The 114,529-nt window shown below is 52.7% G+C and overlaps 1 protein-coding gene across 2 annotated transcripts; it reads right to left on the bottom strand.

The window, feature by feature from the left end:
* Positions 1 to 5,758: 5,758 nt before the first annotated feature.
* UNC5B (unc-5 netrin receptor B) lies at positions 5,759 to 86,160 on the bottom strand. 2 transcript variants are annotated; one of them, XM_037804682.1, is made up of 17 exons: positions 85,628 to 86,160; positions 24,979 to 25,203; positions 21,352 to 21,495; positions 20,774 to 20,877; positions 19,328 to 19,508; positions 18,562 to 18,729; positions 17,562 to 17,726; positions 17,314 to 17,346; positions 15,155 to 15,349; positions 14,469 to 14,858; positions 13,773 to 13,860; positions 12,814 to 12,982; positions 12,449 to 12,682; positions 10,369 to 10,518; positions 9,485 to 9,649; positions 8,601 to 8,782; positions 5,759 to 6,618 (listed from the first exon to the last, which is right to left on the bottom strand). In XM_037804682.1, the coding sequence occupies exons 1-17, from the start codon at positions 85,704 to 85,706 to the stop codon at positions 6,453 to 6,455; spliced, it is 2,838 nt and encodes a 945-aa protein (XP_037660610.1). In that variant the 5' UTR covers positions 85,707 to 86,160; the 3' UTR covers positions 5,759 to 6,452. The 2 variants fall into 2 exon arrangements, with proteins under 2 accessions (XP_037660610.1, XP_037660611.1); XM_037804683.1 differs by lacking the exon at positions 17,314 to 17,346.
* Positions 86,161 to 114,529: the final 28,369 nt, after the last annotated feature.

Genomic DNA, 114,529 nt, shown 5'->3' with positions numbered 1-114,529 from the left:
CCTAGTAGCTGCTGGAATCACACAGACTCATTGGCACCCCTCCCCCAGACCCCCCCATTCCGGATAAGGACCACGGAGAGGACAACACCTACACCCACAAGTAGGGCCCTGGGGACCACCTCAACACCCCTGGAAGACAGTGGCCTTGACATGTAGCTCACCAAAGGACATCAGCATCTTTTCTTAGTAAGTGGTTGTGCTGGTATGAAGCTGTTATGGACCCCATAAAAGGCCATGTTCTCTTAATCCATCCCTGTGGGAGCAGACCTACTGTGGGTGGGAGTTTTTGATTAGGTTGTTTCCATGGAGATGAGACCCACCCAATTCAAGGTGGGTCTTAATCCTTTACTGGAGTCCTTCAAGAGAGCTCACTGAGAGAGAGAGCTTAGAAAGAAAATGCCTGGGAGAAGGAAGAAGGACCCACAGAAACTGAGAGAGCCATTCTGAAACCAGGGCCCAGGAGAGAAGGACCAGCAGACGTCACCATGTGCCTTCCCAGAGGAACACCAGATGCCAGCAGCCTTTCCACAGAGAAGGTTTCCTCTTGTTGATGCCTTATTTTGGACATTTTCATGGCCTTAGAATTGTAACTTGTAAGTTAGTAAATCCCCATGGTTGAAAGCCAACTCATTAATGGTATATTGCTTTTCAGCAGCTTTAGCAAATCCAACAGTAGTTTATAGAAGAGAGTTAGCAAAAGGCTAACTTTTGCCTTAAAGTGTTTCCCACAAAATGCACAATTGAGAAAGGACATTTTGAGGAAGCCAGTCACAGTGTTCTAAGATGTCACTGCCTCTCCAGAGCCTTTCTGGACTCCAGGCTTAGTGGGGGCCCCTCTGTGCTCCCAGAGACCCTGGAACTGGGCAGTGCTTGCCTGTTTGTTTATCTGTGCACTCTCTAGGCTGAGGGCCCCCGAGGGCAGTGTGTGCTGCCCAGCCCCGGCACCCAAGGGTGACACAGACATTTGCTGACTGAGTTGTTAAGCAGGGAGCATGGAAACCTCACTTACCCCGCCCCCATTTGAGTTTTGCAAAATCAGGACTTGGGAGTTTCTGAACACAAGCTCCTCCTATCCCTGGAATTTTCCTTCCTGTGCAGGAATTCTGGTCAAAGCAGTGTCCTGAAGAGAACAGTCACTCAGTTCCCTGGGGCCCAGTTCTAAGAAGACTGGGTTCTGGGTGTGAGGTGCCTGTACCCTGTGCAGGGTGAGGCGGGGGGCTGACAGCACGCCAGCAGGAGGAGGACATCCCGCTGTTTGGCCTGCACTGGGTGGCGTGGAGGGCTTTCGTTAAAGATGAGGTTGGGGTTCCAAGATGGATGAGACTGCGCCTTAGAACCAAAATGAGGCTTTCCGAATATCAGCAAGGGATAGAAAAATTAGGGGCCTCCATAGGGATGTTGTTAGGGGGCTGCTATCCAGTGGGGAGGAGGATGTAGGCAAAATGAGTTTCAGAGCAGTTATTGGGGAAATAAAATTGCTTCATGTTTATACCCCAAGAGGTTGAGACTCTTGGATCAAATCCAACATATTTAAATATTTACACGTACAGATATATGTTTGTATAGGCATAGATCTTCCTGAAAGGATATCTAAGAAATAGAAGAATTCCTTATCTCAAACTTATCTCTGCCAGGAAGGCCTTGCTGACTGACCCACTGGCATGGGACTACTCTGGGCCCCTGGGTCCCCAGGAAAGAGGAGCCTGTGGGGTGTATATATGTGAGTCTGACCTACCCTGACCCCCTCACTAGTCATCAGTGCCCTAAGGATAGAAGTGGGTTTTCCCACTGGGTTCAGCCCACCCCCATGGGGGCATCTGGGTGATGCTGGCACAGACCCCTGAGCCCCAGGTTCCAGAAAGTCAGGGCTGGCAGGGCCCGTGGGCACAACATATCTCAGGATGTGATAGGTTGAAAAAGGATTCCAAAGCCAAATACATCCAGGACACCTTGTGTTAATTAAACAACAACAACACAAAGAACACTCATGCAGGACTTCTCAGGGCCTTTAACATACTGATACACTGTGACTCTTCACAAGGAGGCCAGGGGGTGCTCTCAGCCCAAACCTAAGATTCCACAGTATCCACTATAGAGCAGGGAATGCACGTTGAGTCCAGACTCAACTCACACAGGAGAAACCTGAGTCTGTCCATAGGGCGGAGGTGGCAGCTGGAACAGGGCTGCTGCCAGTCATACAGCACCTTTGTGCAAGTTAGAACAAGGGATCCCTAACTTCAGACACTTCCATCTGTGGGAAAATTAACCATCAATAAGTTGATTTTTATTAGAACAAGACCCTTTACTGCCATGCTGGAAACGCCTCATAGTACCCACACAAATCTACAGTACCTTTGGGGATGCGTCATCCTCCTTCTTAGATGTGGTGCCCTGTCTGGTGCACAACCTGCCCAACCATGCATGGCAGCCCTGGGCCCAAAGTCGCTCAATCCTGGTCAACCCATCCCTCCCTTTCCATCTGCACAATTTTATGACCCAGGCGAGGGCTCTGAACTACACCGACCTTCAGCCTCAGCCCCAGCTGCGACACACCCTTCTGAGCTCCTTGGAGGCAGACAGGGGTGCTAAGGGCTTCACCTCTGTCTCTATCACTCAATGCCTGCATCATCTCACCAATGGCAGGCTCAAATGACTGACCCTGGAGCACGTTCCATAAATGCTCACGCATTGGGAGCGCTGTCTGGGAAGCAGGGAGCAGGATCCAGCCCCAGCACTGGCTCTAACTTGCTGTGTGACCCTAGGGAAGTCCCTACCCCTTTCTGGGCTGGTTATTCCTTCTATAAAATGAGGTGGTTGAACTTGGACATCTCCAGGAGCCCAGAGAGCTCTGAACAGATAGTGCATTGCCCCCCCTTCCCTGTGGAGTTTTGAGAAGGGCAGGGAGGCCATCCCTATTGCTGATAGAAAGACATCCAAGAAGACAGTGGAATACAACCTGGATTTTTTATTAGACTAGGAAATATAATTTATTTCATAAAAATTAATTTTGTTACAATAGGAATGCTAAACGTTATTTACAGGTTGCAGTTTACAGAATAAACAGAGGTGGAATTGGGGGCTCTCTCTGGAGCCCTGAGCTCCCCGGACGTATAGCCATGTCCACAGCCCAGGTAGGGGCCAGCCCTTTGTCCCCACCCCAGGAGAGCTGCTCCCTGCTCCCAAGCTCCTAGCTGCTCAGAGTCCTGCTAAGGGGCCTGGTGCAGCTGCCCGGAAGCTGGGGGAGGGGGCCCGAGGGTCCTGGGTCGTCCAGGTGACAGGGAGGGTCCCCCACACCCTTGGGGGGATTCCTGCCCCAGAGTTCTGGAGCCTGGGGCACTGTGAGGGGGTGGGCCGAGGGAGAGGCACGTAGAAGGTACACTGACTGACCCTGTGGACTCAGAGGGGGCAGGAGGTGGGCACACCAACCTCAGGGTCCAAACCCAGCACGGAGAGGAGGGCACACCCACGCCCATGCAGGTGTGGACGTGTGGCCCACGGAGACAAGTGCGCGCGCACACGCACGCGCACACACACACGCACGCGCGCACACACACACACACACACACACACACACACACACCAGAGAGGAGAGAGACCCCGCACCTGTGTGAGGGCCACACCAGCAGTGCTCGAGGTACCTGGACATGCACACGTGGGTTGCAGGGGGCTGCCACTCAGGTCTGAACCGAGGGGATGCCTCTAATCCCGCCACCCGAGGCAGGCAGGGTGGGGACGTAGTCACAGTGGCCCTGGAGGATTGATGGAGCCAGCAGACCCTTCTGGGCTTTTCTTAAAACGCTGGACATTTTGAACCTCCCAGGAGCTCCAGCCAATTGGTTCTGTGCTCCAGGCCCTGGTACATAATTCCTGGAAATCAGATTGGAATTGGAACGTGGGGCTGCCCGGCCTCATCCGCCAAGAGCTCTCATCTCTGCGCGAGTGAGCAGGCCACATGGGTGGGGCTGGGGGGCGGAGGTGAGGGCGGAGGAGTGGGGGCAGGCTGTAGTCACCTTTTTGGAAGCCTCTAGGGTTCCCTCTGGAAGCCTAGAATCACAGTGGGCCGGAAACCCAAGTGGGCCTCAGACAACAGCCACGCGGCTTCCTCAGTGTAGAAAGGAAACCGAGGCCCAGAGAAGGCAGTGAGATGCCTGAGCTAACACAGCAGTCTAAAGGCAATGCTTTGCTCTATCCCGGGCCTCCGACCTGGAGCGGGACTGGCAGCAGTAAGCCCCTCCCAGGGGTGGGGTAGCCTGGCCAGGCTGCTCTCAAAGTCCTGTGACAGACGCCCCCAAGACTCAGGCGTGAAGGGACCGAGGAGGCTGAGCCCATGGGGGCCGGGCACCTTTGGGAGAAGGGCTCGTCCTGTGTCCCAGGCAGTGCCCATACAGTCACTGGGATAAAGAGCCCTGTTCTCAGCCTCAGGACCCAGGCAGAACCCAGCCCTGGTGCAGGCCTGGTCCCCATCAGTGGCCTTGACACAGGAAACCTCTCTCAAAGCTCCCCAAGTCCTTGTCCGCCTGAGGTCAAATCCCCACAACAGGGAGGCCAGGCTGGGACAGCAGCCCTGAGGCCGCTCTCTTCTCCAGAGCACAAACTTTCAAGGGCTAGGACACGCTGAGACTGGTCCCAGTGGCTGCTCAGAGACCTGCTGGGGCAAGCCCTGGGGTCAGTGCCCAGAGCTCTTGGGGGAGCTGGCACTTGCTTGGCCCTGGGTGCCAAGGAGAGGCCTTTGATGCGTCCTGTGTCAGCTGGAAGAGGTCCTGGCCCCAGCCATCGCCAGCCGGCAGAAAAGGGGTGGGGACTTTTCCCTCCCCATTTAGAACCCTGCAGCCCCCTCAGGACATTCCAGAACAGGCTGGTGGGGGGTGCCAGCCCCTCCGCTCTGGCAATCCAGCCCTGCTCAGAGAGGATACATCAACATCTCCCAGAAGGCAGAGGGAGGGTGAGGAGGGGATTAAAGGGAGGTGGTGTGGAGATGAGAGCTGGGAAAACAGCTCTCCACCCTTCCTCCTCCACTCCCGGGCTCATAAAGCCCAACCCGGCCACCCACCTGTCGGCCCCCCAGGCCCCAGGCTGACTGCTGACCTGGTCCTGGGTGCGCTGACTTCTGCAGCTCCCAAGGCCTCTTCTTAAGCCATCCCTCCTGTTTCACAGGGGGAGAAACTGAGTCTGGGAAGGGTGGATTCTGGATTCCTGGGCACCTGAGAGTGCCAACCTGTCCCGGCCCAGGCGGTCTAGAGGCTGCAGGGAGAGTGCCATGGCTGGACCCCATCGGGGACCCCGCTCCCACTTCTTACCTCTGCCTGAGCCCCACTCCCGGTTCCCTCTTTCCTCTCCAGCAGTCTCCAGACCACGACAGGAAACATTCCCCTTCACCCAGAGCTGGCCGGGCCTGCCTGCCTCTCCCGCCTCAGACTTCTTGGTGTGGATTCCCTGGAGCCCCCCAGGGGAGCTGAGGGGCGTCTGCTGGGGTGGCAGGAGGGAGGCCCCACTCCAGCCCGGTGCATCCCACCCCACAGGGCTCCTTAGCCTCTGCTTAAGATTCTAGAGGGAAATGGTACCACGGCTAAAGCCTGGTCTGACCTACTCCCTGTGCAACTGGGAAAAATGGGGCCTTGTGGAATTTAGTCCAAAACAGATTCATCAGAAGCAAAGTGTTCCCTAGTCCGTCACACACACACACACACACACACACACACACACACACACACACGCATGCACCCACACAAGACCTGGCCAGAGCCATGAGCACACCCACTCAGCTACTCAAGAAAAGAGTTTTCTATTTTTGTGCGTGTGTTTTTCATTTTCTTTTTTTTTTCTTAAAAAGGACATATCCAAATATCTGGATAATAAAGCATTTGCGTTTCCTAAGAAACTGGGTTTTTTCTTTTCCCTTGTGGTTTCGGTGTTTTTCTTCTTCTCTGAGCCTTACTAGCGGTCTGAAGCTTTCTTTTTTTCTTTTTTTCCTTTTCCTTTTCTTTTTTTCTTTTGGACAGGAGAAAGCAGTTTGTCTGAATTGTCCTTGACTCTTCAAAGAGTCAAGTGGCGTGAAAGGAGAAGGGGCTTAAGGGAGCAAGGAGGAATCAGTAACTGAGGGAGAAAATGAGGAACAAAACGTGACCCAGAAGTCCCGGGGCTGAGGGTGGGGGTGTGGAGTGGAGGCAGGGCCACCTCCTGTGCTCCCTAACTGTCCCCTGTCCCCGTCCCTGCACAGAGGGCCCACCCAGGAGAGAGAGGCAGGGGGTGGAGGAGGACCCCTCGGTCCCTGCAACACCGAGTTCATGGATTTATCTAAGGCTGGTCGTGGTCTGGGGCCTGGGGCAGGGGGAGGAGGAGGAGGAGAGGGCAGCTCTGGCTGTGAGCTCCTGGGCGGCAGGGGCCGACTGTCCGCATCAGGAGGCTGCCCCAGGCCTCCTGCCGGTCCCCAGCAGCCCGCGGTTCAGGGCGGCTCAGCAGTCCCCTTCTGTGGCCACGGCCACCAGCATCTCACTCTTGCCCATCTCCTCCAAGGCACTCGCCAGGCTGTTGAGGTCCCCGTCATCCTGCTGCAGAGCTTCCCAGAGGTCCAGGATCACCCCCGTGGGGCTCGCTTTGGTGGCAAAGTAGTTCAGGTACCTGCCAGAGGGAGGGAGGGGTGCATTGGGGTCCTGGGGGGTGGAGGCAGTGCCAGAGATGGGAAAACACTGTAGGCTCCGGGGCCACCCAGTCCTGGGTCTGAGCCCCAGGCTGAGTGGCCCTGGGCAAGTCACTGTACCTCTCTGAGCCTCAGTCTGCTCATCTCTAAAATGGGAACGATGCCATTCCCCTCCCACAGGCAGACAGGACCCAAGATCATATAGAGTAAGGGTCTAGCATGGTCTCCAACACTGCCCTGTCTTGTCCACCATCATTATTCACCATTGTCATCCTTATTACTATTGAGGCACCCTGGCACCGGGAGAGACCACCCCCCAGCCCCAGCACTCCCTTCTCTCCTCCCCCCTTTGTTTCTTGCCTGACCCCATCCTCTGAATTCTGATAGCAGGGACAGAGCCTTAGATGCCTTTGTAAATCCCACCATTTCTAGAAAGGGGTCTTGCACATGGCATCTACTCAATAAGGTTCCCTTAACAGTTAATTTTTCAGCAAGCGTAACATAATGCTGTTCTCACTACTGTTATAGTCAGCTAGCATTTCAAATTCTCAAGAAGAATTTTAGCGCCAAGTTGTATGCTTTAACTCAACAAGCACCTGCAGTGCCTGCTCTGTCCTGCGTGCTGCTCCACCTAGCTGGTATCCCGGCTTTGTCCCAGGAGACAGGCAGTCGAGGGTTATTCTCACGTAACGGGACAAGGGCAGGGCTTGGAGAGCAGAGCAGCCTCCCAGCCTGCCTGGCTCGTGGGACAGTGCTCTGACCCAAAGGGGCAGGTTTCTCAGCCTTACATGCCCAAACCTGAGCTCCGGAGCTCCACCCCAGCACCCAACCCCGCCCCCACCCCGCAGGGCAACTCCAAGGGCATTAAAAGGCTTGCACAGCCCTGCGAGGTCCAAGGTCCGCCTGTCAGCTCTCTGACCTCATCCGCCCCATCCCGCTTGCTCACTCCACTCCGCCCACGTGGCGTCAAAGGGCTCCTGCCTCGGGGCCTTTGAACCGGCCACTCCCTCTGCCTGGAGCCCTCCCCTAGCTATTTGCTCCATGTTCCCTTCTCCGTGAGGATATCCCTGGCCTCCCACTCTCTTGTCCGGGCTGTTCTCCATCTGACACACTCCACACTGTACAGATGGGTCTTGACCATTGTCTGTCTCCCTCCCCTGGAATGTAACCTCCTCGGGACCGGGGTTTCCTGGTTTCTGTTGTTTGTTCCCTGCAGGATCCTCCGTGCTAGACCAGGGCCTGGCACACAGCAAGCACTGAACTAATAACTCCTGGATGAACGTCTGCTCAGATGGATCCAGCTCTGGGCACCCGAACCACGAGCAAGAGGATCTTGGGGAGAACAACTGGGACTCCTCAGCCTGGAGAGGCCATGGAAATAAAGACAACAGGGGCCCCGGACACCAGAGGGGCTGACTGTAAACCACAGAGTGTCCAGCGTGAGCTCTCAGAAACCAGAGGATGCAAATGGGAGGCTTGTGGGCCACATGTGGACAGCTGGGGGATTTTTCCTTGGCTTGCAGTATTAATTTTTTTAAATTAGCCATTAATGTTAAGAATTGGTAGATTTTACACAAAAATCCAGATTTCTGACTTCTGTGAAAATGAGGTCTAGCAACACTGAGCCCGCTTCCTGCCTAGCAATAATCCTCAGGGACTGAGCAGTGGACGCTGCTTCCGGGCAGGGCAGAGGCACTCCTCACCTGGGTGCCCCCACCCCCAACAGCCCTCCCAGGCAGTGCACCCCCTTTCCTGCCCAGTAGGCTTTGAATTATGTGCCCCCCCCTCCCATCCAACCAGATGAAGAAAGGGAGAACCAGAGAGGAGACAGCCTCGATCGCAGCCAGTCAGAAGCCTGGGTGGGATCTAGTTCCAGCTGTAGGCTGCTTGCCCCCCTGCCGGGCCCTGAGGGTGGAAGGTGGCAGGGGTAGGGGCTGAGGTTGGGGGTGGGGTGGACACTCACCGGTCCATGGAAAGCTTCTGCGCCAACAGCCGCCAGTCGTTGCCCCGCGAGTTGGGGGCGTCGAGGCTGTTGCAGATCTTCTGGCGGATGGACAGTGGGATCTTGAAGGCGTAGGGCCCCAACTGGGTGGTGACAGCACTGCTGGGGGCTGAGCAGAGGGCGTCCAGGGAGCCGGCAGCCGTCTGGAAGGGCGGGGGGAAAGGGTGAAGGGTGCAGAGGGCTCCTGGGGACGGCTCTGGGCATCCGGCCCCTCGAGCCTTCCTGCTCTGGGACTATGAGCTCATCGAGGCTCTGAATCACCCTTACCAGTTGCTCAAAGGCCTTCTTCCCTGGCAGGTCAGCTCCGGGGTCAAGGGCTCATCCTAACGGACCCCCAGCCCTAGGGTTGTCTGCCGCAGCCACGTGGTTTCAAAGTCATAAAGGGCCGTAAACATAGTGGAACCCACACATACCCTTTTACACGTGTGGGAAACAGAGTCTAGACAAGGGATGTGACAAGTGAGTGGCAGGGCCAAGTCTAGAACCGCATCCAGTGTTCTTTTCCCTGCAGCCCCAGAAGGGCGCACAGCATTCTCACCCTGGCTTGCCTGGGGTTTGTAAACCTCAGTCTGCACGGAGAAGGGTTGAGAGCTGTGCCGACCTGAGTTCCCCGTGACCACGGGGACACTTGCCTCCCCCCCACCCCCAAACCTGCTCTCTCATCTGCCAGCTGGGGGTCAGCCTATCATCTCCCTGGTGGCTGTGAAGATGTAAATGACCCAGCACATCCAGACCCACGAGCGGCCCCGTCAGTGGTGGCTGCTACCAAAGGGTGGCTGAGGGCCCGGTCAGACGCGGGAGGTGATGGCATTTGCACCCAGGTGAGGCTGGGGCTGGGTCCTCACCTCTGCCAGCACGGTGTGCAGCTGGACTATCTGGCCCTCCCCCTCCACCTGTCGCACACAGATCTTGCAGGTGAGCTCGGTGGAGGCCAGGCTGTGCCTCTCCAGCGTGAAGGTGCAGTGCAGGCCCTTCTGGCTGCCGCTCCAGATGTGACAGAAGGGGATCTCCTGGGGTGGGAGGTGAGGATGTCAGGGCTGTGGAGCTGAGGCACCTTCCTGCACCCTGCCCTGCCTGCCCTGCCCTCCCGGGGAATGGGGGCAGCATGGGGGAAGGGGTCAGTCTCAGGAAGGGCCTGGAACCCTGGGGGGTGGAGAGGCTCAGCCTAGGCCTTGCAACCAGATGGGTAGAGGAAAAACAGCTGGTCACAGACCCTCAGGCTGGCTGGCTGGGCCTGTGTCAGGCTCTTGGTTCCTGAAGGGAGCAGAGAAAGGGGGTGTGTGGGAGAGGAGAGGCACAAGTCTGAAGGCTGAGTGTGCATGTGTGCACACTGGGCCAAGAAGTGTGTCTGGGCTGGGAAGGCCTTGTGGATTCAATGGTGACACACGGCTGGGTGGGGCCGAGGGCCCGACTGGCCAGGTGTGGACACCTGATAGAAAGGAAGGCTTCAAGGATGACGCATATGGGGATTTGTGCACAGGACCAATGTGCGAGTGACAGGGGATGGGGTGGTGGGAATGCAGCGTGGCTGTCCGTGGCACTGGGAGCATGGAGAGTGGGAAGGATGGAGACAGAGAGAGAAAGAGGCACCAGGGAGGGCAAGGCTGAAGGACAGAGGGAGGAGGCAGGGGCCAGGCCGGGGGGAGGTGGGGGAGATTGGCTTTCCCTGGCCAGTCCCCTGAGTGCTGCCCCCACTTCCAACCCTCCTGCTCCTCAGCCCAGCCCTCACCTGGTACTTAGCCAGCAGCTTGCTCCTCCAGTGGGCATGGGGGATGTCATGCAGGGAGAGGCGTAGGTTGTGGTAACTGTCCTTAAACAGCAGGGGTTTCGGCTCCTCCACCAGGTAGCCACCCAGGGTCCGCTCCATCTCTAGCACCTCCTGTGGACCAGAAGGAATGGGAAGAAAGAGCCCATTACACTTGGCAAATTAGCCCTTTCCCCATGCAAAGTGGAAGGGAAGTGGGTGGGTGGGCGGGCAGGGAGGGTAAGCTGAGGCAGGCAGAGGGAACTGGCTGTATCATTAAGGGCTGGGTCCCATGTGAGCACAGAGCTGGACATTTGTTAGATGTCATAGAAAGCTTATATTGTGTACAGAGAGAAGAATGGACAGACAGATGAGTGAGTGGACAGATAGTTGGACAGATGGATGGATAAGTGGATTCAGGAATGACTTGGATGGCTAGATGGACAGATGGATGGATGGACGGGTGGGTGGATGGATGGACAGAAGGAAAGATAAATGGATGGATGGGTGATAGTGGGCACTTGTACTGTTGGCTGAATGGGTGTTATGGATAGATAAATGGAAAGCTGAAAGGATGGGTGTTGGATGGATGGATAAATGGGTAGATGGGGGCTGAAGAAACAGAATAAACAAAGAATGCCACGTGGCAGCTTCTCTCTTGTCCCTCACTTGATCTCTACTCTTTTCTCTGGCCAACTCTGGACATTATTCACTGTCCCAGGACCAAGAGATCAGTTCCCAGGAGCCTCCAACCCCATTATGGGCCTCCTGGAATTTCAGGTCAGCTCCGTCCCAGCCGGAGGTGCTCCCTCTCCCTCCAGGACTTTTCACCCGTGTTGCGTCAGCCTGCAACCTACGAGTCTGAGACAAGTCACAAGGTACTGGGTGACAAGGGAGCTGGAAGGGACCACAGAGCTTGGAAGAGGGCGGGTCACGTGGCCTCAGGAAGGAGTAGGTGGAAGGATGGAGAAGGGATGGGGTTTAAATAGGGCTAAGCCTTTGTACCCTCCAGTGTTAAGCTAGGATGAGACTGAGGTTCTGGGAACTGGGGGAGAGGGCTGGGATGGAAGGCACAGGGGCTTTGAAGCTGGGGGGCACCATGTGACTATCTCTGGACATCTCAGGCTCTACAGGTTACAAAACAGTCACCTTCCTTCCCTCCGTGCCCTGAACCACTCTCACCTGCCATGGCCCCTCCCTCACTCAGAGGCACCACTGTCCATTCTTTAGCTTAAGCCAGGAACATGGTTGCTGGCCCTGACCTCTGTCTGTGTCTCCCCTCCATCAGTCACGGGTTCTATCCATTCTACCGACCAAGCACACAGCATCTGGCATCTGCTCTTTGCTGTGGTCCCTGTGCAACGCTTCGGGTCCACCCAGCTTTCCTCCTGGCAGCTCTGCCTCTCATCTACCCACCCCTGCAGCACAGCCACAGGGATCTTTTTAAAGAGCACCTAAGACAGGTCTCTTCCGGTTCTACCCTCTTCCCATTGGATAGATTCCTAAACCTTAGCACAGCTCACAAGGCTCCAGCCCCACCACTCTCCCTCCTGCCCACACTCTCACACCCCCTGTGGGCGTCGGACACCTGGAACTGCACACCTGCCCTTGCTCCGCTGCTCTGCCTGCTGCAATCCCCTTACCCTGCTCTGTCTGCAACTCCTGCCTGCCCTTTGGGTCCCAGGTCCAAGGCCAGCTCTGCTGTGAAGCCATCCTGGACTGCCTCCCGACCAACCCAGCCCTGCAAGAACCCTGGTCTGCGGCTTCCTCAGCGCCCCATGGAGACCTCCATCAGAGCCCTCTGTGATCCCGTCTGCTGCCCACCTCTAGACCGGAGCTTGGTGAGGGCAGGAACTGAGCCCCAGTCATCTCTGTATCCCAGGGGTCTGATGCCATTTCCATGTTTGTGAATGAATGAGGCTGATGGTGGAGGAAGGGTGACTGGAAGGTACCACGAGCCTGGGGAGGGGGATGCTGGAAGGGACCATGCAGCTGGCTAGTGGGGGGGTCATGCAACCACAGCCTGCCGAGGTTGTACGGGCACCTGTGGCCTGGCCCTCCCTACCTTTAGTGCCACAGGTGTGTCCTCCAGGCAGTAGACCCTGAGGCTGTACTCCAGAGAGGTGCAGAGGGCAGGGGCGAAGATGGCCAGCTGGAGCCGCTTGACCGCCGAGTGGGAATAGGACTCGCCCACGAACACATAGGTGCCCAGCTGGTCCAACAGGATGTGGCAGGACCTGGCTTCCAGCTGGCAGTAGCAGGGGGTGTTCAGCGTCTCCTCGTCCAGGGTCACCACCTCCTGCAGGGGGGAGAGGGGGTGGGGGGACGGGTCACAGGCAAGCCCCTGGAGGGGTCCATACAAGTTCCCTGCTCCCTGGGGTCTTGGTACCGGTGCGCCAGGTGCCTGCTCCCACAGCCTGGGCTCCTCACCTCCCAGTGGCCCTGGTGGGCCTGGGTCTTGAGCTGGAAGATCCAGTCACCGGCACTGACCTCGGCGCAGTGGGGCACGGTGAGGATGACGGGGTGGCACAGCAGGAGGCCCGTGGGCCCGCAGGTCACCGAGGGGCTCAATACTGTCTGGGTCCCTTCCGACAGTGGGCTGTGGGCAGGGCAGAGGGCAGGAGGGGGGCAGAGAGGGGAGCTCAGCAAGGGCATGGTGAGATGGAGGGCAGGGCCCCCAATCCCCAGAGACCAAGGGGGTGGGTGGAAGAGAGGCGAGATGTCACAGACCTCGAGGTTGTTTCCAGATACCTGCTGTTACACAGCAACATTCTTGCAGCCAAACCTCTGCTGACATTTGCAAAGGTGCTGCGCCCAGGATGTCCCCGATAAGTATTGCGAAACTACCCTCCAGAGAGCGGGTACCAATTTACACTCCCGTCAACATGCCACCTTGCAAATTTGTTAAGCAAAAAAAATCCTCCCAATATCTCATGGCTGATTTAATTAGCATGTCTTTGACTATAAATGAGGTCGAATGTTTTCTCATAACCTAATGGGCCGTTGTGTGTGTGTGTGTGTGAGCAAGAGACAGCAAGCCAGTGAGAAAGAATTGGTTGTTCTTTGCTACTGAGATGTGAATTTTTTTTTCTTATTGGTCTGTAAAATCTATTTATATAGTAAGGATATTAGGCTTCTGTCACTTGTTGCCAGTTTGCCATTTGCCTTTTGGTTTTGTGATTCGTTATGGCAGTTCTGAGGACATGGTAAGATCTATTGGCAGTTTCCTTTGAGGACTTCCCCTGGTCCCTGGATCACGCTTAGAAGGGGAGAGGGTACCCTGGGAGCCCAAGGCGGGCAGGCTTATGCGAGGGGTGAGAGAATGCTGAGCAGCAGGGAGAGAGGAGAGAAGGGTGCAGGTTCCGGGTGGGGCTGGGGTCGCTACTCACAGGGTGTTTTCTGCCTTGTTGATGAGGAGGTACATCTCGTAGAACTTGCCCTGGGGAATGGCTCCACTGGGTACCAGCAGGCTGACCCCTAGGGGGAGAGGGAGGTCAGCAGGGAGGGGCTGGAGGGAGTCCAAGTGCTTAGGAGAGCGGGTAATGGGGGGTTGGCCCCCAGCTTGGGGCAGGGAGAGGAAGACGCCTCCTAAGTTCTAGGTGGTCAGCAGCTGGGTTGTGGGGGGAGGGTCTGGGGCCAGGGAGAGGCCAGGCCACTGGTCACAGCTGGCCTGTCCAGCAACAGGAGCCACCGGCATTTCCCTGGGAGGGGAGATGGGCCATGAGTTGGATTTGAAGGCCCTAGCTCCAGCTGCATCCCTCGCTCGCTGTGTGATGCTGGGAAGCTGTAAAGCACTGGAAATGAGCACCCTGCCCTTCCCGGCCCCTAGAGCCTAGGGCAGCCCTCTGTGGGCTTGTTGCAGGGTGTTCCCACCTAACTAAGATGAAGAAACTGAGGCTTACAGTGGCTGGTCCCAGGCTGCCCTGTTCCTGTGAAGGGCAGAGGCAGGCCTAAACTCAGGTCTCTCATTCAGGCCTCTCTTTTTCATAGTCACTTATTCCCCCAGGCCTTTTTCCCCATCTGTGAATACAGTGTCAGGGCTGTCCCGAAATGGTGTGCTGACGGGCAAGCAGGCAGGGGCCCACCTGTGCCGGGGATGCTGAGCCTCCCGCCCAGGCAGCCAAACGTGCCACTGACACTGCTCCCCGGGTCTCGGGGCAGGCCCAGGAGCTGCTGGGAGCCAAGGCTGGCACTGCGCAGGTGCAGGAAGTGGGCGTCACGGGCGAAATCACCAGGGTATGTGCCAGGCGGCAGGACCTCCAGCAGGTCAGCCCCATCAGGCAGTCTCGACCCGGAGCCTGTGGTGCCGGAGCTGTAGACCTTGATCTTGAGGCTGGGCAGGGGGTCCAGCAGGGGCGAGTTGGTCATGGGAATCTTGTCGGCCGAGTCTTGCAGGGCATACATGGGCCCGCGGTAGACACCGGCACTGGCGGTCAGGTCCGGAGGCACAGGTGGGTGCAGGAGCTGTGGGTTGTCTGCAGGAAAGGGGCTACGGTCAGGCCTGGCCCCATTCCCTGCTCCTGCCAGGGCCCTCATGTTGCAAAATCCCACCCAGCTGACAAAATCCCCAAATGCCACCTCCTGCACAAAGCCTTCCACGATTTCTCCAGGCTGGTTTACTCCCTTCCTTCCCTGCATTTCTCAAATCCATACTCATCCACAGTTATTTCTAGAAAAATCTCTGACCTGGGAGGGTTCTTGTCTGGCCGGCTGCCACGCCCCTCTGAGCGTCCCACCCCCACCCACCACCCAGGCATCCTCGGGTCCTTACTTGGCCTTGCAGTCTTGAAGTTGACCGGGTGGAAGCCACCAGTGAGGGCAGCGGACGAGTCGGTGATGTCAGAGTCGACGTCACGGCAGCTGCGGCGGTACACCACCACCCCCACCACCATGAGGACCACTACGACCACGAAGATGGACACGACGAGGCCCGCATACAGTGCCACGTCCCCTGAGGCCTCCAGGACTGCAGGGACAGGAGGGGCACATGAGGGGCAGGGCAGGGACCCAGGCCCTGGAGGAGCCAGCAGGACCTAGGGGACCCCAAGGCCTCGGACAGAGCACCTGATGCAGGCAGGGCTTGTACAGCGGGTCTAGCAGACCGAGTGCTGGACTGGCTGACCCGAGGCAAGCCTTGGATCCTCTCTGAACTTCAGTCTCCTTGTCAATAAAACCCCTGCCCCTCTTCCCTCCCAGTGTGGCAATGACAAGCAAACAAACACAAGCAATGGCCTCAAGGTGCATCCATGGGTCATGTTTTCCAGCATGATCATTCCCAGGAGCCAACTCATGGTTTGCTGCTGAGTAGGAGACAGGAACCTGTGGCTCAGTCCCTGGGGCCACCCAGCTTGTCCTGCCAGAGCTGGGATCGAAACCTACACAGCCTCACTCCTATCCTGCAGCAAGTTCCATAGGACCAAAGGTCCCAGCTCCCAGAAATCTTTGCAAGAGGCCATTCTAGATCTCTTCTTCCATTCCATGCTCAGAGAGTGGGAGGAGGAGGCAGATGGTGGGCAGGAGGAGTGGAGTGAGATGCACAGCGATGGGGTGGAGAGGAGGTGAGCAGATGAGGGGGGCAAGGAATGGGGGTCAGGGAACCAACCCACGGCTATACCTCTCTCTCCCCAGCAGGCTGGAGGCACCCAGCTCTGGGTGGGGAGCAGAGCAGGCTGCTGTGCAGCTGGATATAACTGCAGACAGCCAGGCAGAAAGGTGCTAAGGTCAGAGAGGTAGGGTCTAAAGTAAGGCTGTCCAATAGAACTTTCTATGATGATGGAAACAGTCTGTATCTGTGCTGTCCAAGAAGACAGCCAAGGGCTCCATGTGCATTTTGAGCAGCTGGCATGTGGCTGGTGAGACTGAGGAGCTGAGGTTTAAAATTTTATTTTGTTTTAATTAATTTAAATATAAATTTAACTAGACACACGTGACTGGTGGCCACCATTATGGACAGCTCAGGTAGAGCAAGATGGCAGCAGCTCCAGGAAGCACCTGTCCACCCCCTCTCCTTCCTGAGGGGCCCTTGGAGAGGCAGCCTCTGCTCCCTGTCTGAATTCCTCCCAGCCCCCCTCCCTAGAGGTGAGTCTGAGCCTTGTGGCAAAGCCTGGGCCTGGCTTTCAGCCCTGGAACTCTGCCCATGTCTGTGACCCAACTGGGGCCCCTCTGGCTGTCCTCAGCTGCCTCATTCTTGGGCTCCCCAGAGGACCCCGACTCCCAGGAGAGCATCCAGAGACACCCTCCCAGGGCTGGGCTCCCACCTCTTGGGGGGGGTCTCCTGGCTCAGCAGGGAAACAGTCCTGGGGGAGGCTCTGTCTCTGCAGCTCCCTGCTAACCACTGGGGGCCATGTGCCTGGTGATTTACAATCTCTAATTACTCACCAGTCTGGCCCCCCAGTGAGCCAGGCCGAGGGCCCCACTGCTGATTTTATGATTCTGGAATTATTTGGAAATTGTTTAATTAACACAGGCCAATCTGCCGACATAGCTTTACTGCTCTGGTGTTACTGCAGCTGCAGCGCAGCCCCTGGGGGCTGGAGGACGAGCCCCCCGGGGGCTGACACAGGGCAGCAGATGCCTGGAGAACTTGGGATGGCTTTGGTGTGGCTGCTGGGGCCACAGTGAGGGATGCTGGGGGTGGGCCGGGGTGGGACTAGCCCTGTCCCAGAAAGGAATACTCAGGGCATGGGGCTAAAGGCACTACTTGGGCCACAAAGATACATGGGTTCAGATTCTGGCTCTGCTACGTCCAAGCTGGGTCATTCGAGAGTAAGATCTGCCTATCTGCTGTGAGGGAGGACACGGAGACACGCATCCCTGGGGGTGGGGACACAAGCAACTCTCCCTGCCCTGAGTCCCATGCCCTCGAAAAGCCAGCCCAGGAGAACCAGGGATCCCACCGAGGAAAGAGAACAGCCATGAAATGGGACTTACGGTGGCTTTTGGGGTCGCTTAGAGTTTTCTTATCTGTCGGGGAAATAAAGGGAAAGACGATGACACAGGTGACAGGTAAAGGTGGCAGAGAAGGTGAGGAGGGAAATGGTGGAGATGAGCTGATGGATGTGGGGGGCAGGAAGAGGCTGAGGGGCTGCCCCACAGCACAGGCTCTGAGGTTGGGGGTGGGAGGGGGACCCTCACCAGGCTGCGGAGCCCCCACCCCGCCCTGCCCTCCCGCAACTCACTCTGCATGCACAGCCCATCTGTGCAGTTCTTGGAGTCGAGCAGCGTCCCGCTGCAGTCACGGCCCCCGTTCTGGGGTGGGGGCGCCATGCACTCACGGCTGCGCCAGTGGGCACACTCGGTGCTGCAGGCCGACCACTTGCTCCACTCGGTCCACGCTCCGTCTACTGCAGGAGCCACGGCACGTGCCCCATGGGAACGCAGGCATGCACATGGACACAGGCAGACGTGTGTACACGGACACATGCACACACATGGTTATGCATGCAGAACACAGTAATGCAACACACACACACACGCACACATTCCATGGCAGTGAAAGAGGAACCCAACACACATACATCCCACCCAGGGAAATCCATGAGGTAGCCACACAACCCCGTGCCAGGTGGACAAAGAGAACCCAAAGGCCCCACACAGATATAGCCCGATGCACAATTATACACCCAGGGCCACAAATCCAGGGTAAAAAGGGCACACCATTTGTACAAACACACAATCAGAGGGAAAGGAGCAGAGCCAAGGTAAGGTGAACAGATGGAGACACAGAGAATGAGACAAAGACAAAAAGAGAAGAAGACCGTTATAGTATTAGGGTCTGCGGCCTGGGTGTGTCCCACGTTCATATGCAGGAGCACAGGCTCCCGCTGACCCTGGGCAGCTGTGGGACCCTGGCCTGGGGGGCAGAAGAGACCCAGCTGGGGGTCAGGGAGAGGAGACCACCCCTCCGACTGCCACTCAGAGCCTCTGTGTCTGCCTCTACCTCTCCAATAGCCCCGGGCAGGGCCTGGGTTGGGGCCAGGACTGAACAAGAGGTCAGAGGTCACAGCATGCCATCCAGCCTGGGCAGCCAGCTGAGGGGCCCCTGGACAAGCCCTCTCTGCTCTCTATGATGGGGAGATAATGGCCATCCTGACTCTGGCATATGCTGCAGGAGGTGGAGATAGGAGTTGGGGTGGGGCTGGGTGTGGGCAGGGAACACCCCTGGCCAGTCGCACTCACCTGGGCACACGGTGGTGCAGGCAGTCTTCTGGAAGGCCTGGCCCTCGCAGAAGGCTCCTCCATTGAGCGGGGCAGGGTTGGTGCAGGTCCGGGTGCGCTTCTGCCAGCCGCGGCCACAGCGGTTGGAACACGGTGACCACTCTGCCCAGCTGGACCAGCCGCCGTTCACTGCAGGTTGGTAGTTGTCACCCGGCTGGCCTGGCCCTGGGACCCTCTGTCCCCCAAGCCCCATCCCAGGGTGCTGACTCAGCCCCTCCACTCAAGCCAGGCCCTGCCTAGTTAGACCCTTCCTGCCTCGGATGCCGACGGGCTGACCTGGGCAGTTTTTGTCTATGCCCTGCCCCCATTGTGCAATGGTGGTCAGAGGGACTGGATGTGGAACTGGACCTGGGACCCCCAAATGGCGTTCTTTCTACACCCCTCCAAAGTCGTCTCACCCATGGCTCTGCTGCTTCTACCCACAGGGCCTGAGGGGGCAGCAGCGAGCAGCTTACAGCTCTGGGCAGCTGTCACTCACTCTGCTAGGACAATAGGCTTGGGTGGGGTGGGGTGGGGTACTGACTCTGAGAGAAGGCAGCGGGCCTAGAGAAGAGGGCAGTGCTCCTGGCTGGGGACTCAGGAGAGCCTGATCTGGCCACTTAGTTTGCTGTGTGACCTTGGTCAAGCCTCCTTCCCTCTCTGGGCCTTATCTTCCCCACCTGTTCAGGAGACATGGACAGCCCCAGGGCTCTCTCCCCTCAGCCCCCCCGCCTCTGCCTGCCCGCACCATAGACGATGACCGTGGCGGTGGTGCTCCGGCGCTTGGCCACGATGTTCTTGGCCACGCAGGTGTAGTTGGCTGTGTCTGACAGGCGGGCCTGGCGGATGATGAGGTTGTGGTCGATGGTGAGCAGGAAGTTGGTGTCCTGGGTGGGATCGATGACGTCCTCATTCTTGAGCCACTCCACCTGCAGGAGGGGGTTGGTGGAGGTGGCGGTGAGGGCCCTGTGCTTGCTCACCTGGCATCCTGGGCCCACTGTGAAGGGGAAGGGGCGCGTATAACCATAAACAGAAGCAGTTCTGTCCACATCCACCCTACAATGGCCCAGCGAGACTAGGCTGACTTGGGCCAGGCCCTGGGCTAATGGCTGTACGTAGCAGAGCGGTTAAGGGCCCCACTGACCAGCGGTGCAGTCTCAGGCAGTGACTTAACCTCATCCCCTGCACAGTGGGAATTTAATGGCATCCACCCCACAGAGCTGTGTGAGGATGAAGTGAGTGAGCACATGGAAAGTGCTAGAAAAGTGCAGGCCCACGGCCAACATAAGTACAGGTCAGCTTGCAGGACATGCCTCTAGCACTTACTCTTTCCCAGCTCCCTTAGGCAGGTGAGAGGCCTGGCAGAGTGACGGAGACCATGATCCCTACGTCTGGGATCATGCCACTGCGTCTGGGATCATGCCACTTCATCATGCCACTTCAATCCGCCACTTGCCAGCTGGGTCCCTCTGGGTGACTACTTCACTCTCCCAGTGCTGCCTTCCCCGGCTGTGGGGTGGGGTGCTGATGGCCCCCCAGCAGGCTCGCTGGAAGACCCCTGATGATGTGTGCCAAGTGCCCGGCCACATGGGAGCCTGACAGGTGGCAGCTATCACATATCATGTTTGCCTGGGCCCATTTTCCAGATGAGGGGTGGACTGGGGGAGGTGAAGGGATTAGTGCAAGGTTTGGGGGCCACATAGGACTGACCCTGAGCTGGCAACCCAGGGTCCTGTCTTCCCTAATCCCTGTTCTAGAGGAGACCCCAGCCAGCAAAAGCTGAGACACTCCCCCAAGCCCTGCCCTGACTCCTGGACCACCGTGGGAGAGGAACATGTCTGGGACATGGGGAGGGGTGTTGAGAGGGGTCAGAAGACCATGTGGGGAGGGGAGGGGAGCGCACACATGGACCATACATTATGGGTTCCCTTGGCTCCCATAAAGCTGGGGCCTTGGGTTCTGGGTGGGGCAGGGGAGATGGAGTTTTCAGCCCATGGGCTTTCCCCTTGCACGAGCCTGGGCCTGGGGCCTGCCCGAGGAGTCCTGGGGTTCTTGGCCTGCTCTGCCCCTGTCCTCCTGAGGGTTCCCTGTCCAAGCCTTGACCTCTCAACCTGGGCAGCGTGGAGGGCTCTGGGAGGCTGTGACTTGGTGCCTGGCCTCCCCCAGCTGTAGCATACCCCACGTCCCTGCTCACCTCAGCCACAGGCACCCCTTCTGGCGGGCGGCACTGCAGGAGGACTTCATGGTCCAGGGGGACCTCCTTGCCCAGAGGCTCCTGATCGAAGTTCTTGCGCAGGTCTGGAAGAGGGGAGAGGGTCCCGCGGCTCGGTCAGATGCCCGTAGGGAAGGTCCCGGCGGCAGCCGAACTGGAGCCTGAAGTGCCCTCTCTAGCCACTAGGCGGCAGTGCACACCAAGGGAACAGCTTGGGGGGCCACCTGCCTCCACCTGGGGAATTGCCTCTTCTTTCAAAGGAGGGGCCTCACCAGGTGGCGCTGGGGAACAGGTTTCCTCTCTGACTCTGGGACCCTCAGCCCATAGTGGGCCAGGAGGGATGAGGAAGCTGACAGCTTCATTATACGGAAGCAGGTGAACGAGGAGGATTAGAAATCCTGGGGTCAGAAGTGGCAGATGTGGATCTAGGAGCCGCTGTCTGACCTGGCACGCGTGTGCCCTGATGCCCACTCTGTGGCCATCTCCATGCAGGGATGGTGGCGTTCCCTCTCCAGGACCACGGGGAAGGGGGATGGGCCCGGGGGGTGGGGAGTCCGTACAGGCGATGCGGACGTAGGCCCGGCGGCTCTTGGTGGTGCCCGCGGAGCTCCAGGCCACACACTGGCACCAGTAATCCTCCAGCCCGAACAGCTCCTCCACCTGCTGCCGAGACACCTCGATCTGCACCTCTCGCACCCGCAGGCCTGGGTAGGGGGGAGACGCTGTCAGTGGGTGGGTCTGAGGGTACGAGGCACAGGGGCTGGACTCTGACACCTCTCTCCCTTCCATCCTCAAGTCTGCCGGCTCTCCTGCCAAAGTGTGGCTCAGTTTCCATCCATTTCTCTCCTCTTCACTGACTCCACCCTGACCGAGCTGCCATTACTGCCGGCCTGGGGCAATGCGAAGGCTTTCTGACGCAAGCACTCTGAGCCCTCCAATCTGTCTAACCCCAATGCAAGCACCCTGCGCTTTCCAAAAAGCACACAGTGTACATCACCCCTTGGTTATGCACAAACCTCCAGGGCCCGCGTGATCCAGCTCCCTCCAGCAGCATCCTGCCTGCGCCTGCCCTCCCCAGGCTCCTCCAGCCACAGGGCCACTGCACCAGCCATCCCCCTGCCTGGAATCAGTCTCGTCCCCTTTGCCTGGTGGACTTTTTGAGTCACTTCCTCCCCAGGCTCTGCCCTACCTCCATTGGCTCCCAGAGCACAGCTGGGCACTAGGGCTGCGGTGACTGGTGCCTGACCCAGCACTGACCATTATCTGGAACTGTATTATTTAATGACGTGTTAACATGTTAACTGTCATCTCCTGCAGGAGAATGAGAGAAGGTGGGGCTTCGAAATGCTCACTGCTGTGGCTCTAGGCCTGGCACAGAAAAGGAGCTCAAATAAGGGATCAGGTGGCAGAGGTGACATTAGCCTTCCCCAGCCACCGCTCAGGAGCCTGTGGGGTTGGAGCTGCAGGGAGGCCCCTCTTCCTAGGAGAACCCCCCCCCCAACTGCTTCCTGTCTCAGAATTCCTAAAGCGGTTCCTCCTTGCCCATTGCATCCTCTCACAGCTTCACATGGCAAAATTCCTTGAGGGCAGGGCTATGGGTTGTATACACAAGGGTTGTGTGGCCCGGTGGTTAAATGTAGGGCAGGGCAGGATGGGAAGGCTGGCCCCATCACCACTCCCCAGCTGTGTGATCTTTACTAAGTTTCTTAGCCTCTCTGGGCTTCATAGTAAAAGACTCAGGGTCAGCGCTAAATAAGCCATGCAGATTACTCTGCCACAGCACGCAGCCCAGGCTGGACACAAATCCACTCTGGCTGAGCTTTTGGGTCTCACTTGACCCCTTCCTTTTACATTTGGAGAAAGTGAGGAGAGGATAGGTGATCTCCAAGTCCCACAGCAGGTTACCAGCAGAGCCGAGATCAGCCCTCAGGTGTCCTCCCAGGTGGGAGCTCTGTCTGCTAATGCAGGCCGTCTCTCCAGACCTTACCCAACGACATTATTACCTTCACTCTCCTGGACGTGGGGAGGGGTGGGGATCCTTGCTCTGGGAGCCCAAACAATGCGGACAACTCAATTCTGACCAAGGGAGCTAAATGGGGGTTTTGCCACTGGGGGAGCACTAGGAGGGAAGGAGCTGCTTTAGGGGTGGTGGCTCTGCCCACTTGCAGCGGCTGCCTGGAGAGCCGGGTCCACGTGTGCAGCTGCCACTTCACAGGCCTTATTTATCAGGCTGTGGGCCTGGAAGTAGGTTCCTTTCAGGTGGGTCATCCATCCAAGAAGGGTTAAGTAGCACCTGACCAGGGGGAGAGAGGGAAAACCAGCCCCCAGAGAGGCTGGACACCCTCTCGAGGGCCACTGGGCAGGCAGGGAGGTGCAGAGAGGGGGAGGAGGAAGCCCGTGGCCCCGCCCGGCAGCTGAGTGGCAGAAGGTCCCTGGGCCAGGATGCCAGGGCTGGGCTGCCCACCCAGGACCTCACAGAAGCAGTGGGTGGGGCCCGTCCCACCCCCTCCCGGGCCCACGGCTGCTCATGCTCTACTTTCATGGCCTCAGAGAGCGCAGGGAGGGCCAGGGGAGAGGGCGCCAGGCCACAGTGGGACCCGGCTTGTCCACTATTTGCAGCTGATGGGGACACAGTGCCCCAATTTCTAGGGCTGGCAGCCTGTGTGCTGGTGGCAGGGGAGTAAAAGTCATGCCGTCACTATTACTAATGATGGCAGTGTCCCTGAGGAGCCCAGCAGAGCACGGTGTCTTCCCACTCTGCCCGGACCCCCGGCCACTGACTTCTGGTCCAGGCCAGAGGGGCTCGGGAGGACAGAGAAGGAAGGACAGGTTGTGAGAGAAAGAGCGAGGCCAAGAAAAACCCATGAAGAGGAGGAGGAAACGGGCGTTCCCCGACCACCTGGAAGTGCTGCAAGGCACCATGTGTCCGTCCTCACCAGGACCTTCTGATGACACCCCCGGTTTACAAACAGAGCTCAGAGAGGTTGAGCAACTTCCCCACTGTCACACAGCGCGGGGGCAACTGGGATTTGTTTTCAAGCCTGGGTGGTTCTGCAATCTGTGCACTGCTCACAGCAAAACAGACAGAGGGAAAAAGTGGAGGAAGGAAAAGGAAAAGGGTGCAAGGGAGAGCAGGAGAGTGTCCGGGGAGAGACATGGCGAGGGAGGGAATGAGAGAATGAGAGTGAGACAGACAGAGCAGACAGGGATTAGAAAGGAGAGGCAGGAAAGAGAGAAGGAAAGAAGAGAAGCTGAAAAGAAGGGAAAAGAAAAGGATTAAGAAAGAGCAAGAAGCAAAGAGATGGTTAAATAAAACAAACAGAAAACGAGGAAGTCTTCCGGGTCTGGGAGCCCCCCTTGGGGTGGGCGTCCCCCTTAGCCTGGGGTCAGCTGTTGCTACCCTCTTCAGGTGACAAGGAGCAGCTGGCCCCACCTCCCTGCCCTAAGCTCTGGCAAAGGCCTTTGGCCCCTGGGGCTCCTGCACTATAAACTGGGGTCTGGAGACACTAAGTCCCCCAGTTAGGCTGGAGATATGAGGGGCCCCAGGGCTCTGTCTCCCCCACTCCCGGGGGCACCCAGGGCTCCACACCCACCTCAGGAGGGAGGGGATCCCGGTTTCCCAAATTCCAGCCTCTCTCTTTTTCTCCCTCAGGATTTGGGCTACATCCCAGCACCACTGTTTTGAGTAGGTACTTCATATTATTTACCATTTTTTTTTAGCCTGAAACAATTTATTTTTATAAAAGAAATGTATCACTATAGTGAATGGAAATATTCATTCCATTCACTTCCCATATCACTTTCCACAAACAAAAGGGAACTGTAAAAATAACGATGGTATTGAGCTCTGGACAGCTGCCCTCGGGCGCCAGGGCTGTGAGCTGCGCCGGCTCCCCGCTGTGAGACGGCAGGAGCGGGGTCTGGGAGGTTCCGGAACCACAGCCCCCCATGGCACTGGCTCCTGACGTGGCAGGATTGACAGGAAACGGGAAGGGACACGGCCGTTCAGCGGGGTCGTGCTATTGAACGCAGGGGCCGGTGAGCACCTGAAGTAGGGTGGGGCAGGCGAGCAGCAGGTGGGAAACCCGGTCCCGGAGGGGACCCCGAGGCCGGGCGCCGTGGCTGCGTGAAGCCCCCCGGAGCCCGCGGCGGCGCCCACCCCGGGGCCCAGGAGCAGCGGGGCTCACCGGTGGCCGCGTCCAGGCCCTCGTGCGTGACGTGGTCGCTCTGGCTGACCCACTCGCCGTTGCACTTGAAGTAGATCTGCGTGGCAGGCGCGGCGCGGCAGCGCAGCTCCACCGGCTTGTTCTTCACGATGTAGGCGTCCTGCGGCTCCTGGGGGAAGTGGGGCAGCGGCTCGGCCGGCGCCGACGGGAAGGGGTCCGGGAGCACCTCGCCGCCTGGGTCAGGGCCTGCGGCAGGGGCGAGGGGCCGGGTGAGGGGCCGGGTGGGGGGCGGAGAGGCCTCGGACGCAAGGGGCAGCCAGAGACCCTCCTGAAGCCCTTCCTGTGGCCTGGGAGAGGACTGGCACTCTCACAGCCTCAGTTTCCCCATCCCACCCTGCTTTTTTAAAAAAATTCAGTTTTATTGAGATATATTCACATACCCTACAGTCATCCACGGTGTACAATCAACTGATCATAGTACCATCATATAGCTGTGCATTCATCACACCAATATATTTTTCGAATATCTTCCTTATACCAGGAAAAGTAACAAGAATAAAAAATAAAAGTAAAAAAGAACACCCAAATCATGCCCCCCACACTATTTTTCATTTAGTTTTTGTCCCAATTTTTCTACTCATCCATCCATACACTGAATAAAGGGAGTGTGATCCACAAGGTTTTCACAATCACACTGTCACCCTTTATAAGCTACATTATTAGACAATCATCTTCAAGAGTCCAGACTACTGGGTTGCAGTTTGATAGTTTCAGGTATTTACTTCTAGCTATTCTGATGCATTAAAACCTAAAAGGATTATCTATGCAGTGCGGAAGAATGTGCACCAGAGTGACCTCTTGACTCCATTTGGAATCTCTTAGCCACTGAAACTTTGTTGTTTCGTTGCCCACCCTGCTTTTAAAAGGCTGGGAGAGGGCTTTGGAGCCAGGCCTAGCTCTGTGATGCTGTGTGATTCTCCTTCTTCACAGATGGAGAAATCAGGCTGGCCCAGAAAGGTGAGCCCACCTGTCAGGGCAAGGGCACCCTCTGGCCCTCCCCAGTGTCCACAGCACTGGCCCTGCCTCGTTCTAGCTTCCCATGGTGATGCCACAAGATGTGGAGGGCTGGAAACAGGGCTGAGACTGGAGTGCAAACCAGGCCAGCTCAGCCCTGAAACTACCGCTGCCCTTTGCAGCCCAGGCAGCCAGACTGTTGGAAGTGGGGAGAAGAGCCAGGGCACCCAGGGACACGGGGTGGGTGGGGTGGGGGCAGCTGCACCAGGCCTGGGTTCCCTGGTGCTCAGCCCGTCTGCAGGCCTCCTCCTCCAGGAAGCCCAAGGCCTCCACGGAGGGCCAGGGAAAGAGCAGCCTCCACCCAGAGCCTCCCTCCTCTGTGGCTCTGACCCACCCCTTGGCCTCTTTCCCCCTCAGCCAAATCCACTGCTGTGCCCCGTGGCAGTCTTTCCCCACCCACTGCCCCCGTGCAAAGGGGCAGAGTGGAAACCAGGGCCCGCCTGCCTCCCTGGAAAGAACATTGCTTCAGGCGGTGAGACAAACAGGAAGGGAGCTGGGCCACCAGCGCAGGGCTAAAAGGGAGGGGAACCAGCCAGGCCAGGCGTTTACAATCCACTTAGGAAAAGTGACTTTCTAAAGCCAAACTATTGGGTGGGTGGCAGGGACAAGTGTGTGTGGGGGTGTCCTCTGCTCACCGCTCCAGAGGAAACAACGAATTAAGCGGTGGGGGTGGGGGTGCCAACCGGTGCCTGAGGCCTTGAGTGGGGCTGGGGTGGTGGGGCTGGGTGGTCTCCGGGACCCCAGGAGCCACAGTGAGGCACTCTTGGCTCTAGAGAGCCCCCAGTTTTCCAGGATGAATGAAAGGTATCTGACCTGCCCAAACTGTACTCCATGTTTTCTCTTTGCTGACCAGCAGCCCCAGTTAGGACCTGGGTGGCCTCGGTGGCAACTGAGAAAATGTGAGGATTATCACCGGCTCTGGGCTCTGAGTCCTGGCATGGTGTGTGTGCATGTGTGTGCACGTGCATGTGTGCGTGTGTAACCTGGGGCAGCAACGTGGGGTGTGAATCCAGCTCCATCCTGCATGGGAACCCCTTAACTTCGAGCCTCGATCCTTCACCTGGGAACTCTGAAGTAGGCAGGGAGGTGACTGCTTGTTCTCCCTTCCTGGGCTGTTCTGAGGATTACATGAGACAAACACTCATGAGTGCACAGGACGGGGCCTGGCAAATAGTGGGTACACGTTGCTGCATCAAAACCGCAGCTAATGCTGACTGCCCGCATGAGGCACTATGTTTTTGCTACTTTGCACAGTTAACTTCTCTAATTTTTGCAACAGCTCTGTAAGGTATGTTATGTTACTGTCCCCATTTTGTAGATGGGGAAACTGAGGTCCAGAGAGGTTAGGTAACCTGCTCAAGGTCACACAGCTAGCAAGAGACAGAGCCAAAGTTTGAAGCCCAAAGCAGACTACAGAGCTGAGGATGGTGCCCAGGACTTCACACTGTCACCTGAATAAGTTCCTAACACTCAGTTTCCCCACACCTGAGGCTCACAATTGCACCCTGCTGCTGGCTGGGATTCTACAGCTTATGGGGCCTCCCTCATCAGAGGGTTGGCAGGGCTGGAACTGTCCTCTTTTCAAAGCCGAGGAACCTGAAGATCATCTGGACAGTTACTGAGCAGTCACTCCAAGAACAGCACCGAGGATTCTCGGGGCCAGGCCAAGGCTCCCCTGCAGCTCCGTCCCTCTGCCAGGCAGGGAAATATGTTTGCAGCAGCCAAATCAGCCACCCCCTGGGGTCTGAAGCCTGGGGAGCTGGTGGAGGGATGCCACATGATGACCTGGTCCCAGCCCAGGGAGCTGAGCTTCAGTCTTCCACTGGTCTCAGAGCTGGTCACCGTGCCCACCTGGAGGTCTCCCTGCCAAACCTGGCAGCTCTGGGGAGTACAGGGTGGAGCCAGGAGGGCTGCTGGGCAGTGAAGGGCCCACCAAGCACCTTGCTGCCCACCCCCTACCAACATCCTCTTCAGTCTCCACCCACAGGGGTGAGGCAGGGCTCGGGCTTTAGACTGTAACACCCCTGGGTGGGGATCAGCCACCTGCTGGCCTCAGGCACATCTGTGAAATGGGGGTGAAGGGCCTCCCTCCGGGGCAGCAGTTACCAAAGTGCACAGGAGCCCACGGCACCTGATTCATGCTTGCCCCACCTTCCATCCACCCCACGCCCCAGCCCAGAAGAGGGCTGCTCAGCTCTCTGCGGCACCATGGGCTGTATTTATGACTTCGGTTTATAACACTAATGAGACTCATTTATAAAGCAGGAGTCGACATCAGAGGTCCTTCACTGCAGAGGGCCCTGCGTCGGGCAGCCCGCCCCTCCCCTCAGCCCCGGCACCACGATCCTTGACTGGCTTTAGCAGGAACACGGCCTTGAGCGTACAATTTTGTGCCTCTAGTTGTGGCAGCCCGGGTGGCTCTAGATGGAGCTGTTGCCCCCATGCCAACGTCCCCACACCCAGATTTCCTGGAGGCAGGTGCTGCCAGGAGATGAGGAAGAGGAACCGAAGACAGACCCAAGACTCCTCCCTGGAAGAGTCCCAGGTGGGCTCTGGTGGCCAGCACTCAGTAGGTGCTCACTGAAATCAAATTCCATAAATGGCAGGTGGGGAGAGGGTGTGTGCTAAGGCCTGTGTGTTAGCTGAGTGAAGCCTTCTACCCTAGCCAGCTGGACATTCCCCCTCTTCTCCTTACATAGATGAGGAAACTGAGCCTCAGAGAGGCTTAGCAACTTGCCCAAGGCCACACAGCTAGCAGGAGGCCGAGCCTCCCCCTGCCTGAAAGAGACTCGTCAGATGTTGGGTCAAATAAGCCAGGCCCTGCTGGCACCAGCTTGGAAAGAGAAAAAAAGCAGAGCCAAGGGTTCCTGGCTGCTTACTCAGCCAGGCCCTGTTCAGAGAGCGTTTCACATTAACTCATTCAACCCCTCAATAGCCCTACTAGAGGTTCTCAAATTCTGGTGGTCCTTTGTGTCTGTGTAATTTTTTTATGGCATCCCACAGCTCAGATAAATACCTAATTGTTCTGTTTATTAAGTAGTTAGGTCCAAACAGCTCATTATTTGTATAATAATAAACATGAATTGAAAGAAAAACTAGTATTTTTGTTTCACACCCAAGTAACCACAATTACTTACTAATGGGATGTGTGCACCTGTCGGGCACTACACAGCTTCTTAAACCTTGGAATCTGATTCGGCACCACCACCCTCATTTCCTGCCCCAACATTGTTTGTTTCTTGGTACTTGGAAATGCCAAAAACCAGCTTTGCAGAGATATGATGTCATCTGAAGGAAAGGAGCATGATGTGATGTTGAAATCGTGAGCCACCCTGAGCTAGCAGTCCATGTGATATCTGCGAGCTGTCCAGAATGGCCATGCATCCCTTGAAAATTGAAAATATCCTGCAGCACTCTTTGCAGTACCTCAGCACACAGTTTGGGAACCACAGCTCCATGAGTTAAGTACTATTATCATCCCCATACTACAGATAAGGAAACTGAGATGAGGGTGGTTAAGTAACTTACACATTCTGTGAAGCCAGTAAGCAGCAGAGCTGGGGAGCAAATCTGGGGAGTCTGATCCCTGAATCTGCCTTCTGAACTCCCTGCTGAAGTGAGAATTGGCATTTATGTCCACTGTGGGCTGGGCGTTTCAGATATTTCACCTTGTTTACTCCTCACAACTCCCAAGCTGGGGAGTATTTTCCCATTTTACAGATGAAGACACAGAGCATTGAGGGAATCGGCCGGGGTCACCTCAACAGTGGGAAGAGACAAAGCTTTGGAGTCAGCTCTCTGTTGCTTTCCACTCAGTCGCTTGCTGTCTCCCTGGCTTCAATACAGCTCTCCCCGCCCAGGCTCCATCTTGCCCAAGGACAGCATAATAATCAAGAAAAACTCCCCTGAGAGGATCTTCCTGCTGGCAGGAAAATTTTCCATATAAAGTGTTTTTTTTCTAACAGAATTCATTTGGACCTATAGTTGCAAAAATGCAACCTGCCTTTAAGGCTTTATACAAGCATAGTCCAGATATTCCAAGATGAGGGTATGAACAAGGACACTGTCTTATTCAGAACCTAAGGGTGGGCTCGCTAAAACCCTCACTTCTAATGTACCTTTGCCTGCCTGCATGCCATCTCTTGTCAGCTAGGCTGTTATCTCAGGTGGACACAGCTTTGCAGGGTTGGAGGTTACTTTCAAGGGCCAGTGTATCCAACATTCCTCAACTCCTCACCCAACCTTGACTTACATACTTCCAGGGATGGGGAACTCACCACTGCTTTCTCAGACAGGTTCTCCTTTGGACAGACCTAACAGAAAATTCTTCCTTACCTTCAGCTGAAATTTGCTGGGGTTCCAGCCATGACTATAATTCTAACTTGTTCTAACAGACGTCCTCAGTCTTTTCTTTCAAATACCCTCCACAAGGCACAGTGGGCATCCCTTCACCACCATCCTGGCTTCCTTGTGGGCAAGTTCCAGTTTGCTCACAAACAATATAAAGTAAAGAGTGCAAGCTGGACTGGGATGTTCCCTGGCTGGGATGATGAAGGGAGCCCTGAAGCCCACACTGGAATGTTCCTCAGCCTGTCAGTGGCTTGGGCCAGAAGCACAGAAGGCCAATGCTCAGAGGCGGCCTGGAGCTCCTGGAACCCTGCATTCTACCAGCCCAGAGAGGGGAAGCCACAAACACAAGGTCACACAGCGAATTCACAGCCAAGCTGGACCAGAGCCCAGTTTTTGATTCAGGGCTAAGGTGAGAGGGAGATGGGGCCCAGGACAGCATGGCCAGGCACGGGTCAAGGCTTGGAGCTCGACTTCCCTTGCTTGGGACGGGAACTCACTGCCACACAACTCAGCCAGGTCCACCCCTGCTCAGCCCTGCTGGGGGCCCAAGTGGGAGGCTGCATTTGCTTCGGAGGGAAGGTCCCGACACCCTCACTGCTGGCTTTTGTCTCCAGGTGGGCAACAAGCCCAGGCCTGGGACCCCAGGCTCAGCCCAAGGGGGACCCCAGCCACCTGTAGCTGAGCATGGCTGTGTATCTCCAGGGCTGGCTGGCATGAGGCGGTGAGGGGTGGGACTGGAAGGGTAGGAAGGGCGGCAGGTGGGAGGTGACGGAGAGAGAAGCGCCCCATGCTGGGCACATTTATCATCAGCAATCACAGTTTTTCTCTAGCCCCTGGACACTGGCTAATTCTCGACAGACGTGACCTCCCACTGCATGGAAAATCTCTTCCATTCACTACTCAGCTGATGTGCTCAGTGGGAAGTGGGCAGAATGGGGAGGGAGAGGAGCCCACTTATTATTATGTTTTTAAAACACACACACCCCACATGGAAGGACCCCTCCCTGGACACAAAGCCCTTCCTCTGTCTGGCCCTGGCTCCTGGCGGCTGTGAGGTTCAGGCCGGGGCCCCCCTCAGAGGCGTTACAATGGCCGTTACTGATGACAAATGGGGGCTGGCGGGCTTGGGGGACGCCAAGCTATTCCTAACAAAGGAGGCCCCTCGCACAGCCCTTTTCCCATACCCTCTGCAGACCTGCCCATGCCCACGACATCACTTCCTGCACTGGCCACAGAAAGTAGCCTCAGCAAGATGGTGAGTGGAGGCAGGAGCTTGCTGGGACATGGGGCTGACCCAGAGAAATCTCTTTTCTGGAAGGACCCTGGGGGCAAGCAGAAGAGTTGATGGGAGGCTGGGGGTGAAGCCCCTGGGCAGGCACAGACCCCTGGAATGCAGCCTGAGTCCCAGAGCTCTTTTCATTAGACCACAAGGTGTGCTTTGGCCCACGGTGACTTGGGGATCCACAGGGGGCAGCTGTTTGCAGATGAGCAAATGGAGCCTCTTGGGAGTGCACTCCCTTGCTGGGGGTAGGGAGCATCTCAGCTTCCCAACCCCAGCACTTGGCCTTCTGTCCTCTGTGGGCCTGACCCTCCCAAGTCTCAGGCTTGTTTGGGGATGCCCAGCCAACCAGAGATGACATTGCCCTTCCTAGCCCGGGAGGGGTCTGGTGCCAGCCCGGTGCAGCCCCCAAGATGTCACACAGACCCACACACTCACACCAACAAGCCCACACACCCCTACCCAAGGTCACAGTCCACAACAGTCTCCCTGGACACCCTGGGAGCCCCAAGGAGGCTGGGGCAGCGACTCCTTTCTTGGGGCTGCTCTGGCCAGCGCTGTTGTCACCTCTAAGCCAATGGCAGTTTCCCCTGACCTTGGCTCGGCTCCATGGGGGCCTGCTCTTTTTTTGGGTTCCATCCCCCACTCAAGGTTGGGATGGGGGGAATTTGAGTTGCAATTTTAGATTCCACCAAACACCCAGTTGGTCGCTTCCTTCTGGGGGTCCTCTTGCTGCTACACTTGGGCCTTCAGGACATCCCTCAAACCACACGACCACCCATCCCCTCAGCCTCTAGCTCCCTGCTCCAAGCCCCATGTCCCCTGCCTGAACCTCACCTCACTGGCTCCTACTTCCCCTCTTGCCCCTCAAATTCACTCTTCAGAGCAGCCAGGGCCGTCTTTTAAAATACAAGTCACTCTCTTTCCATGTCCTCCGATGGCTTTCCTTTGCATCTGGAATAAAGTCTTAACTCCCACCGAATCCTCAAACTTCAGATACTCACCGGCTCACCCCTTATCTCATTGGCTGTGCTCCAAGATACCCAGGCTTTTTTTTCTGTCTTTGAAATATGCCTTGCTCATTTCCACCTCAGGGCTTTTGCTGTTCCCTGCTTCTGGAATGTTCTACCCTCCCGCCTCCCCTTCCCCCAGACATTCTCAAGGCTGACTCCTCCTCGTCACTGAGATTTCAGTCAGATGCCACCTCCCCAGTGAGGCTCCCCCTGTTCACCTGAAGCAAGTTTGCCATCCTGCACACTCCCCGTGCTCTCCATCTCCACACGGTCTTGGTTTTTTTCTTGACAGCACTCAGCTCTCTCTGGAATTCCCTTGTCCAGGTACTTGTTTGATTGTTTGCTCTCTGTCTCTGGACAGGCCAGCTGGCTGGAAGGTAAGCTCCTCGAGGGCCTGGGAACCTTGTTTGCTTGTGTAGCTGGGCCCACTGGGGATGCAGGGCTTTCTCCAACTGTGCCCCCCGCAGACCCTCTGGAAACACCTGGGGTAGTAGGTGGGGTAGGGAGGGGGACACCTGGGGGGAGGATAGAGGAACACTGGATCCCTTTGGAAACCTCTTTCTGTAGGCTGTCACCAGCTGATGGTGCCTCAGAGAATTTCTAATCACTGCCCTCCAGGAGGAGACCAGAGAGGATGCGGTCTGGCTTCAGATCACACAGTACCGGGCAGCAGGGCCAGAAAGAGAAAAGGGGCACTAAATTCCCCGGGAGAGGGGTGGGGTTGACTTCATTTTAAAAAATTCTCCTTTTCCTTCCAATGAAAACACTTTTTCCTGGCCATTTCTAATTACAAAGGTAATACCCTTGCATTGCAAACAATTTAGACAACGGTTGAGAGATTTAGAAAAGAAAAAAAAATTATCCAACTCTCACCCCAGTTTACCAAAATGAACACTGAATGTTGATCCTCTCTGACTTTTTTTAGATGCACATGTATTTTGTTACTCAAATAGGGTCTCGCCATATTCAGTTTTGTAGCCTAGATTTTCCTTTCAAGACTGTTAACTGACAAATGACAAGCAAAACGCACCAGGCATGTCTCTCTCAACACAGTCACACCCGCCAGGCTGGTGCAGGCTGGCTGGGCCACTGCTCCTGTCACCACGTTTCAGGTCACCGGAGTTGCTGCAGGACGGCCAGCGGTGCCAGGAGGCGGCCTGGGCAACAACAGCAGGTTGGCTCTGCACATTTGGGCATGGAGCAGAAAAACACCCAATGTCCTCTCCTTTCTCTTGGAAAAGTCCAAACGCCCACAGGTACAGCCTCTGGCACAAGGGCTGCCTGGCCCATCCTTGCTCGCCTCCCAGTCGAGGTGTCCTCATGCTGCCCTAGTAAGTTCTGTTCTTAAAGGGCCCCCAGGCACTATTTTCTCTTGCCATCCTCCATGTCATGCTCGAGGACTGAACGACCCTTCCTTGCAGAGGACCAAAGGGGAGAACCACTGCCAAACACATTGCAACGTGGAAAAGCTGCTCTGATCCCTGCCCACTGCTGCCAGCATTGTCCCCACACCTGGGCGAGACCCTGCCTGAGCCTGGCTGTGGGTCGCTGGCAGTCGCCAGCAGGCAGTTCGGGCCAGGACACAGCCAGGCAGACTACAGGGGCCCTGAGACCTTGAATCCAGCCCCTTTGCTTCCAGGTGGGGACCCAGAGGCCACAGTGGGGCAATGACTTGTCAAGGGCAGCCTGGGCCCCTGCTGTGTTGACATCATGTTGGCCTCAGGTGAGCCTCTACAGGGAGAGAGATAAGGGTACCCCAACTCTGGACTTTGCAATCTATGGGATGGGGCATGGGAAGAGAGGAGCACAGAGGAGAGAAGATGGAGAGACAGAGAGATGGAGTCACAGGGAAAGGGAGAGAGAGAGACCCTGAGAGTGCTTGGCAGTGGTGGGTGAGTGGAAAGGGCCACTGGAGCTACATAGTGGGCTCTCCTGAACTGGACTTTTCTGAACTGGAATGCACTTAGGGTCCTGCTCGGTCCCCAGGGGTGAGGGAGGAAAGCAGCCATCTGTGACCTTCATCCACTAGGCTGAGACTGGGGTTAAGTTTCTCTGGGCTCCAGGAAAGACAGGCCTTGTAGACACAGGCTCCTAGGAACACCCTGGGGACCAGAGGTGGGGAGTAACTTGCCTCAGGTCACAGAGCAGGTTGGAGGCAAAGCTGGGACTGGAATGTGGGCCTCCTGGAACTCAGCCCAGTGTTCTTTCTCACCCTGGCCTCCCTCAGGTCCCAGGGTGGGGAGGACCCTGGCCTGGACTTGAGTGAGCAGCTGAGTTCTCAGCTGGTGGAAATGAGGGGAGACAGGTGGCACTGGCCAAGGGTAGGTGCCTGTATGGCTATCTGATGCACCGTGGGGGAGGCAGGGTGGTGGGCAGAGACTCATCCCCACTCATTCATTCATTCATTCATTCACTCACCCAATATTTCCTGAGTGCCTCCTCTTGACTCTGCCTGTGGTAGGGCCTGGACAGCAACAAACAGGCCTCAGTCACCCCAATGGGAAGTTCACAGCAAAGCTTCAAGGTTAAGAATCCAGACATTCTGACCCCCAGACTAGTACTCAATCTGCCTCCAGCCTAGAGGCATGAAATGGCCCCTGATAAACTCTGCCTGGTGACCCACCCACCATCAGTGCAGAAATAAATGTATGGCTTTGTCTTCAGCTCTGTCTTCTTCAATCCAGGAGCCAGCTCACCTCCTCCAGGAAGCAGGCTTTGACTACTACTCCTACCTTGACTGCTGTATGGAGCTCTCATTCTCCAGGCTCCTAGAGTCCCATGTATTTCTTGGGCTGAAACACAAGGTGACCTTGAGTAAGCTTCCCTCTGGGCTTCAATCTTTCCACTGTTACTGGCTTTGCACCCCCCGCCCCAGGTTTTTTGGGAACATCAAGATCATAAACGTGAAAAATATTTTGCTGGCTGGGCAGCCCTGTGCACTTGCTAATTTTTAGTATTGCTTTCCACAGTAAGAAACACTGGTGTGCCTTCCTGGCCCAACACCCCTCTGCCCCGGAGCCCTACGCCAGCAGCTGCATCTGCCCCAGCCTCCCAGCCACTGCCCCGGCCCACTCCTGATGACACGGAACTGCAAAAGGCTGATGCAAGCTGGAAGGAGGGAATGAAACAGACTCGCGTGGGGCTGGATGGAGTGCCACCATCAGCCCCCTGGGACGCCCGTCATGCTCCCGCCTGCTTGTTTGTACCTGCTGATGTAATCATTGGGTCTCCTTGGCTCAGGACTCGGCCTGCTCCCTCGTCTTCAGTGCTAGGAGCTAGAGGAAGGGTGCAAGGGCAGGAGGGCGGGAGGGCCAGGCAGATGTACACCACGAGAGGCGTCTCCTCCAGAGAGGAGCAGCTGGACCTCACAGGAGGGCAGAGGGGGTGAAAGAGCCTGACAATCTGCATGAGGTTACCCAAAGAGAATGCACCTTTTAGAGTCAGTAGGATCTGGGTTCAAACCCCAGCTCTGCTGCTGTGCCACTGCAGGGGAGCTGTCCCAGCCCCTGAGCCTGTTTCCCCATCACAGCTGTAGAGATCTCATGAAATGGCATGGATATGGCGCCTGGCCCAGGAGATATGTTTCCTACTAGGGATTTCTCAAGGGGAGACAAGGAAGTCTGGGAGGGGAGAAATGAAAGGGTGGAAGAGTGGCTTAGTGGAAGGAAAACCCCAGAACACTCCTGGGCTGGCCACCAGCTCCCTGGGTGACTCTGAGTTAGCTGCCTCACCTCCTGGGGCCTCAGTTTGTTTAGGTGTAAGATGGGCGCAGCTGAAGCATCTGCTATGCCACCTCCCAAAGACAATTGGGCCAGGGAGTATGAAAATGTGACATGACATTAAAGCATGTGGACAGCTTGGGGGATCTGGGGACAATCAGTGGGGGACCTCACCAGGAGCCTGGGATTCTGAGATGTTGTGCAGGCCCTGCTCAGCCCAGTCTACCCACTGCCATTCCCAGACAGCACTGGGCAGAGGAGGTGGGGCCTGTCAGCTGTGGCTCGCTGCCTGGCCTGGCCCCAGGAGCCTTTCCTTAGGGACGAAGACAAGGAAGAGGAGTGCACGGCTCTCCAGAGGCCACCAAGGAGCTGTCAAAAACATGCAGGTAGAGAGGAGGGGAGCGGAGACGGCTCCTGGAAACTGCAAGGCCACGGGCGGGAGCCAGATCAGGATGGTCGCCTGCGGTGGATGTCCCTGGGTAGACGCCTCAGAGCTGGTTTCCCTGGAGTCGCCTTTGCCCTTTCCCTGAGAAAGGGGAGGAGAAGACAGCCTCACTTATTTCATGTCTCTGCCTTGCTGGAAGTCTCCCTGGTTGGCATCGTAGGCTCCTGGAAGCCAGGGAGCCTCTGTGGGAAAGGGACAGGCCAGGTGGGAGCAGACGTCCATCCCGGCCATTCTGAGCCCCTTGGCCTGCGGTGGGAGTGGGGTTACTTTTCCTAACCAGCCCTCGGTTCTGCCAGGTTGCTCTGGAGGTGGGCAGGAGGTCTCCACTCCAGGGGTTCACAGGCTTCCCTGGCTAAAAAGATTCTTTCAGTATGGTCTTCATTCCCAGCAGGTAATATAGTTAACCAAAAACAGCTACCACTTACAAGCACTAACCAGCTCCCCAAGCACCGTACTAAGTACTTGGCATACATTATCTAATTTAATCCCCCCAACGACCCTTTCAGGACGATACTCTTATTGTTATCCCCAGTTTGCAGTTGGGAAGCTGAGGCACAGGGAGGCGAACTAACTTGCCTCACGTCACAGAGCAGGGTTGTCAGCATTTGCAGCCGGGTATGCAATTTGCAAATGGTAGCATGCCCTGCTCTCAATGTGAGGACTCCTTCAAACCCAGTGCCCTGCTCCCCCCACGTTGCCAACCCCACGCCCACAAACCTCAGGAGGTCTGGGGTGGGGCCTGAGAATGTGCATTTCTAACAAGTTCCCAGATTGGCTGCATGTCCACTGCTCTCTGGCTTCCTGCTAGAAATATAAAACACTTAGAGCATGTAATGGCGCTTAGCATATGCCAGCCTCCTTGCCCTTAGTACCTGCTATGGTTCAGTCACCGGCCCTATAGGGAACTAAAGGAATGATATGGCAGCAGGGAGCTGGGGGCTTTAGCTCCCACAACGTGAATCAGGACCCGGCAGATGGTAATAACTGTAACGATGCCCATCAGCTGTGTTCTTGCTCCCGGGCTGGCAAATCACTTATCCTCTCTGGGCCTCTGTTTCCTCACCTGCAAAATGGGGGTAACAGTATTGAGAGTAAGGGTCAAATAGCTAACTGCACACGCAGAGCTCAGCGCAGTGCCTAGCGTATCCAAAGGGCTTGAGGACTAAAAGATGCAGTTATTTTGAGTATTATAACCATGATTAATATCCGTGTGGTCTGTCATCTCTCGTTTAACCTTTGCAACAACCCTGTGAGATTGCTATCGACAGCCACTCTGTCATTAGGCTAAAGTCGCTGGGAAGGATAAGTAACTTATCCAAAGTCGCAGTAAGTGGCAAGAGGAAGGATTCTCAGCCAGTCTGTCACCCCAGGAGCAGGAACTGTCCACCACTGGCAAAGAACGATGCCCCCTTCTGCTGCTTCCTCGGGAAAGGATGGAGAGTTTTTTTCTTACTTCCGTTTCCTGCAATCCCTTCTCGTTTCCCAGGCTGAGCCCAGGAGGCAATAAACGTCTTAGGTGAAGGGGAGAGCATCTCAGATGGGGGAACCGGAGGTTGTGTTAGCCACAGGCACTCGGTGACCTTGGGCAGCCAGACTCCCTCCCTCCCTGTCCTCTCATCTGTCCCCGGGCCTCCTCTTCCCGACTAGGCGCTCGAGAGGCTCCAGGGCTGGCTCAGTGTAGCTGGCCTGGCCCAGCTCCTGGGAGAGGGATGGTCACTTGCTTCTGAGATCTCCTGCCACCAAGTCCCCTGGGATGCCCCAGCTCAAAACAATAGAGGCCTCGGGTTGCTCTTGAAGTAGAGGTTTAGTGCGTGGCTAATTTTAGCTGAGAAATACTCTGCATTTTCCCAGCCGCCGCCTCTGCCGCACTGTGCGCTGGACAAATGGCCTTGGTTTTCCTCCCCGATTGTTCTCGGCTGGGGGCTGGGGGCTGACTCGAGCTCCAGACAATTCCCTTTGTGTCTGCTTCCAGGTGGCTCTTAATAACTCAGCGAAGGGGACGGGACAGCCTGGAGCTCTCAGCCTGAGTTCTTTAGCCCCCACCTCCTGCCCTGGCTACAGTGTCCTTTTGCTCCATACAGGGTGTCCTGAAAAGTGGCATTTGAATAGGACTTGCTGCCTGAGGGTCCCCAAATCCTCAGGGTCAGGGCAGAGAGGAAGGGCTTGAGGCCTGAAGGGGCCTCCCTGTGAACAGATGGGAAAGCTAAGGCCCAGAGAGGGTGTGCCTGGTCTAAAGTCACACAGCACTCCGTAGGCAAAGCTGGGCCTGGAGTGCAGGTCTCCGGACTCACAGCCCACTGCTGTCTACCGCTTTCACCTGGGGTGGGGGTGAAATGCCTAGTCTGCAAGCCTCATGTTCTCACACCTGGAACACCACCCTCTCACTGCCTCTCTCCTGGCCAAATCCTGCTGTTTCTTCAGGTCTCAATTTAAATGTCACCTCCTCAAGGAGCCCTGCCTGATGCACCTCTCCCAACTAAACCAGAGCCCTGGTTTGTTTTCTTGCATTTCTTTTCCTCACTGCCCTCGTCACCTTTTTATGTTCTATATTCATTTGTGCACTTCCTTGTTGAATGTCTCTGCTCCCACAAGTCCCTGGGGTCTTAAGAGGACATATACAAGTGACAGTCACAATATGTAACCACCTGTGTGTGCACCCAACAAACTAATGGGGATTTGGGGTTTGTGGGGCCCCTGCTGTGCCAGTGAGGTTTGGAGGGGATGGTTCCCAAGACAGCGATGGAAGCAGCTAGGGTGCACCCAGGGGTTGGGACAGTGGCTATTTTCCATCCCATGGGGAAGTATCTGGATGTTTTAACCAGTACTATGGCCTTGCTGGTGCTTTCTGATGACCACCATCCCATGTAGCACAGTGTATGTTAGCTCCCTACTGTATCCAGTGCCATCTGGGCACATGGTAGATACTCTATAAATGCTTCTTGCATGAATGAATGAGCCTCCTGGGCTTCTCCGGGTCCTCCCTCCCTGAGGAAGAGCCCTTTGTTCGATCCATGCCACCCATGGGTGGCTCTGGACACAGGAGAAAGGAGGAGTCTAGAGAAGGGTGCCTAAGGCCCAGAGCAGTTCTACCCTGGATGGTGGGTGCTGGCCTTGCTGCTCCCAGCTCTGCCCCTGCCCTCAAGCCGGCATGGGGTCCCTCCCTGCCTCCACAGGCCTCCGCTGCGGCCTCCCCCTGCGCCAGCCGGGACCCGGGCATGCTATAATTAGAGTCCTCCTTCCAGCCTCCGGTAATGAGGGGGTGTCCAGTGCCAGCCGTAATTACAGCCTGGTTAAAATGAACAGGAGCCGCCTCTAGGCCAAATTACAAAGTCTGCAGCCGGATTCCCTCCACTCCTCTCCCTTTTTATGGGGCTGGTTAGAGGGAGGGAATAGCCTGCTCAGGCTTGGGCTGTGGTCTCCAGGGAAAATTGAGAGCTGACAGTCTGGGTCTGTGTTGCTTTATACTGGCCTCCCACCCTCCCCCACCACCATCAAAAGTCCCATCCAAAGCCGAGGTTGGAAATGGCCAGGGAAGCCAACTGAGGTTTCTCTTCTAATCCTTTCCATCAGAGCCACCAGCCCAGGGCTGTGCCCTCTGTGCTTTGCATGCAGTTGTATTTAATGGACACCACAAACCCATAAGATGGGCACCATTAGCCCTATTCACTAACTGAGGTTCAGAGCTTAAAGAACTTGCCCTTATCCCACAGCCGATAAGATGCAGGTCCAGGACTCAAGCCAGGGCCCACACAGGGGGAACGTTCTGGAGGGCAGGTATGCTACAACTCTTGCCTCTCACTGCACTGGGCACTCTGCAGGGCAGAGAATTATGTGGCTTGCAAGTTCAGGCCTGAGAGGTCTCCCTTTTAAGGATGAAGGAATTGTGGCTCAGGTCTCAACCGACATCTTAAGATCCACAGAGGCAAAGCCAGGATGTGGAGGACTTTTCTATCCTATCCTTGGCCTTGTTGGTAGAGTGTGCAAGCGGTATAGAGAAAGCCTAGTCCATGAGCAAAAACGAAACAACCTGATCCATCCTGTGGCTGTGGCAGACATTACTAACTGATCATGGCATGACCGAACTCAGCCACTACCAATCAAGTGATGAAGAAGAGGATTGCGCCATCCCTGATCTGATTCATCTCTCCTCACCCTCACTTAATCCAAGGGGAAAACAAGGCCCAGGGCATTGGGGTGACTTGCTTCAGTAACTGAGTGGCTCTTGGACACCTCAATGACCAACTCCCGCTGCACTGCCAACATGCCACTCCCACTGTCCCCTCAGCCCTGCCCCAACAGCTCTGGCCTTCCTTTGTGGGGAAGACCCTGGAGATCCAAGGACATCCCCAAGCCTTGCAGTATGGGGCCAGCCAGCTGGTCTTTGCCCCAACCAGGGGTGGCTCTCTTAAGGGGCTGTGAGGGCAGCAGCAGGTACCCTCTCCCACAAGCCTCTGAGCAGCCTGCCTGCCTGCCCTCCCCTTCCCAGGCCTCTTGGCTGTGCTTTCCTCCCAGCCCCAAAACCTGGCTCCAGCCACTCACTGCCCACTCACCACAATTGGCTCATGGTGACTCAGTCTTCTCGTTACCTCCTCCCCATCTCCTGCCCTGGCACCCCCTGGCTCTAACAAGCCTCTTCAATAGTGCCTTTGATCCCAGCTCTCAAGGTACTTTAACAAGGACAGCCTGCTGCCTTTCGCAAGGGGTGTGGGGAAAGGGGAAAGAGACATAGAAGGGTGAGAAGCAGGTCTAGTAAAGATGGCAGGGGGCATATTCCTGAGGTCCCCAACTTCATCTGATTCCCCCAGCCTCACTTAGGTCATTCCAGACTTTGATGAGCAAAAGTCCTAAGCCTGGGGCCATCCAGGGAATGCATGAAGCTGCTGGAGTTTTGGGAGGGGCCCGCCTCATCCAGCATAGCCGGGCCCGGGCCAGAGGGCATTTTCAAAAGGACACTTTAATTAGGAAGCAGGGCAGCCAGCCAGCGGGACTGTGGGCCATGCCTGGTGCCATCAGAGGCCTCTACAGTCCTGGGCTCAGCCTGTCCCTCTCACCCCTGCCCATGCCACCTCCTCCCTGGGCACCCCTGCTTGCTTCTCCCTTATTGGGGCCCCCGGGAACACTGGATCTCTCAGGTGTGGTTTCCTAAACTGAGGTTTGGATCTTAGGCATGGAAACAGGGAGTTGGAGATGGCTGGCAAAAGCAAAGAAGCCAGCCTTGGGCAGGAGGAGCTGTGGCCACAGCCCAGTGCTGGGTGGTGGAAGGGAGTGGGCACCAGCACCTCCATCCCTGACCCTGTGTGGGCCCCGACTCCCCCACCAGAGGGGACACCAGCAAAGATCCTGCCTGGCAGCTGGGGGGTTTGTCTCCTAGAGGCCCCTAAATCCTGCTCTTCCAGGCATCGTCCCCAGCAGACAGTGTTTCCCACATCCAAGATGGACAGACTTTGAGCTGCCCAGGGCTGTCACCCCCAACTTCAGGATTGACCTGGGCTGGACCTGGCCATGGCTGAGGCCCTGTGCTCTACTCTCCCTCCCTAGGTGACCCCAGTCAAGTACAGGTCTTCTCTGAGCCCCAGTTTCCTCCTCTATGAAATGGGAAGAGCCATGTGAATGCAGGCCTGTTGCTAAGGTCAACTGTCGTGAACGTGAGTCATCAGCACAGGCCTGACGGGGATGCCCCAGAACCCACAATGAACTAGGTTTAGGTTCAAGTCCTGCCCACGCGCAAACTGGCTGTGTGACCCTGGGCAAGCCACTCACTGCGCTGAGCCCCAGTTTTTTAATCTTTGATAGGGTGAACAGGATATTCAATATTCTTAAGGATGTGAAAGTGCTTTATAAACTGTAAAGGGCTGTCCAAATCTCAGATTAGTCACCATTATTTTTTTCAATGAATGCCTATACTTAACCTATACTCTGCCCATGAGGCGAGGCTGGGCATTTCCATCCCAGCTCACCCTGTGGGACACTGGTGACACCTGGCTAGGTGGCCCCACACGGGTGACCCATCCTGAGGCTCAGTCTCTCCCTTGTCATCTGCCAGCTGCCTCCTGGGTAGCGAGGTGACTGAGGTTTTGGCAGGGAGGAGGAAGAGGGGCTTTGGATGCTCTGTTGTTTTTTTTGGGGGGGAGGTGTGGATTTTTACTCATCAGGCAGATCCTCTGTCCAGATGGGAATCAACCCCCGAGAGAAAAGGCAATGTTGGGATGAGATGGGGACAGGGCTCGGAGCTTGGCGAGCCTGGGGGCAGGTGGGTGTGGGTGTAGGGGTGTGTGTGTGGCGGTTGGGGGGTGGGGGTTTTGCCCTGGCTCCTCCGGCCCTTTCTCTGAGGGAACTCCAGAGGGGTTGCTAGCCATGCCCCAAACCATGGGACCTTGGAGATTTGGAGATGTGCCCTTCCTTCTCTGGACCTGCTTTCCTTTCTCTTAAAGGAAGCACTCTAAAAACCATGACTTGCCCTGATACTCTTGGACCCTCAAGAGTGGAGGGTTTTAGGAAAGTTAGAAGGCAAAGAAGCCAGCCCCTCATGCAAGTGCTGGAAAAATCCAGGCTTCCTGGAGGGGCCACAGGGCTCGGCTTGGAGGGGCCTGGGTGGCTTCTGGACCCTCAAAAGTGGTGACCACTGGAGCTTCACCCCAGGGTTCCCCTGATCTACGAGCCCTCCTCCTCTCCTCCTGTGCTTGGCAGCAGGCGGGCAGAGACAAGCAGGGGCCCTGTGCAGATTCCACCAGCCTGGGCCAGTGCCTGCCCCAAGGCAAGCCCTCAGAACAGCTCCCAGTTAAGGCAGGGTTGTCCTGGGGTACATTGCTTCAAGTCCCAGCCTCTGTCTCGTTGTCTGTAAAATGGGTATCAGATTGTTGCCTCCCTCCAAGAGACCACGTGCATGACGAGGCTCTGGCATGGGCCCGGACAGGACAGGCACTCTGGACGTTTGAGGGTGCCACCGAGGCCCGGCGACCTGGCAGGGCTCCCTGCACACATGGCCACAGCCGCCCCAGTTCCCAGGCACAGGACAGAGTATTGTCTCTACCCTGCAACAAGCGCTGGTTGTTTTCTCGTCCCTCCTTGTTGTCAGGCCCCAGATGGCGGCTGGGCCCCCAGCCAGGGACAGCACCTCCCAAACCCACACGGCACCTCCACGCAGCACCTGGTGTGAGGAGGAGGGATGCTTCTGGCCCCGGGGCCTTCCTGCCAAGGGCTGGGAGGGGGCCGGGAGCCTGGAGAGTGGGCCGTGGTTCTGACCATTTCCCAGACGGGACACATCGCTGAGGCACTGGCCACCCACGTGACTGGCCCGGGTGGGCCTGGAGCGGGACGGAGGTGGAGAGAGGTGCCAGGGCTCCCCCAGACACCTGAACTGCAAGGGCTGCCCTCAGGCTCCTCTCCGCCCAGCTTCCATACTCACTACCTCTTTGGTATCTCCTACTCACCCTTCAAAGGGGGCATAGTGGCCCCCCACTTAACAGCTGAGGGGACAGAGGCTCAGGAGAGGTGAGCGGCTGTCCCAATGCCCCTTTCTTCCCATCGGGAGGCTGGCCATGCTGGAGAGAAACAAGGCGAGATCTGGAGGGGATGTTGACTCCCCTCCTACCCACCCCTCGGTGCCTGGCAAGGGCAATCAACAGAGGAAGCCCACTGGGCTGAGGGTTTCCAGTGGCCCCTGTGACCCTGCCCCCTGCCAAGCTGGTCTACACTGGCTGCTGGCCCCTACCCTGGGTCAAGTGATCGAGTCTGTCCCAGTTCTCCTCTTTAGCAGGCTTCCTCTGTTCGCACGCCCTTCCCCAGACTCCACACTCCCTGCTTCGCCTCCCACTCTCTTTCTGCCCTCCTCATGGTCTTTCTCTCTGGCCCACTAACATGCCCCACTGGCTGGAGTTTCTTCTGGTGTCCTAAGGAGGCAGGTAACCTGGGCTCTCGTCTCAGCTCAGTAGTGACATGCTGTGTGACCTTGGACAAGTCCCTGACCCTCTCTGGGCCCCTGCTTCCCCATCTGTCATTGAGGGGTTAGGTGAGACGCTCCAATGTTCTATGAATAGCAAAACCCACAAGCCACATACACAGGCTGGCGTGCTGGCGGGCATCTGGGACGCTGTGCTGCTGGATCACCTCCTGGCTCCCTGCCGGGGCCCTGGGCTGCCAGGCGGTGCCCCCTTCCACGGCTCCAGCTGTTCTCTCAGAGTTCTGTGCCTCGGTGTTCCCTCTCCTCTCTAACCCATCCTCGCCCTGAGGCAACGGTGGTTGCCCCTGTCACTGGAGCCAGCTCCTGGCAGAATTATTTCCCTCCGTGCCGTGCTTCCATTAGTCAGTAAGTACACAGGGCCCGGGTGGGGTGCTGAGGGACAGGGTGGCCATAAATCACCAGGGCTCTCCCTCCCAGCCAGACTGCTGATGGCCTGGGAGCTCAGTGAGGGGTTGCTGGCTCAGCTTCCTGAAGGAGCCCGGGCCAGGGCTGGGGGTGGTGTGGGTGTAGGGTGGGGCAGGCACATGTCCACTCACCCCATCACCTCTGGGTGTGATGGAATGTCCCAGCTCCCTATGTGGTGTCACCTGGCAATCCTCAAGGAAGGGACCCTGGGACTCAGAGCCTCAGTTTCCTCATCTGTAAAATGGGGTAATCATACCAACCCCACAGGACTTATGGGAGGATTACCTGAGACACACACACAAAACTCCCAGTGCGGGGCCTGCCACAGAGCGTGACTCTGTAAATAATCGCTTGCCTTCCCATTGTGCGGCTTGGAGCAGGGAAGGGAGACCTGCTTGCCTACGTTTAAAACCAGGTTTTTTTACACCATCCTTTTCCCTTTTGTAGCTGGACGGGGACAGCTGTCTTGCTTGAGATTGAGCTGCCGGAGGTGAAACAAATCTCAGCAGAGCTTCTGGAAGTCAGACCCCCTCTTTGGCAAGGGTGAGAATTCAGCCCAGGCTGGTGGAATGCAGGAGCCTTTCCCATCCTCAGTGAACAGTTTGGTTGAGAAAATTAAATGAGATCACAGGGGTGATATTAAAAGAGCAAATTGCTTTAAAGGGCTTCCGCTCATTCCAGATCTGAGTGCAGATGGATGGTGCTAATTATGAGCAAGGAGTGGCCTGCTTGGTGGAGTGGGTCCCTTAGGGCCTGAGGGCTTCTAAGTTAAGGACTCTGGAAGTGAGTACTGGGTGCTCCTTTTGTCTCCGAATCACATCACTTTCCTCATAATTCTTGGGACCTGGAGAAGTTTGGGAAAATAGTTTTTACCACCTCCCAGGTCTATGCACATCTGCTGAGAATTCTGAGAATGACAACTGGGGTGACTCTTGCTCCGAATCCACAAAGCACTCTGGTGACATGCATCAAGAACCACACAGCAGGGCACATCCTCTGACCCAGAATCACACTTCTGGAAAGCTCCCCCCAGAAGCTCCACCAAGCTGTGCGCCTGGAGATGTTCACTGCTGTGTTATTTACCAGAATAGAATATCCAACGACAGGGGTACTGGCAGACTAAATTAAAGTATATAAACAATGTGGATTATTCTCAGCTATGACCAGGGCTACTTAAGAAGGCTCATTATGAAATCTATGTAATTACACTGGAAATATGCTAAGTGAGGGGACCAGGGCATGAAGTGAAGCATGTACTTTGATTACACCAGAAAACACATGTGGACTTGATCCTGAAAGGAAATATATTAATGTACAAATAATGGTTGGGTCTGGGTGGTGGGATTATAGATGATTGTTTTTCAGATCTTTATTTCCCATTATTTGGGGTAATAAGGCAACATTTTCTGGACTGTATAAAAAAGAACACTTCCTGGACCCAGAGATACTGGCGAGAGGGCCCGAGCCTGGCGTTGGGCCAACGGGCTTCAGGGCTTCCAGCCAGTGCCCTTCACCTGCTGTTCTGGAAGGGGAGGGGGCCTCGGGGCTGGGAGAGGTGGAGCCCGGCGCCATCCACACTGCTCTGTGCACCTGTTGCCTCAGGAAGGCCTCTCTGGGGATGCCCCATTGTTCTCTGGCCAGCAGGAAGGGGGGGGGGCAGGGAAAACGACTGGTCCCAAAGCCAGGAAATAAACCCCCCTCCCCCTGCCCCAATCTGGCCTCTGCATTCAGGCCAGCTTATTGACGGGGGCCCAGGGGGCCTGTAGAGAGCAGAGAGCGAACCTCCTTCCCAGGGCGTGTGAGAAACTCTCCCCGCGCCGGCCCACGCTGTCTCCGAGACTCCCTGGGGGCCCAGCCCGGAAGCTCCCTCTGGCTGTTTCCTGGCATTGTCAGCCCTGCAGCCCCCACTGCAGCCAGACACCGGGAGTCTGTAGTCCCAGAGCCACCTCGCACCCTCCCCTATAGCCATGGCTCGCTGGGGCCCAGGCTTTGGGGCATGGAGTGGGTAAGATGATCTCCAAGGGCCTTTCAGAGCTGATCTGTGACAGGGGGAGAGCCTGCCAGCTCCCCTACATATACCCCCTTCCCTCATTGTAGGTGGAGGAAGCCATGGCATTTGCATATAGTTTGCATTGATTTGCATAACCACCTGCTCTAGTGGAAGGTGCATTGAACCAAGAGTCAGAAACCTTGGAGTCTATTCTCAGAAATAATACCAGCTTGGTGTGACCTTGAGCCAGTTTCTGTCCTTCCTAGGTCTCGGTTTCCCCATCTGCTAAACTGGAGGTTTGGAAGTCTGGACCCAGTGGGCAGGATGGAGTCCCTGCGACCACACTCCTCCCCCCACACACCCAGTGACCCCACCTGGGGCAGGTGCTCTCTGAACACCTTCCGGAGCCATCCCTGAGCCAGCTGGTGCCCACCTCTAGCCCAGCACCGTGGGGATCCCTGGGGAGGGTGAGTGCTCATTCCCCTGCCAGCTCTCCTGTCCCTCCCCCTGGAGGAGCTTCTGACACCTTGGAAATGTTGTCAGCCAGGTGCCACGGGGCTTGGCAGGGCCCCCGGGAGAAGGAGGCAAAGCCCCAGGCTGTCCAGGTATTGAGTGAACTCAGTTTCCCCCACCCCCCTAGCCTGGACCAAAGCAGTGATGGGGGAGCAGTGGCATCAGGCTGCTGCTCTGATATCTGCCTCCTCGGTCTGCCCATCTGCTACAGGTATTTCCTGGGCCATGGAAAAGGAGGAGATAGAAAGGAAACCTCATTCCGGGGAAGCTCCACCATTGCTACTGCTTGCATCAGGATCTCTAGGGCATGGTGTAGGGGGAAGGGCAGTACACCCAAACTCCAGGACTCTGTCTAAGGGTCTGACCACGCAGTAGGGTGGGGGGAGGTGTGCGGGGCTTGTGGCCATGGCCTGGCTATGGGAAAGGAGGTGCTGGGGCCTTTTAATGGCAGGGGTGTGGCACTTCAGATACTCAGTGCTAGGGAGGGCCAGGCCTTTGCAGCTGCCCTTGAGGCTGGAGTCTGCAGTGAGCAAGTGTGGGGAGCAGAGGGTGCAGGGCCCAGAGCCCACACTTGACACAGGAGTGGGGTGTGGGTAGGTGTGAGGGGAAGAGTTAGGTGTAGGGGAAGAGCTGCAAAGAAATTAAAAGCCTTTGGACCCTGGGGCCCTGGGACTTGTGCTCTGGCCTCTTCTGCCTCCTCTCCCACCCCTTGAGTTCCCCAGGGAACCCCAACCCCTGCCCACTCTCTACTCCCTGGGGACAGCAGGCTGCCCAGCCCCTGAGTCAGGCCCTGGAAGTCTCTGGAGCTCCCTAGGTCCCTTCTTCCTTCCTCTCTGGCATGCACTTTCATGCCACCAATGTCTTCACTCTTCCCACAGGTCACAAGTGCCCTCCAACGAAGCAGGTCCCCGGTAAGGGCTCTGGCTGTGGGCAAGTGCTTCACCTCTCTGAGCCTGATTCCTCAACTCCAAGGTGGGAGAAATAAGGGCTATCTTGCAGTGTACTTAGACGCTTAAAGGAGCTCATGGAAATGACACACTCAGTGCAGTACCTGGCCCATAATAAAAGCCTACAAATTGCAGGTGTCTGTTTAGTCACCTCTGGGACTGGTTTCCTCTGTTGTACGATGCGCACACCTATCGAGCCTGCACAGGGCCGTCGTGAGCTTAGAAAGATGAGAGGTATGAAAGCACTCTGTAACAGGAGCGGGTGGGGATGCTGAGGGCCTGGGGCTGGGCGGCTCGGGTTTGGGCAGGTCAAACCCTGCCCCGCCCAGGTGCAGATCCGCACAGGGGAGCCTCCTTCTTAGCCCAGTGCTCTGCCAGGGTTTCTGCCTCCCCGGACCCAAAGGCTTCTCATTTGACAGATAAAAACACTGAGGCCCAGAGAGGGCAATAAACCAGGCTAGAGCCACCCAGCACAAGAGCAACTCTGAAGTTGGAACTTGGAAACCTGAAACCCTTAAGATTCAGATACCACTAAAGAGAGAGTTGATTGTTTTTCCCCCTTTGAAAAAAACACTGACATTTGGAAGCATATTATAATATATATGATACTTATTTTAACCCAGATCTTGTCACTTGTTTTGTTGAGGGAACACAAAATACACCACCTATCATTTCATTTACTTACAAAACTATCACACTTGGCACACTTAAAAGTGCAAAGTCCCAGAAAGGCAAAGTTAATTTGAGAGGAAATAAAACAAATGGTTTGAAATATCCATCCTTAGCTTCCAATTTTTTTTCAGAAAAATAAAAAAGACAAATATCCCCAATTCTTCCCTGCCTGTGCTCCAGTCTATAAGACTCCCAAAGGATGGGAATTATTTCTTGGCTCTTTCATTCTTTTATCTGGCCAGGACTGACTGTGTGTCAGGGTTCAAACAGGGGCAGAGCTCAGAGTTTTGGTGTGGGCCTTGTACACTCCACAACTTTAATCATTCTGTCTGAGGCATAAGCAGCATAATCTGGAAAGACGGACAGCATTTAAAAGCAAACTTTTAAAAGGGTAGGCCACCTTCCCAACACAATCACACATGATGGATTCTCATTTCCCATCGTGGGGCAAATGGAAAATCACTCTCGAAGCTGGGAAGATATATTGTGCTCTGCAGCCTGCAAGTCTGGAGTCCAGGGCAGCTGCCAGAAGGAAATCCAATTTGCCTTTAAATTCTATTTACAGATTGTTTCTAACCTGCCAATCCCCTATAACAGTAAAGGGTAAAAGGTAAAAGTTTAAGAAGTACACACAGACTTATGAGGACTCTAGCTGTAGGAGTCAGATATCATCGGTGTCTGCCCAGGCTTCGCTGAGCTCTCCCTGTGCCCAGCTGAGAAAGGATGAAGTTTGTAGGGCAGAAGACAAAGAAGTGTGAGTGTGTAAGTGCGTCTATATTTGTGTGGGTGTGTGCGTGCACTCATGTGTCTCAGTGAGCATGGGAGTGTGTAAGCACAAGTGAGTGGGTGCTGAAGAAACTCCAGCCTTCCTTACCCCGACACTGCTTGGCAGAAACTAGGATTCTCCGATCATTCAACCACCTGCAAGCAATGGGGTGACTCCGACCCATTAGCCTTCTCTGGGCCCTAGTTTCCATATCAATATATTTGGGAGACTGAAATAAAACAGACACACAGAGATGATGGCACAGAGGCTGCCCTGGCTGAGGGACAGCAGATACCACTAACTGATTGATTGTGGCACTCTTACTGACGAAGCCAGAATCAACACAGCTCCTAGAAGTCACTACCATTTGCTCAGAGTTGGAAGACAAGAGGAAACCTATTTGCCAATCCTGAACTCAATTCCTCCAGAATTCCTTCCATCTCTAGCATGCTATAAGTATTCCGATCTTCAGTAGTTACTGTGTAGCCAGACCTATGCTAGAATCTGTGGGAGACAGAGAATTATGTTCCTTCTCAAAAGAAAAACCATAATCTCTTTTGGGGTGCTGGGAAACCACCAGAGAGCAATCATGAGACTTCATAATTTAGCCCTGCAACTGTGATGGCAAATGCCTGGTATCCATGCCACCACGTCCCTATCCAAAGACAATACCAATTGGTGTTGACATTCTTTCCAAATGAACCCAGATGTGGCCTTAGAATTCTTCTCAACATATTAGTTAGTCACTCTCGGGCTAGCAGTTTTTGCCAATACTGACCTAGATTTTGAGGCACAGGATCTACAGGCCCCGAGAAGCTGGGGTTATCAAGGAAGGCTTCCTGGAAGAGTTAGGAACTAATCTGGGATGTGAGAAATGGGTAGATTTGGAGAGGGAGAGAGGAACACTGTTTAGGAAGAGAAACAACCACAACCACCCAAACACCCCTGCCTGGCCTCACTAATGAGGGAGAAACCAAGGCTAGGAAAGGGGCAAGGGTGGGGATTCCCAGGAAGGGCCTAGAGCATGCCAGCTCAGTGAAGGCCAGAAACATTCTGCTTTGCTCCAACAGGACACTGGGGGTAGGGTGTCAGGGTCATCCTTGGGGGCTAAGAGAAAGGGGCTCTGAGGTCTACCTCATTGGCACTGCCCCCTCATTAAAGATGCCCTTGGGGAGCAGGGCCTGGGGCACCCATACAGTAAGAGGCCCTCAACAGCTGGGGGTCCAAGCCCAGTATGGTTTACCAAAAGCTCCCAGTGCCCCTGCTGTGCTCAAGAGTGGTGGGATGCATGCTGCAGTCCCAGGAGGGGCAGGGAGATGGGTCCCCGAGGCTGGCATGCTCTGCACCTGGCTCCCTTGGGCTGTTCTCCTGAGCCTGGACACATGCCTGGGGCGGGAAAGCACATCCACGTTCTGTCACAGGCAGCAGGGCTACAGCCTGAGCACCAGAGTGGGAAGATGGAAATCGGGCCCCAAAGGAGCCCAACAGGCACTGGAACATGTGGCCAGGGCCCTAGGAGGGCCCTTTCCAGCGCATTCTCTGAGCAGCCTGTCCTGCGGCCTCACCTCCTGCAGCCTTGTTTTTCTCTCTCTATAATGGACTACCCCATTAACGAGATCTCTGCTCACTGGACTATCTGCCTCCTAGCCAACTTGTGCTTTGGGGGTAGTGGGGGAGAAAGGGGAAGATGGGGCCAGGGACCATGCCAGGGGACTCTCCTGGAGTTAGGTGTGACATCTGGGAGATCACATCCCCTAGGACAGCTCTGGATCCAAAGGACCTTGCCCATAAGGCACTGTCTTACCACAGGGCTGCGAAGTGTGTTTCCACAGGGCTGGCGGCCCGTCTCAGCTGAACAAGCTCAGGAACACACACTCACACATGGGGACATCACTCCCTGTCACTATTGTCCCCATGCCCTGGGAAGCCCCCATCCTTGTAGGCTGGTGCTGAGGCAGCTGGGCCAGGATTTGAGGGCCAGCCAGGAGCTCCCCTTGGCAGCCTGGTTGTGCCAGGGCTACAGCTCAGCCATGCCAAGATGCTGGTGCCCAGGTAGCAAGGCTCTGGTGCCAAGACCTGGGTGGCAAGCATGCCTGAGAAGCCCAGGGGGAATTTGGAGCTGGTGCCAGCACGGGGCATGTGAACGGGCTGGAGATGTGGCCACGGACACGCTCTCATGCATGCATTCAGCTCTGGGGTCAGTTGGACACCTAGGTGGGGCTGCACGCTGAGGGACTGAAAACTCGGACACACAATGGCCCATCCTAACATGATCCTGGGGACCTTTGTGCCAGAGGGTCTATGCTTTGGAACACCTGGCCAACTGATGCAAATACAAGCCTACGTGTACACCTTTGCATGAGAACTAAGGGAGGGCATACAGGTAGAATGGAGATCGCAGGCCTGTGTGTGTGTGTGCATGTGTGTGTGTGTGTGTGTGTGCATGTGGGGGGAATCTGCCCACTGCCTGTGTGTGAATGCATGGAAGTGGGCACCTGTCAGTCTTCACCAAGTACAGGCACCTTCCTGTGTGCACACATGAACATGTACCAGGTCTGAATAAATGTGCATGTACAGGAGCTGCTTTTAAAACAAAGACCTTGGGCTGCAAAGCAAAAATTCTTAAGAACATTGAGTGTAGCTGATATTAGCTGGTCTACTGGGGGCTGTTACACTAACCGCATGTCCATTCTGCCTAATACATAAATTACTAACGTAAATTAAAGGATAATTGAAGCCCTTTAAGCCCAAATATTTAAATTATTTAACAGGAAGTCAGGAATGGGAGAAAGAGGGAGGAAGAGCTCAGTTTAACACCCAGAGAAAAAGAAGTGCCAACTCAGGGGAAGGAGGGGCCAGGCCTCCATCTCTCCCTCCCACCAGGTCCATTCCCTCCTGGAGGGGGAGGAGGCCCCACCCCAGAGGGAGCCCATGGGGAGGGGGCAGGGAGGAGCATCCTTCTCCTCCCTCCTACGTTCCCTGGGTTTGTCTGCCCTGCCTCCTTCCCTCCTTTTTCTTTCTTCCCCTTCTGCTGCACAGCCTCCCAGGCTCTAGCCAGAGACGAGAGCTGGCGCCAGGGGCCTGGGGTCCTTGGACAGCATCCCAGGGTGAAGCTGACATCCTGTTTTTTGAGATACCATGAGTCTAACAAGGCAGGTCTAGAAGAAGGGCTTTGTGTGTATGTGTGTGTGTGTGGGGTGGGGGGTTCATTTAGTCCATAGCCCATTACACAGAGGAGGAAAATAAAGGCCACACAGGAAAGCAGCTAGCCAAAAGCACATGTGTTTCCTGTCCCCCGTCTCTCTCTCTTAGAGGCCTTGAGATGGGTCTCTCAAAGGACTCAGGGGTCACCAGAACCCAAGTAACATACCAAATCACCACTAACTTTACTTATCCTGGGCCCCAGATCCCTGGGCAAACCAAAAAAGGGAGCATGTCTTTCCTTATGCCCTCTGCCTGATTTCTATGGACCCTGCTGCCTGGTTTCTCTTTAGACAGCCACACTGCCCTTTGGCATAAAACTCCCAAGCGTGCAAAGGTAATGGGTTAGGGGGTATAGTCACTGCTTATGTCCTCACCAGGGGCTAGGGGCACAGAGGTGAGGAAGTCCAGCTGTGTTGGGCCTAGGTGCCAAGTCAGAAGTGCAGAGGGTCTGGTTTGCCGAGTTCAAAGAAGGCGAGAAATACCTGCAATATCTGGGAGCTTGTCCAACAGTGGAGTCCACAGAAGATGAGAAAGAAACAAGGTAGACCTGTTGATTCGCCTCTCCTCTCCAGCAGGGTGGGGGTTGGGGTGATGGGGAACAGTGCCTTCTCCATGGACCCCCACCCCCTTCCCTTCGCAACCAGCTCCAAGGGCACCTGCCAAGAAGCCTTCCCCAGTGCTCTGGGAAGTTCACTCCGCAGCTTGAGCTGTGGCCCTCTCAGCACTAACCTCTCTGTTCTCGACACGATGAGTGCAACTGGGACAGGGACAGATCTTTACTATCCTTATTGTCCCAAGGAACCTGGCACTTAGAGGTCTGCCAAACAGCTGGCACTCAGTAAATGGTAAGTGACAAGCTTCCTGGCTAGCCCTGCTAGGTCTGGACACGCCAAGTGGGCAATCAGGGCAGTTGGCTGGCCCGTTTGGTTTGTGCTGGAATCTGGGGAAAGGCTAGAGGCTGAGACACGGCTGGCGCCGACCTTCCCCGAGCAGTAGGGGCATGATCAGACGGGCCCTGGACAGCCTGCAGGGACGGGTCCTTGGTCACACTGGGAATGGGCAAGGGAGTGAATGACTCAAGGCGAAGCCCTCGCCACTGCAGGAACCCAACTAGACCAGAGTTAAAGCACTCTTCATAGGAGGTCTCCTCATCTGACCTCTGGTTGCCTGTCTCTAGGACTGTCTTAGTCTTCTTATCAGTCCTGTGGAGAGAACACTTCATCTCCCTCAAAGGGTGAGTATGGAGGTTCAGACTTGGAAGGGTTTTGATAAGTGTGAAGTGTTAGGGTGATTGTATTCACTCTTTCATTCTCTCTTCTTTCCTTCCACCCATCCACCCACCCACCCACCATCCATCCACCCACTTGTCCATTCCTCCCTCCATCCATCCGTCCTTCCCATCCTCTCTTCCTTCCCTCTCTTTCTCTATCCTGTCACTCATCCAATCATTCATTCATTGACTCATCCGTAACTGTTTTATGCATACCTGCTCTGAGACATGTCTTGGTCAACTTCTGCAGGGAAGGAGCTCAGAGCATCAACAGGGTATTTCCCTGCCTCGGCCCCTCCTCCCTCATGGAGACCTCCCTGACCATCCTGACCCCCATCCCACTGCGATTTCACCTTCCTCCGGACTCAGAGGGCCACAAAGCCATCCCTGTGAAAGGAATTGCTCAGATCCCTGCTCCTGGTGTCTGCCTCTGCACTCTTACTCCCCCAGAATCACCCCTCCCCCAGACTGCGGTGGCCCCCATCCTGTCCATCAGTGAGCTCCTGCCAGCTCTATCCCTGCTGAAGGAGCAGCACTTGCTGACTGGTTTCCTGAAGCAGGGTCTGATTTGTACTTGACCTCCCACGGGTGGGAGTCTTGCTTTACCAGCTGAGCCTGAGGTCAGGGTGGACCTAATTTCTCTCAAGGGCACCCACGGCCTCCACCCAGAGCCAGGTGTTCCAGGCCTTCCAGAAACCCTTGCTGAGAGGAGTAAAGGGGAAACAAGCACCAGCATCTGTAGGGCGTCAGAGAGCTTACGGAGCACCTGCCCAGCCCCAGCCCTTAGATCCCCAGAGGGCAGCAGAGCAGACATTCTGTGCTTATTGTAATAGGAGCAAGCACTAGGCGGAGTGAGATAGGGACAGGAGACTACAAACTCTATGACCCGCCCCGCTTCCCCAACCTGAGAGCGCAGAACCCAGAGGGCAGCAGGTGGGGGGCAGGGGAGCACTAACGGGGCCCAAGGAACAGATGGTCAGCCTGGTCCGAACCTCCGGAACATGCCGCGTGGCCAGGCCGGTGTGGCACCTAGCTTGCTACCCTACTGTTGCCAGGGGTGGGAGGGCATATTTTCAGGAAGAGTCTGCCCATGCCCCCTTCCCAAGTCTCCACTTAATAGGGGCCAGCTGGCCCACCTCTTGCCCTAGCTCATCCAGCAGGCAGTTCAGATTCCAGACTTCCAAGGGCCCAGCCCCTCCCTGGATTCTGCTAAGGCAGGCCCCATGGCAGGGCCCGCCGCCCCCAGGTCAGCCCCCATTACCCTGGGGTAGAACTGGGGCTCTGGCCAGCACGCCTCAAATGTGAATATAGGTACTGATCACCTGGACACTTGCCAAATGGCAGTCCCTGCTTCAGGAGGTCTGCTGAGCCTGGACTTCTAACAAGCTCCCTGGTGATGCCCAGGCTGCCCACCCCTGGACCCACTTGGAGTCGTAAAGCTCTGAAGGACTCCCTGCTCTGTCTAAACCAGCCCAGGGCGACCAGCTTCACCCTGCCCTTCAAAGCACCCAGCCCGGCTTCCCAGACAGCCTGCCGGCACCGAGAGAGGATACGTCATGTAGGATAAAAAAAAATCTTTTCAAAAGTAGTCCCTGAGGAGAGGGGGGAGGGGGTGCATGGGGGGAGCAGAGAGACGGGAGCCCAGGGACAATAGTGAATAGAGTTGGGATTATTTCCTGAACTATGACTCCTCGTGGGAACGGGGTTATGAAAAGCTTTTCTTAAAATGGTTATTATTCAGTGGGCCGTCCAAAATAAACACACGCACGCACTGCACGGAGCCAGGCAGGAAGCGAGAACATCTGGGAGACATCTGGCTGCCGGAGAACTCAGAAGCGGGCTGGGGAGGGCCAGACGGAGCCGGAGCCGGTCCCTGCGCCGTGCCGGCCCGCGGGATCACGCGCCCCGCCGGCACGCACGGACCCCGCCCGCACAGCTCGGGGCAGGCGCGGACAGGCGCGCGCACACATGCGGACACGCGCGCGCATGCACACACGCGAGCAGCCCCGGTGCCTCGCTCAGAGCAGGGCCGGGGGAACGCGGGCTCTCGGAAGCGGACGTTCTTGCTCTCGGCATCCGTCTCCCTCTCCCTTCTCTCCTGTTCTTGAATGTTATTGTATTTATGACTTGCCTCCCTGAGTTCGCAAGCTGAGTGTTTTCCTTCCACCTGCTCCCTGGTAACCCCAGAAGAGCAGCCGCCGGAGGGAGAGGGAGGCGTGAGAACACCCGAGGCCGGTCCTCCTCTGCCCTGAGCAGGGGGTGGTCCAAGGCAAGTCCGGGTCTGTTTCAACCTCTGTAAAACAGGATGTGATTCTCTCCTGCCTGGCGCATGGGAAGAGGCATTCATTCAACCGATTTTGACAGCAGGCTGTCTGCAGTGCCATTAAAAGAGAGGAGGAGGCCATCCTCAGCGCCTGGGTTTAGGGTGGAGCCATGTGCCCAGGTGGTCCTGGGGGTCAGCCCCCCCCCCCCCACAGGCCCCAGCCCAGGCTGCAGGGACCTGCTGCTGCTTGTGAAGGCCTGGTGCTTCACCATCTCCGGAGGGGGCCACTTCCAAGGAGACTTGGGAAGGCAAGGACTTTGTATTGTGCAACTTCGTGTCCCCAAAGATACCTAGCCTACAGCTGGGCACAGCAGAATACATGGGCAGGAAGCAAATGGAAGCAGGAGAAGGTCATGAAAAGGGTACAGATTCAGGAGACAGACACACCCGGGTGCAGATCCTGGGGCTGCCACACTGGCTGTGTGACCTTGGGCGAGTTACTTCACCTCTCTGGGCCTTGAGGTCCTCATCTATAAAACGGACAGAACGACGCTTGGCTCCCAGGGTTAAGGAGCACACATGAAAAGTCCTTTTGCACAGTGCTGGTGCTGGGTTAGTGCCCGGCCAGTGTTAGCAGCCAGTGTTATCAGGATGAGGCACAGGAGGACTATCAGAGTCGTCCCCACTGACGACCTGACCCTGTGTGACCACTGTAGCTGTAGTTGCCCTTTTCCTCTGGGTCACAGAAGGACTTCTTGGGACAGTGCACCCTGGACTTTCTGGTCTCTCCGGCCTTAGGCATTCAGGTGGGGTGGGCTGGGCTGGGCTGGGTGGATGTGGAGGTGCTAAAGGCTTCCCAGTCCCCTCTAGGGGAGCAAGGAAGAGAACTAATGTGGCTAAGAGCCTCCTCTGCACCGGGAACTTGACGGCTGTGCTGTCCAACCTGGAAGCCACCAGCCATATATGTCTGCTTAAATGAACTAAAATTTAAAATTCAGTTGCACCAGTGGCTAGTGGCTACTATATCAGACAGCATAGGCATAGAACATTCCATGCACCATAGAACATTCCATTGGACAACACTGCTCTAGAGGAAGGTGTGATGGCCCCATTGCAGAGGTGGGGAAACTGAGCCTGGACCCCAGAATTTCTGTTTGGCCCTGAAGCTGGCCAGAGATCTACCCCCTGCAGGGGTGGCCAGGGCTGCACAGGGGGCAGCAGCTACATTCTAGGCACAAAGCAGACCCCTCTGGGTAGTTGTGTCTGGGGGAAGGTGGACAGCAGCCCATCTGCATTCACCCCCTCTCTCCAGGCAGAAGAGAGAAACCAGGGCTACAGGCTGCAGGAACCAGAGGGGGAAGGTTCTGCTGCAAAGAAGCCCCTGCCTGTCTCTCCTCTCCCTCTGTGGGGTTCCCCCTAGTTCCGGGGTCTCAGGGCATCTCACCATGAAATCCCCTACATTCAGGTGTGTGTGTGTGAATCACTTTGAGTGAATTACTTACCAGCAGGCTGGGCCTCTCTGCAGCCTCTCTGTGCACCAGGCCATGTGTGAGCATTTCCCAAACAGCCAGGGGCTCCGGGCCAGCCCCATTCTAGGCTGTAATCTCATCTCAGGTGATGTACCGGAAAACAAGACAGTGGCCTGGGCTGTTATTATTCCCACTGTTAGATGTTTATTATTAATATTAACCTGGCCTTAACCCACCCTAACGGCGGGGAGCACCCATCATGCTCTTGCATCCTTGGGTGGCATTTAGTGGCTCTGGGCCTCGATTTTGGGAGGTGGTAATGGGAGGCTCCTTCCAGCTCTGACAGCCTGTGATTTAACCATAGAGCTCCCCTGATGCAGTGCCAGGCTGAGAAGAAGACAGGCCTTCTGTCCTGCTGCCAGGGCTTGAGTGCGGCCCATCCTCCCAAGGACAGATCTAGATGTGCTAAGCACATTTCCCTCCCTCTGCGCCCTCTTTCTCCTCAGGTCGCTCCCAAGGCCTGGCTCTTGGCCCTAATGCTCACATGCTCATGATGGCCTCTGGCTCCCTCCCTGAGCACCCCAGAGCCACAAGAGACATCACTAAGCTTGGAAACAGCCAGCCACCAGGTTCCATGATGCAAGCCACCTCCCTGGCTCGAGAGGGCTGGGCTATGGTGTGGAAATGGAGTGTTTAAGAAGGCTTCACATGCCTTTGCAACAGGCCAGAGCTCTTTCTGGAACGTTTGTGGGTTGCTCTTCCTACAGCCACCCCCAGTTACAAGTCTCCCCAGGGGGCTCTTTTGGCATCTCTGACTCCCCAGTTTCTCAGGGCTGCTCGGGCAACCTCTCCCCTAACTGAAGTGAGTTGCTGCTAACTGGTCTCCACATACAAGATCTGACAACCGCAAAAGGCAGCCAGGCATGGCCGAGGCAATGGCCGAGGCAATGGCAGGTGGCACAGTCGTCGTGGGCGCGGGGTCTGGAGCCACGCTGCCAGGGAGTGAAACCCATGCTGGTTGCTTGGCTCCTCTGGGCCTCGGACTCATCTCTAAGGTGGGGATACAGTTCCTGCCTACAGGGCTTTGAGGGTAAACTGAGTCAGTACACGCAGAGGGCAGAGAGCAGTTCCTGGCATAGATGTTGCTGCCACTGTGAGGGACTCAGAAACATCAAGTCTGAAAACACAGAATCAGAGAATCTTGGACTCGCACGCTGTTAAATTAAAAGAAGCTTAGAGGGCCATCCCAAATTCCCCCTCCAGGCAGGAATCCCAGCCAAAGGCTTCCTCCTGGCCCTTGGGGACCGGCACCAGGCAGCATGCCTCATCTTACTTCTAAGGGCTGTCAAAGGAACTCTCTTCTGGCTTCTCAGTCACAGCCATAAATACCAAATGAATCTTCTGTTTTTCCCTACCCCCATCCTTCCCCTGACGGTGGAGGAGTCGTGGGTGTGTGGGGATGGGGGTCGGGGGAGTGTCTGCCTTGGTCAGAGAGGGGGCAGGTGTCTGCCGGGCGGGGAGGAAATCATTGCCGCTGGCCTCTGCTTAGCAGTGACCCTAAGGGGAAGTGATCGAGTGGGCCCATGAGAGGCAGGAGGCGGAGGAGCGGAAGGACGGAGCTGGACCTGCCACGCCTCGTCGCCTGCTCCCATCCTGCTCGCCCTCGGCCAGTGGCTGGAGCCTGCCAGAGGCAGGCCACCCCCAGCACCGCCATGCCCAGGGCCACCAGCTCTTGGGGCTCTGTCCACCACCTTGAGACTGTTCCTTCTTTCCTGGAGAAAGGAGGAATTAAGACTCAGGGAAGTTACATCCAAAGAGGAATGGATGTGTCATTGGTGGCAGGTGGTTGGCCCAGGGCCAGCAGGTGGAGACCAGAGGAAGCAGGTTTGGACTCAGCACCCACAGCTGCCCAAGTCGTCCAAACACAGAGCAGGCTGTGTGACAGGAGGGCGACAGTGCCACGTGGGAGAGGCCATGGGAGGGGAGGGGGATTCCTAAAGGGGGTGAGAAATATGACTCGAATCTCTGGGGTTTTCTTGGGGCAGAGCTTCGGGAGGGGGAAAGGAGAGGCTGTGGGGATAGGAAGTGGGGGCGGCATCTAATGTGCCACCCTCTCAGCACCTCTCTAGCTCCCCGGAGCCCAGTCTAAGCTGCCTCCAAGCACCCCACACAGAGCACCCATCCCTCTCTCCAGGAGTCCCGGCCAGTCTCCCCCCCAGAGGGCAGGCCCAGGGGTTTATGTGTTGCCTCATTTTCTGAATGCCAAATCCAGGTGTATGTGTGTTCACGTGACCACAGGAGAGAACTCTGTGAAGCTGACAAATCAGGGCTCCCAGATCCCCCCAGGAACCCTCTGGCACCGACAACTACACGGCCCAGGAGCCTGCACACATCAGCAAGGCCCTGCAACCCACTGCCCACCTTGGGGAAACACCCTGCTCTTTCACTGCTGAAAAGAGGGGTGTGGGGCGGGGTGGGTATGTGGCTGGGCCCCGGGCCCTGTCCAGCTTAGCCCCAAGTGCTAATATTAACATTGGGAGGAGGGCAGGTTCCTTCTGAGCACCTCCAATTTACCAGACCTTGTGCTGAGCCCTTCTCAGGGAGTACCTCTGACCCTCCCAAGGTAGGAACTGCGAGTGCTGGGGAAACTGAGGCTCAGCGAGGTGAAGTAACCAGCCCAATGATGCATGTGGGGAGCACCTAACCGCTCAGTGATGCCCCCTCTTCAGGATGAGGAGCCATGCGGTCCCTTGCTCCATCCACCCCCCAAAGGAGATGGCCATTCTCTGTCATAGTCACTCCCTGCAGCCTGCACCTGCTGCTGCTTGAGGTCTGTGTTGACCTTCCTTTATGGAAGATGGTTCCCCTTCCCAGGGCTGCTGTAAACACCCCCCACCCCAAAGTCATCACCCTGCCTTGTAAACCCCAGGTGGCTAGGCATTTTCCAGGTGAGAGGCAGTCAGTCAGCCTTCCCTGGGGTACAGGCACCCTGAGAGCAGAGGGTGGGTTTCAGGCAGCTGGAGGACAGCCCACCGTCTCCTGCTGCATCCCCCAGCAGCTCACGGTGGGGAAGTGAGTGAGGAGTAATCAGGCCTCGGTTTGTAAATCTGAGCCTGAGGAAGCTCCCCACCGCAACCCTCTGAAAATTTGTGCAAGAGACAGGAAGTGCAAAATGCAAAGGGGAGGGAAAGAAACAGCAGGGAGTAGAGGACTCGTGCCTCTTGCAAAAGTTTGCGCCAAGAAGGACTCACAGGGAGTTCCAAGTGGACTGGATGAGGCATGGCGGTCAAGGGTGGGTGAGCAGCAAAGCCTAGGGGTCATGGAAGCTGGGGAGGAAAAGAGCAACCCTGGGGAAGTGAGCCATGAACTGTCTCCGTGGTCCAGGACCAAGCCTGCCTGAGGCAGGTGTCCATGGAGGATTCTGCCTGACGCTCACACCCGCTTCTATACCATCTGGCACTTTCCAGAACATTCCCCCCCTGGGTTCTACAAGCAATCCCTTCCGGGGAGACTTTCCACCTGAGGTGGGGGGCGATGCCGCCAGTGCCTTCTTACCTTTAATGATCACTCTGCTATTTATTTAGTTCTGAACAGCCCCAGATTTCTGCCTGAGGGAGTAACAGGCAGTCGGGCTATTTGTGGTGAAGTTAATGAGGCGACTCTGTGAAAGCCGCCTTCCCTCCCGCCGGGCTGTGGGAAGACAGCGAGGCCCCTCGTCCCCCCAATTACCTACACCCCCCAGGGGCCTCTCCCACCTTCTTCAGTCTGTCCCAGCTCAGGTTTCCCCTCCCAGCTCCTCCAGACCCATCCAGCCCGCCACAAAATGGACTGGGCGGGCATTTGTTTTTACTCCCCTTAAGGTAAGCTTTCAAAGTTTCTTAAGGAAGAACAAAGGATTTAAGAAGTCCTAGTAAGGACCATTCCGACTCTCAATAAAGATGCCCCTACCCCATCCCGATGGGGCCGCTGGCTGGAATGGAGGACAGAGGCTGCCAGCATACCCGTCACTCTGCATGTCCCATTGTCACACTTACAGTGGCTGGGTCATCAATCCTTACTGTTCTTACCCTTGTTTTACAGATGAGGGAAATGGGTGCCTCATCTGTAAAAATCATCACCTCAGTAGAAAGTCTGGAGGAGAAGGCAGGGCTGAGACTGGATCCCAGCTGCCGGACCCCAAGACCCCTGGTCACCAGCTACGGTCCCTCTTCCGTGGTCTCATTTAAACCTCATGGTGACATTAATTCCATTTCGTAGTTGAACAAGATGAGGCTTGGATGGGTTAAATATCTTGTCCAAGGACCCACAGCTAAGGAGTGGGGAAGGAAAAATTTGAACTCTCTGTTGCCAGAGCTTGTCCTTGTAAGTGTGAGTCTTGAAGAGCAAGAAAAAGGGGTCGTAGGGGAAAGAGCACATGGTCCCCCACAGTGGGACTCTGCTCACAAGGCGGCCGGCAGGGCCAGTCCCGGCTCCTCGGCCTCTGCTGCTCCACATCCATCCTGGGCTTTCAGCTGTCCTCAACCGCAGCACGGCCCGTTTTCCCACCCACCCACTTCCCTCCTCGCCTCCAAATCCTGGCACCCCCAGAACCCTGCTCACATCCTGCCTCTCCCAGGAAGCCTTCGGCATCCCAGACGCAGAGACAACCCTGACCCCCACTCCCCCTCCCAAGTTACTAAAACTGTGAGCTCTCTCTTTATGGACATCCATCTTCTTTCCCTATCTGGAATTGTGAGAGTTCAATTGGACAGGTTCTGGGCTCCTTTGGGGCTAGGCACACAGAGGGGAAACTATAAATACTTGGAGGGTAGTGTCCACTCTTCTCAGGAGGATAAATCCAGGATCAGGGCTCCCTACGGCCTCTTGAGGTCTCCCCTGGCCTCCAAAGAGCTCCAGGGTCCTCCTGAGCCCAGGCATCCCCTTCTACTCCCCAGAGGAAAGGCAGAAGCAGACTTCCTTTGCACAGAGGGGAAACCAAGGCACAGCCAATGGTGGGAGCCAGGGAGAAAGCATCTGAGTGACTGATGGTTCAAAATCAGGGCCTGTGCAGGGGAAGCCTAGCACCCACCAGTGAGGCGGCCACTGCTGGTCAGGGTGGGGGTGGGAGAGCTCTGAGCCCAGCTCCAAGGAGCTCCGAGAAACCCTTTACGACTTTCTAAGTGGGAGCTCTGCTGACAGCTTAACAGCCAGCTCCTCCCAGCCCTGGGCTTCATATTTATGAGCTGAAAGGCTTTGAGGGGGAGGGAGGCCCAGGAATCCAGCCCACACCACCCAATCCTCAGCCCTCTGGCTCCGGGGCCAGGAAGCCATAAAAAATGATCTTGCATCGCTTCCCTTCCCCCAAATGGTTTTTCTTAGGGGGATGGGGGGGGTATAGGGAAGGAGATGACGGTAGAGGTGGGGGCAGGGAAGGTGTAGGGTTTTTTCCAAAGCCTGTACAAGCAAATACTCATGGAGGGAAACCACTGACCCATCAGCCCTCCTCATGCATGACAGCCCAGGTTCCTGCAGCAGGCTATGCCAGGTCCTGAGCTTCCCGGCCTGAGCTATGAATGGCTGGACATACTCATAATTACGGGGGGTGCTTACTCCAAGCCAAGGGTGTCACCTCCAATATCTCATTTAATATTCATAATAACCCTGGGAAGTTTGAAAAGGTTTGGAAAGGTGGTGTCTGTGGGCTCCAGTTTCAGTGTCCCTCCTGCCCCACCAGGCTACCCCAGGGTCTGGAATGCTTGTATCTCTTCAGTTTACAGTTGAAGAGTGTGAGGCCCAGAGAGGGAAAGGAACTTGCCCAAGGTCACACAGCATGTTAGTGGCAAAGTGTGGAGCTGAACCTAGGGCTCCCACCTCTGAGTGGTTGGGCCTGTGATACACTGTGAAGAGCAGACCCCTACATGCTAGTTGGGGGTAGTGAGGTTGATCCCTTCTGCTTTGGATACGGGTCTGTGTTCTGCTGTCTGCACGATGGCCTGGTGCCACCAGACGCTCTCTAGGGCTTTGGGCAGCTCTGGCACTCTCAGGTTGGGATCTGATGTTGGTGCCTGCTCCTAGGCCCAGTTGGTGGCTGTACCGCATCCCCTTCCCTCTGCTCTCATCCTCAAGCCCCAGGGAGCTGCCCCCCATCCCCTTTCCAGGCTGAGGCTAGGAGGCCACATCAGCCCTCTGAGACCAGACCCCAGAGCTGGGAGCTGGAAGCTGGGCTCTGGGAACCCTCTAGCACCCTCCCTGCTTCCCACCCCCAAGTGTCCTCAGCTCCCACAGGATGTGGTTGTCTGGCTGGCTGCAGCCTCCACCACATCCCTTCTGGGCACTGTCCAGGCCCGATGCTGAGGAAAGCTGACCACAGAAGAGACCCCACCCTCTGTCCCCACAGCGGCCCATTCTGGCACGGCCCCCAGTCCATACACCCCTTCTTCCTGCTGAAGGGGGTCAGTGCCACCCAGGGAAACCAGATATTAGCTCTCCATGGAGCCGAGCTGGGGGTCACGCTATAGGGGGGCTTTGGGTAAGGCAGGAGGTCTGGCCCGAGGGGCCTGGTGGGGGCTGCAGCCTCCTGGTCTCCCCCTCCTGTCTTTCTCTGAGGTCTGGGCCCCCTCCCTGCTGGCCCCTAGCAAGGGGCTGCCTGCAGATAATCAGGGAACAGAAAGGAGGAGGGAAAAAGCACTCAGGCGCCAGACAGGATCCTTATCTTCTGGGGCGGAATGTCAGAGGCAGCAGCAGGCAGTGGGGCAGGGAGTCCCAGGAGGGAGGGAGCCCCCCCACCCCCCATTTGCAGCCCCAGGAAGAGGGACCCGCCCTGGGTGCTGGGGAGGGCAGGGGCGAGGGGGAGGGGATAGTCTGTCTTGGGCAACACACTGAGGGATTTGGCCCTGCTGGGAAACAGCAGGGTCTGGAAACCAAATCCTTCCCCTCCAGTCCAGCTCTCAGGACGGGCCTCCCCCATGTGTTCAGGCCGGCCCTGGGACCCCCACAAACAGAGCAGAGAGGAGGGGCCGAGGTAAGTTGCGAGCAAGGCAGTGAGGCGCCGGGACTCAGCAGCCCTGGAGCCGGCCATGTGACTCTGACCACACTGCCCCTCGAGCTCCACCCGAGGGTGGGGATGAAACCCCACGTGGCCTCAGTCACATTGCCGTCGGGTCCTCCCCCATGAAGACACAGTCTATGAAAACTAAAAAGGGCCAAAGTGACGGTGTGCTCTGCATGGTGCTCTGAGCCGCCCACCCCTTGGGGCTCTCCCAGGGGCCTCTCCGCAGGCTCTCATATAGCTGGGGAGCCCAAAGGATGTCATCAGCGAAACTCCACAGTGTGGCTACAGTCCTTTCACAGAGCAGAATGCATGTTTTCCGATGGCGCATGCTTTTTCCAGAGAGGGTCATCAACCAAGAATAGAATGAGAGGCCTGCATCCCCTGGCCTGGGGTCTTGGGGGGCTGGGCTGAATCCCAGGCCCAGCACAGGATCCTGGAGGGGGGTGGGGTGCAGAATCTAGTGTGGAGCAGAGCACAGGCTCTGGAGCTGAGTTCAAATCCAGGCCCACCACTATCTGGCTGTGTGACTCCCCACCGCCCCAGCCTTGGCCTCAGTTTCCTTTATCTGTAACATGAGGAAGATATCTTTTCAGCTCTCAACTTCTGGGATTTTACCCTTAACTTAACAGTTGGGTCTCTGCCCCCAAGAGACTTGTACTGTAATAACAAGAGAGCCAGGAACAATTCACATGCATACATCAGTGGAAGAAACATCAGGCTGTGACACGTGTACCCCGGAGCATCCTGGTGCCACTTGGGTGAACTCTGGTCCTACCGGCCTCCTGCTGGAGTTGGGCTCACCTCCCAGGGAGGGGGTGGAGGAGGAAATGCCAGTCAGGGTCTGGACAAAGAAGGAAACTTCTGGCTGGCACTGGGGCTCAAAAGCATGCTCCCCTGGGCCCCACCCCCATCCCCGTGAGGGCCTGGCTGGGCCGCCCCCCAGCTGTCATCCGTGGGGACCAGTCCTCATTAGCTGCTCTGACAGCTGAGGGGGCAGGGGGCGGGGGGGGGGGGCAGGCTGCACAGCCTGGCAGCTGCTGGTGAACCAAAGCCAGTCTAAGACAGTGCCCGTCTTTTGGGGCTGAGTGATGGACCCCGGAGTGGGAGGAGGCAGTGACGGGGGCTGCAGAGAAGGGGTGCAAAGGCAGGGCAAAACGGGAGGGGCGAAGGTGAGAGCTGGTGGAGACTCCGGCACTGTCTGGGCTCTGAATCTGGGCTGGGGATGCAGCTTGGCATCTGCTGGCTCAATACTTATTACAAGTGCATCGGTCTTATACTGTGGACCCCAAAATACAGATCCCCACAGGATCCTTTCCCCCCTCTGCTCATTACCAGGACATACCTGAAAGCCTGTAAGGAAAAGCTGGAGGGGTTCCATGTTGAAAAACCGCCAAACCCAACTCTTGGTTTACATTTGGGGAAACTGAGGCTGAGAGAGGAGACAGCCTTGCTGAAGGTTACAGGGCACACTGACACTCAAACCCAGATCCCTCCACTCTCAAGCCATCAGAACAGACAAATGCCACAGGAGGAAGAATAGCCATATCACATTTAGAGATGTGACAGCACCCTCTCCGCCAGCCCCCCACCAGGTACAGGCCGAGCTGACAAGTGCTGGGCTAAGGTCACAGCTCTGCCATGAGAGTCTTGTACAACATGCTCAAACTCCCCCAGCCTCAGTTTCCCCCTCTGCACCAGTAAGGTAATCATTCCAAGCCCACAGAGCTGTTGGGCGGATTATCTGAAAACACCTGGGAAACTAGAATGCTGGAGAACTGGAATCTGTTTATTTATATACATGCTCAGGAACAGGGTTGGGAAGGAGTAAGGCAGGAATCGTGAGCAGGATGGCCATGGGAGAGGAGTGGTGTCTGTCCACAGCTGCCAAGTAAATCCCTTTCTTATCTCAGCCACCGAGGCAAGGCAGGAGGCAACTAATAAACCAGTAGCAAGAGCCCCTTGTTAGCCAACTGAAGAGCAACACTGGGGTACCAGTTGGCAGAGCTTCTGGGGACAGCACTCCCACCCAGTCCCCGACCTTCCGGCAAGCAGCCGTGAGGTCAGCTCCCAGACTGGTGGCACCTCCCCACCCCCGGCTGAGCCCAGAGGAGCACGGCACTGCCAGGGCCCTCTCCCTCCCGCACCCTCTCTGCCATCACTGTTCCTCCAGCCCCCCCATCGTGTCTCAGAACATTTCCCCCATGAACACAAGATTGCTGCTTCTCTTATAACACATAAGCTGTGGTGTGAACTTCTGGTAAATGTAGATCTTATTTAAATGTGTGCTATCAAGGGAGAAGAGACAGGTTCCGACACAGCTCCGCCGTCTTGCCAGGAAAGGAGGTGCTGGGGGCTGTGTGCAGAGGCCCCAGGCCTTTCTGGGAAGTCATGGAGAGGGGCCACGGCCCTCGGCAATGCTCTCAACTCATCTGCCAGGGTCAAACTTGGTACCACGTTCTTTATCCACTCAGGAGGGCTTGGCGAGGAGGTGAGGCCTGGGTTTGCCATGTGGAACAAAGAGAGTGGCTTAACCTTGTAGGACTTTCCAAGAATGGATACAGTGAGGACTTGGAGTCCACCTGATCCTGGGGTTCTATGGCCTTCACTGCAAAACAAAACCACCTGGGGAGTAGGCAAAACCCCCCAATACCCAGGCCAGACCCTAAACCAATTAACCCAAAAATCTCGGGGCTAGGACCTGGGCAACCATCCAGATTTTTAAAGGTGATCCCATTGTTTCAGCCAGAGTTGAGAACCAGCTGGTCTCTTTTTAACAAGGAGTGTGCAGCAGAATCACCTGGGCTGCTTTGCTAAAATCCACAGGCCCAAGCCCTGCCCAGACTTCCCAAAGCAGAACCACTAAGGGCGAAGGCAAGGCATGTGAATTTTGAAAGAAAAAAAAAGCAAAACTTCAGAGATTCTTTCATACAACCCTGATTATTCATTCACTGAGCCCCTGCCCACCAGGGTGCTCACCCATGCCACACCCGGTGAAGGTTCATGACTAAATGAATGATCCCTATGCAGAAGTGGGAAGACAGATGAAAAGCAAGCACATAACACATAAATGACAATTCCAGATAGGAACAGTGCTTTGGAAAAAAGTAAAAGAGGCAGGGGGATCAGGAAGACCTCTCTAAGGAGGGGACAGTGAGCCAAGACCTGAATGGCAGGAAGGAGGTGGCCACGCAAAGTTCTGGGGGACACTGTCCAGACAGAGCCAAGATTACTGGTGTGGAAACTGATGACTCCTATTGGCAGAACTCACACTCTGGCCAGCCCCCAAGTTTATGGGGTACTTGCTTAGCCTGGGATGTCACAATTGCATCCTTTGCCCCTCGAGAAGTTCTGTGGGCTACTGGGCTTAGGAGATTTTAGAAAACGTACAGCTGAAAGCTGTAAGAGACCCAGAGTTCACTAGTGCATCCTCCTAATTTAACAGATAGGGAAACTGAGGGTCAGAGAGAGAAAGTGATTTGCTCTGGTGTGGCATCTCAGCTCTGAAAGTGTTAAAAGCGGCAAGGATTTCACTAGGGAGCTGGCTTGGCTGGCTGGTCCACTGTCTCCTCCATTTGCCACCCTCTCACCCCTGTCCCGAAACCCCTGTTGCTTGCTGCTCTCCATAAACAATCTGTGTGTTCCAGCCTTGTTACAAGTCTGCTCCTCCCTGGTGTGACACACCTAGGGAGCTTAGGTGATGGGAAAGTAGGGGACCCCAACCCCCAAAATCTCTCTGAGGGAGGGAAGGACCTTCCTCTCACATCTGGAAGCCCATCAAAGGCCAGACAGAAAGGTGCCAGATAAGGCCAAGGAATTTGATGGGATCTGGAATTTCCCCCATGGGGAAGGCTGGTCCTAGCTTTCCCGTGACCCCCGGGATGGGGATGGGGTTGGAGGCCTGATGTGCGGGGAGGGTGGAGTGGGCAGAGAGGATGTGGCTGGCTGCCTTTGGGAAGTCCCTGCCCAGGAGAGGCAAGCTGGGTCACTGGTCACTCCATGGACAGAATATTGAGAGAAATTTCCATGTTGGCCATTGACTTGCTCTTGCTCATTCTCAGCCCTAATTTCCACCTCGGAATGTGGGGGAGCCTGAGGCTGGGGCTGCCCAGTCTGCAGCCTGCTAGGCCCCTGCTTTGCTGTGTGCTCTGGGGTCAGCAGCCCTTGCTGGCCATGGAGTGGAGGGGGAGACCCTGTTCCCTGAACGTGCACCCCTACTCTCTTTGACCAGTCAGAGGCAAGGCCTAATCCCCTGCTCAGACCCCTGTAGGTAAAAGGGGGAGGGTAAGACTGAGTGCCCTTGAAGGACAATCTGGAATAGCTTCAACACCTCTTTTCTTAATCTTTCTCAGCTACCAACCCAAGGCAAGAGTGGAAGGGGCTGGTGATGGGGGAAAATCAGGCAGTGACAACGCAAGGCAGGAGATAACTTGGGCAAGTCATTTCCCTTTCTCTGCCTCAGTTTCCCCATGGTAAAAGGGGGATGAAAACACTCTCCCTGGCTACTTCCTGGGGGTGCCAAGAAGCTCATGTGGAAGTGCTTTTTGCAGGGTGACGTGCTTGGTCACCACCATGCCATGTGAGGGTGCTGGGAAGCCTGCAGCAGCTCCAGCTGATTCTCGTGGCCAGCTCTGACCCAGTGCAGGGGATGCTGGGCCCTCACGTGCCCCTTGATAGAGCCTTTCGGGCCACAGGTTCCGACGGAGCAATGAGGTCTACCCTGTCCCCATGGGCACTGTATTCCCATTCCCTAGAAGGAGACTTGGAAAGGAAGTCCAGGGATGTGAGGTGCCACGAGCACCCAGGAACCTCTGTTTAGCCCACCCTTTCCAGCAGGATCAGCGCCTCTGGGGGGGTCGGGCCATGATGGGAAGGTGGGAGGGTGGCTAACTTCAGGCTTCCAGGTCTCCCAGGAGAGGCCAGACCCTCTTCGGCTGGCTGCCCTTCCCTCTGCCAGCTCCGCGGATCCAGGGAGTGGGCGGACGAGGACATTGTCAAGGGTGTAATAAATGGCAGATTGACTAGAACGCAGAGTTCAAGGGCTGGAAGCAGGACCTTCCGGCAATTATGCCTGAGGCCCCCTCCCCTCATAGAACAAGCAGCTCTGTGGGGGCCTGAAGGTGCAGACACACACCCCTCCCCCTGCAGGACTGAGATGCCCCGAGGGCCCCTATCATTCCTGCCCAGGCTCCCCCACAAACAGACTCTGACCAATTCTTACAATGGGCAAAGGCAGCAGAGAGGGGCCTGATGGATGCTAGCTGCAACAGGCCTGTGGGAAAAGCCCAGTTCTGTCCATCAATTAGCAGCTATTTATTGCAACCAGCATCTCGTGTGGAGGGTTCTGCATTTTTACAAAGCTATTCCAAATTCTTCTATTCACTCACCACCCTACACTCCACAAGTAAATACTGGGAAGTAAGGAAGGTGCACGGGAGACAGGGCCTGGCCCCTGCCTTGGGGAGTGAGTGAGAGTGGGCTCACAGAAAGAGCACTGAATTTGCAGTCTAGGAACTAGGGTTAAACCCAAGCTCTGATATCACAAGTTGGGAGAGGAGGTAAGTCACTCCACTTCCCCTACCGCATGCTTCCCTGGTAAGACCTTCCCCCCAGAGTCTTTACAGGGACTGAATGAGATGATGCATGCAAAATGAGCAGCAGGGGCTCAGAGCAGGGCCCATGGGAGGTGGGTGTGATCAAGCTTGGGTGGGAGGGAGGCCAGGGGCTCAGAGGGCCTACAACACACCCGGCATGCAGGTGGAGTGGATGTGGATGGAACCCTCACAGGCCAAGGAGAGAGAAACCTCAGCATCTTCCTGCAGCTCCGTAGAGAATGGAGCTGTGTGTGTGCGTGTATGAGCGCGTGCATGTCCAAGGAGTGACCTGAAGACTCTGTGGGTAAATAATAACTGAAATTTATGAAAGCACTTTGCACACACACTTGAACTAATTTTGATGTCAGTCTCACCACTGTCTTCTCTGTGAGGCAAGATGCATAGGATTCAATATCCCCGTTTTACAGGAGGGAAAATCAAGACACTTGTGCATCTTTGGGGGCAGGACAGGGCATCTATCCCCCCACTCCCACCCTACACAGGCCTTACAGCTTAGATCTCTAAGTAGAGTGGGGAGGGGCATCCCAGGAGGAAGCAGAATGTATTCAAGAGGACATGCAAAGAGAATGGGAAGAGGGCTTGGCCTCATGTCCACTTCTCCTTTACATGAAATGTCACATATGACAGACACTGCTTTGTGCTTTGCTTCTTTCACTTGTTGGCATGTCCTGAGAAGCTCTCCATATGGGTTCATGGAGAGCTTCATCATTCCCCCTCTCTCTTATTAAAATTTTATCATGGTAACATATATTACATAAAATTTGTCATTTTAACAATTTGTAAATGTACAATTCAGTGACATTAGTAATATTTACAATGTTGCACTCCCCAAACAAGTCACTATTCCTTTTTATAGCTGCATAGTACTCCAGTTTGTGGGTGTGCCATAGTTTCTTCAATCACATTCCTAAGCCATTCATGTTGTTTCCATATTTTATAGTTAAAACGAAGCTGTACTGAAGAACCTTGTGCATATGTATTTTTGCATTGATAAAGGTGTACCTAAAGGGATGATTTCTGGAAGATGGGTTGAAAAGTGAGTATGTGGTTTTGTTAGGTGTTGTCAAATTACCTGTCAGAAGGGTTGGGCCAGTTTGCATTCCCATCTGCAACATCAGAGGGTGCCTGTTTCCCCACAGCTTCCCTGACAGACTGTGTTGCATTTAAAAATTTTCCCCAGTCTGATAAATTGTTTTTATCTGAGGGTTGTTTCAATTTGCATTTCTCTAATTATGAGTGAGTTTGAACATTTTTTCATGTGTTTGAGGGTCATGGTTATATCTTATTTTGTGAATTACTTGTTCATGTCTTCTTTTTTTCCATTTTCCTATCAGGCTTTTGGTCTTTTGTCTCTAAATGTGTAAGAATTTTTATATACTAGGGACATTAGCCCTTTGTCTGTGGTATATGTTGTGAATATTTTCTCTTGGTTTGTCAGACACTTTGCCTTTTGATTTTGTTTATGGTGCTTTTTGTCAAAACATGTTTTCAGATTTTTATGCAATAAAAATGATCAATCTTTTATATTATTGCTTCTGGATTTCGAGTCATAATTAGAAAGCCTTTCCCTACACCAAGATTAAAGAAGAATTCACCCATGTTTTTCCTGGAACTTGTTTAGTGTCACTGTTTACATTTAGATCCCTAATCTATTTGGAGTTTGTTTTTCTGTAAGCTGTGAGATATGAATCATATTTATCTTTTCCCAAATGACTACTCAGTTGTCCCAGCACCACTTATTAAAGAGTTTGTCTTTACCCAGTGATCTGAGATGCCACCTTTGTCATACACGACATCTCCATATGCACTGGGATCTAATTTTGGGCTTTCCATTACGTTTGACTGGTCTATTTTCCAATTCAGTCACCAGTGCCACACAGTTTTAGTTATGGAGGATTTATAGTATGTTTTAATATTGTGTAGGGATAGTTTTTTTCTTCTTTACCCATTTTTATGCCTCTAATGAGTTCTCTTGTTTAATTGCATTGGCTAAGCCCTCTAGCACAGTGTGGAAAAAGTAGCAGAGACGGTGGATATCCATGCTTTATTATTGATCTTTGTGGAAATGCTTTCAGTGGTTTCCCATTTACTGGCTTTAAGACTAGAGTATACATATTTTATTATGCTAAATAATTGTACTTAATACCTATTTTATTCAGTGTTTATACCATGAATGGGTGTTGAATTTTGTCCAAAGCTCTTTTTTTTTGGGGGGTGGGGTCCATAGCATCTATGGACTTAATCATGATTTTGTTCCCTTAGATTCATTAATATAGTAGATGGCATTACAGTGTCTGTTATAAATATTAATGGATTAATTCTGAACCAATCTTGCATTCCTGGAATAAATCCCATTTGGTCGATATATCATCTTAAAAAAGAGAGAGAACAGAACTGGACACCAGTGATCACAGCTATCATTTATTAAACACTGTCTCTGTCTTCTACGGTTTTATCTGATTCAATCCTCAAGACAGCCATGTGAAACAAGTTTCATTAATTCCCATTTCACAGATGAGGGAACTGAGCCTGACTATGGTAAAGCAGCCTGGCCAAGATCACCCAGCTAGCAAATAATAGGAATAGGATTGTATCCCAGTGTGATTCCCAAAGCCCTAGTGATATATGGGCAGCATTATTTGTTTATTATTTAGTGTTATTAAAAATCTTAATATTTGATAAGTTGTTGAAAGAGGAAGGTCTCTGTAAGAACTGGAAGGCTCTCTCTTTAGTCGCCAGAAGCTAGAGCTGCCCTCCTCAACCTACCCCATGCAAGCCTGGCAGAGGAATGGAGGGAGGGCTGTGAGGGGCTGCCAGCCAGGTGCACAGTCAGCAAGCAGAGTCTGCAGGAGGCCCCCAGGTCGGCGAGGGAGGGGCAGTGGCTTTGAGACCTGCCATGCCCCCTTTGACCCTCAGCCTCGGTTTGTCTTGGCATTTAGGTCTCAGGCTCTGGGTGATGTGGGAGCAACTAGGAGAATGAAGACGGGTCCTGGATGGTGGTGGGCTGGGAGGGAACAAAATGGATAGAAGAAAACTCCAATTCTCCACTCCCTGCTGGACTTGCCTGCCCCGTTTTCTAAGAATGGGCAGCCGGTCGAGGGATTATGTAACTTTTGGTAGACATGGCAGATGGTGTGCTGGCTCAGACAGCATCTAACCCAGCACTGACACTAACCTTTCCTGACGTGGCACCCAGGGCCTCCTCGGCTCTGGGGTGCGGGCACACAGCATGGTCTGGGGACACAGAGAGGGATGGGAAATGGTCTGAACTCTTGTAATTGGCTCAATAGCCATGGCCAGCCAAGACACAGAAGCCAGGGCCCAACCTACCAACGGACAGGTTCCAGCCAGGGAAATGAAGCACGGGCCCTCACTGCCCCACCCCACAGAGAACTCACTTCTCAGGATGTACCACACAGTCCTTGCATTAACAGACCCTGCTTAGCCACCTCCTTCCAGCTCAGATCAGCAGCACCAGGTTTGGAGAGCAGTTTCCAATGCACTTCTCTGGTGTTTTCTCACTTGGCCCTACCTGGCACTCAGCTTCTTCTATTCTTTTTGCCAGTGGGCAAACTAAGGCTCAAAGAGGGTGAGTGATTTGCCCATCATACAGAGACAGAGTTGGCCTTAGAGCTGAGGCATCCAGACTCCCAGTCCAGTGCTCTTGTTATACGTGTGTGACAACGCAGACTTCTTCCCTTGCTGATAAGCCCCAGGGGAACACCAAGTCGCCTCAAGGCCCATCCTGAATCACATGTACTTGGCTTTCCAATCATGGACTTGGATGGCTGGAAGGAATCCCACCTTATGCTGAAACCTCTCCATGCTAAGAGGAGAAGAATGGAAAGAAAGAAGGGGAATAACCAGTGATTTACGGACTGATTTCTTTCAAGGTGGAGAGAAAAGAAAACTACTTATATGCACCATTGTATTTAGTCTCCCCAACAACTAATCAGGGTCCCCATTTTACAGTGAGGGATGGAGGCTTGCAGAATTGCAGTTACCATTAGGGCAGGGACTTGAACCCAGGTTCTCTGATTCCCGGGTCGACTCTTCATCTGGACAGATAAGGGCACCGAAGCCCAGAGAAGGAAAGGCACTAGCCCAACACCACACAGCATATTAGCTGCATAGCTGGGATGAGAATCCAGGCTTCCCAATGCTCAGTTTAGCACTCTCTCTGCTGTTGGCTCCTTTGTATGTTGCAGGTGTATCTGTACAAAAGTGGGATGGACCAGGAGGAAGATGTGGGGCCAGATAAAATTTGCAACAAGGGTCACTGTGCTGAGCAGTTATACTGGCTGCCTGACAGGAATTCCAGGCCAGCCTGTGGCAGGGGCTCCTGGCAAGGGCCGCTGGGTGCCCAGCTGTAAGGGTGGTATTTGGGCCAGGTCTACTGCTGCTTCGGCCAAAGACCTGAGGATGTTTAATCTTCCAGGAACTCTCCCTTAATGTTAACACCACGTGCAGTGCCAGGGAGAGCCTAGCTCAGCCGGACCCTGCAGCCAAAACTCTCCTGCACCAGACCCAGATCCTGCCAAGAAGCTGGGGTGGTTGTTCTAGGGGGCCAAGGCCTGGGGTCAGACCTCAACCATGGACCTTCCGCCACACCTCTCAGCCCTATACCCGCTCCCAGGCTCCAGGGTCAGTGTCCATGCAACGGGACATTCTCTTGAGCCACTAGAAGGCAAGGTGGAGATGAGTCATCAATGGGCTTGGGGATGCCAGTAAGAAACATACATTTTAAGGGGTCCCAGATCAGCTGGGCTTTGCTAAGGCCACCTTGCAGATAAGGATGCAGTTTACCAGACCAGTCAGCATCTGCCAGTCTGCTTTCTCCACACAGAAGGGCTGAGGGCACTTGACTGCTATGTTTGGCTAATCTTTTGTGGCTCATCCAGAATTTACTCATTTCTGGATGAAATGAGTAAATTCCTTCCTATATGGGGCTCTGATCACTGAAGACGAGGCTCTGACTTCCACCGTGCCTGGACATAGTAAGAGCTCAAAGAAAGAAAGCAGGAGAGAATGAAAGGAGCAAGAGAGGCAGGCAGTAGGGGAGGCTGTAAGCATCTATATTGCAAAGGAATGAGAACCTTCTAATTCTTTGGTAACTCATCCTCAGTAGCCAGTCCAGAGCACAGCAGGGACTGCATCGCAGCGTCCTCTTGGCTGAGCTTGATCCATTCTACAAATATGAGTGCCAAGCATTGTGCTGGGACCAGGACACGTGAATGAACAAAAGCAGACCCAGCCTCCTTAGTCATTAGTGCCATAGTGGCTGTCCCGTCACCCAGCTGCTCCAAAGCTGCTGTGCCTCCACCCACTGACCTTGCCTCCCCATCCCCAGTGCCCGGGCTCGGTGACAAACAAAGGGAAAGGGTGCAAGGCTGCCCCATACAGCATACCCCACCCCACCCCACCCCGGTCACTGCCCTCTCTGCCTCTGAGGGGTTGTGCCATGAGCCTGCCTAGCAGTGTCACAGAATGACCAAAGGTGGGATGGGGGAGGTGGGCAGGAACAACCCTCCTGGAATTTCCAACTCAACTTCTTGTAAGCTCTGCATCCTCCATGGGTGTCAAGGTCCCAGGCCGGGCAGGCAGGTGCCTCTGACTGCGGTACAGAGCTGCTTTCCTTGGGCTCTGTCTCCTGGTGCCACTCGGGGCCTTTGGGGGCTGCGGGCTCCTGGGTGATCTCAGCAGAAGGCTTTTCTTCCAGTCCCTGGAGAAACCTCCTGGGCTAGGGCAGGCCCAGGTGTGCACCAGGGACCAGAAAAGGCTGCTTCTCTCCTCTTCTCACCCCTCTTCCTGGCTCTCTGGCCAACTGGGAGCTGCCACCTTGGGCTCTCTACCACTGGGGCTCTCCTACCCAGAGATGCCAGGGAGAGAAGCAGAGCCCAGCTCCAGCCAGGGGTCAGCCAGATCAGGGGGCGTGGGGAGCAGGAGGCAGGAGGGCAATACAAATCAATGGAGCACCTACTCTGTGCCAGGGCTGCACACTGTTATCTCCCATCGGTCTCCAACCAGTGAAGTCAGCAGTATTAGCCCTATCTCACAGATGGGGAAACTGAGGCTCGGAAACTGACCCAAACACCCAGCTAAGATTTGAATCCTTTGAACCCCAAAGCCTTGGTGCTTTCTACTGTACTAAGAAAGGACCCTAGACTCAGAGTTTCTTGTTTTTCAAGATGATCAGATGTGAGTCAAGGGCTGGATTTGGAATTTGTTTCCCGGTGGATATGCCAGATGTTCCCACCTCCCACCTTCAAGTACACATTCCCTGCCAGGAACATCCTCTCTGCTCCCCTCAATTTAGCTAAACTCTCCTCATCCTAGGGCCAGTCATATTCCATCCCCTCCTTCAGGAAGCCCTCCTTGATGGTCCAGGCCCATGGGTGTTTTGGTCTCCCCCCAATATCTTATGCATTTCCCATCATACCACCCAATATCTGGCACCAATAATGATGACGACGATGAAGATGATGATGAAAGTGAATGTTATGGAGCACTTTAGAATATGCAAAGCACTTTTATGTATTATCTCACTCATCCTCCCCTCAACAATATGATGAAATTTATTCTAGCATTACTCCCATTTTACAAAGGAAAAAAGCTCAAAGAGGGTAGGCGACTTGCCCTAGGATACACAGCCAGATGGTGGCACAGGCAGGATTTGAACCCAAGCAGTCTGACTGCACAACACATCAGACCCTCTCAGCCCACACCTCTTGGCTCCTCCTTGAATGGGTTCCTCTCTGTGGCACCATCACATGCTTCCCTTGCACCCCCCAGCATCACAGGCCTGGCACATGGCTCATGCTTCATAACCAAGGAGTGACATAAAGTCCATCAATTTCTCAAGGGTCAGGCCCATGCCTTGCCCATCTCTGATCCCCAGAGGCCAATTGAATGAATTGAATGAATTCGTGTTGATCCCTTATTCCTGGTTTTAGGACTGGGCCATGTCTTCCAAAACCTGCTGTGAGGACAGGATTCCTCATTCTCCAGATCCTAGATCAACAACCCCAGCCCCTAAGAAGTGAAACAGTGGAATGACATAGGGGCCAGGTCTTGGAGCAGTCTGTTCCTACCACATGCTCCACTCTCGAGCTTTGGGGGTGGGGTGGGGTGGGGTAGGGGCAGAGGATGGCACGTGCCTCTTTTTTCACAAACCAAGGCTGTCCCCACTGGTGGCGTCCTCCCGGGCCTTGTTTGGCATCTGGAGCTCTCAGACTGAGGCAGGAGATGCTTATGGAGCAGGAAAAAGGACCCAGGTCCCAGAGGGTGATTTATGGCTTCAGAGAGAGACCCAGGGCTGCATAATGCACACAAGGGCATTCCAGTCGATAATATTGACTTTCCGGAGGGGCCTCTGTAAACACAAGTGGTTCTGGGCCTCGGCTACCTCTGTCTCTTGCTGGCTGTTGGGGGCTTCTTCAGATAGACCCAGATCAAAAACATGCAGCCCTTAGGAATCATACTTTCGCCTCTCTTCTGCCTCAAACTTGCTGATGGGGAGACCATCCAGGATCAGAGAGGGAACAGCACTTGCCCAAGGTCACACAGCAGAGGAAGGGCAGGAACCAGAGTCTCCTAACTGCTAGGCCAGGATGTTGGCCCATCAGGTGCTGATCCTCCCTGCTTCCTCCCTACCCTCCTCCCCCTCCTGAAGGAGGAAGATCCTGAACCTGCAGGCTCTATTGAGAGCTCACTGTGTGCCAGGCACTGTGCTTAGTGCTTTATCCTATGTCAGTCATTTAGTTCTCAAAACAACTCCGTGAGGACAATATTATTAAACCCCAGTTTACAGATGAGGAAACTGAGCATGGCACAATTAAGTGTGCTCCCTAAGGCTGCAGAGTTAGTAAGTGGAGATGCAGGGAGGCTATGTTCACCTCCTCAGATTTCCAGTTGGCCGTGCCATGTACCCTTCTGCACCCAAAGCTGAGGGCCTGGGGAGGGGCCTTGGGGTGGGAGGGGGCTGTGAGGAGGAATGTGTGGTGATAGAGGGGCTGGGGGTTCACAGAGGTGGTAATGATAAATTTCCCCTCTGACTGGCTCACAGGATGGCTGGGTGGTGAATTTGGTCCTTCCCTTCCTACCCACTCGGAGCTTTCTGGTGGGGGCATGGCGGAAGGCAGAAAAGTATACCTTCCCATTCCCCCATCCAGGAAAAAAAACCCCTTCCAGAATATCAAGAGTATTTCCAGAGTCCACTCTACTTTCAAAAGCCACAGAGAGAGAGAGAGTCAAAGAATAAGACACCTTTTCTCATAATCCCCAGACCCAGGTCCCAACCCACAAGTCCTGAGAGTAGCAGGAGTGGAAATATGGCCAGGATGCTCGTTCATCAAAAGGATTACTGCCCGCTCCAGATGCTGCCAGGGCCAAATTTCCGGAGCAGCAAGGAGAATTTTGGGGCTGGGCACACCTGCTCAGGTGCCTCAACTATCTAGCCTCTATTCCAACCCCTTTTCAGGAAGTGCTCTAAGAAAGACGTGAAGGAGGAAAGATGCAAGGTCTGGCTCCCCTCAGCTCCTCCGGGAAGCCTCCAAGGCTTACAACGTTTACTCTTTGCTGTGCTCATCCCCAAATAAACTGTTACCCTCATGTGGCATCCGAGACTCTGAATGTCACTTAACATTTTCTGGAGTGGACGGCAGCCCCCCTCATTCCCCCAGGAAAGGACCTCCTCAAGGGCCCTCTGGCTCTGACCTGGGTCCCACCCTGCCTCTTTCAGGTTCCTATCTGGGCATCCGCCTTCCCAGAGGGGCTCTTCCGAGGTCAAAGTGAGATATCAGTTGTAAAAGGTTTTATAAACTGTGAAGTAACATGCACATACATTGGGGGTGTGATTTTCCTCTAGGTCTCCCTGCTCTGGAATGGCGCACCCATCCTAGAGTTAAGGGGATGGCAGTCCTCAGTAGGGGCAGAACTGGGAAGGCAGGGAGGGGGTGAGGACAGTGGCGTCCAGCATGTGTGTATTTGTGTGTGTGTCCGCTAAGAGTTGCAGCCCCAGGCCACGCTGCTCTGAAATGTCACTTTCCATTAGGGATGCCACTCACTGAAGCTCTGCCTGTCCCTTCTCCAGCAGATTCCAGAGGAAAGGACCTCCTGGAGGGAGAGGAGCTGAAGGGAGAGCCTGACCCAGAGAGCAGACTCTCAAACCACCACCCCTCCCACCGCCCTGGGTAAGCTGGGAGCTGTCTGCAGGGGAACCCAGAACTCAGGACCCCTGCCTTCCTGGGGACAGTTGCCCAAGCTCCTGGGCTGGCTTGGGCCCCGTCTTTGCCAACTTTCTTCCCTCTGAAGCCTGGGCCCCCTGCCCTGCAGCAGGTATGCCCCAGCTTCCCTCAGCACTGGAAGCGGCCCCTGCATTCAGGCCCAACGCTGCTCCCAGCCACAGCAAGGAGAAAAGAGGTCTCCTTAGGCCTGAAGGACCAAAGGGCAGGGGTCCCATCTTGAAGTGGAATCCCCAGCAGAAAGCCACGGTTCAAGCTTCCCTTGTCCGGTGGTGACTCACTGTCTCCAAAGTACAGCTACCTATTTACAGGCAAACACTCCACAACCGCACCCATATGCACAGGGCACACCCACATATAACCCTGCTACATCACACATCCCCATATACACAAGGTAGACCCTCCTCAACAGACACATCCATCCCTCCTGCACCTCTTCGCACACCTAACACCCAAGCAAGCGCACCTACCCTCACTTCCCACTGCACACTCCCACCTCCACCCACCTCCACAATACACACTCTCGCACCCACAAGCCTGCCTTCCTGAAGAAACAAGCCGCGCGGCGGTGGGGAAGTTGGGAGGCGCTGGGGGCAGCCTGGGCGAGGGGTGAGAAGGAGGGAGGCTCCGCGCGCCATTAGAGGTCCCGGGGCTCCGCAGACCTGCTTAGCTCGGCTGGGTGGGTTAGCGCCGGCGGGGGCCGAGGAACGAGGTGGCGACGGGGCTGAGGAGGCGCAGGAGAGGGAGGGGAAGGGGCTCGGCGCGGACGTGCGCGCTGACACCGACTCACTGCGTGGTGCCGAATCCAACCCACAAGCAGCGGAGATGCTAATCAGGCCGCTTTGTCGAGTAGGGCAAATTCGGGAGCTTCCAGCAAGTCGGTGCTTTTGGAGAGAAGGAAAAGGAAACAAAAAGGGTTGGGGGGGTGGAGCGAGGGGGAAGCGGCTGATTTATGCCTGCACTTCAATAAATGTTTTTGCTGCCATTAGCATCATGGAAGACCGGGAACCAAAAGAAAGGGGCGCCGCGGAAACCTGTGGTTTTGCGCGCTCTGCATTTGGCTGGGCCGCGCACTCGGTGGCAGCTTCCCGCCTGCGCCGCGAGGACGCAGCAGCAGCAGCAGCAGCAGCAGCAGCAGCAGCAGCAGCAGCAGCAGCTGCGGAGGATCTGCCCAGAGTTCGAATCCAGTGAGCCCCCCAACTTCCAGTGTGAAGCCAGAGCCACCTCCGTCATGCCCGTCTTTTCCCAAAAAGCCCAGTGGAAGGGCTTACCTGGTCCCGTCTCACCAAAATGTGTCCGGTAGGGGCGAAATTAATTCCCGGCGCCTGGCTGAGAGCAGGAACAGAGAGGGCAGGGGTTGACACTCCAGCTTCAACTTCGGGAGCAAACCCCAAAACAGATTCACCCCACCCTCCTGAAACTGCCCACTCCGTGTATGACTCCAATTACAGTATTTTTAATTTTCCTTAAAACAACAACAAAACACATTAAAACAGAAGAGCACAGAATGCACTTGTTTGGTTTCATTTTGCTTTCACAGCTTTAATGACTCCATTTGTGAAAGCTGTTTAGGAAACTGGTGAGGAGGAGGCCAGGAGAAGCACAAGTATGGGCCTGGGCTGCCGGCTTCCTCTCCTCTTCCCTACCCCCATGTGGCCATTCTGCCTAAACAGCATTTTCCCTTTTCTCTGCCCACCCAGCCCCAGATCATAAGCCCAGCAATCCCAGTGTCTGAGTCCCTCCTCCCTTTCCTGCAGGCCCCAGTGGGCTCCAAGCTGGCGTCTTCCCATATGCTAACCTCTGGGGGAGACTCCCAGGACTGTCCATTCAGAATCCCTAAGTTCACTCTCCAAGCACTCGGAATGGAAGGGTTCTATCTTCTCCCCTAGCCCCATCCCCAAAGTCCTAGGAAGCCCACACCCTCTTTAGTAGACATTCGTGGCTAAGGGCAGGGGAGGTGGGAGGTAGACCCCATCTCAGGTCTGACAGCAGGGAACAGGGTCACACAGCACCTTCAATCCAGGAGAAACTCAACCACATAGTGGGGTAGGATGGAGACCCCAAAGCTTCAAAATGAAAAGTGAAAACACATTCTGTCCCTGACTACAAAATGGGTGGGTGCGGGGCTCTAAAATGCTAACGTTTACCTAGCAGCCCAAGGGAACTTGGCTTGTTACTTGTCTTACTTTCCCCAGGTCTGGGCAGTTGCTGCAAAGGAGAGGACGTGCTGGGGGTCTGGGGCAGAGTCACCTTTGAGTACCAGCCTGGTGCCACACCCCTGACCCTTGGCCCTGCCCTGCTCCATCTCTCCTGGGTCCCTGGCTCCCAACTTGACCTTCTTTCCCCCACCCATCCCAGCTACCCAACCCAACCTTATCTTTAGCTGCCTGCCTTAAGTGACGCCCCATTTCAGAATCTCAACCCCAGACCCATGCTGGCCGGTCCACAGTCCAGGTGGAACGGAAGGGCCAGAAGGACTGGACTGAGGAGTGGGAGACCTGAGTTCAAATCCTGGCTTTGCCCCTGAATCCCCAAGTGCCCTTGGGCAAGTCGGGGCCTGTCCCAAAGCTACAACTGCTAAACAAGTGGTTTGGAAAAGAGGGGAGTTATTTTGTCCTATAGAATTCCCTTTGTGAGAGGAAGCAGGGAAGAGGAGAGAGGAGAGAGATTACAGATGAAATTCCTCCCCTGCAGTGATACTTGGTACTTTCACTTTAATGAGAGAACCCATTCAGATGCTCTTGATTTTCCATTTGTTTAAGTGAGATGAGTGTTTGCCATAGTGTGGGGGGAGATAAGGACAGGGACAACACACACACAGCCTAAGCAAAGACACTAGGAAAATTCTGATTTTAATTGTGCTTTAAAAAGAAGTGTCATCGTGACACCTTGGCTTCTTCTCAACCAATCCAGCCAGAGGCCATGGAAAGGCTCATTAAAAGCTCCAGGAAGGGCTGAAGAGTGGGGTCCCATGAGCTTCCCAGGGCCAACCCTGGCTTTTGAAGTGGCCTCTCCTGGCCAGTCACTGACATCTCCTTCTCAGGATCTAGGGTTTTTGGTTCCGGTTTTGATTTATCCATCATCAAACTTTATGGCTTTAAAAAATTCTCAATGCAGGAAGCTCATCCCCATATTCATCGGAAGTGGGGGGAAATATGAGAGGGGTTTGGACACACCCAAGAAAGAGCCCCTCTGTGAAGATGGCGTCCCCTATCTCAGCTTGGTATGAGGTTCACAGCAGAGCGGCAAATATGGGACTGAGTGGAGGGGTCCAATATGGCCTGAATCACTCTGGCTAATGGATAGGAGCCCCGCATATAAGTCTGTGACCTGCAGTCAACTGAAGGCAAGATCTAGGGAAAGCCAACACTTTGGCCTTGGTTTTCCCCATCAATGAAATGGGATTCTAGCAAAATATGAGGGATCCACTGGGAAAACCCAAAAGGCATTCTGAAAGATGCTTTGTGCCTGTGGCAGTAGAGAAAAAGGGTTGTGTGGGAGAAAGGGGAAAGTTTTCCCTCCCGAAGGCAGGTTTCTAAGGGCCACATTCTGGGCAAACGGAAGGCTGCAGGCCAACCCCACCAGTTGGCCCCTCTCCAGGCTGGTGGCAGGCAGCCCCTGCCATGCTAAGTAATGAGCACAATTCCAATACTGACTCGGCTCGGCGTGCTAGTGAGAAATCAAAGCCCAGTATTAGAGGCCATTTCTGGCTGGGCACCATGTGTGCCCAAATCCATCAAAGCCCTGGGCCTGGGGTTTTTTCTAGGAAAGGTGGGGGCTGGGTGCTTTGTTAATCAGTAAAGGCAGGACACCCTCAATCTTTCCAGCCGAGCCCACCCTCCAGTTCCAGAGAACTCGAGGCCAACTAGTCTTGTCTTTCTCCTGCTACCAGATCCCCCCACCCTCAGTATTCATTCTTGATCCCACCAGCTGCTGGTTCAAAAACAGCTTCCCAAGACCTAACCCTGCCCATGTGTCATTTACAGACTTCACTCTACCCTTCAATCACCTCCCCCAAAACTCCCTCAAACCAGAAACCAAAACCCCAGTCCAGCACTTCCCACAGCCAACTGCATCCTTTAAAACAAGGTTGGTCATTCAGCAGCCTCCCCACCTCCCATCATTACCTTCCAACTTCAAAACACTGCTTTAAATACCAGAGTCTGCCCAAATCATAATTAACTTGGATCAAATGACAGAGTGTCATAACTTTGCAGGCGGGGCTGGGGGGAGGGGGGGACAACAAACGTAGAGGATGTGCTAAAACCAAGCCTTTATTCCTGGGCCGTGGGAATCATTAATTCCAGAATACGGGATCTTTGGCTGTTGGGGAAGGGGAAGAGCGGATGTCAACATCCAAGCGGAAGGGGGGGGGGTGCGCTGAGTCATCTCATCCACTTTTTACACCAGCTTTCCTGCCCCATTTTCAGCCTCAACACGGAGAGGGCTCCGTTTCAGATGTGCCCTCGCCCCCCCTCCATACCCCCCACTCGGGGAGCCCGGGCGCCAAGCTGCCCTAGTCAGCCCGCGTGCTTGGATTCGGGCACGAGAGAGGTTGGTCTCGGATGTTGACTAGCTCCCACAGAAGACACAGCCCAGACAGCGACTCCTGGCCTAACTAAAGGATGAAGGAGACACGTACACATCCACCGCGAGAGGCCGGAATTAGGGACTTTATTTTAGGAGCCCACCTTAAGGCGTCTTGCTCTGTTCAGAGCAGGCGCTGTACCCAAGCGAGCGCACCTTGTCTGCTTCCTGGACGGAGAGAATGTCGGTGACCCATTTAAAGGGAAACTCGGCAGGATCCACTATGCCCCCCCCCCCCACAGCCGCTCACCCCCTCGCCACCCCAACACCCAGAAAAAAAAACCTTCAGACTTGCGGATCCAAGATCTCGGCGAAAGCTGTGTGTGCAGAATTCAGCCCTTCATCCCGGCCCACCCCCAGCTGGCCAAGCGGGACCCGGGCTTCCCGTCTCTCACTCCCTCTGCGTAGAGGGCGGATTCGCTTTTCTGAAGCGCGAAGGAGCCAGGACGAGCCGGAACCCGGACTAGGAAGTTGTCGATGAACGGCGGCGAGCGCACACCTTGTCAGCGATGGGTTTGTTTTTCGGGGCCGCTTTCAGGCGCGCGGGGAGCCAGGGGTCTCCTGGAGACAAGCCCTTTAGGGGGCGCAGACCCCAACTCAGACCTCCGTTCCACGCAAAAGAAACTAGCCCTTCTAGTCCGGCGCAGGAAGCTTCTGGCTTATTCCGAACCCCTAGACCCCCCGCGAGGTGGCTGCGACATCGCCCACTTTGACCGGGCAGAGAAACCTGACTTTCAACTTGGGCGATCCTGTCGCTCTGCCTGCGCGCACCGACACGGCGAAGGACAACCTCAACTTCCCGGCAGACTGGGGCGCAGCGGTCCCCTCGTCCCGCGCCCCCACGCCGGCTCACTCCCTACCTGCTAGGCTCAGCCTCGGGTTCCAGCAGAGCAGCAGTGCCAGCAGTAGCGCGCCCCGCGCTCCGCTCTGGGCCCACATGCTCCCGCGGCCCGGCTCGGGCGCTTCTCCCCCGGGGCTCTCTCCCTGGCCCCAGCCTCGCCGTCGCCGTCTCCGTCGCCGCCGCCTCCTCCTCGCCGTCTTCCCCGGCGCCCGGCAGCGCCAGCCCGTGCCCTCCGTGAGGGCAGCGGCAGCCACGCTGCGCGCAGGGCCGCCCGGCGCTCGGAGCACGATGGGTGTCCGGCGCCCGCTCTTGAGCCAGGCTCCGGCGCGCCCTTCTCTGAGCTCCGCGGATTCCGGGGCTCCAAGCGCTACCCCTGCCCCAGCGTCCTGGCTGGGAAGTTGCGCGGCCAAAGGTGACTGCGCTCAGAGGCGCTAGCAGCTGCTAGTGCCACACGGTCCAAGCCTCCGTGCGCGCTTTTGCGCGCCCAGCCGCTTCCCGCGGCTCGGGCGCCCTTGTCGGCGACGGCCGCCTGCCACAATGCCCAGCGGAGCCGCTCGCCAGTCCTAGTAAGTCTGCTAACACAGAACCGCGCGCGGCCGGGGCGGGGCCTGGGCTGGTGAGGGCGGAGCCTGCAGGGGGAGATGCGAGGGGGGACCTGGAGGCCGACCGGGCGCGGCCGCAGAAGAGCTTGGGGGCCTCTCAGGGGGTTCCTCGGGAGACGAAGGGCCCGGAGCTTTGGAAAACATGGGAGGTAGATTATGACTAGAAGCGGAGTCTCCCCAACTTTCCTTTCCAAAACCGAGGAAATATACCTTTGGGCTCTCCTTTGGCTTGGCTGTGCCGGCCTTCTTTGAACTCAGGACGCTCGCTCTGTTTATGCCCTATGTCTCCTTACGTGTTTTTTTTTTTTTCCCAAGAACGAGTCCCCAAATGAGAAAAATCTCAAACACCCAAGTTCCAAGATTAAGCTGGGGAGAGTTACAGCCATGTGAATTTGGTATACATTTGGATCATCCTGGTTGGCACTACTTTGCTGCACGACCTTGGGCAGAACTGTTTACCTGACTACCTCTGAACCCCTTTCAGCCCCTAGATTCCAGGATGTTGTAAAGGGTCACCCCAAGTTACACTGGGGCAGAGGGGAGAGGCAGACATTTGGGGCTCTAATCTAAAAGATCTCAGTGTAAACTTGGGCTCTGCCCCTTACTTGCTGTGTCACCCTGAACAAGTTACTTAACCATTCTGATGATGCTTTGTGGTCATCTGTAAAATGGAGAATGATAACGATTTCAGAAGGGGTTATAGAATTGAATGAAAAAATATGCATGGAAACTGCCACACAAATGTCAATAATTTCTTTCCAAGAGTCTCCCAGACAGTCTGATTTCTGGGAGAAAGTCCTGACCCCCAAGGGTGGGGGCCAAGGATGGGTGGTGTCTTGGGAGTAAAGCCCAGAGAGGCATCCAATGGCGTGGTTAGGCTGACACTGGCAGAGATCATACTATGTGCCAGGCACAGGCACTGGGTTAAAAATTTTATATGCATCATCTCAGTTAATCCTCTCAACATCCCTCTAAGTACCATTATACCCTCATTTTACAGATGAGGAACTGAGGCACAGAGATGTAAAGCCATTTGCCCAAGATCACACAGCTTTGAGTGAATGAGTAAGTGAGTGACTTGATTGGTTGGGAAAAAGGAACAGGGGAGATGGGATTGGGAAGACACCCTCTGAGTTGGGAGCCTCCTCTCCCACACCTCCCCTAGGGCACGATTGGGTTGGGGGGGTCCTCGTGTTCCTGCACCTCCTTGGAGGAGGGGGACTTCTGCTGGCAGCCGGCAGGAACACCCCTTCCACCCAGTCCTGATCTGTTTACTACTTGGGATGTTCCTTTTCTCTGGAGCTGAGATCTGGAATCACTTATCAGATATAGACGCACTGGGCTGCTTTAGGGAGGGGTAAGGAAAGCCAAAGGGAGGTCCAGCCAGGCTAGGAGCCATCGCAGGTCCAGCCTGGCTGGAACAGGGCCAAAATGTCCCCAGGAGTGCTCCCTACATTGAAGGGGAAGGGGCTTGGGAGCCAGGGCTACAGACTGGAAGAGGGCCCTGGTTGGTAGGGCAGGGCCAGGAAGGCTGTTTCTGCAGAGGGCTGGAGATAGTCAGGGACAGCCCAGTCCCTCCTTTCCCCTCAGCACTGCCCCCACGGGCTGGGGTCTGGAGCATCCGGGGGAGATGGTGGAAGTAGCCAGTCGACTTCCTGGGCACAGGGATCAGGAGGGTAGACATGGGTGGGATGAGTGGGATTCCCCCATGGAAGGAACTTGGCCAACTGTGAAAAGTCCCTGTGGGCAAAGGTGCGTAGGCAAGAGCAGTGGATCTGAGAGTCAAAAGTTCATCACACCCAGCCACATAACTGTAAGCCCACAAACATATACACATGCCACTGGACACAGTTTCAGCACATGCTCACCCTCAGATTTGCACCTACAAAGGTACACACAGGTAAACATATAAACATGTAATAAAGCCATACAGGTGCAAAGGGGCCCTCCTGGAAACATCACACATACAAACAGAACATAAATGCAGAAACACCCACATACCTGACTCATGACTGAAAAAACACACATACACACCTAGACACAAATACAAACACATGCATAGGAACTCACATCTAAAAGCACAAATGCACTCTTAGACACATGACTCCAAAGACAAATAGATATCTAGAAACTTATCTACCACCAGAAAACACATATAGGATACATGACCCAAGACACACACCTGACTGTCATTCCCTGGACACTTAACTCACGTGGTCAAGGATGCTGTGCTCCCGTAGCCTGGCTTGGGCACTTCTCCCCCGGGCCTCTCTCTCTGGCCCTAGCCTGGCCACCGCCTCTGCACAGAATCACAGCATGCAGGGACCTCAGCAGCACACACACATGCATGTGCCCACACTCTTGAGAGATGAGAAGGTCAATGGGATATGAAGATTCTCAAAAAAGTTCTAGTCCTTGGGTCATATCATCAGTAAGGCCCTTCTAGTCCAAGTGTCAGATTTCCTGGCTTTGTTTAAGAACTGGCTGGAGAATTGGGGAGCTGAGGGATGGAGCAATCAAAAGGAGGGTGGTCATTTCCCCTTCTTCTGCAATTCTCTGCGCCACTTTTCTCTCCAGCCTAAAAACTCCCTCAATGCTTGAAATATGCCTGGGGAGATACTTTCCTTTTAGGACTCATCAGGATGAGGGCCTTATCCTGGGAATAGGGAATTCCCCAGAGAAAATCCCCCCATAACTCCTCTCTGCCTGCCCTCCTGTGCCATCCAAGTCTCTTGGAGAATGCTCCTTCTCAGCCCCCGGCAGCCAGGCAGCCTGCTGCAGATGCTGTGGTTCCCCCCAGCCCAGGCCTCTCAGAGAGGGCCAGCCTTCAAATGGGGTCAGACAAAGGGCTTCGGAGGCAGTCAGGTGCCTTGAGCCCACCTCTGCCCTCAGGATGGGTGAAGGATGGGCAAGGCCCAGGGTGGCACATTAGAGTTGCTGTTTTAAGACTTGCAAACACAGTGCCATCGCACTCAGAGCAAAGGGGTGCTCCGTGGGTTAAGAAAGAGGATGAAGTGGCCAGCTGCTTGAAGGAAAGAGCCCTATCTTTTCTATTCACCATTATACATCTAGCCACTAAGATGGTTTCTGGCATACAGTAGGGATCCAATCAATATTGATTAAGTAAACATAAGTAATGAAGCTGGAGGAAGAGGGGCTACTGGTCAGAGTCTACAGGCCTTGCCAAGTGAGCCCTGGAAGGGGTCCCCCAACTCCCTTCCATTTCCTGGGGATCCTGGGGGACCTGACACTGGAGGTGAGCAGCCTTTGTGTATAGCTGCTTTGAAATAAGTTCTGATCCTTAGTGGGATCAGCAGGTGCTTCCGCAGGCTACCTCGTGTCTCCTAAACCACAGGAGTGTGGGAAACAGAGTTCTGGCATCTGGAGTCAAGCTGAAGGACATGGCCCTACACCTGGGGCGGCTTCTACCTGCTGGGAGAAGTTGGTGGGTTACAGACCTCTCCAAGCACCAGTTTCCTCAATTGTAAAATGGTGATAATAATAACGACCTTATAGGATTAAAAAGAATGCATAATGACTATATGATGGTGCTGTGAACAGTTGCTTGTGCACCATGGATGATTGTATGGTATGTGAATATTTTTCAATAAAACTGAATTTAATTTAAAAAAAAGAATATGCATAAAGCCCCTGATCTGGCTGAATAAAAGCTACTTATGTTATAATAATGGCGATGATTTAAAAGCAGCTGAAAGGCTGCCCAGAAGAAGTGGCGGAGGCCACCGAAGCCGGCGCCTCGCTCTCCGGCCGGTACCTGCGTGCTGGCAGGTGCCACTAGGCGGCGCGCTGCAGCCTCGCGCTGAGACCGTGGGTCTGGAAGGGACATGCGCCCTGGCCGCACCCAACCCGAGAGAGGCCACTCTCGGGAGTGGGTTAGGCCCCCGGTTGTCAGGGGGAGGAGGCTCTGAGACGACTCGGTTTGCAGGATCTTGGGTGGGAAGGTGAGTTCCTGATCCCTGCCTTGACCCACCCACTCCCGGACAGCCCGCAAGGCCTGGATTGGAGGGGGCTAACGTCTTTCAGGCTTGTTGCGCGCGTTCTAGGTACCAGATGCCGTTCCAAGTCCCTTATATGCAGACAGCCACCCTGTGAGGTAGGTATTATTTCTCCTGCTTAACAGATGAGAGAACTGAGGCACGGAGAGGGAACTTGCCCAGGCTCACACACAACTATTGAAGGGTGCAGTGGAGATTCAACCGCATCTCAAACTTGCACTCTTTTTTTTTTTTTTTTTTTAAATTGAGGCAAAGTTCACATAACATAAAATTCACCATTTTTTAAAAAACATTTTCAGGTGTACATTTAGGGTTTTTAGTATATTTACAAAGTTGTGCAACTATCACCACTCCCTAATTCCAGAACATTTCATTACCTTCCCCAAAAGAAACCTCATGTGCACTAAGCAGTCGTTTGACATAACCTCCTCCCAGTCCCTGGCAGCCACCAGTCTGCAATCTGCTGCCTGTCTCCATGGACTTGTCTACTCTGGATATTTCATATAAATGGAATCATGTAATATGTGACCTTTTGTTTGGCTTCTTTCATTTAGCATAATGTTTTCAAGGTTTGCTCATGTTGTAACATATACCAGTACCTAATTCCTTTTTATGGCAATACTATTCCATTTATGGACATACAGATTTTGTTTATCCATTCATCAGTTGATGGATATTTGGTTTGTTTCCACTTTGAGTCTATTATGAATAATGCTCCTGTGATCATTTATGTTCAAGTTTTTGCACTGACATATGTTTTCAGTTCTTCTGGGCATATACCTAGGAGTGGAATTGCTGGGTCATCAATCTTGTATTTTTTTTTTTTTTACTTTTTAAAGCAGTTTTATTGAGACATAGTCACATACTATAAAATCCACCCAAGGTATGCAGTCAGTGGCTTTTAGTATAATCACAGAGTTGTGCATGGATCACCACAGTCAATTTTAGAGCATTTTCATTATTCCAAAAAGAAAAACCCTATACCCCTTAGCAGTCATCTCGCAATCCCACTATCCTTCCCCAAATCCACAGAACCACTAATCTAATTCTGTCTTTATAGATTTACTTATATTTAAAGAATACTAAACTATTACTGTTAACTATAGTCCATAGTTTGTGTTAGGTGTATTTTTCCCATATACCATCCTGTTATTAATATCTTGTACTAGTGATGTACATTTATTATAGTTCATGAAAGAAGATTCTTTTATTTGTGCAGACATCATCTACCACAGGACTCACTATGTTGTACCGCCCATGTTTTATACCCTAGCTTTCCTTCTTTTAACATACATGACCTTAAACTACCCCTTTCAACCTCATTCACACACATAATTCAGTGCTGTTAATTATACTCACAATAATGTGCTACCATCACCTCTATCCTTTTCCAAACATTTACAATCAACCTAAGTAGAAATTCTGTACAAATTGAGCATTAACTCCCCATTCTCTACCCCTTTCTATCTCCTGGTAACCTATATTCTAGATTCTAACTTTGAGCTTGCTTATTATACTTAGTTCATATCAGTGAGATATTTGTCCTTTTGTATCTCGCTTATTTCACTCAACATAATGTCCTTCATGTTCATCCATGTTGTCTCATGTATCAGGACTTCATTCCTTTTCACAGCTGAATAATATTCCATTATATGTATATACCACATTTTGCTAATCCATTCATCGGTTGATGGACACTTGGATGACTCTATCTTTTGGCAGTTGTGAGTAGTGCTGCTATGAGCATGCTGTGCAAGTGTCTGTTTGTATCCCTGCTTTCATTTCCTCTGGGTATAAACCTAGTAATGGAATGGTCAGATCATATAGCAGTTCTATACTTAGCTTCCTGAGGAACAGCCAAACTGTCCTCCACAGCGGCTATACCACTTCACATTCCACCAGTAGTAAGTGAGTGTTCCTCTTTCTCCACATTCTCTCCAACACTTGTTTCCTGTTTTTTGAATAGTGGCTATTCCAGTAGGTATGAAATGATATCTCATTGTGATTTTCATTTGCATTTTCCTAATAGATAGTGATATTGAGCATCTTTTCATGTACTTTTTGGTCATTTCTGTTTCCTATTTGGAAAGATATCTATTCAAGTCTTTTGCCCATTTTTAAATTGGGTTGTTTGGCTTTTTATTATTGAGTTGTAGGAATTTATTCTGGTGTTAAACCCTTATCAGGTATGTGGTTTCCAGATATTTTCTCCCACTGCACAGGCTGCCTTTTCACTTTCTTGACAAAGTCCTTTGAAGCACAGAAGTTTTTAACTTTGAGGAGGTCCCATTTAAATGTTTTTTCATTGCTTGTGCTTTGAGTGTAAAGTCTAAAAAACCATTGTCTACCACAAGATCTTGAAGGTGTTTCCCTACATTTTCTTTTAGGAGTTTTATGGTCCTGGTTCTTATAGTTAGGTCTTTGATCCATTTTGAGTTAACTTTTGTATAAGGTGTGAGGTAAGGGCCATTCTTTTGGATATGGCTACCCAGTCAGCACCATTTGTTGAAGAGACTATTCTGTCCCACTTGGGTGGACTTGGCAGCTTTGTCAAATATCAATTGGCCGTAGATGCAAGGGTCTATTTCTGAATTCTCAATTTGATTCCATTGGTCATATCTATCTTTATGCCAGTACAATGCAGTTTTGACCACTGTAGCTTTGAAATATGCTTTAAAGTCAGGAAGTGTGTGCTCCAATCTTGTTCTTATTTTTCAAGACATTTTTGGCTATCTGGGGCCCTTACCCTTCCAAATAAATTTGATAATTGGCTTTTCCAATTCTGCGAAGTAGGCTGTTAGAATTTTGATTGGGATTGCATTGAATCTGTAAATCAATTTTAGTACAATTGACGTCTTAATGATATTTAGTCTTCTAATCCCCGTGAATACAGAATGTCCTTCCATTTATTTAGGTTTTCTTTGATTTCTTTAAGCAATGTTTTGCAGTTTTCTGTGTACAGGTCCTTTACATCCTTGGTTAAATTTATTCCTAGGTATTTTATTATTTTAGTTGCTATTGTAACTAGAATTGTTTTCTTGATTTCCTCCTCAGATTGCTCATTACTAGTGTATAGAAACACTACTGTTTTTTGCATGTTGATCTTGTATCCCACCACTTTGCTAGCTTATCAGTTCTAGTAGCTTAGTGGTAGATTTTTCAGGACTTTCTACATACATAAGATCATGCCATCTACAAATAGTGGAAGTTTTACTTCTTCCTTTCCCATTTGGATGCCTTTTATTTACTTTTCTTGCCTAACTGCTCTTGCTATAACTTCTAGCACAATGTTGAGTAATAGTGGTGACAGTGGACATCCTTGTCTTGTTCCAGATCTTAGAGGGAAAGCTCTCAGTCTTTTGCTATTGAGTATGATGACAGCTATGGGTTTTTCATAGATGCCCTTAATCATGTTGATGAAGCTTCTTTCTAGACTTATGTTTTGAAGTGTTTTTATAAAAAAAGGATGCTGGGTTTTGTAAAATGCCCTTTCTGCATCAGTGGAGATGATCACGTGGTTTTCCCCTTCTATTTGTTAATGTGTTGTTTTACATTAATTGATTTTCTTGTTTTGAACCACTCTTGCATGCCTGGGATAAAACCCACTTGGTCATGTTGTATAATACTTTAGATGTGTTATTGGATTCAGTTTGCCAAATACTTTGTCAAGAATTTTTGCATCTATATTCATTAGAGAAATTGGTCTGTAATTTTCTTTTCTTGTAGTATCTTCATCTGGTTTTGGTATTGGGGTAATGTTGGTTTTGTAGAATGAGTTAGGTAGTGTTCCTTCCTCTTCAATTTTTTAGAAGAGTTTAAGTAGGATTGTATTAATTCTTCGTGGAATGATTGGTAGAATTCACCTGTGAAGCCATCTGATCCTGGAGTTTTTTTCATTGGTATGTTTTCAATGATTCTTTACTTGTAGTTGCTCTGTTAAGGTCTTCTATTTCTTCTAGAGTAGGTTGTTCATGTGTTTCTAATAATTTGTCCATTTCATCTAAGTTTTCTAATTTGTTGGCATTCAGATGTTCACAATATCCTCTTGTGAACCTTTTTATTTCTGTGTAGTCAGTAGTGAGGACCCCTTCTCATTTCTGATTTTATTTATTTGCATCTACTCTTTTTTTCTTTGTCAGTCTAGATAAGGGTTTGTCAGTTTTATAGATCTTCTCAAAGAACCAACTTTTGGTTTTGTTTATTTTCTCTATAATTTTTTATTCTCAATTTCATTTATTTTTTCTCTAATCTTTGTTATTTCTTTCCTTCTGCTTGCTTTAGGATTAGTTTGCTGTTCTTTTTCTAGTTCCTCCAGGTGTGCAGTTAGGTCTTTGATTTTAGCTTTTTCTTCTTTTTTAATGTAGGCATTTAGGGCTATGAATTTCCCTCTCAGCAGTGCCTTCACTGTATCCCATAACTTTTGATATGTTGTGTTCTCATTTTCATTTGTCTCCAGATAATTTACTGATTTCTCTTGTCATTTCTTCATTGACCCACTGATTGTTTAAGAGTTTGTTGTTTAACCTACACATATTTGTAAATTTTCCAGTTTTCTACCTGTTACTGATTTCCATCTTCATTCCATTATGGTCAGAGAAAGTGCTTTGTATATGATTTCAATCTTTTAAAATTTACTGAGACCTGTTTTGTGTCCCAATTTGTGGTCTATCCTGGAGAATGATTCATAAGCACTTGAGAAGAATGTATAACCTATTGTTTGGGGGTGCAATGTTTCTGTATATGTCTTTTAGGTCTAGTTCATTTATCATATTATTCAAGTACTCTGTTTCTTTATTGATCCTCTGTCTAGATGTTCTATCTATTGATGAAAGTGTTTTATTGAAGTCTCCGACTATTATTTTAGAGACATTTATTTCTCCCTTCAGTTCTGCCAGTGTTTGCCTTATGTATTTTGGAGTACCCTGGTTAGGTGCGTAAATATTTATGATTATTAATTCTTCTTGGTGCGTTGCCCCTTTTATTAATGTATAGTGTCCTTCTTTGTGTCTTCTAACAGCTTTGCATTTAAGGTCTATTTTGTCTGGTATTATTAGCTACCCCAACTCTTTTCTGGTTATTGTTTGCATGGACTATCTCTTTCCAGTCTTTCACTTTTGACCTATTTGTGTACTTGGGTCTAAGGTGAGTCTCTTGTAGACAGTATATAGATGTAGATGGATCATACTTTTTTTTTTTTTTTTTTACCTTTCTGCCAATCTTTCTTTTGATGGCGGAGTTTAATCCAATGTTATTACTGTAAAGGCAGTACTTCAGTCATTTTATCTTTTGGCTTTTATATGTCATATCTTTCTTTTTACCTTTTTAGTTACCCTTACTGATAATCTTCATTTCTACAGAAGCTCTCCTCCAAGCGTCTCTCTCCTGTCTTTCCCTTTCAGCCTTCAGAATTCCCTTTAGTATTTCTTGTAGGGCAGATCTCTTGTTGACAGACTGTCTCATTTTCTGTTTATCTGTGAATATTTTAAACTGTCCCTCATTTTTGAGGGACAGTTTTGCTGGATAAAGGATTCTTGGCTTGCAGTTTTTCTGTTTCAGAATCTTAAATATATCATACCACTGCCTTCTTGCCTCCACGGTTTCTGATGAGAAAACAGAACTTAGTCTTATTAAGCATCCCTTTCATGTGATGAATCGCTTTTCTCTTGCTGCTTTCAGAATTCTTCATCTTTGGCCTTTGACATTCTGGTTAGTGTATGTCTTACAGTAGATTTGTTAGGATTTATTCTGTTTGGAGTATGCTGCACTTCTTGGACATGTTTATTTAAGTCTTTCCTAAGAGATGGGAAATCTTCAGCCATTATTTCCTCAAATATTCTTTCTGTCCCTTTTCCCTTCTCTTCTCCTTCTGCGATACCCATGACGCATATGCTTGTGTGCTTCGTGCTGTAATTCAGTTCCCTGAGACCCTGCCCAATTTTTTTCCATTCTTTTCTCTGTCTGTTCTTCTGTCTGTATGATTCCAGATATTCTGTCTTCTAGTTCACTGACCCCTTCTTCTGCCTGTTCAAATCTGCTGTTGTATGTGTGTCTCTACTGTATTTTTAATCTCTTCAGTTGCACCTTTCATTCCCAAAAGTTCTGTTATTTTTCTTTGCATGCTTTCAAATTCTTCTTTATGTTCACACAGTATCTTCTTAATATCCTTTATCTCTTAGCCATATTTTCCTTCATCTCTTTGAAGTAATTTAAGAAATATGTTTTAACATCTCTGATTAGTTTTTCTAAATTCTGTGTCTCCTCTGACTTTTTAATTTATTCCTTTGGGACATATCTTCCTGTTTCTTGGTGTGGATTGTAATTTTTTGCTGCTGTCTAGGCATCTGATTATCTTGATGAGTTTACCGTAATGGTCAGTTTCACCCTTTTGCTTTTTATTTTATTTTATTGTTGATTGGCTTTGGGTTAAGGTTCTTCTTGGACACCTTGGTTCAACTTATTCTAGATATGCCTGGTAAGATACATCTTGAAGTTTGAAAGAAGCTTTGGAAAATATCCACTGAATATATCAAGCTTGTACTCTTAACCTCTACTAAATACCATGACAACCCTCTTTCCCCAAACCCTCCCTCTCTGCCTGGTACCAGCACTCCACCACCACCATCTTTTATCCCCCCCACCCTCCTTGGGAAGGGCCTTCTATCACTGGTCTTCAGACAGTGTAAATAATACTTAGGCTGATCTGGGTGCCAATCCTGACTCTAACTTGGACAGTTTACTCATTGTCTCTAAACCACTTCAGTCTCCATCCCAGGAAGCATGACATTATAGCACCTACCTCAGAGAGCTGTTGAAGAAAGAGGAGAAGCTATGTATGAAGCATCATTGATATAATAATAATCATTGATATAATCATTGATGTTGCTATTGTTATTATTACAATCATTATTATTATCGCCACCTCCGTCTTCCTGTCCTATTTGCTGGGGCCCTCAGTTAGCTGTGAGGCAGGGAAGTAAGGAAAGGAATGGATTTAGAGGGGAAGTTATAAAGGAACTATCCAATTGACCTTCTCTGGAGCAGACTTTGTTACTTATTACCATTCATTTGTTCATTCGTTCTTGCTCAGCCGCCGTTTTGGGACTGTCACTCTTTGTGAGGTGCTGGTTCTGGGGGCTGCAGAATCAGAAATGAGGGGCCTGGACTCTGACTGTGGAGGGCTGGCCTCATGGGCCTGCAGCAGCCAAGGCCGATGCTTAGTGTAATGCTCTGCTCATGCTGTCTGGAAATTCTTTTTTTCCCATTAATTCTTTTTTAAATAAACCTTTATTTTAGAACAGTTTTAGATTTACAGAAAAATTGCAAAAATTCCCATATATCCTGCACCCAGTTTCCTCTATTATTAGCATCTTGCATTAGTATGGTATGTTTGTTATAATTAATGAACCAATATTGATATATTATTATTAACTAAAATTAATTCAGATTTCCTTAGTTTTTGCCTAATGTCCTTTTTCTGTTCCAGGACACCACATTACATTTAGTAGCCATGTTTCCTGAGAAACGATGACAGTTCTCAGACTTCCTTTGTTTTTGATGACCTTGACAGTTTTGAGGATTTTTTGATCCGGCATTTTGTAGAATGCCCCTCAATTAGGATTCATCCATATCAAAGGTCTTAGTTTTTGAACAAGGGGCCCTACATTTTTATTTTGCACTGGGCCCTGCAAATTCTGTAGCCAGTCCTGCTTATGGGTTATGGGGCAGAGAAAAGTCAGGCTCAGCAGGAGCAGGGACCCAGGGCAGACAGACCAGCCTGCCTGGGCACAGTCTGGAGAACATGATGTGCTCTCAAGAGGGAGAACTGGGAGCTAGGGCCAGGGGTGAGAAGAAAGCCGGGAACACAGAGAGGGTGCAGGAGGATATTCCAGGCAGGGGCACCATGTGAGAAAAGACTGGGCCAGGAATGAGGATGGTGGGGTGAGGAAGAGCCAGGTATGGGTTCTTTTACTTAAACAGCATACCCACCAGGGGAAGAAGTGGCAGAGAAGGCAGGCGGGAAAATCTCCCAGAGAGGGGAGCCATGGATGCTGTTTGAGCTGGAGGGAGGCCTCAGCCGAGCTGTGCTGTGGGACCATATTTCAGGCTGGGGTGTCATGGCCGACTGAGGACAGCTGGGGAGCAGGGAAGCCAATGAGTTGCCACTGCATGGTCCCCGGCATTGAGACACTGACCCAGGGCTGGAGAGGGTGGGCACTGGGGAGAAAGAGGTCTCTGGACTTTGTGCTTTATTGAGTGTGGGGACTTGAGAGGTGGCAAGAAGGAGAGTTGGGGAGCTGGAGCAAGGTGTTGCAATGGAAGAAATAGTGAAATGAGGAGGAGGGGTGGGTTGGGGAAAAGGTGGTGCACTGGGGTGTGGGCCAGGTGAGTTAAAGGTGCCCGTGGACTTGCCAGCACACAGCTGTGGACACAGGACTGACTGGTGCCTATGTGACTGGTGACCAAGCAGTCAGATGAGCCAGATCATGCAAAGAGCTTAACATGAATTAGTGCGTTCAATCGCCACAATAACCCAGAGGTAAATGCTGTTATTATCTCTACCTTAAAAATGGGCAAACTGATGCTCAGGTTTCCCTGTTTAGCTAGAGATCAAGGTGAGATTCAATCCCAGGTGGTCTGGTTTTAAAGCCCACACTTCTAGCCAACTCATGACACTGCCTCTCTGAAGGCCCTTTGTGAAGTTCTTGTATCTTCATGATGTGATTTTCCATCAGTCACCTCAATTGTCATTGGAGGTTTGTGTTAATCATGGACTCATCAAAAAGGAAAGCGAGGCTGAGAGGGGGAAAGGGAGAAGCCAGGGTCAGTTGCTAAGTGCTGACTCTGAACTTTAAGCTAACTTTCTTCTGACCAGTCCACACGATGGGCCTCTTCCAGGGCCTGCCTGAAGTTGGGGGTGGGAGTTATCTGTGTGGCTGCCAGGAAGGGAAGGTGGGCCATTGAACAGGGTTTAAAAGAGCAAGGTAGACCTTTTAGACTTTCTCATACTTTATTTTTTTGAACATTCCAATTAAAATGTATTCAGGTAATCATGAAGTTACTTTGTCTAATAAAAACATGAAGGAATTACACATTTGTCTTCAAACTGTAATAAGTACTGCTCTTGGTATATAAAAATGCCTTTTGCCATTTCAAATATGTCCAGGTTCAGAATTGCTCATGTGATGCTTCCAGTATTGTTCATGCAATAATGGGCTGTTAATCAAATTAAATGCAATATTTATACTACCCAGATAGTACAAAATAATGTAAATAATTCACCCTATAAGATTAATATTTAAATCAACTTTATTTACAGAACACTATCTTGAGAATTATAATTCGGTAAACCTTTCATTTGGGCAAAAGTATAAACACGTAGGAAATAGAAGTTCCTTAAACTAAAACAGAGAGATATTTCAAAATTAATTTTGAAGAGAGAATTGCCATGTTTCTTGCTGTGCTCCTGGACATTTAGTAGTAGGTTCATTTGAAGTCCACACAGACAATAACTTGCTATTATTTTCAGGGTATTGGCCAAACAGTCCTTTAGTGGAAAGTATTCTTGAAGCGGCTCATACCTGCTTTCAGAAGGAAAAAGAGGTACTTGTGTGGTGACCTGTCCCCTTGGATGCATCGCAACAAAGATCTTCCCTGGAGAAGAGGCAGAGGAAAGAAACCTGCCGGCAAAGTTGGTCAGGGGGCCACACGAGCTGGGAGGACGGTGAGGAACTTTCCTTTCTGTTGAACGTTTGTCCTTTGAAGAAAGGGCAACATGGGGAGTTCTCTTTGCCGGATCCTATGCTCTGTCCTTCTTGTAATGTCAGCAGCCAGTGCATCTGTTTCTGACCTTTGAGAATTCTATTCTTTCTGCTCTTCTGCTATAAAATCTCCTCCACCCAAAATGAAGTTGGACCCATTTAGCTTTTCATCGGTTGCTTCTACATCTGCTGTTCTTCATGACTCTTGATCAATATTGACATCTTTTAAGCAGGACTCGAGGCTGTCAGTGTATTCACATACATAGATATATGTATTCTCCCTTAACATGGCTAAGGTTTTCAAAAATTTTACCTTTTTTTCCAATTAGTTTAGTAAATTGGGTAGTGAGATATTTTTAAACAAGTTCTGCTCCAAACTAAGAACTGTAACAATTTCCAGTGATTACTGCCTAGAACATCATCATTCAAGGAAGAGTGCAGAAGTCAGGACTGGACGATGCCAGCGGATTGGGGTCACCTGCTGGAACCATTAAAGCTCAAAGGTAGAAGGTCAAGGTAGGAGGAAAGGAATGTTAAAGGACCAGCATGCCACGTTCCTGCCCAATGCTTCCTCTTCTCTCTCTCTCTTTTTATTTGATCAGGGTATAATTTAAATAGTGAATCCTCACCCAGCAGAGGCAACCACTCTTCTGATTTCTAACCCCATAGATTAGTTTTCACTGTTCCTGAGTGCCACATAAATGGAATCAGACAATATGTACTCTTCTGAGACTGGCTTCTTTTGCTTGGCATGTCTGATATTCATCCACACTGCTTTGTGCAAGGGAAGTTCATTATTACTGAGTAGTATTTGTTGTGTGAACACACCTCAGTTTGTTTGTCCATTCTCTTATTGATGGGCAGGTGGATTGTTTACCATTTTAGTCTATTATAAATCAAGCTGCTATGAATATTCTTGAACAAATATTTTTTGTAGCTGTTCCAGTTTGCTAAAGCTGCTGAATGCAAAATACCAGAAATGGCTTGACTTTATAAAGCGGATTTATTAGGTTACAAATTTACAGTTCTAAGGCCATAAAAGTGTCTAAACTAAGGCATCAACAAGAGGATACCTTCACTGAAGGAAGGCCAATGGCATCCGGAACACCTGTCAGCTGGGAAGGAATGTGGCTGGTGTCTGCTGGTCCTTTGCTCCCAGGTTGTGTTGCTTTCGGCTTCTGATTCCAGTGGCTTTCTCCTTACGCCTCTGTGTCCTTCTCCAGGGCAAACTCTGGGCTTCATCTCTTAGCTTAGCATCTCCAAACATCTGGGTCTGTGTCTGCTCTGGGTATTTTCTCTCTAAGCTTCTCTCTCAAGGACTCCAGTAAACTAATTAAGACACACCTTGAATGGGCAGGGTCACACCTCCATGGAAGTAATCTAATCAAAAGGTGCCACCCATAATTGGGCAGGTCCCATCTCCATGGAAACAACCTAATCAAAAGATCCCACCCACAATAGCCCTGCCCCATGCATTAAAGAACATGGCTCTTTATGGGTTGCATAATAGATTCAAACCAGCACAGTGGACATAGGTTTTCATTTCTCTTCAGCAAAGAGAAACTCTTGACCAGCATTTGACATTGTCAGTCTTTTTAATGCTATCTCAGTTTAGTTTTAACTGGAATTTCTCTGATGACTAGCGATTCTGATGATCTTTCCATGTGCTTATTAGCCATTTGTGTATCTTCTTTGGTGAAAGGTCTGTTCAAATCTTTTGCCCAGTTTTTTTTGGGTTGTTTGTCTTTTTATTACTGATTTATAGAATTCCTTAAACATTCTGACTACAAATCCTTTGTCAGGTATATGTATTGTGAATATTTTCACTCAGTGTGTATTCTGTTTTTCATTTTGTTAACCATGTCTTTCAAAGAGCAGAAGTTCTAAGTTTCAATAAAGATCAATTCATTACTTTTTTTCTTTTATGTTTACTGCATTTTGGGCCATAAAGATATTTTCCTATGTTTACTGTCAGAAGTTTTATAGTAATTAACCTTTATGTTTAGTTCTGCTATCCATCCCTACTTTTTGTGCGTAGTATGAGGCAGAGGTCAAGTTTCATTTTTTTTTTTCCATATGATTATCCAGTTATTCCATCATCATTTTTTTTAAAAGACTTTCCTTTCTCCATTGGATTGTTTTGGCTCCCTTTGTCAAAAGTCAGTGACTGTTTGATGTGCCGAGCCCTCTGTCGTGGGACTTGCCCTTATGAGGCTCATTACCACAAAGGAGAGTCTAGGGTTGTATGTAATGGTGCCTGAGAGTCTCCCCCTGAGTACCTCTTTGTTGCTCAGATGTGGCCCTCTCTCTCTCTAACTGAGCCATCTCGACAGGTGAACTCGCTGCCCTCCCCCCTACGTGGGACCCGACTCCCAGGGGTATAAATCTCCCTGGCAACACAGAGTATGACTCCCGGGGATGAATGTGGACCCCGCATCGTGGGACTGAGAGTATCTTCTTGACCAAAAGGGGGATGAAAAATGAGATGAAATAGTTTCAGTGGCTGAGAGATTCCAAATGGAGTCGAGAGGTCACTCTGGTGGACAGTCTTATGCACTATATAGATAACACCTCTTAGGCTTTAATGTATTGGAATAGCTAGAAGTAAATACCTGAAACTACCAAACTCCAACCCAGCAGTCTGGACTCCTGAAGACAATTATATAATAATGTAGATTACAAGGGGTGACAGTGTGATTGTGAAGACCTTGTGGATCACACCCCCTTTATCTAGTGTATGGATGAGTGGACGAATGGGGATAAAAACTAAAGGACAAATGGGGTGGGATGGGGGGAGTGATTTGTGTGTTCTTTTTTACTTTTATTTTTTATTCTTATTCTGATTCTTTCTGATGTAAGGAAAATGTTCAGTAATAGATTGGGGTGATGAATGCATAACTATATGATGGTACTGTGAACAGTTATGTATACCATGGATGATAGTTTGGTATGTGAATATATTTCAATAAAACTGAATTTAATAAAAAAAATCAGTGACTGTATAAGTGCGAGTCTATTTCTAGAATCTCTGTTCTGTTTCATTAATCGATTTGTCTATCCTTATATCCTTATCTCAAGACCACATCTTATTATTAAATCTTTGTAGTAAATATTTAATCCCTCTAACCTCATTTATTTTTTTCAATATTATTTTGGCTCTTCTATGTCATTAGCATGTCCACATTTAGAATCAGCTTAATTTCTACTGAAAAAAAAAGCCGTGGAATTTTGATTGGCATTGAATCTAAACCTCAATTTGGGGAGAATTGATATCTTAACAATATTGAGTTTTCCAATCCGTGAACATAGCATCTCTCTCCATTTTCTTAACTTCTCCCAGCATTGTTCTGCAGTTTTCAGTGTAGAGGTCTTGTATATTTTTATTAAATTTATTCTTACATATTTTATGTTTTTATGCTATTGAAATGTTTTAAAATTTCACTTTCTAATTGTTTTTCTAGAAATAAAATTGATTTTGTATATTGACCTTGTATCCTGTAATTTGCCAAATTCATTTATTAGCACCAGAAGTTTTATTCTAGATTCTTTTGAATTCTATACATAAACAAACATATCATCTGTGAATAAACAATGTTTTGCTCATTCATTTCCAATTGTCATGACTTTTGTTTTTCTTGTCTTATTGTGCTACCTAAAATCTTCAATACAATGGTTGAACAAATGCAGTGAGAATGGACAGTTTTGTTACTTCTTGGGTTTTAGGGGGAAGGCATTCAAATTTCACCACTAAGTATGATGTTAGCTATAGGATTATTGCAGATATCCTTTACCATATTAACTACTTCCCTTCTATGCCTACTTTGCTAATTTTTTTTTATTAAATTCAGTTTTACTGAAATACGTTCGCACACCATACAATCATCCATAGTATACAATCCACTGTCCACAGTATGATAACATAGTTATGCGTTCATCACCACAATCTATCTCTGAACATTTTCCTTACATCAGAAAGAACCAGAATAAGAATAAAAAATAAAAGTGAAAAAAGAACACCCAAATCATCCCCCCATCCCACCCCATTTGTCCTTTAGTTTTTATCCCCATTCCTCCACTAGATAAAGGGGGTGTGATCCACAAGGTCTTCACAATCACACTGTCACCCCTTGTAATCTACATTATTATATAATTGTCTTCAGGAGTCCAGACTGCTGGGTTGGAGTTTGGTAGTTTCAGGTATTTACTTCTAGCTATTCCAATACATTAAAGCCTAAGAGGTGTTATCTATATAGTGCATAAGAATGTCCACCAGAGTGACCTCTCGACTCCATTTGGAATCTCTCAGCCACTGAAACTGTTTCGTCTCATTTTGCATCCCCCTTTTGGTCAAGAAGATACTCTCAGTCCCACGATGCGGGGTCCACATTCATCCCCGGGAGTCATATTCTGCATTGCCAGGGAGATTTACAACCCTGGGAGTCGAGTCCCACGTAGTGGGGAGGGCCTACTTTGCTAATTTTTTTATCATGAATAAGTATTGGATTTTATCAAATTATTTTTCTGCATCTATTGAGATGACCATGTATGTTTTTCTTCTTTGTTACATTGATTTATTTCCAAGTGCGAAATTAGCCTTGCATTCCTGGAATAAACCACTTAGTCGTATTATATTATCTTTTTATGTATTTCTGGATTCAATTTGCTAATATTTTATAAAACTTGTTTGCATCAATATTCATGAGAGCTATTAGACTGTAATTTCCTTTTCTTGTAATATTTTTGTGAGGTTTTGGCATGTGGTTATAATGATATAAAATGAGTAGGGAAGTGTTTCCATCTTTTCTAGTTTTAGAAAGAGTGTGAAATTGGCATTATTTCTTCTATAAATATTTGATAAAATTCACCAATGAAGGCACCTAGAACTAGCATTTTCTTTATTGGAAGATTTTATTATGAATACAATCCTTTAACAGACTTAGGACTATCCATATTTTCTATTTCTTCTTGGGACAGTGTTGGTAAGTTGTACTTTGATGGAATTTATTCATTTTGTATAAGTATCATATTTATTTATATATGGTTTAAAATAATATTTTCATGTTATCCTTTTAATATCTATGGGACCTATAATGATAGCCCCTCTTTTGTTTCTGATATTGGTAATTTGAGTTTCCTCTTGCTTTCTCTTTTTCCTTGTACAGTCTGGCTAGGGTTTATCAGGTTTGTCAATCTTTTCAAACAACTAAATTTGCCTTTGATGAATTTTTCTATTATTTCCCTATTTTTATGTTATTGTTTGCCACTCTTTATTAATTCTTTCCTTTTCCTTACTTCCAGTTTAAATTGCTCTTCTTTGTCTTACTTCTTGATGTGGATACTTGGGTCATTGATTTCAGTCCCTTCCTCGAGGCTCTAGTTGGGCTGGAGGACGTCCCCGGGCTGGGAGGATCTTTTCCTTTGAACAGTCATTTACTGTGTCTCCCACTGAGCTCATTTCAGGAAAAAACACGTTGGAAAAATGGAGAGTCATAGCTTGTGTAGACAGTGTGTCCTCATTGGCATTTTTCTTCCTTTCTTTTTTGATCACTTATCCTGACATTAGCTGATTGTGTAACATCCTGTTGATTTTTTGCCATCCTCCAGCATCTAACCTGGAAACTCTGTTGAAAGCTGGCTGGATCTTGGTAGGGATGGAGAGGGTGTGGGGAGGCCTGGGATCCAGTTCTGACAGGTTACTTTTTAATGCCGATGGCAGTAATATGGGGCTGTTTATCTGCCAGTCTCTGGGCACTTTACACAAGTCCTCTCACTGAGGCACATCATGGCGCCCTGCTTCACATATGAGGGAAGACAAGCTCAGAGAGGCCGAGTAACTCCACCAAGGTCACCCAGCAGATAACGTCAAGGCTGGGATTAGGAGGTGTGAGACTGCCTGGGCTGTTTTCATTGTATCAGGCTGCTGCCCTGTCCCCCTTCTGGGTCCCCACCCCCACACTGTGAAATGAGGGATTGGACTACATGGTTATCAGGCCCTTTTCCAGCTCTCTGGGTAAATGACTGTGATAACCAAAGAACACACATAGCTGGTTCTACCCTTGTTTCCCTTCTCATCCAGCAGCCAGTGACCCTTTAAAACATCAACCAGATCATACCCCGTGTGTGCTTTCAACCACTTGTCATGATCTGCAAGGGCCCCCTGTCTTTGTTCACTCGTTTACTGTGTGTCTTCCCCTGAGGGCAGGTGCCCTGTCTGTCTTCTCAGGACTGACTCCCCAGCACAGAGAACGGGGTCTGGCATGCAGCAGGTGCACAGTAGTTGTTGATGGAGTTGAATCGGCACAGTGTGGTGGCCTGGGTGAGAGGCAGGAATGGGACAGGGTGGGGGGTGTGAGTTTGTAGGGGAAGCTTGGCTGCACTGGGCTGGTCCTGTAACTTTCTAGAATGTCAAGCTTGTCTGCCCCGGTACATCTAGCAGAAAATTATGAAGTTTGTGCAGTTAGTCTGTGGTTCTTGAGCTGACTCCCAAGCCGATCCCAAGCCAGATGCCAGCTCGTCACCAGGATCTTATCTGCTGTTTCTGCCTCTTATATAGTACCTGTATTTTAATAAGACCTGAATGGAATGTAAAGTGCTGGGGGTTCAAAGAAAGGCAGTGCTAATGGTGAAAGACTATAGGAGACATATTTGGGATTTGGGGGGCAGTTGGTGTCTAGGCAGGACCTGGAAGGCTCCTGGCATGCAAAGTCCCACTGCAGAGGGGACTGATGCCTGGAGGGGTGCGGCTGCTCCCGGACATCCCTTTCGAGAAGGGTGAGGCGGCCGCCTCCCCCATGCTGGCGACGCCTTCTCAGGCTGTTGTTGCATTGTGTGCATCAACTCAGACTCATCCTTTCCTATCTCCTCATTTGACCGTAATGGAACCTGAAGCCCAGAGAGAGCAGTAGCCTGTCTGAGGTCACACAGCGAGGAAATGGCCTGTGCCATAGTCTGATCTTTCTGACTTGCAATCTTTTCTTCCCCTCAGGCATTTTCAAACTGCATTGCAGGGAATCCAGGATTCTGCAGAGGGCTGGGTAGGAGAATTCCAGACACACACACCCCCTTCCTTCAGAGCGGCTGGCTTGCATGTTGGTGTCTGTTTAAATAAAGGGTTCCACTACTAAGAAAAAAGTTTGGAAGCCACAGGGATCCTGGGTAAAGGGCAGAGTGAGTGGAGAGTGGAAAGATGGAGGAGACATCATCTGCATCATCCCTGCGACCCTTTGGTCTAGGGATGGAATGTTCCCCAGGACAGAACTTGGTCTCCAGGGAGACAGCATGCTCAGCATCTGGCTTAGAAGAAGGAAAAGGAGAAGAGGAAGAAGAGCAGGGAGGTGGAGGAGGAGGAGGAGGAGGAGGAGGAGGAGTGGGAGGAGAAGGGGAACATTTTACTATACTAGGCATTGTAGCAAGCATTTTTCATACTTGATACTAAATAGATGTTTGTTGACTGAATAAATGAACAAGTTTGGCCTATTCCTGTATAGAAAGGCAGCTAAAGTGCCTAAGGATTCAGAAAGAGGAGTCTTTGAGGAGAAATGGGAACAGAATGTTTGCAGCCTTTCCTTAGCATCTTGATTTGCAAATCCATCTCTCCAAAGGGTGGGTATTTCCTTTTGGGTACTGGGTCTGTGATGGAGTCCTCGGCCACCAATGCTGAGACCTCCTGTCTCCATTTGCCTGCTCAGGCAAGACCCCCTTCCCCTTGGCTTTCTTTCCCTCAGTAAAGGTGGTTGACAGCTCTGAGTGTGGAATATATAAGATGATTCCAGAAAAGTCTTTCCACTTGGGAAAACAGAGAAGCAAAGTGACTCTCCCAAGGTCACACAGCCATTCTAGTGCTGTAGCCCCTAGAAACCACCCTGTCCAGAATGTCAGCCTCCAAATTCTCTCCCTGTGACAGGTATCAGGCTAAGAGGTAAGTCCAAGGACTGGGTGAAAACCTGCCCCATGAAAACGCTGCAGAGAAACTAGGGACAGAGAGAAATGTGACAGGTCAGGCAAGCCCATCTGGTTCCATCATAGGCCTTGGGACAACCTGGCCCCAGCCTCCTCGTCCCTCGGGAAAGTGTATTTAGCTCAGGCATTTTGGGCAGGCCTGGGAGCCCGAGGTGGCCCCTGCACCCTGGTGGCCCAAGCCCAGGCATTGTGAGGCAGGAACTGGGGTCATCTTTCCCTGGCTTGTGTACCTGTTCCTTCTGCAGCATCGGTGTCAACAGGTCTGATGTGTGTCAGCCCTGACCCAGCCTTGTGCTCCCCGGGGCCCTCTCCAAGCCCCCGTGCACCTGGCGACAGAGGCCTGGGCTGAGGACACCTGCCCTGGGCCTGTTGGTGCTGGGATTAGTGGGCAGGGAGGCAGGAAGGGTGGCCGGGCTGGCTTTTCAAGCTTGGCTGGAGTTGGAACTCCTCCGGGCACGGGGGCTGCTGACACCTTAGGGTGGGGGGGTGGGCAGAGGGCACCAGAACCTGGAAGCAGAACTCTGAACTTAGATACTCCAGTAACAGGTAACTTGAATCAAATACACGCACAGAGCTTTTTAAAAAATGAAAATTGACTTGAACCTGGGGTACTCTAGGAGCACACAGAAGGGGTCTTACTCATTTTGGGGGAGCAAGAAAGTCTTCCTAGGGACACTAACATCTGAGTCACTTAATGGATTATGCATATTCAAATGCTAAATTTAGATCAGCCTTCAAGCCCTTCAGTGCTGTCCAATAGAAACATAATGCAAGCCACATATGTAATTTTAAATTTTCTAGTGGCTACATTAAAAAAGTAACAAGAAAAAGGTGAAATTAATTAATTTTACTATATTTTATTTAACTCAAGATACTCTACATATTGTCATTTCAACCTGAAATCAATATAAAAACTATTAATACTCATTACATTCTTTTTTTTGGTCATATTTTTTGAAATCTGGTGTGTATTTTGCTCTTTAAGCATGCTTCAGTTTGGTTCCTATGTTTTCATTGGAAAGACTTAATCTGTATTTACCTTTCCTAAATTTACAGCGAAAAAATAGATTCACTTACCCACATTGTTCCAAACATACTAAAAGTTTTCCAATAAGTGAATTGATTGTTTTTACATTTAATTAAAATTATATAAAATAAAAAATGCAGTTTCTCTGTCTGGGCACATTTCCAGTGCTCAGTAGCTATGCGAGGCTGGCGGCCGCTGTACTGAGGTATCGTGGGTATAGACCAGGAGCTTCAGTTTCCCTCCAGCCTCCAGCTCACCACCCTCTCCCTCCAGCCAGCCTGGGCACACGGCCTCCCCTGAAAGCCCCCTTCTCCGACCCCACCTCTTCCCAGATCCTTCTCTTAGAGGACCCCGGAGCTTCCATCTCTAACGGTGGTTTTGAGGGGTTGGCCATCTCTGACTCTGCGACCTGTCATCTCTGGCCCCTAAGCCTGTGAGGGCTGGTCCGTCGCCACATGGAAAGTTTGGCAGCAGGGCTGGGACCAAGCCCCACCCTTCCTTTTTCCCAAGATTGATTCCCACACCCCCTTCTCCCCCTCCTCCTGAGTTGGGGCTGGGGTGTGCAGGCAGGCCGATATGGGTAGAGGGGGCTCCCACCATGCTCTAAGACCCAATGCCCTTGACAACCCTCTTCTCTGGAGCTTTCCAGGCCATGCCCATCAGCTGCCTACCCTCGCCCTTTGGGATTGAGAGCTGAACTCCAGAGTGGGGGTCAGGAGGTGGGGAGAGGCAGGGGCCATGGGCAGACAGGTCAGGAGGACCAAGGCTCACCCAGAGACAGAGGGGTAGGTACCCCAGGAGAGACATGGTCCCAACTCTAATTCTGGGCAGGCCAGGCTCCCTGGGCCTCAGTTTTCCCATCTGCCAAATGGGGTCTCCTCATTCCTTGAGAGAGGGTGACCTCTGAGAGGACAGCGGGGTGAGTTTGCTTCATCCAGCACACACCTGGGGCTGCCTCCATGCACACTCTGAGCACTTGCTCTGCCCTGCCCTGATCACTGTGGGGGTCTCGGGCCCTCTTGCATCATAAGGGCCCCATATCACCATCAGCGCCTCCCTGCACCCTGCCCATTCCCCATCAGAGGAAAACCCAGCTCACTCTCTGTGCCTCAGTTTCTTCCCCTTGGGAGACTCTTTGCTCCATTCTGCCCCTGACAGGGTGCTGTCCTCTGAGCTCACATCATTGCATGTATCTGGGTCTCCAAACCTTTCAAGAAAACGCACTCTCCCTTTATCTTCTGTGGCTCCTGCCAACCAAGATCTCCTCTCAAACCTAACTTTCTGCAGTTTGCAGAGCAAGACAAGTAGATGTGTTACATGTGCATGTCCCCATTGGACAGGCCCACCCATCCCTGGCTAATCCTCTGCCAATCCCACCTCTTCCTCCCAGAAAATAGCTATACGACCATGTTAAGATGGGGAAAGTGAGGCACTTAGCAGCGTGCCTGGCACATGTCAGGGCTTGATCTGTTGAAAGAAAGCCTAGACTTGCTCAGTTTCCCAGGGGGAGTGAGCAGATCCATCAGGGCACAGGGTGGAAATATGATAGAGGGATCTGGGAAGGGGAGACAGGCTCTTGGGTGGTGCCTGACATATTGTTGAATGAACAGTGGGGTCTTCCCAGAGTTGGGGCTCAGTCCAAAGACACCCAGAGCCACCTGTCCACAGTGACGGAGGGACAGCAGGGGCCAAGGGTGGGCCCGACACTCCCTGAAGGGGGACATGGTTCCGAGGCAGGAACCCCTAGGAACTTATTTGCCACCCACATGCACGCTCCATGTCCAACGGGCAGTTGTTGCAGGTCTGGAAGAATGAATGTCTCCTCCAGGTTTCATTTCTTTAAGCTTTATTTATTATGGATTAAAAAAACATAACCCACAATCTTGCCACTTCTTTGTTTGAGGGGGATTATGTAAAGCAAGATGCAGTCGTTTCCTCCTGCTCTTCCCCTGTCCAGCCACTGCTGACAACCCACTTCCTGCCAGTTTGTGGATGGATCCTAAGGTGATACGGACATGCTCATTTATATAAACTTGGCTTGAATTTTTAAAAACAAAAATGAAAGTATGCTTTATGTTGGGATGCAACTTGCTTTTGCATTTAACGTTATTTGTGACTACGATGTCATTCCAGGTCGGCACACACAGATCTGCATCATTCTTTTCGAGGCCTACGTGGTAGTCCATTGACTGGATGTACCTTAGTTTTGTCAGTTGTCAGTCGGTGGGCATTTGAGTTATTTCAGGGTGTCTGTGCATGTGTGTGCATGAACACAACCAGTGCTTCAAGGGTGCTGAGCCGGTCGGCTTCACGAGCAGGGCAGTGTCCTCTCTTGGCTGCACTTGGTGTCCTGCCACCAGCCACGTGCGTGTGTTCTGTACGTCCCAGTGGGAACTGGCAGAGAGTGTGGCTGTCACTGCGTCTTTGACCCTGCTTGGGAAAGCGGGCAGGCCGAGCCTGCACTTAACAGCTCCTTCCAGGAGAGCCAGGTGTGGCAAGGCTTGCAGGAGACCCTACCTGGTGCCGTGAGGGTGAATATAAAGAACCGTCCCTGTGGTTCCAGCCTGGGAATATAAGTGAATCCAGGGAGACCTGGGAGGCCTGGGGAGTGCGGGGAATGACTGACAGAGGGCCCCTCCCATAGGCATGGCCTGGTTGGTGGGGGACGGCGTGGCGCTGAGCCCCTGTCCTTGGGGGGCCAAAGGAGAAGCTGCCAGGGCTGGCATAGGCCAGGGGGTGCTCTGTCCCGAGATCTGGAAGGAGCGAGGTGGATAGAGGAGGCAGGATGCTGACATCTCTCCTGCAGGAGGGGAGCGTGGGTGGGGCCTGCTGCCTGCACCCCTCCTCCCTCCTGCTTGGAGGACCGGCTGGGGCTGCCCGGGGGTGAGGAGGGGAGAGGTTAGAGGCATCTAGGGACTTGGGGCTGGGAGGGGAGATGCTATTAAAACAATAATTTGTCATGTGTGTTTTTTCTGATTACAAGAGCAATGCATATTCATTGTAGAAATTTTGGAAAATAGAAATAAGCACAAAAGCAAATAAAACCCCTTTCGAATCTCTTGGGGACAACCGGTCATGTATCCATCAGGGTAGTTAGCACTGGCGTGGGGCCTGACTCCTGGCTTGAGTCCTGGTTCTGCCACTAACTAGCTGTGTGACCTTGTACAATTGTCTTAAGTCACGTGTACGTCAGAGAAAATTCAGTGAAAATACATGACCTTCGGGGCACATAGAAAGCACGGCAAAGTGTGAGCTGTTGTGATAATGAACCCTGCCCCACCTCCACCTGCAGGTCTGACAGTTTTCTCAAACTTAGTTTGGCTGAAACAGGACTTGTGATTTCGTCCCATGCAAACCTTTGTCCCCTGGCTGTCCCCACCGTGCCCACCGACTTGGGAAACCATTCTCCCAGCACTCGGGTGTCAGCACATGGAGTCGTCCTTGAGGCCTCTTGGGGAACTCAAGCACCATAGAAGAAGGGGTGAGGGAGAGGAGAAGGGAGGAGCTGGGGCAGAAGGGAGAAAGGATGATGCCTGGGAAAGGGAAGTGGAGGAAAAATGGAAGAGGAGCCAGAGAAGGAGGAAAACACGGGCATACAGGCTCCTGCCTGGAGATGTGCATTCTTCTCTGTGACCTGAGTTCACCTGCCCCAACCACCCCTCGCCTCCCTCTTATGTGCATTCTGCATGTGCTGGCTCCAGCCCCTGCTTTCCCCTTCCTTTGGTCCTGTCAATAATTGATGTCCTGCAGGGTGCAAAGACCATCAATAATCCACAGGCAATAATGATCCCCAGCTCTCCACACAATGGCGCTACTCCCAGCGTGTGCAGGACTGGGTCTGGGCCCGAGCAAACAGCGCTCCCAGCAGCTCCAGAGAAGAACTGGGCTGGCCAAGAAGGGGAGGGTGGCAGGCTGGGAGGCCAGCTCCGTCCCACCACCCAGACCTGTGCCTTCCGAACCCTGTAGCCAGGCCAGGCCAAAGACCCCTTCAGGCAGGGCCTGCCTCACCCACCCAATCTGTTTCCTGCCTCTTAGTTCCAACACGCAACCAAGTAATCAGGGAACACCCCCAAAATCCTCTCTAGGGAGGCTACCAGTTTTTGTTTTAATCTCCACCATTCCACTTGCTAATCTGTTTCCTCACTCGTTCTTCTCTCCAGCCCACTTCATGCTGGTTTTGGAAGCAGATATATATTGCCCTTTGGAATATCACTTTGCCTTTTGTAAGTCAAGACTGACAGGGCAGTTGTCAGGGAGTGGTCAGCAGCTGGGCAGAGACTTAGGGGTCTAGGGATGGGAACACAGAAACACATAGACCCTGCCCTCCAAAGGCTTCCTGTAGGATGAACAAAGCTGGCTGGAGGTGAGTTGTAGAGAGTGGTGGGGAGTGTGGAAAACTGGAGATGCACGTCCTGTCTAAAGCAGAGACTACTACTCAGAAACAGTGGGTGACGCCCCATGGGTTCATGGGTCTAGTGTTACCAGATTCTCTGTTCCGGAGGAATTGGGAAGGTGGATTTTTATGAAATACCTCCTGATTTTTAAATAAGGGTTAAAAAATTAAAACATTGTAAGGAAGGGAGTTGCTGACAAGCAAATCCAATAATGGGCCACATTTGGCCACAGGCCATAAGTTTGGCCTACAGACTGGTTGCTTTCTCTGTGTTTTGCCCAGAAGAGAAAATTCCAGCTACACAGTGTGACCACAGGAGCCTTGGGCTGGGACCAGGGACCTGGGCTCTGGGCCTGGCCCTGCCTGGTTTTAGCTGAGTCGTGTGATCCTGAGCCTGTTATTTCCCTTTTCTGAGCCTCACATCCTCCTCTGTAACCAAGGGACATGGGGCTGGATGGTTGCAAAGGCTCTTTCCAGCTTTAAGGCCGATGTGGGAATGTTACAGAGTTCCTGATGTGGTGGCCAGAGTCTAGGGACTCTGCTTTCAGCAAGTGACACAGGCCAGGCAGTTTGGAGTTGGGGAGGAAAGGGTTTAGGGGTGCCCCCAGAAGTGAAGGAGGGGTCACCACACAAACCCAGGCTTCACTGGGGTCTGTATGCCATGGCCCTTGGGCTAACTCCTTGGAAGTACCTCAAGGTGAGACCACCTGGGCATGGGGCCTCTTTGGTATTTTGATAATGAGGCCCTCCAGCTAGGGTCTGAGTCAACCCCCCTATAGCTAACTTCTGTCAACGGCAAATTGATGCCACCAGCACTGACGTCAGATGTGGGCCTTCTACTCACTGAGCCTATATTTCATTATAAGGCTCACAACAAACTTGCCAGGTGGCACTAGCCACATCTAACAGGGAAAGAAAAACATTGAGGCTCAGAGAGGTTAAGGTACTTGTCCAAGGTCACACAGACAGTGAATATGGGAACTGCGTTCGTTTCCTATTGCTGCTATAACAAATTACCCACAAATGTGGTAATTTATTCTCTCACAGTTCTGGAAGCCATACGTCCGAAATCTGTTTCACCAGACCCAAATCCGGGAGTCAGCAGGGCCACACTCCCTCTAGAGGCTCTTGGGGAGAATCTGTTCCTGGCCTCTTCCAGCTGGTGG

This window comes from Choloepus didactylus, chromosome 15 (genome assembly GCF_015220235.1).
Source record: "Choloepus didactylus isolate mChoDid1 chromosome 15, mChoDid1.pri, whole genome shotgun sequence".
Taxonomy (NCBI): Eukaryota; Metazoa; Chordata; class Mammalia; order Pilosa; family Megalonychidae; genus Choloepus; species Choloepus didactylus.
Note: the sequence above shows the minus strand (reverse complement) of the source record. Positions and strands in the feature narration are given on the sequence as shown.

Bases quoted from the DNA above. Each gene is read 5' to 3' on its own strand.
- UNC5B (XM_037804682.1), bottom strand. From the start codon at position 85,706: ATGTGGGCCCAGAGCGGAGCGCGGGGCGCGCTACTGCTGGCACTGCTG. The intron at 20,878-21,351 runs GTACGGACTCCC...CCCCTCTTCCAG, and splicing joins GGCCTACGTCCGCATCGCCT to ACCTGCGCAAGAACTTCGAT. The intron at 12,983-13,772 runs GTGAGTAGCGAC...CCCTGCCCACAG, and splicing joins AACAAGGCAGAAAACACCCT to CCCACTGTCGGAAGGGACCC.